This window comes from Pararge aegeria, chromosome 9, assembly GCF_905163445.1.
Source record: "Pararge aegeria chromosome 9, ilParAegt1.1, whole genome shotgun sequence".
Taxonomy (NCBI): domain Eukaryota; kingdom Metazoa; phylum Arthropoda; class Insecta; order Lepidoptera; family Nymphalidae; genus Pararge; species Pararge aegeria.
In genome coordinates this window covers 2,933,583-3,077,761 of record NC_053188.1, presented here as the reverse complement: position 1 = coordinate 3,077,761, position 144,179 = coordinate 2,933,583, and the positions used below count along the sequence as shown (strand labels likewise).

General features: G+C 35.8%; 4 protein-coding genes across 6 annotated transcripts in view; 2 read left to right on the top strand and 2 right to left on the bottom strand.

Annotated features, from left to right (window-relative positions):
- LOC120626315 (membrane alanyl aminopeptidase-like) overlaps positions 1 to 18,679 on the top strand; it is a 22,329-nt gene extending 3,650 nt beyond the window's left edge. For 2 of the 3 annotated variants that reach the window (XM_039893788.1, XM_039893789.1), the window contains exons 2-16: positions 1 to 262; positions 2,049 to 2,207; positions 2,964 to 3,278; positions 3,988 to 4,080; positions 4,219 to 4,861; positions 5,471 to 5,712; positions 6,609 to 6,798; positions 7,408 to 7,600; positions 8,267 to 8,367; positions 8,847 to 9,023; positions 9,493 to 9,677; positions 10,410 to 10,577; positions 11,361 to 11,504; positions 13,789 to 13,858; positions 17,796 to 18,679. The exon at positions 1 to 262 is cut by the window's left edge and continues 204 nt beyond it. In XM_039893788.1, coding sequence (XP_039749722.1) covers positions 1 to 262; positions 2,049 to 2,207; positions 2,964 to 3,278; positions 3,988 to 4,080; positions 4,219 to 4,861; positions 5,471 to 5,712; positions 6,609 to 6,798; positions 7,408 to 7,600; positions 8,267 to 8,367; positions 8,847 to 9,023; positions 9,493 to 9,677; positions 10,410 to 10,577; positions 11,361 to 11,504; positions 13,789 to 13,858; positions 17,796 to 18,002 — 3,149 coding nt within the window. In that variant the 3' untranslated portion in view covers positions 18,003 to 18,679. Of the gene's footprint in view, positions 263 to 2,048; positions 2,208 to 2,963; positions 3,279 to 3,987; positions 4,172 to 4,218; positions 4,862 to 5,470; positions 5,713 to 6,608; positions 6,799 to 7,407; positions 7,601 to 8,266; positions 8,368 to 8,846; positions 9,024 to 9,492; positions 9,678 to 10,409; positions 10,578 to 11,360; positions 11,505 to 13,788; positions 13,859 to 17,795 lie in introns of all 3 variants that reach the window. The other variant, XM_039893790.1, reaches the window with a different exon arrangement.
- Positions 18,680 to 22,740: 4,061 nt separating this feature from the next.
- LOC120626309 (aminopeptidase N-like) lies at positions 22,741 to 49,111 on the top strand. The gene is made up of 13 exons (XM_039893778.1): positions 22,741 to 23,208; positions 28,343 to 28,516; positions 31,633 to 31,950; positions 35,173 to 35,362; positions 36,000 to 36,259; positions 37,376 to 37,568; positions 38,825 to 39,011; positions 42,133 to 42,230; positions 43,778 to 43,960; positions 44,971 to 45,149; positions 46,305 to 46,424; positions 48,031 to 48,121; positions 48,911 to 49,111. The coding sequence occupies exons 1-13, from the start codon at positions 22,748 to 22,750 to the stop codon at positions 49,010 to 49,012; spliced, it is 2,556 nt and encodes an 851-aa protein (XP_039749712.1). The 5' UTR covers positions 22,741 to 22,747; the 3' UTR covers positions 49,013 to 49,111.
- A 5,421-nt stretch (positions 49,112 to 54,532) lies between these two features.
- LOC120626431 (membrane alanyl aminopeptidase-like) lies at positions 54,533 to 81,581 on the bottom strand. Its single transcript, XM_039893956.1, has 15 exons — positions 81,253 to 81,581; positions 77,554 to 78,009; positions 75,281 to 75,436; positions 73,127 to 73,417; positions 72,070 to 72,250; positions 69,050 to 69,327; positions 68,034 to 68,211; positions 65,626 to 65,803; positions 64,299 to 64,402; positions 63,497 to 63,688; positions 62,662 to 62,846; positions 61,709 to 61,888; positions 57,049 to 57,195; positions 56,618 to 56,696; positions 54,533 to 54,755 (listed from the first exon to the last, which is right to left on the bottom strand). Exons 1-15 carry the CDS (start codon positions 81,579 to 81,581, stop codon positions 54,534 to 54,536), a joined length of 3,156 nt encoding a protein of 1,051 aa, XP_039749890.1. The 3' UTR covers position 54,533.
- Positions 81,582 to 83,388: 1,807 nt separating this feature from the next.
- Positions 83,389 to 116,822, bottom strand: LOC120626331 (aminopeptidase N-like). Its single transcript, XM_039893822.1, has 15 exons — positions 116,353 to 116,822; positions 114,450 to 114,608; positions 111,686 to 112,009; positions 105,689 to 105,872; positions 102,642 to 102,795; positions 100,127 to 100,208; positions 95,977 to 96,160; positions 94,716 to 94,911; positions 94,260 to 94,399; positions 89,170 to 89,304; positions 88,108 to 88,288; positions 87,334 to 87,508; positions 85,498 to 85,644; positions 84,712 to 84,790; positions 83,389 to 83,610 (listed from the first exon to the last, which is right to left on the bottom strand). Exons 1-15 carry the CDS (start codon positions 116,820 to 116,822, stop codon positions 83,389 to 83,391), a joined length of 2,832 nt encoding a protein of 943 aa, XP_039749756.1.
- Positions 116,823 to 144,179: the final 27,357 nt, after the last annotated feature.

Here is a 144,179-nt window from a genome sequence, read left to right as displayed (position 1 = left end):
ATATAAACACAATCAAACTCCATTCCGAGAATTTAACCTATACATCCTCCAATATTACTTTGATGAATGGTGGAAATACTGTCAACCTTTTGGAAACCAATCCTCTGGAGTTTGAAGATAAATATTCTTTCGCTCATATTAATTTGGCAAGCGAGCTCACATCTGGTGTGGAGTACATTCTGAAAATCGTATACACTGGCACGATAAGGGACGATTTAGCTGGATTCTACAAAAACTACTATATTGAAAATGGCGTAAAGAAGTAAGTTTATTTTTGTTTGCCTTTACTCTAATTTGATTTCATTGAATATGTCTTTATATCATAAAATATATTGTGTCGTGTGGTTTCGGCAAATCAGTCAAGCCGAAATTAATTTAAAAAAAAAAGGCGTTTACATATTGGCGGCCACACAGGCAGTTGGACGAAAGATAAACAAGTACCTAATCCTTTCAACGTGTTAGCCACGGGTCCTGGCCACGCGATCGGCCAACTGTCTACTGTATACTTCCATACACAGTAGGCCAGGACCTGTGGCCAACAATATTATATGGTTAATATACCACTTATGTGTTGAGTTAACAATGGCAATGTAGGAGGAGATTTAGACTTTACAATAAAAAAAATCATAAAATCAAAAATAGTTTTTTTAACAATTTATTCATTCATCATTCATTGTAAAGTCATCATCTCCTGAGGATGTTCCGGTTTCGGAGCGAATCATGCGTAGCGGTTACATTGCCGAAGATCTGTTTGGTGTGAAGTAGTTATAACGATGGAAGAAATTATAAATTACACCATACGGATTCTCCTGCTTTTCGCGGAGTACAGCAAATAAAGCTTAATTTTCATAATATGTAGTAGAAGATATCAAACTTCACCTTTGATCACGCAATCATGATATGTGATATCACATGCTGTTTATTTCATCGTGTTAAGTTTTTGTTTATCTTGATCTTCTAAAGAAAGTGGAGTACTCCGTCAAGAGATCAATTTGATTACCTACATATAACTCTTTATCACTAAGATGATCTTATCTAGACGGGTATATGTTACTGAGATGAACTATCAACTGATAGTTACTATTGAAATTTATATGTATGTATCGTAACGAGACTATTTTTATATCATAAATACTTAACTAAGAATATTTTAAAAAGCGGTGATAGCACATTGGGTAGTAGCTCGACTGAACTTTAAGGGGGCCGAGTTTGAATCCCAGCATGCACCTCTAACTTTTCGAAGTTATGTGCGCTTGCTTCAACGGTGAAGAAAAACATCGTGAGGAAACCTGCAAAGTGCTCAAAACGTGTTCTCAAATGTGTGTTGTATTGTATTTTACATCAGATTCAGTTATTTTCTACTTGCGTAGTTTTATAAATTTACATAAATAAAATATGTTGGTTAAACCACTAGCTATAACATAGCTATTGCTAGACAAGTGACTTAGGATTTTATCAAAGCGCTTATCAGCAAACTAGATTATATAGTTCAGCTTAAGAATAAGAGATTTTCTCTATAGGTTTAAAGACAAAATAGATAAGTACCAGTTTCTCTACTGATTACGGACGGATTCTTATTAAATTTTGAGCTTTGAAAAATAAAAAAAAATAAAAAAAAATAAAAAAATGGGTACCATTTTTAAATACGATAAGTCGACCACTAGAACTAAAAATTACTTTCCGATACTCCTGCCAATATTTAATAGCAACTATTGACAACGAACAAAAACATGAGTTTCACAACAGGCCATTTACTTATTTTGATGATACTTTCACAAAATCTCCTGTATCGCAACAACCTTGAAAGTCTGAGCGGTGAATTATAAGCTAAGTCAAAATCCAATCACTGGGCGACCACGAGTAAAAATTACATTCCGATACTCCTGCCATAATATAATAGCAATTATTAACAACGAACAAAAACATGAGTTTTACAACAGGCATGTTACATATTTTGATGATACTTTCGCAAAATCTCTTGCATTGCAACAACCTTGAAAGGCTGTGCGGTATCTGAGTGGAGCGTGATATATATATATTTTTTTTAGGTGGCTGGGTGCGACACAGTTGGAGTCAACAAGCGCTAGAAAAGTATTCCCAAGTTTTGATGAACCAGAGTATAAGGCTGTGTTTACACTAACCATCGACAGGCCTGCGAACTACAAGCCTTCTTTAGCGAATACGAAGCTGCAAAGTAACTTATCACTGTGAGTAACCTAGTAATTACTCAACTACAGATTTTTTTTTGATTATGAATAATATGAATAGCGTGACTAAAAAAAATGCACTGGTGATAACTGCATTTTTTCGTACAAATCGGAGATACGTCTAGATATTGTCTGTTGGGAGGCTCGTTCCCATACCACCGTTAAAAATGTACCCCAAAGCGATGTAGCGATCCGGGCAAAAACTGATTATAGGTCTGTTTAGCCCTATCATCCTAGCTTTACTTTTAAGTTAACGAATTCAGTTATCACCATCACAAACATTAGTGTAACATGTTAAATGTATGAACGCTTCATAAGTGCCTGTAATAAGGTCTACATAAATAATACATTTTTGAATTTGCATTTTAATTTTAACATCTCTTACCTCCGAGCAGAGTTGAAGTCTTGACCTAACTAATAGTTCAATAAAAAAAATACACTGTTGCTGATTGCTTCTAATCGAACATCATTTAACCACTAGTTAATACTGAGCGCTGTTTTTCTTATTAATTTAAAGAATTCTACCTTCGTGTAATGATTTTCTCATAAAATTATATATCAGGGTTCTCATAGTCATGCAAGCAGCATGCCTAAGAGTGCTCCATAAAGTTAACAAAGGTGAGTGAAATCCATCAATCTGCACTGGGCCAGCGTGGTGGACTACGGCCTTAACCCTCATTGTGGGAGGAGATCCGTGGCTGTAGTGGGCAGGTAATGGGTTGGTATGATGATGATGATTCTCATCTTCAATTACAGATCAAATGGCTACGTCAGAGAAACATTTTACCCAACACCAAGAATGTCAACCTACTTAGTTGCTTTCCTAGTATCAGAGTTTGAAGCTGAACATTACAGTAGGAATGGTACGAAGGAAGTTGGAGTCTTTACAAGGCCAGAAGCCAAAAACCAAACAGATTATGCATTTAACTTTGCTGAAAAAGTAGTTCAGGCGTTGGGTGACTATTTTGGAATCGACTATTATTCTACAAATAGCAATCTCAAACTAGATCATATTGCATTGGTAGACTTTAAAGCAGGCGCCATGGAAAATTGGGGACTTGTAACTTACAGGTTTGTTATTATTTTAAAAACTCACAAAATTGAAATTTACTGAACTATATAATATAGAACATCAATGTACCACCACCATTACATGTGAATGTGTTACATACACATTCACATGTAATTAAACATTTATAGAAAAATAAATTAATAATTTATAATATTTAAAAAAACCTTTAAATAGAATAAATTAATAAAACTATTTATTATACTTTTTATCATATCAAGTTAATCCATGCTGATAATATTTTAAATGTGGAAGTGTGCCAGTTTGTTTGTTTGTACTTATGTCGAGCTCAACCGTTGAACCGAAATACATAAAATTTGCCACATATTTTGCTTTCATCCTGGGGATGAAGATAGGATAATTAATATTTATCTCGGAAATTGTGTTGGTAAATCTTAAAAAATAGCCTATGCATGGCTTGCCTTTTCAACTTATCATTTACAGTTTCGTCTCCTTCAAATAGCTATCATTCTGGGGACGGCCTTAGAATGCATTTTGTATCGGATTTTTTTTTTATAAAATTCGGATTATTAATAATTTTTTTTTAATAAACGCGGATGGTGAGCTAATATTTTCTAAACTTACCTTTAAGCATTGACTTTATTACCTTTATATTAATTCACATGATTTGTCTTTAAATTCAAAATCACAAAGCTGGTAATCCTCTTATATAGATGTTTCTATTAACTATTATTTTTAACTCACTTACAGAGAGTCTTTGTTGCTATACGTCCCAGAGGAGTCTACTCCATACTACAAATATAGAGTAGCTCAGATCATTGCTCACGAAACTACGCACATGTGGTTCGGTAACCTGGTAACCTGCCACTGGTGGAGTAACACGTGGTTGAACGAGGGCTTCGCTAATTACTTCCAGGATTATATCACTGCAATGGTATGTATAAATTTAGATAGACAGATACACGAAACTACGCACATGTGGTTCGGTAACCTGGTAACCTGCCACTGGTGGAGTAATACGTGGTTGAACGAGGGCTTCGCTAATTACTTCCAGAATTATATCACTGCAATGGTATGTATAAATTTAGATAGACAGATACACGAAACTACGCACATGTGGTTCGGTAACCTGGTAACCTGCCACTGGTGGAGTAATACGTGGTTGAACAAGGGCTTCGCTAATTACTTCCAGAATTATATCACTGCAATGGTATGTATAAATTTAGATAGACAGATACACGAAACTACGCACATGTGGTTCGGTAACCTGGTAACTTGCCACTGGTGGAGTAATACGTGGTTGAACGAGGGCTTCGCTAATTACTTCCAGGATTATATCACTGCAATGGTATGTATAAATTTAGATAGACAGATACACGAAACTACGCACATGTGGTTCGGTAACCTGGTAACCTGCCACTGGTGGAGTAACACGTGGTTGAACGAGGGCTTCGCTAATTACTTCCAGGATTATATCACTGCAATGGTATGTATAAATTTAGATAGACAGATACACGAAACTACGCACATGTGGTTCGGTAACCTGGTAACCTGCCACTGGTGGAGTAACACGTGGTTGAACGAGGGCTTCGCTAATTACTTCCAGGATTATATCACTGCAATGGTATGTATAAATTTAGATAGACAGATACACTTTTATACTCACAATACTAAAAAAAACAGCACAAATATACAGAAATAATATTTCCCAAATATTGGTATGCAAAAGCTAAAGCAAATTATTGCTAAAGCAATCTCTTCTAGACAACCCTTGGAAAAAGTAATTCAAGAATTAAATTTGTAAGTTTGTTTGTTGTTGTTTGTGTTATTAAGAATATTAGAAAATAAAATACAGGTTTAACCCGTCAAACGTCGGGACCGAAACCGGGCTTCTGTGCCTAGAGTGTCGCGCCTCTAAGGTGTTAACGAACACCCAGGATAAGTTAATGCTTGGTAGTGATAATAATAATAATTTTTAATAGTTCATGTATTCTTCCTATAATTTTGTTTAACTTACAGACCAATTTACCACCATAATATACCATATATTGATGACTTATCTTGGAACACAATTACAGAATAAGGATTTGAGAAGACTAACTAAAGTGATTTGGCCTTTCAAGAACAATTTGACTATTATAATGAATCAAGAGATGCATATGGAAATCATAAACATGATGAAAATAATGAGGCTTACTTAAACTTTAATATCTTAGCTATCTTAACTTTACAGATAGAACCTGACGTAGCAGCAGAGGATCAGCTTATCATAGGTTCAGTGTACACAGCTCTAGATGCTGATGACGTTCCCGATTCACCACCGATCACCAATAATAATGTTAACTCGCCCGACGAAATCAGTGGTCATTTCGGATCTATCACATATCAAAAAGCAGGATCCGTTATTAGAATGATACACCATTTGATAGGGGATAATGCTTTCAAATCTGGTCTCAATGCATATTTAATGGCTAAGTAAGACAATTTCATTAATTCTATTATTTTATTTACCAAGATGACAACTTTTTTTAAAATAAATGCTTAAGATTATGCTTCATTGATGCTTCATGCCTAAGATTTCAGGCCGCGATTGCCAGAAAGTCGCAGTTTCAAATCCTGTGGGTTTCGAAAATTCTTATATACATTTTAAAATTATAAAAAAATCATAATTCCTACAAGTGTAGGCAAAAACACGAATAAAATTATATAAAAGCAATGTGTCATCTCTTGTGTCTCATTGCAATATGGTCCTTTGAAAAAGTAGATCGAAACTGCAATGTTTACTACTAGATGGCGCTACAGTCGCTATAAGACTATATAAAAGGCATACACTAATTTATAAATAACTAGCGTACCCAGCCCGCTTCGCCGGGCTAGATTTTGCTTTATTTTATTTAAACAATAAACTTACATCATTAAATTTTTAATGTAAGTCTCATAATATATTAAATCATTTATTTCTCTCCGTATTCATTCTCTTCTATTCTCTTCTCGAGCGGGTGAAGATCATTATCTACACCCATGTACACCCAACAATAGAATATCATCATAGTAAATAAAAGCTGTATTCGACAGTTTGATAGTTCAAAAATAGGAGTGCTCCGATCGTCACCAAACTTTACAAGATTACTCGCCAGGTCAATCCGGAGATTCCCTGAAAGTTTCATTGAAATCGGTCCAGCCGTTTCGGAGCCTATACGAAACATACCCACACACTTTCTCTTTTTATATATATATAGATAGAAGATTGATAATTCCTCCAGTGTTTCATATTTAATTATTAGTCAATATTTGTGTTACTACGAAGGGTTCGATATAAAATCTGTGTGATTTAATATGACCCGTGATTTCATAGTTTACTGTGTTTTTAGCTCCTTCCAACCAGGCTACCCTGAGAAACTCTACACGGCTCTAAGTCAAGGAGTCAATGTGTATAACTCCTTGTCCAGTTACCCTGGGAACGATATTACTGACCTCATGAGCTCCTGGATCAGCCGTGCTGGTTATCCTTTAGTGCATGTGGAAGTCAATCATGCTGATTCGACTGTTATTTTAACTCAGGTAATAAATCTTATCTTATCTCATAACTTTAAAAATTTTGATTAATTATTAAAGTAAAAAATACTTTATAAGACCAAAAAGCCATGTAAGACTGACAATACGATCCTAAACACAGTTACCATCTAGTTAAGAGGCAGGCCAAACGTAACTGTTGAAATGTGGCAGGTCTTCGCATAATATGTAATAATGCCTCAGTTTAATTATTTTGGTAGTTAGATTAGTTATAGACATAAAAATATAACACGTCAATTAGCTATGTGCATGATTTTGCATACGTAATCGCTTATTTTTTTCCTCCAGATAAAATAAGAAAGTAAGTAGATAGAACAAACATTTTAAATATGCACATAGATAAAATATATCAAATTTTCATAGGGGTCTGGGGACTTTGAAACTACAATAAAGAGGTAAAAGGGCTATTGTTGGATTTGACTAAAGAAATGTGACCTCTCTGGGGTACGACGGCTAACAAAAGAGTTATTTCGATACTCTTTTTTATAGTTTGTATTTCCAGACGCTTTTAATATACTGCGAATAATGTTGATGCATTTATTGGCAAGCTCAATGCTCTGTGAAGTTTTAAATCTGAGTTGAAATGCTTTTTTACAGAAACGTTTCTACAGACATTCCACGGATAAATCAGATGAAATTTACAAAATACCTATTACATATACATTAGACACGTCTTTTGACTTTACTAATACTAAGCCTGCGTTCATTATGACTAACAAAACGTACGTGCTACCTGTAAGAGAAATCAAAGAAAACCATAGTTGGCCAATACTGAACATTCAAGAGACAGGTACCTAACCTATCTAACCTTATAATTTCCGTCATTGTTTTTAAGTGACTGCCTGCTGCTCTTCTGCCTAAAATTCGTCTACGTTTGCTTTGGCTTTTCAGAAATTTGACATTTGCACGCCATAAGCGAAGCGTTGAGGTGGGTATTACTGTTATGTCACTTTACGCACACCGAGTGATTCTCCAACTTAAAATGTAACTTTTTTATTCTTTGAGAAAAAACACTATTTTTAACATTCATGATATTTTTAAATCTCTTTTTATTATTTAAACTTAATAAACAATTGTTTAAAAAAGTTCTGTCTGTATGTGCGGAGCCCGTATCTTGTGGTCACGATAACGAGCGAAATAGTTCACTCATCGAGTTGGTTTTTTTATATGCTTCAGTATATTTGAGGAATAGAAGCCTATTACTTTTCACGGTATAAATAGATGTAGTTTAAAAATTATTTAATAAATACTTTTACAAATTTACAAATAATCTCAATTTTATTGTAATGTATGAGATTATGAGGCGTGCACTTTTGGATTTTCCAACGGTCAAGAAACGGTCGATCGAAATCGTTATTTACGAACGCTACTTAACGATGAGAGATAATGCCTACGGTTAAAATTAAAACGGAGGAATTTCTTATTCACAAGACAATGATGACTATCCTTCTTTCAGGTCTTTATAGAGTAAATTACGACAGTCACACTTGGCATCACATATCTGAACACCTGAAAGGCAGTCGCCGTGAAGAAATTCATTATATAAATAGAGCTAAGGTAATCTGTCTATGTTTGTTTAGGTTATGTTTATTCTACTATATGAATGAATGAATGAATGGAATTCAATTTTATTACACACCGCATAAACATATAGAAAAGTTGTAAATAAAAATTTTACGAAAAGTATACAATTCTTATTATAGGGATTTACTCTATCTATATAAAAAACCGGCCAAGCGCCGGTCGGACCCGCGCAGTACCATTATCGATAAGAACGGCAATAAAATCACGGTTATAATATTTATTTCATTCTATTTTTTAGTATTTGTTTTTACAACAGTAACATAAATACATCACTTGTGAAAATTATAAATATCTAAAACGGTTCATGAGATACAGTCTAGTTACAGGAGGACAGACAGAGTGACGGACAGCGGAGTTTTATTAATGCTAAAATTCAGTTTCCATGCGTTGTGTACTCGAAACTCAAAAACTTGTCAAAGGAAAATTTATTGTGACATTAAAACTATTTGCAGATCGTGAATGACTTGTTTGCCTTCCTATTCGCGGACGAGGTGAAGTTCGAGCTTCTGCATGACGTACTACACTTCTTGGAAGACGAAACTGAAAACGCAGTTTGGTACGCAGCGGTACGTGGATTCAAGAAGCTTAGGAGTCATTACCTTGGATCTGATACTTTAAGCCTCATTGATGTAAGTATTGGAGTATCCCACTTGGTTTATTACACATCTGCCCCTTTAGGTATCAGTGTATCGTTAAGATCTATCTATATCCCTTCAAAGTTAACAAGCTCCCAGCTCATAGTTTTGTCTAGTTGAGACAAAAAAAATATCTAATACATTATGTATGAAGCGGTGAATAGGCCAGTGGGGCAGGGCTCCATTTTCGACTCGGCTCAAATTCATTTTCGGGGGGGCGAGTTCTGGCGCAGTTGGCAGCGACCCTGCTTTCTGAGTCCATGGCCGTGGGTTCGATTCCATTGGCATTGTGTGTATTGTCATAGTATATTTATTTTTTTACTTATTTATTCTGGAAGGAGACCCGAGCCCTGTATAAGGCCGTTAAAGGGTTTTATTAACCCTTTACCGGCCTTCTAATGATCATGAAATTGTATTCAAAACAAAACTTGTGAGTATAATTGCACAATATTAAAAATTTTAGGAGTTCATTCTTCATTTAATGGAAAGCAGTGCAACCCGATTGGGCTTCGAAGTAAAGTCCACAGATGATTACAGAACACATAGAAATCGCATGCAAATATTAGATCTCGCTTGCAAGTTGGGACACCAGGGATGCATAGATGGCGCTTTAGCTGTTTACAAAGATTTTAAAAATAACGGCAAATGGTAAGTGTTATTATTATGTGTTTTGTGGTTTTATGTTTATGTAAGAAATTTAATGTTCCGGCGATAGCCTAGTGAGATTTATTTTATACGTTTATAGCTCAGTTGCTAGTCCTTCTGCCTCCATTCCGGGGTGACCAGTGGCGTGCATAGAGGGTATGCACTGGGTATGTAAATGGTATAAAATGAAGAAAATCTCCAGTAGGAGTTATAAATACTTAAAGGTAGGCTTTTTATAACTTTTACAATGCCTATCCTTTAGTTTTTTATAACACGTACTGGAGACTTTCTTCATTTTATATCATCTGCATACCCTGTGCAATCCCTCTATGCACGCCACTGAGGGTGACAGAGTTTGATGCCCGGCACGCAACTCTCATATGTGAATAAAAACGTCGTGAGGCAACCTGCTTTTCTGAGAGTTTTGCAAGAGTCATCATCACATCAAGCCGAGTTCGCATCCCACCTTTAACATTCTCAGTTATGTGCGTTTTAAATAATTAAAATATCACTTGCTTCAACGCTGATGGATAACATCGTGAGGAAACCTGCATACCTGAGAGTTCTACATAATGTTCTCAAAGGTGAGCGGAGTCCACCAATCTGCACTGGGCCAGCGTGGTGGACTACGGCCTTATCCCCTTCTCATTGTGGGAGGAGGCCCGCGCCCTGTAGTGGGCGAGTAACACATACATTTTACTGTGTCCAATTTTTATATATTATTATGATTTTCAGGATTGATCCCAGTCTCAGAGAAGTGGCCTATTGCACTGGACTTCGTTATGGTAATGGTGATGACTACGACTTTCTTTGGAACCGGATGTTCACTACAAATGTTGCTAACGAGGCACGTCTTATTGGGGATATCTTGGGTTGTACTTCAGACGAAACCAAATTGAACAGGTATATCAAATCTGTTTATCTCTATAGATTTTGGTCATAAGTGATATGACGAAAGTTTGTATTAAACGTAAGCTTATTAACTAGTCCTTTACGTAAACGAAAAAAAAAGCTTGGGTATGAATTAATGCTTTAAATAGTTTTAAATGACCGTGGTGATAACAAAAGCAACAGCTGGCTAAATTTGAAGTGGGCTCTTCTCAGACTAAGGTGCTTTTGAAACCCTCGAAGCTTTATTTTTAATGAAGTATGCCATCATTTCACCACTATGTACATATTCGTTATATAACATTCTCATCAAAAGCACCATGGTGTGCTTATCTGATTAAAGAAATATTTGACTTTGACATAGAATTAAGAGCATACAGAATCCGTGTACACAACTAATATTGAAGCATAAATAACCACTCTTTAGAAATGTTTCTCGAACAGGCGGTCAGTCACTTTATTCATTTAGCAGTTGACAGTAATTATTTAACATCTAATTTTCTAAACGTTTACCATAAAATGAGGTAAATGGGAAAAGTTTGTGAGCTGGCAACATTCCCCGGGTGCGAAGTGAGACGTGTTCGGGACGTCTTCTCTCTTTTTGGACACAATGCACCGCATGCAATAATGGGTAAATAAGGATTCTGCGGACTTGGACTCTAAAAAAATAAAGTGCCTCGAAATTGTGTAGAATACTTAAACAATTAATCTGTTAAAATTAATTTTACTTTTTAATCTTAATTATATATTTTGTAAGACAATATTATCACGTTTATTTATGTTTTATATTTTTTTCAGTTTCTTAGGGTCTATGCTTGTTGAAAACAGCCCAATAAAAATTCAAGACCTTACCGTGCCACTATCGAGTGTTCTTTCCAACTACAGCAATGTCCATGTTGTTCTCGAAGGATTGCAGCAGAACATTAGCCTCTGGAAGTCTATGTAAGATATGCTCTATTTCGCTTTATTAGTCAGTAGAAGTACAGCTTTTTGAGCCAGTGTTACTGCCAAGCTTATGTGGTATCCGATATTATGATACCAATATAATAATATTGGTATCATAATATTAAAGGAATCACGAGACGGTTAAAATATAAGTATTTATTTTCATACGAAGATAGCAGATAAAAAGATAGAGGTCTGTCCTACATCAAGGTTAGTTTGGGACTCCCCGTTTGTCGTTACATGGTTTTTTCCACATCTCTACCTGGCTCTCCTCAACCCACATCGTTCATTTGCCACGACACAAATCCTACGTTTCCTCGCATTACTAAATACGTTTCGTTTACCATTTGGAATTCTTCTTTGATCCTTTGGTTTACAACCTCTTTTAAAATATATTACTTACGGCTAAGTACAAAGGTGAAATAAAATGACCGCTGTTACATCTGCTGTTGTATAACTTTCCTTGAAACACAATCCCTACAGCAATCCTCCTAATACATATTATAAATGTGTAAGTTTGTTTTTTACGCTTTCGCGCGAAAAATACTTAACCGATCATCATGAAACTTTGTACACGTATTCTAAGAAGTGTTAGAAGTAATATAGGATACTTTTTATCCCGACATTAAGCTCGGTTCCTTTGGGAAAGGGGATGAAAGTGTTTGACGGTTTGACACCATAAATCCAACAAATTATAACCGATTTAAATAATTATTTCTCTACTAAGTATAGAGGTTATAAGATGTCTTTCATTTTGCCCAAACTTTTTGTAGATCTGAATGTGGTTGGAGATAGAGGACAGAACTCCTCAGCGGACAGCAGCAAACCCCACATTTAAGGCTTTGCGATACCGAATACTTTAATTTTTTTTAGAACTACAACTAAATTTAATGGCACATCAAAAACAAAAACAGACGCAGACGAAGTCGCGGGCAACAGCTAGTAAAATTATAAAATAGAAATACTTAAGCCTAAAAATTACCATTCCATACTTTTTCTGCCGCCAAGCAGTATTCCTTTATTCCAGTTTGGGCGTAGTTGCCGGTGTAATTACAAGCGCATGAGCCTTAACACCTACGCCTAAGGTTGATGGACACAGAGCGGGATATTGTAGGACATGCTTCTTGCTGCCATGCGAAGCGATTTTTTTGGAGTTTACTCCTTAAGAATCAATATTCATATATAAGGCGCCCGGTATGAGAAAAATGTGAGGAGTAAAATCTACTGATGAATGACCTAGTTACGTTTTCGCTTTGCGACGTTGCATGCCCGGCAACTGTGATGCGCACACATGCAACGTCGCTTTCGTTTTATTAACTTATTTTTCCTATTTAAGTTACCAAGGAAACCGAATATTATCTAGGTAAAGAAACAAACACACAGGACAGAGTGAGATAGAAAACATTATACATTTTTTTTCCTATTCCCATGGAACCATGTTACCATGGAAACTAAATAATAAACATTACATTTATCCTAATAGTTCTGACATCCACCTCAATCTCCCGTAGGCTACTTTTAAGAAGTTACACTTCCGCCGTGTGTGAATAAATTGCACAGGATTTTTAATTTACCCTTTCATATTGTATTATTCTTTATTCAGTTAAATAAACTCTTTTTGTGTATGTTTCGACAATCGTACTTAAGGAGTAAACTCCAGTCGTGCGTCGGAGCTGACACACACTTTTTTTTTTATTGGCGATGGTTTTCCACATACCAGGTAGGTAGTCAATATATCGGATTTCTTTTTTAAGTGAATCTTATTTAGAATCGTTCTTATTTCGAACCGGATGCAGCGGAAAAAACCACAGATAAGAGACAAAAATACAAAAATGTGTGGGGTAAAGCCGGTAAAGAATGAGACAGAAATATACGTACTATTTTATCTGTTTTTTTCCTATTTAAGTTACCAAGGAGACCGAATAATATCTAGATAAAGAAACAAACACATAAATGTATAGCACAGAGTGAGATAGAAAACATTATACATATTTTTATCTATTCTAGTTACCATAGAAACTAAATAATAAACCTTACATTTATCCTAATAGTTCTGATACTCTACATCCACCTCAATCTCTCGTAGGCTACTTTTCAGAAGTTAAACTTCCGCCGTGTGTGAATTTTTTAATCAAATGTATGTATTATATGGTGTTGTATTGTTGCAAATGTGTTTTGGATGCTGTGGATTTTTTTTCATAACGCTATTAATTTGTCTAAAAACGCTGTATTATTCTATTATTCCGTCATTTATCAATATAATATAATGTTTTATTTTCAGTTACACATCATTAGATTCCGTACTGTCTACAGTTGCCTCGGTTCTGCGTACTGATGATGAATTCAATCAAGTAAGTTTTTGTTTACATTGTCGTGGTAGTTTTTTTTCATTTCACTACGACTGCTATCTAACATGGTAGCGGGCTAACCTGTTAGGAAGTATGGTAGCCATACTCCTAATCGGTTAATAAGCGACATCGCAGCGGAACACTTAATAGCTTAGCGACACGTCTTTGTCGGTAGGGTGGTAGCTAGCCACAGCCAAAGACTTCCAGAACAGAGAAAATTCTGAAATTGTAAATTCCCAAATTGCCCCTGTCGGGAATCGAACCCGGGAACTCCTGCTTAAATTCACAGCGCTCACCGTTGCGCCAGGAAGGTAGTCAAGTATTAAGTACAACAGGATTTAAGCTTCAAGAATTAAATAGCATAATTTTTAATTACATTCTTGAAGTACTACACATATTATTCCAATATCTACTCGTAGTCTAGTGTAGCATCTAAACAGCGATAGTCTTGCAGTAAGGCTTTTAGGTGGCCCAGTTCTATCGGACAAACCTGTAAAAACGTGAAAGAAAACCGAAAGAAAACCTGCATGCTTGAAAGTACTCCGTAATGATCTCAATGGCGTTTGAATTCTATCCGCACTAGGCCAGCGTGGTGGACTCTCTAACCCCTTCTCATTCTGAGAGGCGACCGGGGGCCTGTAGTGGGCCGGTCACTTATTGATAATGATTGCAGTCTTCATTTTGCTTTTGTATTTTTAAATCAATTATCTTATCCCCTGAGTACATTTATTAAAGATGAGTGAAGATGTGTGACAGCCGCTTGGCGCAGTGAGCAGCGATCGTGCTTTCTGAATCCAGGGCCGTGGGTTCAATTCCCACAACTGGAAAATGTTAGTGTGATGAACATTAATGTTTTTCAGTATTTTATTCATAAAAAATATTCAACAAATATTATCAGCTCTCTTAGGACCCATAAGACAAGCTACGCTTTCTTTGGGGCTAGATGGCGATGCGTGTATTGTCGTAGTATATTTATTATTGTCGATTTTTCGATTTAGTGTGGTTGCTTTAGTGTCGTTGCGTTTCATTAACGGCGCTTTTTAATATGATGTGTCATTATTAACCTTCTCGCTAATTGCCTGTGACCCAAATGACACTCAAACATTCCACGTTGAGCACACATTCATTATCGCCGTTTGGCTAACCAAAAGCGTTGAGTGGGGCACACTTTCTAACTGTGTTGGTAAAAGGCATCCCTCATAATACTTACTGGTATAATGTGGCGCTTGAAACTATTTCAGGCTATACTGCTATATATGCAAAGTTAGAGGTAGCTCTAGATTCTAGATCTAGATTTAACTATCTAGATTTTTGGGCAAACCTAACAGCAAATGTAGGAATTCCCTTAAGAAATGTATAGCGGCCAAGATACAGACAGACGGACAAAAATGAATATACAGTTTTGGTTTCAGTATTGATTATAGAGGGCCCTCTTGAAATAAAAAATTATACAAAACAGCCGCGGACGATTCTGACTTATAAAAATCTCCCAGACCATAAACTGGGTACACCAATGGATTCCTGAATCAAAAAATGGTTATCACATACCCGCAATAATTTTGAAAGACTATCCAACGACCTCCCGCATCACAGTTCATTCCATCATTTTGTTATGTCAAGATTTAATTTTGCTTTTACAGTGTAGCTTATAAAAATACTTCAGCTTTTTAGCACTTCCAGTATGAGCTAAGCAGCTATTCAAACTGGGAAGAGGCTATTCAAACAAAATATATATCATACATGTACCAAACGTATAATTATTTATTACAGGATAGTTAATGGACCGACTCTTTGAATTGGTTTAGTAAATAACTGTAGGCAATGCGATAGGTTTGGCAAATAACCTTGTGCGACTAGCAGGCGAGATCTGGAGCATATCTGAATCAATCATAATTGATCTCGTAAACAAAAGCGATTGAATGGGTTAGAAGCTATAAGAAATTCTTAATCTTTAATAGCATGCATAATAAATGTATCGATTTTTGACAAATTCGTTCTCAGTGCTCATATTATAAGTTACAAGTTACTCATCGGCAAATCCACTGCTTTAAGCTTAACCCTTTCTGACAGTTAGACAATGTTTTATTATATTTTGGCTAAGCATAATGTATAACACCCGAAGTCAACAATCAATCTATTCCTAAATCTTCATATCAAAATATATTCAATTGAATACAATTATAATAGAATACCTTTATTTTAAAATAAACGTTTTAGTAGGTTACAGTGCAGTGCCGACAAAATCTAAATATCATGCAAATATTATTAAAGGAAAATATCAAAAATAATAGGTCAGGTATTAGTGGTCATCCTTATCGATAGTGCTAAGGATCATTATTAGCCTATGACAGTTCACTACTGTTCTAAAGGTCTCTCCCAACTTGCCTATCATCACCTCGCTGGGCAGACTGTTTTTGAAATACCATCAACACGTACGAAGCGTTTTGCTTCTTCCTTTCTGATCTTCCGTCTTCCCCGATACCTATAATCTGGGTACCTTCAAATCAAGAGTGAATAGGCATCTTCTAAACGCGCGCTCTATCTTAGGCTGCATCATCACTTACCATCAGGTGTGATTGCAGTCAACACTCTGGAAAAAAAAGAGAACTGAGTTGGTGACCTCAGTAGATGCTAGTAATAGCATAGAGGAAGCTGTGACCCTTAGTCGCCTCGTACGACGCCCGCGAGAAGAGACAAAAGTTCCAAGAGAGGTTTCAAATGCATTCTAATCTGCTATAACGGAAAGCAAAGCTCTACTGAATTTGATCTGTGATCTGTGATCTAAAGATTTTGGATTAGATTGCTTACTAATTTCGATCTTACCCAATAACAAAGCTTAAATAATAATAATTGGTCCCGTGCCAAGCTTTGGAGGTGACACTATATGTGCAAGGCCAATTTAATTTTGCAGCGAAACCCATAAAAAGTGTAATAATAATTCTTGGTTTCAACAATATTCAGAGTAGTAAAGGATGTAACGTTTATTTCCATTATACCGGATACATTTGTGTGTCAAGTGGGTATACAAAAAGCACATCCAACCTTCATTCATTAAGTGTATATAAAACTGTAATATACGCAAAAGTGCCACCTATGGGCTCTACTTGAATAAAGATATTTTTGACTTTGACTTTAAAACACCTCCTTGATTGTTCTGTGAAACTTATGCTTATTCATCCTTCAATTAGCATACAATAACAATTTAATAGTTCCTATATCACTTGAATTTCAAAGAACGCTTATCAAAAGTCAAAAGTCAAAGTCAAAAATATCTTTATTCAAGTAGGCCCACCGGTGGCACTTTTGATGCGTACATAAGAACCACACGGTAGTGAGATGATGGCGATAACCACATTCGTAAACTTAAAACTAAAGCTACGAGGGTTCCAAACGCGTCCTGGTCTAAGAAGAAGCCCACAACAAACTTAGCCGGGTGTTTTTTTTTTTGTTATCACCATCTCACAAATCTTGAATTGTTATCGTAGTTGTAAGGCATACTTCGATATATTCACTTGTATTCATTTGTTCCTGTATAATGCTGAGTAGGAACCATTTACAGAAAAGGCTTTTAATCTTTAACGACTTTTAATAATCGATTTTAGTATTTCGTGCCTTGAATGGAAATGAAAATATATAGAAACACATAATCTTATGCGATTTCTTAACCAATTCGCAAAACTATTTAGAGTTTTAGGTTTTATAAATTCCTTTAAGCTGCCCTCTTTTTTAAGATAATGAGATTTTTTAAGATTAATATGCATTTTGGCCACAAAATTGATGGTTCATATTAAATAATGAGCTGTAATGGGGATTTCCTGGCAGAAGTGAATGATTTATAGAATGTATTAATATATGCATAAACATGGTCACCGGCCACTGCTGCTAGTCGTATTATCATGTCGCAAAGAGTTTTTAATCCTAAAACCTTTTTGTTCAACAGTTTGAAACCTGGCTTTCCTCGTGCACTGAATGTGGTGAGTCTGCAGTGACTGGCGCAAGGTCAGCCTTAGCCAAGGCCAAGCTGACGGCCCAGTGGGCCAAGGACCACCGGAGTGACATTTGGAGCAGTCTCCGAAGCGGTGCGGGAATACCATCTGTGTCATTCTTGCTACTACTCGCGGGATATGCTTTGACTTACGGATTTTGATAGAACCTGAAATGTTATGAAAGCAGAAAATATAAAAAAAATCCGTAATAATCGTGTTCATAAGTGGTCCATCAAATCTAAGGTAGCACTAGTGCGGGCACCGTAGTCAATGAGTATATGACCACCTAAAACAACGTAGTGTTTATATCTTCATTGACTATTATTGGTTGTATATGTTTTTTGAATTTGAATGTACGTATACTAATATTATAAATGCGAAAGTGGTGGTTCGTTTGTTTCTAATCTATTTTCGACTCAACTAAAATACGCACGAGATGTACTTACATCAATCTAAGAATTTTGACCGCGAGATTTTTAAAAATCAGACGAAATCGCGGGCAACAGCTGATTTAGTATACCTACACTTTAATTCCCATTTTTAAAGTAACAATTTAAGCAGAAAGTTCCATCGTACTATGATCCAAAAATAAATATACTAGGTTCATTGTTCAGAGATATGAAAGTAACTAATGTCGTAATTATTTTTGACCTAATTTTCTTTAGCTAATAAGAAAACAGATGTGTCAACTTTACTAGTAAAGTCAATATTTATTGTATTATTTAGTGCATTGTAATGTGACGTAACGTTTCGAATATATTTTGTAAAATAATTGTAAGAAATTTAAAGAGATCCCACTCCACTGAAGTATTCTAGATTGTAAATAATAGATATGAAAAATGTTATTGTTAAAATAAAAAAATGTTAAGATTAACATGTTTTAATTTTTCCTGTGTATATGACTTCAAAAAGCAGGCAAGAATTTTTTTGTCGATCATCTATATCTCCGTCAAATCTAAATCGACTCCACTATATATTTAATGTTAAGTCCTTAATTGAATAATTTGTTAATTATTGATGTGATGAGTGTAATATGACGAAGATCTTCGGCGGACAGCATAAAATTAATTGCAATAAATACTTTGCAATAATCCCTGATCGCTTTATACCTTCAACTAAGAATATCATCATCATCATCAGATGATGACGTACTTAGAATTATCATCATCATAATAATCTCAACCACTTGGAATCCACTGCTGGTCTTAGGTATTTAAAAAAGCGTTCCAAAATCCACTGTCCTTGGCCTCTTCTTTTCAGCGTCTTACAGCAATTCGTTCGATATCGTCTGTCCATCTCGTTGAGAGTCGACCAACGGTGCGTTTATCGGTGTTGAATCGCCATTCCAGCACCTTTGGTACTTAACTTTTCGAATTATAAAATACAAGCGCACCGTAAGAATACCGCTTCGCCGGGCTAGATTTTGCTTTATTTTATTTAAACAATAAACTTACATCATTAAATTTTTAATTTAAGTCTCATAATAAATTAAATTATTTCTCTCCGTACTCATTCTCTTCTCGAGCGGGTGAAGATCATTATCTACACCCATGTACACCCAACAATTGAATATCATCATAGTAAATAAAAGCTGTATTTGACAGTTCAAAAATAGAGTACTCCGATCGTTACCAAACTTTACAGGATTACTCGCCAGGTCAATCCGGAAATTCCCTGGAAGTTTCATTGAAATCGGTCCAGCCGTTTCGGAGCCTATACGGAACATACCCACACACTTTCTCTTTTATATATATAGATAGATAGATAACGTATTCGTTTCTATTATGTTATTTAATTAAAATAAACATGTTTTAAATTTTATAATCTTTTAATTTTTAATTATTGTTAACCGTGGAACTAATATTATGTAAGTAATAACGCACTAATAACCCACTATAAAACTTTACCTAAAGTACATAGGTAAAGTTTATTGATTTTACTATTTATAACAAAAACTCAGCAAAATACTTATATACGCAAATAAAAAGTGCGGGTATTTTCGTGACACTCAACCTGTCATGGCGAACGGCTAGATTTTGCAGTATTATTTATTGAAAATAAATACCAATCTCGCTTAGAATACAAATACATATATAGGTATACGTTTTTCATAACAAATACTTAAACCATTTATGAATAGACAAATACAATATTCTAGAGATTCTTTGTTACTGTCATCCTTCCTATTGCCTTGAAATGAGTAGGTATTGTTAAAGCTCTTAGGATTCGAACAAACAGCGATGCGATATCTGAATGTTATAGAAAGCAAAACAAGCCAGTAAAACTATTACAATATGTACCATTTTATTGTTTACCGAAATGCGACTGTAGTGCAGTAACATACCATCAGCATGATCTAACGAACCAACTAACGAACCAACTGAACAAGTATCATATCGAAGCATTCCTACCATCATTTTTATAATCCCTAAGAGAAACTCTCAATAGACGCTAAATACGCTAATTATGAAACGTAAGCAAAAAGAAAACATGCAAGCCAAAAATGGATCATAATGGGCGGTTCATTAGCGTTTATAATTTCCGTGCGTCCGCAAGCAATACTACTTACGTTTTAATTTAGAAGGTATACCTACATTACTGATGTTAATAATGTGTATGATTTTTATTATATTTCGTTTTTGTTTTTTTTTGTTTTATCACCTTCAGGACAGGCAAAGATCAGTGACGATACAGCCAATTCAGTCGTATAATTTATGTTTAGTTGTTATTAAACTCACATTGAGTGTACAATGGCATTAGCATCATTCAGCCTAAAGCTGTTTTATTTATCTGTGAGCAGTAAAAATTTTCGGGAATCTTTTGAATAAAAATCTTTGTTGGTCCTTCCTGATTCTGTCACCTTATTGTTATTATTACTATAGTACTGTTACTAAAATATTTTAAAACACACCGGCCACACGGAACACACTACTTAAAGCGTGGTTTCTTCTCTATTAATATAACTCAGTGTTCTTGGAATATACGTATCACGAGGTCCTGCGTTCGAATCCTGATCGGCCTATATTAGTCTCTCAATAAGTTTATATAAAACGTAAGCCTATAGAAAAATCCTATTATGACGTCAAGGATTTCTTAAACGATAAAAAAGCTTGGGTGTGAATTGCTCTAACTTCATAGCTTAATATTAATCTACTGTGAGATGGAGATATCAAAAAAAAATTGCCGGCTAAGATTGTTGTGGGCTTTTCTTAGACCAGGGCGCGTTTGGTACCCTCGTAGTTATAGGTTTAAGTAAGCGAATGAAGTTAGCACCATCCTCTTACGATCATATAAGCATATATGTATGAACGCTTCATAAGTGCCTGTGATAGGCCTACATGAATAAAGAAATTTTGAATTTGAATTTATAATTGTTAAAAATTGAATTTTTTTTATTTCCGAAGTCATAGCCTAGTGGCTTTGGCTTTCCTCTGTTGGAGACAGTGTTCCGATTTCGGAAAACACGTTAAACAGTCGCTAGTCTCCCTACCCGCTTCAGAGTAGCGTGGTGGGTCTATGGCATAGACCCACCACGCTACATAGGAGAGAGATTTTTACAGCAGCTCTATGCTCTAAAAATCTCTCTCCTAGAAAATAAGCGGCCTGTACATAACAGTGGGACGTGACGGCCGATTGGCGCAGTTTGCAGCGACCCTGCTTTCTGAGTCCAAGGCCGTGGGTTCGATTCCCACAACTGGAAAATGTTTGTGTGATGAGCGTGAATATTTTTCAGTGTCTGGGTGTTTATACATATATTCTAAGTATTTATGTATATTATTCATAAAAATATTCATCAGTCGTCTTAGTACCCATAACACAAGCTAAGCTTACTTTGGGGCTAGATGACGATGTGTGTATTGTCGTAGTATATTTAAAAAAAATTTAAAAAAATTATTATCATCATCACATCAATCCATTACCAGCCCACTACAGAGCACGGTTCTCTTCCCACAATGAGAAAGGGTTAAGGCCGTAGTCCACAACGCTGGCCCAGTGCCGATTGGTGGACTCCACACACCTTTGGAAATATTATTTAGGACCCTCAGACATGTAGGTTTCCTCACCATGTTTTCCTTCACCGTCACAAGTTTAATTACTTAAAACGCACATAACTAAGAAAAGTTAGAGGTGCGTGCTGGGATTCGAACTCGGCCCCCAGAAAGTGAAGTCGAGTTCCTATCCAATGCGCTATCACCGCTTTTCAGCTTTTTATCCAATCTTTCTTATAATTTATTTGAAGACCATGTTAATATTTTTCTTACTCTTAGACTTTGTATCAGAGCTTTTATCATATGAGCAATAAGCAATAAACGTGAAAGCATAAACAAACGTATCCAGAATAATACACTACCGGTGTCCAGTTTACAATGGTACGTGACATTATGTAGAAGCTAATACATTTTCATAATGCTATAAAATAAAGGTACAGAGGTTACGGCTCAAACGTATATGGTTGTGGCCGGCGCCAATTTTCCGTCGCGTGGGAATGAAAACGCATTCGAAGTTCGAACACGCGTCGGCTTCGGACGTGAAGCGTCCCTCGGTTTGGCGGGAAGAAAATCGTATTTCGAGCGCCATTTTAAAGAAACAAATTAGTTTATTCGAATTTTAAAGGAAATACTTATAAGGCATCGAATTTGAAACAAAAATGAAAACTTTTATTTTACACAAAAAATATTAAACGCGTGAAGACTCCAAAAATCGTATTTCAGCGAACATTAAATCGAATTTGGAACACAGTCTGTGATAATATTCATATCTATTTTAATAGTGAAAGTGATATAAGTGTTTTCTTGTATTTTTTTTTAAAGTTTATTTACAGTTAGTATTAATAAACCAGGTTGAAAAAAATACACAGAGGAAAAATGAAAAATAGCGATTGAAAACAATTAATGTGGACATAAAAATGTCAGTCTTTGCCATAATATTGATATTATTTTCTTCGACGTCCGCGTACGTTTTGGAAGAAGAATGCCTTAACTACACAGTCTACCCAGTCCAATACGAATTGACCCTTATTCCACATATATATAAAGATGGAAATTCATATTATGACTGTGATATAGTTATTACAGTAATCGCAAATGGACCGAATGTTAATATTATTGAGTTAGATGCAAAAGATTTGGAATTTAAACGTGAGTCCATACAAGTTTTGGATGGAAATGTGAATTTGGTGAACGCACATAGACCTTATGAGTTTGACAATAGTAGAGGCAATTTGTTTATATATTTGAGAGAACCTCTTAAGCAGTACAGTTTGTCAAGAAAACAGTATTTCATAAAAATCTCTTTTATCAAGAGAGTGAGTTCGGAGAGCGACGGAATTTTTCTTGTAGAATATGATGGGGATGATGGGAAACCAAAGTAAGTATTAATTATTGAATATAATAAGGTAGTACACTTGCTTTAACGAAATAAATCTGTCTGGTGTAGTTTATACTGATAATACATTTATCATAGTTATCAGTGATATTAGCAAATTATTAGTAAAGTAATAGGAAGCATAGCGAGGTTCACATGAATAAACTTTCATCCCCCATTTAACTGGGGATGGAAGGGATTTAGAACCAGAATTTTCAAGTGTCTTGAAACAATTTTAATTAATAACTTCACTATTTTATTAATTAACTACACTATGTTACGGTTAAAAGATTATTTCCTGTCTAGTATGTAGCAAAATATCTATGTATTTTATGTGTATGTTTAAATAGTAATATGTATTTAAGTTTATATATTGATATTTATATACAAATATATAAATATATATGTTTTACTATATATATGTAGTATTAGTATGTAATGTTTATAATTAGCACAATTTAATTATTGCACTATCCCGTTTTCTCTCATATGTTTCTTCAACCAAAGGTTGTCTGGAGGAGATCTTTTTCTTCTTCTTCTTCTTCAATGTTATATATTTTGAAAAACGACGGACTTTATTAGGTACAAATTTTCATCCCCGATTTAACCGTCTATTTTTCAAAAGTTATAGATATAGCTTGTAGCCTTTTTAAGCAATTGGTCTATCAAATTTAAAAATGATATCTCTCATACGCAGGCAGTTACAGAGATTAGCGCATTCAAGCAAAAACCAAACTCTTCAGGTTTAGATTGGAATGGATTTGAAAAATATTTTTTGCATTTTATATCCAATTTTTGAAGAAGGCTACTCGCTATATCCATTTATTTTTTTAATTTCATACCTCAAATTGGTATTTAGGAATAAGAAGGAAGGAGGAAGGCAGTCAACGTTTTGGGTCAGGGTTTTTTGTGTTGGATAGCAGAAAAAAAATTCGCGGGAGACCACTTGTAAATCTTAAATTTCTAAATAAGGGCAAATTTAGAAATTTAGGATTTACAAGCTGTGTCGGAAAAAGAACCCAGAAATCTTTCTCAACAGCGCTCACTACTGTGCCAGACAGGATGAAAAGTACAGTAATTTTTAGACGGATCAAAAACGCAATTATTTTAATAAATCATACTAAAATAGCTGCACGGATTTAGATAGAATTCAATTCTATCAAAATTGAAAAAAATCCTCGTACCAAAGGCAAAATAATCTAATATTATTAACGCTGAAGAGGCTGGCAGTTTTTCTTCTTACTGATGTAGGCATACAGGCTGACGGCCGATTGGTGCAGGTGCCTTGGGTTCGATTCCCACAACTGGAAAATGTTTGTGTGATGAGCATGAATGTTTTTCAGTGTCTGGGTGTTTATATGTATATTCTAAGTATATTATTCATAAAAATATTCATCAGTCATCTTAGTACCCATAACACTAGCTACGCTTTCTTTGGGGCTAGATGGCGATGTGTGCGTTGCCTTATATCCCGAAAAAGCAACTTATATTATAAATGCGTTGCGGGACGTGTTCCTAGCATGCCCTGCGTAGTGATGCTATTTTAAAGGCGATGGTTTTCCCACTTAATAATATGAGGTGGGACATCTGTATGTTTCTGAAATCCTTACTTATAATATAAATATAAACAGCGTGTTTGCTTGTTTGTCCATCCTTTACGCCCTAACTAAGCAACCAATCAACCGTAAAATAAGTTGAAAGCCGGAGAGTAACTAAGGCTACTTTTAAACCCTGGATCGTTTCTTTCTGATTACATTTGTGTAAAAAAACACGGGCAACAGCTCTATACTTTACTTTAAATAAAAAAAAAAACCTAGCTCGGCTTCTGTAGGTACTATGCGATAATCTATTAAGATTACTATGTTTAGTTTCAATGTCAGACGTATTCGGTGTGAACTGCCTTCTCCTACGCATGGATCGGACCCTGAGACTTCTCAATATAGTAATAGAACATTAAAGTAACGTAACAGTAACGATTACATCAGTTACATCTATTGATTTAAATGCGGTAGTGAGAACTAGTTGCGGCAATGCAAATCAGTCGATTACGTTGTTTAAGTAACGCAAACCTAAGATGTTAGCAACGTAAATCTATGAGTAGACAATCATTTTTTTACTATGCCACAGATAACAATGATTTAAGTTACAACATCCCGGCTTCGCACGGGTATTTATTTGAAAAGACAATGAAGCTTATCATCGTCATCACCTATTTAGGGGGGGCAAGGGTTTCCTCTCAGAATGAAAAGAATTTAGGCCTTAGCCCGTTCTACTACAGAACAGCGAGACACCGAGAGCGGTGGCATCCTTATGTGGTTGATATTCCATCAACACGCACGAAATGTTTTTTATCCACGTTTCTGATACGTGCCGCTAAGATGTGGAACGCCCTCCCGGCAACTGTATTTCCTGCCACGTATAATTTGAGTACCTTCAAGGCTAGAGTGAATAGGCTTTTTCTGGGCAAGCGTGCTCCAACCTAGACCTCATCATTGCTTTCTATCGTTAATAAAAAAAAAAAAAAAGTCTACCACGCTGGCCATGCGTTGTGGTGTTGTTAGACTTCACACGCCGTTGAGAACATTATCTCAGGCGTGCAGGTTTTCAATAGATGTGGGCCGGTAATCGGTTGATATGATGAGCATGATGAAAAGTATATTATGTCTGCACTCTGCATATATGAGTTGCCAGAAGATAGATAGATACGAACTAAATCATGCCTCAGTGCAACTTTGTATGTTTAGCTTGTGTGTTAGTGTATCTGTGCAAATTATAATAAGTATGCAAAATACTACCGCGTTTGTTACGTCCGATCACTATAGGTACATTGGGCGGACTCATTAACATCGATAGGATAATTTGTTTTTGAGAAGTGCATATTAGAGATCCGTAAAACCAGGAAAGGCTTCAATTGCATGCCTAAATATTTGGGTGATGAGTAGATGACGACCAACGACGTTAGGCGCCATCCAAAGTCACGACATCATTTAGGCGGTGCGTAATGTTTAGGGAACTCGAAACATGATAAAAATATAAATTCGGTTTTTTTTAATCACCTTAAATCCATACGAAAAAGGCAAGAATCATAGACAAGTTACTTTATATGAGTTGCTTAGTGAAAATCAATTGGTGAAAGGTAAATGTATGCCTAGGAATCTTCTTTGATTAGGCGTTACTTACTTAGGCACTGTTAGTGAAGACGGGCAATTGTTTCATTCTGTCCGTCTCGCCAAGTGACAGTATGTTTCAAATAGATTAAAATATTGTAAGACTATTTTATGTGATAGTCTAGTGGGGGAGACTTCGACATCGCTTTCGGGGTGAATAGGTTCGATCGATCGTTGCCGAGCCAGTGACTAGGGGATGCTATCAGCAGATCCTAATCCTAAAACCTAACGCGCCAAAAGAAATATAACTTCAAAAAGAGAACAATGGGGCGGGGCTACGCTTTTAACCCTGTCTTCTATGAGGAGGCCTGTGTCCAGTAGTACGACATTAAAATACTTAGAATGACGATGTTTTTTTTTCACTGCAATGTCACCTGGTGGGCAGTCTGAGATGGTTGCAGCCTAGCCTTTTTGAGGTATGGCAGTTATATTCACGGCCCTAGGATTCAACACACTTGACAAAAGAAAATTCAGATATAGTAAATTTCGAAATCCTTCGAGACCAGGGCTGGAACCTAAGACCTATCTCCTAAAGTCAAAGTCAAAGTCAAAAATATCTTTATTTAAGTAGGCCCATAGATGGCACTTATAAGACCACAGCGCCATTGCGCCAGGGTCGTTAAAGATCTCCAAAACCGCGACAATACAACCGCGAACGGACGACGTAAGTGAGTTATGGCAACTGATAAACTAGTTCAACATCCTCCAAGGCCAGCCGCTCGACCGTGACACAGACAACACAGACGCATTACTATTAATAGATGATCCATTGGTTTATTTGAACCTGATCCAGTACTACATATATATTTACGATTCAGTTTTCCGGTCTTAGTATATTTTTAGATTGGGTAGAAACTATATAATCTATTTAAGGAAAATGTTGAAATAGAGAAAGAAAGACAATTTATTTGTTCTTCAACATAAACAAATAAGAATATAAAAAGGATAAAGGTAGAAATAAATACCGGACAAGTGCGAGTTAGACTCGTGCATGAAAGATTCCGAACCATCACTACATTGTATAAAAGAAAGTCGTTTTCCGCGGTCGGTCTGTCACTATATTTATATCTTTAAAAATGCGAAACGGATTTTGATGCCGTTTTTCTTAATGTATAGAGTGATCCAAGATAAAGGTTTATAAGTATAATACATGCGTAGTACAGCAGAGAAACCTTGATAATTTTAGTTTTCTAATGTGATGTCGTAAATAAAGATTTTACTTTACTTATATATTTATTTTATTCTGTTTTTTGTATCTGTGGTTATAGGGGCAACAGATTCTTATGAAATATATTATAGGTGAAAATTTCAAGTCCGGTCAGAATTCAGCCTGTTTGCCGACGGATAGACAGACGCACGGATGGTCTCTATTTTAATGAATAATTTTACCCACAGAGTATAAGTCGTTGAGTCGCTTTGTTATGACGTTATGGAACGACGATATTCGTTGTAAAGACATACCACCTCTGCAAACCAAAACCAACCTTACCTCTAGAGATAGAGTTCCGAGAGTGGGAGTTTTTTATTGGAAATTTCCTTCTCTTTCAGAATCTTTTTTTGAAATTTCTTAAATATTAATAGTTTATGAAATATTGGCAAAAAACTAAATGCCATAAAACTTTTGCAATTTTTTATGTGCTAATAAACGCATTTGGCACATTTTCTAGGCGTCATTACGGATCCAATGAGCTATCGCACATAATTTTAAGAGCAGTATCTCTATTTTGTACAATTTTCAACTAGACTACTCCGCCCTTTCAACTAACTCTATGCCAAAAATCAAGTCCTTTGGATTTTTGGGTAGTGCTGAATTAACGGCACACGAGCAAACAAACAGACCCTTTCTCATTTATAATAATTAGTACAGATTCGTTTCGCTGTGTAGAAATTATGCTTAGAAAGCCAGTACTTGCGCTGTTAGAGTTTTTTGTTATGCAAAATAATACTTAATCTCTTTTCTCTGTTATCAGGTACCTCTTCACGACTCGTCTTTCACCGAACAAGGCCAAATATTTCTTCCCGTGCTTCGACAATCCTCTATTCGAGGCGGTCTTCAAGTTCAAAGTTTATGTGACGTCAACTCATCCCAGCCTGCAGTACTGTAACACGAGCCTCGTGATTGCTGAGGAACTGAAACGTCAAAGGTATTTATCTCATATTTTACATGTAATTTACTCACCAAAAGTGCCATCTAAGTGCCTATTTGGCTTTGACTTTAACATTATCGGTCGACTTATAAAATGGCGCCCAATAAAGGCTGTAGTTTTTGTACGCATTCTATATTTAATCACAGACGCTATTGATCGTGTGTGAGTAAACGCAAATGACACCGTTTCCGCAACCACTTATGGCATCGTTAGCTTTATATGTAACATCAGAGATGATGGGCTTGGCCGAGAGACTGCGTGTGTTAGATTTGTGTTACCTACGGGGTTTAGTGGTAAATCAATAGCTTTATCATATCTTATACTCTCGAAGTCGTACATTTTTTTTATATTTCATCATGATATCAACCAATTACCCGGCCCACTACAGGGCACGGGGTCTCCTCCCACAATTCAAATTCAAATTCAAAATTCATTTATTTCAAGTAGGCCTAATACAAGCACTTTTGAAACGACATGTAGTGACTCTACCACCGGTTCGGAAGGCAGATTCTACCGAGAAGAAGCCGGCAAGAAACTCAGCAGTTGCTCTTTTCCAACATCAAAAATTTATATTTTACATTTTAACATTCATTTTTCTATCTTGTGAGAGTTGAAAGCGGAGCCGGATGCTTCCAAGCAACCTTGTCATTAAGAAACTCATCAATTGTATAATAACCTCGCTGTAATAAATGTGGTTTAACACATTCTTTAATTTTGGACCTACCAATGCATAAGATTGGTAGGTCCAAAATTACCTTAGGAATCATATTATAAAAGCGTAATCATATTATAACAGCGTACAAGAAGGGGTTAAGGCCGTAGTCTACCATGCTGGCCCAGTGCGGATCGTCGGACTCCACACACCTTTGAGAACATTATGTAGAGCTCTAAGGCAAGCAAGTTTCCTCACGATGTTTTCCTTCACCGTTGAAGCAAGTGATATTTGAATTGCTTAAAACGCACACAACTTAAAAAAGTTAAAGGTTTCGATAAGAGCTGGGATTTGAACTCGGCCCCCCGAAAGTTAAGTCGAAGTCACCGGGCTATCACCACATACATTCTGATATAGAAAGCTCAGAACAAATTGTCTTGGTCCAAAAACCTCAATATCGAACAACTTTTGGCCCAATTTCAGAAATTAAACCGAGTAACTTATTATCCATTGTTGAGAATTCTAACCACTAGGCCGACAAGACAAAGATAGATGAGAAATACGCTAAAATGTAATCATTTCCTTTTAAAAATAGATAAATGCAATGAATCATACCAGAGAGTCGTAGAATTTTCTAATTCCAAGTACTGAGACCATTTAAGTTAATAAAGAGAAAGTTATTTGATAAAAACTTGCTAAAGACCTAATAGTCTTTAGGTTCCAGTATAAAGAAACGGAGTTATTTCTACAAAAACTTTGACTAGTCCTAAAGGTGTATCCACACTGAAGTTATTTTCATGCGCTATGTCTACGAAAATATAATGCAATGAATACCTACGTAATAGTGAAACCCGCAATGTAATTTCGTAGAATCCAATGAATGTGTAACGAGATGATCATCATGATTTCTAATTTGAGTACTAACAATTTTAAATTAAGCAAAAGTTTGCTTTGTTATTTTTCTTAAACAAATGGTACTCTGCGCGTAAATGTAATCACTATATCAATAAGTCAAATCCAAAAAAAAGTTTGTTTTCAAATTATACTGGTGGCTTTACAGTTTAATGCGTCCTAACGAAATAGTCAGTTTTATTATATTAGTAGATATTAAATTATGTTATTGTACGAGTATGTCTGGCAGTATATTGTAAGAAATAATAATAGTATTTACATTTATCTGCCTATTCTTATTGAGAATTTTGGGCACAAGAATACTAGGTAAAAACACCATTTCAACTATTCGGGTATTCTAAAATAAATACAGGCCAAGCTTACAAAAGCATTTTAAAGTTATTGTCGTGTGTGTTTTCCATAGCAATCTAAATACACCTTTAGTACAACCGCAATTATATACTATTCATATCCATTTGAAGAATGTGTACGAAGCGGTGGTCTAAAAGACCGCGCGTCGCCTTTTATGGCAGAGTAGGTAATGGGTACGTCTTGTTAATATTTCCTTTCCCAAGCTTATTGGATTAATAATGTGTATTAAAAGAGTCGCTCGGATTAGGAGGGAAACCTTAACTATAATGTGTTTCGACGTTTCTAGTCTCTTTTATTGATTACTCTGCCTCTGCATAGAATTTGAAGTGTTCTTTTTGCTGCGTACCCAGGCCTCAAACTCTGCTCGCAGCCATAAAATTCCTATATGTCTACCGTCTGCTCTGTAACTGTAGGCTTAGTTACTAACTAACATTAGTGTATCATGTTAAATGAATGAATTCTTCATAAGTGCCTGTAATAAGGTCTACATTAATAAAATATTTTTTGAATTTTGAATTTTGTTTAATAAATCTTGTAGTAATACATCTTTTTGCGATAGAGCTGGTCCGTGGCAGTACTACAACCGTGCTTTTTTCTGCCGCAATGCAGTATTGTTACAATGCTGTGTTCCAGTGTGAAGGGCGTGGTTGGCAGTGTAATAACAGGCACATGAGGCTAAACACCTACGCCTCAGGTTGCTGGACACAGGACATAAGCAGTTTTGAGACGACAAGTCAGTCTGCTTGAAGTGACCCTATTACCGTTTTGGATGGCAGATTCTACCGATCAGAAGCCGGCAAGAAATTTAGCAGTTGCTCTTTTGACGCCATGATGCCTGTATGTTTTTTACACAGCCTTATACCTTCGCAGTTAAACAAAGAAATAAACGAAATATTTTTGCTGGAAACAGCCTTAGAATGTCAGTGTGGTAGAACTAAGTCCTCCCTTCTCCGTATATAAACCTAATAATACATACGCTTTTAAAAAGTAATTAAATTTTTCGCGATACACAGGCTAATTGTTAAATTTAAGTTATTTTTAATAGTTTTAATAGTCAAGGGTTCTAATTCCTACGCATAAACTTACCTAAATTTTTGCCTCTGTTTGTCCGGCTACTTTCTAATCAATTCGGGACTCTTAGCTATAACCTTGTTCATACGTCATGTCGTTCAACCGTGTGTATAACTTTTATTTGCAGCTCTTCAAACAGCTATACGATCATCGAATACATACCTTCGCCCCAAGTAGCACTCTATCAGGTTGGCTTCCACCATTCCGAATTCGGCAGTCAACAGAACACAGTAAAAAGAAACAACGATAGTCTTAAAATCTGGGCACAAGGGCCTTCCCTGAAGCATTATGAGTTCATATTGGTTTATGGTGAAACAATCATCAATTTGATTTATCAATATGCAGGAGTTGATCGGCCTCTTGTGAACGGACCGATAAATGTTGTTGCTGTTCCGAAAATATTACATGGATATGAAATCGGAAGCTGGAATTTGTTAACTAACAGGTACGTCGATTAGGCAGATAATTTTTAACAGGAATCGCAAAGACATCTTGTTGTAAAAATAATGCAAAGTAACTTAAATTACAAACTACTTGCGTTCAATCCCCGGCAGAGAAAATTTGGAAATTTACAACTATTTGAAAGAATCTGTATTTGGCTCTGGTCTGAGAGGCTTCGGCCATGGCTTTTTATTTATTTATTTAGTACCAGAAATTTAAAAAGTCAAATACATAAACATGCACATATATAGTAAAAATACCAAATGGAAACTATAATGTATAAATACATACAATATATAAATAAATAAATATACTACGACAATACACACATTGCCACCTAGCCCCAAAGTAAGCATAGCTTGTGTTATGGGTACAAAGATGACTGATGAACATTTTTTTATGAATTATATACATAAATACGTAATATACAGATAATTTTTCCCAGAAATTGAAAAACATTCATGCTCATCACACAAACATTTTCCAGTTGTGGGAATCGAACCCACGGCCTTGGACTCAGAAAGCAAGGTCGCTGCAAACTGCGCCAATCGGCCGTCAAATTGAAATACAGAAAGAAAGATACTTGCTCCAGCCTTGACTGAAACACACTCTTTTGCCATTCTTCTAGCAACAAAGTAAACCCGTACCCCTAAATGCAGCGTCGCTAACCACCTGGTTATATTGATATATTGATGTCATGGGCTAACCTTTAGACCATAAAAAATCTCGTTATTCTCAATAACTCTGTAAGCAAACAGGGTATCTATAAAAATAAATTATCATCATCTTCAATCCGTTACCGGCCCACTACTGGGCAAAGGACTCCTCTCAGAATGAAAATGGTTTAGGCCGTACTCTACCACGCTGGTGAAGTACCTATTGGTAGACTTCACACGCCGTTGAGAACATTATGGAGAACTCTCAAGCATTCAGGTTTCCTTACGATGTTTCCCTTCACCTTTGAAGCGAGTGATATTTTAATTACTTAAAACGCACATAGCTTAGAAAAGTTAGAGGTGCGTGCTGGGATTCGAACTCGGACCCCGAAAGTGTAGTCGACCACCAAACCCAATGCTCTATCACCGCTTCGCATTTTTATAATATGGTGTTTTTATAATTCACCATCATCACTTCGACTGATTGAAGTTCCTTGATCGTTTAAAGCGAGTGCGAGAGCGATATTTAAATTCTTAAGTTAAAAACGCGCATATCTACGAAAAGTCAGTGGTGCGTGCCGGGGCTCAAATTCGGTCGCCACGAAAGAAAGCTGAAGCCCTGCCCACTAGGCTATCACCGCTTAAAAAATAAATAATAAAGAAACCTTAATGTACCGAAAAATAAAAACTATTTGATAAAAATATATTATGCTCATATCACATCCTGATGTTTATTTATAAAATACTTTTGCATTGCTAAATTGAACAAGGTCATACGAAAATGAAAACACCTGCTACATTTCAGAATAGTCATTATGTTTATCAGTTCTGAAGGTACTGATAAACATAATGACTATAATACTACTGATACTGATTTCTATAGGTACTGATAAACATAATGACTATTCTGAAATGTAGCAGGTGTTTTCATTTTCGTATGACCTTGTTCAATTTAGCAATGCAAAAGTATTTTATAAATAAACATCAGGATGACTAACTAAATAACAAATAAATAAAAATAAAATCAATTTCAGGTCGGGGACCCATATACAAAATTGAGAGAATAACATTAAATGAATATAAAGGAAGGAAAAAAAAATAAATCTAAAATTAAAACTCGACATAAGACTTAATTAAATTACAATTAAAATTCAACTATTTTTATTGTTTATTTTAAAACCAATGTTTACGGACTTTAATCTGATGGGACAAATAAGGTAACTCTTATTATGATAATTTAATAAGGAATACTAAAAAACTAAAAACTAAGACCTTCACTACCAGAACCTTATATATAATTATAATTTCCTCGCCTGGCGAATAAAATTATATGTAACCTAATAGGTTTCTTTGACGGCCGAGTAGCGCAGTGGGCAGCGACCCTGCTTTCTGAGTCCAAGGCCGTGGGTTCGATTCCCACAACTGGAGAGTGTTTGTGTGATGAACATGAATGTTTTTCAGTGTCTGGGTGTTTATCTGTATATTATAAGTATTTATGTGTATTATATTCATAAAAAATAATTATCAGCTATCTCAGTACCAATAATATAAGCTACGCTTACTTTGGGGCTAGATGGCGATGTGTGTATTGTATGAGCATAATATATTTTTATCAAATAGTTTTTATTTTTCGGTACATTAAGGTTTCTTTATTATTTATTTTTTAAGCGGTGATATTTATATTCGGCTTCAAGTATAATTTGCTGAAATAATATTTGAAAGATTTGAAACTTGACCATTATATTTAAGAAATAAATTTTACGGAAAGACGTGGCCTCGGCCAAGAATATTAGGAATAATAAACAAAAATTGATTAAAAACTGGAATTATTAGGAGTAGGATAAAGACAGGAGGAGATTTAGTGATGCACTAGGATTAGCTGAGATGATAGATTGTGACTGAGATCTAGTTGATAATATGAATGGATCCACATAATAAATAGCGGTATTATCATACTTTTTTCTCTTATCCTTAGTTGTGTGCTTAAGGTGCAGCTAATCTCCAACTTGAAGACAGGTTCTTGTAGACTTAGAATATATCATATATGGGAAATTATATATTGGCTACAAGTATACATGGAAAAGATTATAATATTTTACAACCAAAACGACTTAAATATCGTCGGGCAGTTTATTCCGAGGCTCACATAATAAGACAATTTGAACTTGAAGAATTATTGAAAGCTACACAGGAACCGGTAACCAAACTCTATCCCACAGTCAAACCCACGGTCTTCCACCTGCCTCCTAACCTGTGGTGTTGACTGAACCGGCTAATAACGGGGCATGGAAGCTCCAACTATCTTTTGCACAAATGTGGTTGGAAACCATCCGCTACATACTGTGGCGAGGAAGATCAGACGATGGAGCACATAATTGGGCGCTACCCCCATTTATTTATACTAGGGACTGCACAACGACCTTTTTTATCTCCCTGCTCCAACTGTCACATGGTTGGACAATCTGGACTTATAATTTATTAATTCCTAGACAAATCGATCCTGCTTATTATTAGAAAATACTATACAGCTAAATAAATAATTTAAACGGAAACCTTGCCTTCTTTTCCAGTGACACGAAATTAGCTTACATAAACGATTTGACAAGCATAAAGCAGATGGAACAAATGAAGTTTGAGCTAGCTCAACAGTTGAGTCGGATATGGTTGGGTAACCCAGGTGAGGTGCAGCGCACACGTTGGAAAGAGGAATGGTTCAAAGAAGGCGTTGCCGGCTACTTAGCTTATTACTTGCTGACTCAGGTAAATGAAATCTACTTGTATGAACGCTTTTCTTATGCGTAATAGAATGCAAGCTTAGTTATACCAGACCTCAGAGCTGGTGGAAAGGGGTATGGAAATCAATACTTCAATGCTTCCTAATATTATCAATGCGGAAGTGTGTTTGTTTGGCCTTCTTTCACGCCCTAACTAAATAACCTAACAACTTGGTTTTTGGTAGTTAATTGAAAGGACGGAGAGTAACATAGGGTACTTTTTATTCCAGGTAAACGAATGGTTTTTACAGGATTTGTAAAAGAATCTAATAAACGCGAGCGACAGCAAATTTTATATTCGTAACGCTTGATGTTTATAACGTAATTACGTGGTGAAATAATGCTAGATTCTTTAATTGGTTTCTGTCATCCAATTGTTTAAAGACAACAGGACAGCAAGAGTTGTCAGTTTCCAGGCCAGCATCTATGTCTAGATAATCAACAGCCATACGCCTGTAGCGTTCTGGGCACTTTTCTTGGTTGTTGTGGTTTTTAAGATGTTTTTCTATGATGTTATTTATTTTTCATCTCAGCTATCACTTTAATAAAAGTAACAAATGGTTTTATGCATTTTTTTGTTTAAATTAACTACTTTACAATAACTTAAAATACTATCTTTGTAGTATAACGACGGGATGGTATCATACAAACAAAGATTGCCGATCGACATGTATGGGTTGGAAATGAAGCACAAAGCGATGGCAGTAGATTGGACTCACACAACACCAGCTCTGGCTTCCTTCAACAGAACATTAGCTATAGATATACCAAAGAGATATAAAGAACTGGTGACAATGAAGACAGCATCGTTGTTATGGATGGTTGAGAACTGGCTTGGGTCAGAAAAGTTTCACCAAGCTTTGGTTAACTATATTAACAGCAGGTAAATTAATTTATTAAATTACAATTTAATAGTCATCATCCCACTACCGGTCCAGAGCACGGGTCTCCTTCTATAATGAGAAGGGGTAAAGGCCGTAGTCCACCAGGCTGGCCCAGTGCGTATTGGTAGACTCCACACAGCTTTGAGAATATTATGTAGAACTCTCAGGCATGAAGGTTTTCTCACGACGTTTCCATTCACCGTCGAAGCGAGTGATATTTTAATTACTTAAAAACACACATAGCATAGAAAAGTTAGAGGTGTGGGCTGGGATTCGAACTCGGCCTCTGAATGTGAAGTCGAGGTCCTACCCAATGCTCTATCGCCGCTTCGCATTTTAATTATATGGTTATTTAACCGATTGAAGTTCACCGTCACATAGGTCTTTTGTATGGAGTTCCAAAATCCACGCTCCTAGGCCGCTTGTTTCCAGTGGTTCCCAGTGACTCGTTTGATGTCGCCTGTCCACCTCGTTGGGGGCTGACCGACGCTGCGGTTTACCGGTGCGGGTCGCCATTCCAGCACCTCAATACCCCAACGTCCATCGGTTCTCCGAGTTATGTGCCCCGCTCATTTTCACTTCAGCTTTGCGACTCGCTGAGCTGTGTCCATAGCTCTGGTTCTTCTATGGATCTCCTCATTTCTGATTTGAGCACATAGGAGCTTATTGACGGCCATTTGGCGCAGTGGGCAGCGACCCTGCTATCTGAGTCAATTGCCGTGGGTTCGATTCCCACAACTGGAAAATGTTTGTGTGATGAGCAGGAATGTTTTTCAGTGTCCGGGTGTTTATATGTATTTTATAAGTATTTATGTATATTATTTATAAAAAAAATATTCATTAGTCGTTTTAGCACCCATAACACCAGCTTTGCTTACTTTGGGGCTAGGTGGCGATGATTTATTAGAGATACTCCCAGCGTAGCTCTCTCCATTGCCCGATGAGCGAATCTGAGCCTTCCTATCAGTCCCATCTATCCAATTCGATAATTTCTTTACGTACATAGTTGTGTAAGCATATCATGCCTAAATAATAAAAAAAATCGTGTTTTATTGTGATGACAGATCAGAATACAGTTTATACTACCACTTTATAGGTTATTCCATGTTTTCCAGGAGAGGCCAATATATATCCTTGATAGACTTCATGGTGAGCCTGGATCATGACACAGTGGATTGCTTCCACCAGTTCTTCAACGGGTCTACTTCATCGAGGGTTTTGAATTCCTGGTTCCATCAGTCTGGTTACCCTGTGGTTAATGTTCTGGTGTTGAGAGACAGAACGCCAAATGCTGTGCAATTGAAACAGGTGAATGTTTGTAATGTAATTTGACATCTATTGTAACTTTATTTTAGGTCGTTGGTTGCCTGGAAGATAAATCGGTTGGTAACTTTACTGGTGTACAACTTACAACAATTAAGAGTATTCAATAATTATTCACTTATACATCAAATTAAAAATAAGAAACCAAACTCTAGACCTTGTCGGAATTGTTAGATTGAACATAATTACAATGACTTCATAGAATGATTGAAACGGTGTTAATTAATATTACACCGGGCGACTAAATTAACACAATTGGTTAAAGACACAGTAAAAAGTACACAATTTGACTTTATATCTAGACACTCGGTATTGTGCCAAAGCTAAGTTACGGTAAGATAAGAAATACTGACCAAATGCTGTAAGAAAATCAATAAGGTATAGTATTTTGAAATAAATCTTATCTTATTACTTTCTATCATCTTATACTCGTATACAAATGTATAAAGAGTAAGAGTTTGTTTGTTAACTTGAACGCAACGATCTCAAGAACCAAGAAAGAAAAAGGTCCGATTAGAAAAAATATTTTAGTGTTCGATAGCCGATATAGCATGTATCGAGGAAGGGCAAGTCATCATCACACTCAGACCAATAGGAGATTTTAAATCGGGTATTTTTTCTTTTTGAGAACTTTCGCTTCATAAACGGTTAAAGTTTCGATAAAATTATGTACGAGAAAGTTATTTCCCTTTAAACGTTAAGTATGTCTATTTCTTAAGGTTTACTTATAAGCGGAATCGCGAGGCACTGCTAGTTATAAATAAAATGATTAATGTTTCTGAGCTAATAAATAAATATATTCTTATAAAAGTACTTTTATTATAATTACAGTTTTCTATAATTATAACTCTTATAAATTTTTGGAATCTGAGATCTCTTTAGCTGAATGTTTTGCACTATAAATACTAAAAAGTGTTTTTGTAATTTGTTTTGTTATAAACATAACACAGATTTATATCTTAAAGTTTTTTTTTATATATAGAGATTGATTATAAATGTTGATGTTGGAAAAGAGCAACTACTGAGTACCTTGCCGGCTCTGCTTGGTAGAATCTGCTTTCTGAACCGGTGGTAGTTTCACTACAAACAGACTTACGTAATGTTTCAAAAGTCCTTATATAGTAGACCTACTTGAAATAAATTTCTGTAATCTGTATAACAATAGAAATATGTAACGGATGAATTCTAAGTATGTTATAATTTATTTTTAATTTTGTAAAATTTCGTATGTTCATTTACAGGTAAAATTCAGTTTCGTCGAAAAAGACAGATTCGACTCTAACTACCTGATACCTATCTCGTACATCGTTCAACACAACCAGAACTGTTTCAACTGTTTCCAACCGAGATTCACTATAGGAGGCCAGACATACACCTTCCGGGAAAATCTCGATGGTGGTTGGATTATTTTGAACAGGAATGCTTCAGGTACGATCCGCTTTTTTTTTTTTTTAATATATAGACAAGTGCTTGACTGCAATCACACCTGGTGGTAAGTGATGATGCGCGCTTGCCTAGAATATGCCTATTCACTCTTGATTTGAAGGTACCCAGATTTTAAGTATCGGGGAAGACGGAAGATTGGAGGGCATTCCAGGCCTTTGCGGTACGGATCAGAAAGAAAGAAGCAAAACGCTTCGTACGTGTTGATGGTATTTCCACATGGTTTATATGTCTACTAGCCGATACCAGAAACTTATTTCGCGTGGATTTAGGATTTAGGCTCTTATTTCCCGGGATAAAAAGTAGCCTATTTGCTATTCCAGACTACAATCTATCTCTGTATCAAATTTCAGCCAAATCGGTTCAGCCGACTTACAAATTTATAATATTAGTAGGTAGGATTATTTAATGGGCCATATTTATAAATATAGTTTGTTTATCGCGGAAGAAAACCGCGGAGCGCAGCTATGGCAAACTATAGCTAAAGCTATAAGATATACATATACAACGTGTTACCGAATTACGAAATAATATTGAAGAATGCATTAGTATATTTCATAAGGAATCAACCTGTAAAATATAAAATCATAAGAAGCATATTTTTGCTTCCATATAAACTAATTGAAAACATTCTAAGTGTTTACTTATGACAACCCTATTCAAGATAAAAGACCGCCACGCGCAAAGTTTTTACGCTACTCTACGTGTACCTTATAAATATACCTATATCTTTCCATCAAGAAATTCTTAGCAGTTCTTGCGGTTGCCCGAAGATGGGTATTTGGCATACCAGTGCCTATGGCGTGCATAGAGGTTATGCACGAGGTACGCAGATTTTTTTTTTAATTAACGATAGGCCAGCGTTTGACGACAATCGTGCCCGTTAATGCAATGATGAGGTCTAGGTTGGAGCACGCTTGCCCAGAAAAAGCCTATTCACTCTAGCCTTGAAGGTACTCAAATTATACGTGGCAGGAAACACAGTTGCCGGAAAGGCGTTCCACATCTTAGCGGCACGTAGAAATGTGGATAAAAACGTTTCGCGCGTGTTGATATAATATCAACCACATAAGGATGCCACCGCTCACGGTGTCTCGCTGTTCTGTGGTAGAGAACTGGAGAGTTTCTTCATTTTATATCATCTGCATACCCTGTGCATACCCTCTATGCACGCCACTGAGTCCAGTGCCTCGGAGAGCACGTTAGGCTGCTCTATTGACGATAACTTAGAATTTTATTAATTTGAGAGCTGAAGTATAACTTTAACCCACACACATATATATATTTATATATATACTAGCGTACCCTGCCCGGCGAATTTGCTTTATTTTATTTAAACAATAAACTTACATCATTAAATTTTTAATTTAAGTCTCATAATATATTAAATCATTTATTTCACTCCGTATTCATTCTCTTCTATTCTCTTCTCGAGCGGGTGAAGATCATTATCTACTACCATGTACACCCAACAATGTAATGTAATGTATCATCATAGTAAATAAAAGCTGTATTTGACAGTTTGACAGTTCAAAAATAGGAGTGCTCCGATCGTCACCAATCTATACAGGATTACTCGCCAGGTCAATCCGGAGATTCCCTGAAAGTTTTATTGAAATCAGTCCAGCCGTTTCGAAGCCTATACGGAACATACCCACACACTTTATCTTTTAAATATACAGATAGATATATATATCTTAGAATATTTGCAATTCCTAGTTTTATTACCATAAGCTATACAGAAGTAGGAAATGTGAACTTGAAGTGTCTGCCATTGGCACACTAGTACAGATCCGCAAAAACCTTGGCCGCGGTTTGTAACAGCAATAAACAGACTATTTCGGTCCGACAGCTATTCTCTTCCCACGCGTCGTTGCTTGCGGCTGCCCACACTGTTTCGTTTGTTTTGTTTAGCATTATGGTTCACTTTGATAATATAACGATTTTCTTAAACATAAAATTTATCTTTTAAATCGACTTCAAAAAACGAAGGACAACATGCCCACTGTATGTTCTTCTTGCGATGCTAATCTATATCCTCATCAAGTCTTTTTTTAAAGCCACTGATATCGGTACCTTGTTGGAATAGAGCAATTTCTGGGTTTTTTGTTTGCTTCTACTCGGTAGTAGCCTTTTGAACCGATGTTAGAGTCATTAAACAGACGTACTTGATGTCACAAAAGTACTTATTAGGCCTACTTGAAATAAATGAATTATGAATTTGATTTAATTCACTACAAGCTAGCTCTGAAGCTCTACATAGTTGCTTGTATAGGGCCTGGACCTTCTTACAAGTGTTCGTCGCGTGTGTGTTGAAGGTCAAGCCTTTGTCGATCGTGAGACCTAGGACCTTTATTTCGTCAGACAGCTCAATGCCAATCCCACCCATGGTTAGGAGTGGGGAGTCGTATTTCAATTTCTTGGTAATGACCATAGCCTTGGTCTTGGTTGGCGCGAATTTAAGTTTGTTACGAACTCCCCATTCCCGCACATAGGCAAGAGCCACGTTTGCCTGTCTAGAGACGGCAAATCCGGAGTCGCCGTCAAAAACTAGCACGACATCGTCGGCAAAGGCCTGGCAGTAGTCACCACGTTCTTCTAGGCCCTTTAGTAGCGGATCCAAGATCAAATTCCAGAGGATTGGCCCCTCGATTGAGCCCTGCACGCATCCCTTCGTTGTATTTTTTGAGTGTTCTACCCCGGCGTACCGCACCCTCACCCTGCGATCCTGGAGGTAGCTGTCGATGACCCGTCTAATGTTTACGGGACACCCTTTCTCAGCCAGTCTGACCTTGATGGCGGGCCACCAAGCACTGTCGAAGGCTCCCTCTATGTCCGGAGATATCATTGTGACAATTTTCTTTTCTTTTAGTTTACTGTTTATATGTCCCATTAGTACATAGAGCAGACTGCAATCTCGCCAGGTGGTAAGAGACGGTGCAGTCTAAAATGCTAGCGGCCTAACCTGTAAGAGGTATAGCTGTTAAACCCCCAATCAGTTTCTCCGCGGCATCTTAATGTAACGCTTAATCTTGGCGGCGTGTCTTTGTCGCTATTAAGGGCTAACTTTAGTCAAATATAATCTAATAATTTTTAATACTTTCAGGATATTATAGAGTTAATTACGACGAAGAAACGTGGAGATTGATTGCAAAGGCGTTGCAGGACGATCACACGTCTATAAATGAACTGAATAGAGCACAAGTAAGTTTAGTGACTAAGTTTTAGTAAAAACAAGTGTCTTGCAAGAGAAATTAATTTATAGAATTATTATATGTATATATATATATATATTTTTATTGGTCAACTTAAGAGTAAAACAATTAACAACAACTCCCCTCATCTCAAACCACACAGAGTTTATGTGACAAGATTATTTTAATAAAAAAAAAAAAATCTTATTTGATAATCGGTATTCATAGATGTTATTAGATTTAAACAATCTATACGATTTAGTATTTAAGGTTGGTTTGAATACTTATTCTGATTCCTAACTAGATTGGGGAAAACTATTAAACACCCAGAACAATTAATAAACATCATTTTTATTTCAAACAAATTAAACACATCTAAACTCTTATAATAAAAGCTATAGTTCCTGACCATAGCGTCTAAATTTTTAAATATTGTAATAAATCAAGTGATTACGCCATCTGTCAACATTTTCCAGAAATAAAATTTGGTTGGGAATACTGAGATCTATAAAAAGTGTATTGCTATATTTATATAATGTTTATTTTTTGACAATCTCCTTTGTGGATCTTCCAAGTACACGTGACATTGGCCAAATACTAAAGCAAAAGAAGTAGAAGAAAGTTTATACTTTGTTTTAGTAAAATAACAATTTAAAAAATAATACTAATTATTTATTGAAATAATATTATATTTAATATTTAAAAAAAAATATGACAGTGTAAATCAAATGAAATAAATAATTATAATAATTCTGAAGTAGACTTCTCCTCTCAAAAATTTAAACTAAATCCATCCATACCTACTCATTTCATATATGATTGTATGCAGCAATAAGACAGCCTTTGCGTGTCTTCAATTATCTGTAAATTTGTTTTGTCTGTAAAAGTTTATGATATTGACTGCGGCATGTCTGTGCAAAGTCCATCTATGCCCAATGGCTTGACGTGGCTTGTATAGTATTTTTTAATTATCAGCAAGCCATTTTTAAATTTAAATGAAACCTTTGATAACTTACCGCCTTGGACGCCATGTTCGGAGTAAAAGATCGTTTCAAATTACACGACACATGTGAGTTTACTATGAAATTTATTTGACCGCTTAACCACGACAGATGGATTTTCATACAACTTTTGCCAGCCGCTTGTCGCCAGTATAATAAAGTTGTCAAATACTGCTCATAATAATATACTTAATAAATAAATATACTACGACAACACACACATCGCCATCCAGTCCCAAAGTAAGCGTAGCTTGTGTTATGGGTACTATGATAACTGATGAATAATTTTTATAAATAATATTCATAATTAATTATTATATATAGATAAAAACCCAGACACTGAAAAATATATATATAGGCATTCAAAATTCATGTTCATCACACAAATATTGCCCAGTTGTGGGAATCGAACCCACGGCCTTGGACTCAGAAAGCAGGGTCGCTGCCCACTGCACCAATCGGCCGTCAATAATACCAAGAATGTTTTAGAAAAGCTACTAAAGTAGCTCAGTTTTCTGAAGAGAAAAGTATTTATTCTTCTTCTTATAATTTTAAGATAGTTAACGACGTGTTCGCGTTATACGCGGCAAGTAACTTGCGTGAAGACATCGCGCTAGAAGTACTGGATTATTTGAATAAAGAACTCAGTCATGTAGTTTGGGACTCTGTAGTAACTGGCTTTGATCTACTGCAGACAGAAGGCGTTAAGATGACCAGAGCGTTGTATGAAGAATGGAAGGTAAGCGACCTTGAATAACCTTTCTATAGCATCATATCAATCCATTACTGACATTGATACGAGTATCTTTCACGATACCTTAGAACGTTTTAGGAAGAAAATTGTATGTAAATTAAATAAATATTTATTATAAATTTTAATTTTAATTTAATATTGCTAATCAAATAAAACCAAAGTTATTGATGCGTTAACCTATAGCAGAAGCCAGAAATGGAAATGGGCAGGTCACGTCGCACGTACCCCTAATATTAAATGGACAAAACGCATATCTCAATGGAAAGTTCCAAAGGGCATTAGAAAACGGGGTCGGTGGCTGGCGAGAACTGGCTCGAAAGAGCAGAGTGGCAGAAAATGGAGGAGGCCTTTACCCACAAGTAGTTCTGGTTTCTGGGTTTTTTGTTTGCTTCTACTCTCTGGTATTAGCCTTTTGAACCGGTAGCCGAGTTACTACAAACATACATACTTGACCTTTCAAAAGTGCTTATAAAGTAGGCATAATTGAAATAAATGAATTTTGAATTTTTGAATTTTATAGAGGCGTAAATATGAAAACCTGGATAGCAGTTTCATATTTGTGCCTTTTGGAGTAGAGACTCGCCTCGCTGCGGTGGTTTCGAAGACATTATAGATTTTATTAAGTTTTACATAGTTTATTTTAGGTTATTTTTATAAAACGAATGTGAAAGTGATATTATTAAAATGCAATAAATATTAATAATATGCATAATTTTTTTGTTGTTGTGTAATTTTTGTTTATGTATTCGTTTGTAGTTGTGATTTATTTGAATGTAGATTTATAATAATTTTACACTATCTCTTTGTTCTCGCTCTTGTTGTCCTAATCCTAATGTTGCCTGGCTGAGTTCGCTTCTAAGCGATAAGGCCGCCTTTTGTATTGTACTCCGGTCTTTGGGTTTCTCTATACGTCCTTTATTTTCCTAACTGTCTAGTGGTGTACAAATAAAGATTTTAAATGAATAAAAATAATTATTATCAATACTTGTTTTCAGCAATTCATGAGAAACAAAGTGTCCGTGATATACAAGAGATTGACTATGAATCTGGAGCAGCACAGCAACATAAGGCTGTTCAGAAGTACTATAGTACAGTTTGCGTGCGCTGTCGGCTCCGCACCGTGCTTGAAAGAGATGAACGCACACTACCGGGAATATAGGCATTCAAATAAGAGGTAACGTTTGTAACACCCGACACGATGGGGTGTTGTGAGTTTGTCGTGTCTGTCTGTGGCATCGTAGCTCCTGAACGGATATACTGATTTTGATTTCGTCTTTTTAGTTTGAAAGGTGAATTAGTCCGGACTGTTTTTAGCCATGTTTGATAAAAATCGGTTCAAGATGGCCGCCGCCGCAAAATGGCGGATAGTATGTTTTTCTAAACTCCAAATAGGGGTTTTTATGAAAATTAAGCTTAATTTGCTATACTCCGCGAAAAACAGGTGAATCTGTATGGTGTTATTTCTAAATTCTTCAATCCTTATACTCCACATCAAACAGATCTTCGGAAATGTACCCTCTACGCACGTTTCGCTCCGAAACCAACAAACAATGAATTCATTGTAAAGTCAACATCTCCCGAGGATGTTCCGGTTTAAGGATTGAAGAAATTATAAATTACACCATACAGGTTCTCCTGCGGAGAGTAGCAAATTAAGCTTAATTTTCATAATATATCATTGATTTCCGCAAAGTAACGCAAGCTCTTATCCAACAAATATAATAAATTAATACCCCATTAATGAAAGAGCTCACCAAATAGCGAATCATAATTTTTTTCCCAACTCCCTTAAATGGAATGTCTTGTCTAGTAGAATCACATAAACTATGATAGTACGTTTTAATTAAGTTTAGGATAGTGGTTTTGTATTGTTACTAACATTATATTTATTTATTTTAATATTTGTTTCGTGTTTAATTATTAGTATTTTATTAATTTTAATTATTTTTATTATTAATTATTATTGTTAATTTAATTTGTGCTTCATTTTATGTTATTTTTAAAAACTGTTAAGTGCACACTATATGGGCTATGCCTGAAATAAAGTTTATTATTATTATTATTAAATTCAAGATGGCCGCCACCACAAAATGGTAAATTGCATTTTTTTTTGAAGTATCAATCTGCGAGATCTTCTGGCACAGATTTAAACTTAACAGAAGTTCTCCGCCTTATCTGCTATTGTTTTATGTGAACAAATAAATTTTCATTTTATTTCATTTCATTTCATTACTCCAAATAAAATTTTAAAAATATTTACAAATAAATCATTTATATCATTAGATAAATTCAATATTTTAGCGGTACTCACTGAAGGTAATGGTTTCAGACTCAATCCAGACTATCGTGAAACATGCTATTACTCGGCCCTTAGTAGTGGGAAAAGCGATGTTGGTGCAAATTTGAACAGATATGAAATTGAAGACAAAACCATCGCTGAGCATAGATGGTAAGTAAATTAGTAAATTGTTAACTTACGTTAAAATATGGGCCTCATAAGAAGGCTCAGAGTCACTCAGCGGGCGATGGAGTGAGCTATGCTTGGAGTATATCTACGTGATCAAATCAGAAATGAGGAGATCCGTAGAAGAACTAGAGTTACCGACATAGCTCAGCGAGTCGCGAAGCTGAAGTGGCAATGAGCGGGGCACATAGCTCGGAGAACCGATGGACGTTGGGGTATTAAGGTGCTGGAATGGTGACTCCACACCGGTAAACGCAGCGGCCCCCAACACGGTGGACAGATGACATTAGGCGAGTCGCTGGGAGCCGTTGGAGGCAAGCGGCCCAGGACCGTGTATTGTGGAACTCCCTACAAAAGACTTATGTCCAGCCGTGGACATCGATTGGTTGGTGTGGTGGACATGATGATGATGTTAAAAATAATGGTCGCTAAATATGGTCGTGACGTGACGGCAGATCAGGATACAGTTGTCACCGCCCCTACTCTTCCCGCGGGTGTCGTACGAGGCGACTAAGCGGACATAACGGAGAGCGGACATCAGCGTCCTCTGTGCTACTACCATCTACTGTGATCATCAACCAGCAGCTTCCTTAGATACATCCTACCTGTCTGCCCAGCGTGGTCACTATTTTCTAAACCTGTTATTGGGAGAGGTCTTTAGTTCAGCAGTTGACTGTTATAGGTACATCATCAAAAAAAATAAAAAAAATCATAATTCATTTATTTCAAGTAGGCCTAATATAAGCACTTTTGAAACGTCAAGTCTGTCTGTGTGTAGTGACTCTACCATCGGTTCGGAAGGCAGATTCTACCGAGAAGAAGCCGGCAAGAAACTCAGCAGTTGCTCTTTTCCAATATCGACAATTTACATTTTACATTTTAAAATTCATTTTTCTATCTTACGAGAGATGAGAGCGGAGCCGGATGCTTCCAAGCAACCTTGTCATTAAGCAATTCATCAATTGTATAATAACCTCGCTGTAATAAATGCGTTTTATCATCATTGCAACCCATTACCCATTACAGCGCACGGGTCGCACAATGAGAACGGTAACCGCCTTAGCCCACCACGCTAACTCGGTGCGGATTGGTGGACTTCACACGCCTTTGAGAACATTATGGGAACTCTCAGGCATGCAGGTCCTTACGAAGTTTTCCTTCGCCGTTGAAGCAAGTGATATTATAATTGCTTAAACGCACATAACTTAGAAAAGTTAGAGGCGCGTGCTGGGATTCGAACATCGTGAGGAAACCTGCACCATAATGAACCTCCATAATGTTCTCAGAAGTGTGCGAAGTCCACGAATCTGCACTGGATTAGCGTGGTGGGCTACGGCCTCAACCCGTTATCATTGTGGGAGCAGACCCGTGCCCTGGGTCGGTAATGAGTTGAGAAAATAAACCACAATACTATTCAATAGCCAGACCCGGGGATCGAATCCAGGATCTAGTGATCTGCAAATAGGGAGAAGTGGAGAATGATCGTGAAGCGTATAGTCTGCCGCAAACATTGTCCCAAAGTTATAACAACGATCACTCTGACAAAAGTTAACGATAACGACGTTCAGGAAATTTTTTATTTATTTTTCAGGCGATTGGAAAATAAATTTCTGTACAGAATTCCAAAAGGAGAACCAAAACCTCTTCCATACATGAAATCTACTACAACTACAACAACCGAGGTAAGTGTTCAATACACCGACCTAATATATACCGAATAATACCTAGACCTATACTGAGCTATAGTCAAAGTCAAAAATATCTTTATTACTTAAATAGAGGCCCATAGGTGGCACTTTTTATGCATACATTACATGATTATTACACGTTAGTGAGATGATGGCGATAACCATATTCGTAAGCTTAAAACTAAAGCTGCGAGGAAGCCCACAACAAACTTAGCCAAGTGTTTTTTTTATCACCATCTCACATTGTCATTTAAAATTATTAGAAGAGCAACCTGGTAAGAGCAAACTTTCAAAGCCAAGCTATTTTATCGTATTACGTAGTCCTTTATACTATAATAGGACTTTTCTATAAGCTTACGTTTAATACAAACTTTGAACTTTTTAAGAGACATCTCCAAGATGTCAATTGGTAGTTTATTGTAAGAATTGTATGCAATTTTCTTTATACGATATAAATTATGGAACGTTAAAAGGTTTTTACATTTATCATTGTAGATCTACCCGCATTCTATACGGTAATATGACTAAGTAACGATTTTGTAGCATTAATTGTAAATGTTAATATATTAATCTATTAGACTAAAAAATTTGTCAACTGCTGGGTATACGGAGACACTCTTTTGAGTTCATGCTTACACCTTTAAATTAAGACCTGTAATGTATATTATGTGTAATGAGTTAATAAATAAAAACCTGTAATGTATATTATGTGTAATAAAAAAAAAAAAATTGTTTAGGGTTTACAAAACGGCTAATAATTTTGTTATATATTTTATTTTTCAGATTGCAATCATTTCAACTGCGGAAACAACAAGCAAAGGTCAATCAATTATTCCATTCTCTCCAATATTTATTGGATTCATTTCAATATTAATGTTAACATAAGTGGTTATTTTATATTATTTATAGGAATCAATTATCTTTTAAGCATCACTGAAAACACTGCCCTATGTATAGAATATTATTGAAGACTAATATAGTATATTGTGCAACAAGTGCGACAACGTCGCACATACTATTTTGTATTACTCATGCGGGGAAAGTTTTTAAACTAATTTTAATTTAATTACAATTTTATTTATTAAATTAAACTGTCAGACGCGTCAACCTCAATTCAGTTTTAATATGTCGATTGTGTTTTTTTTTGTTATTATTTTTTTTTATTTTAGCAATTTTATCTAAATTTGCGTGTGCCAAGAACAATTTACGTGCGACAAATAAACTTGTCGCACTCAAATTTTAAAATGGGCCAACGGTTCTTTTTCAACCGCAACAGCGAGCGTCAAGATACTATTTTCCCCGCATGAGTAATACAAAATAAATTATTTAACTTTTAAGATATTTAAGATTTAAAAAAAAAACTCTTTAGTATTCTAAAGAGTTATCATGGAATGAAACTAATGGTTTTGACAACCTCTGTGGCGCAACGGTGAGCGCTATGAATGTTAGTAGGAGGTCCCGGGTTCGATTCCCGGCAGTGGCAATTGGGGAATTTTTTATTTCTGAATTTTCTCTGGTCTGGTGGGTGGCTTTGGCTGTGGCTAGTTACCACCCTACCGGCAAAGACGTCCCGCTACGCGATTTAGTGTTCCGGTCCAATGTCGCGTAGAAACTAATTACGGGTATGACCACCATACTCCCTAACAGGTTAGCCCGCATCTTTGCATCATCACTTCCCACCAGGTGAGATTGCAGTCAAGGACTGAATTGTAGTAGAATAAAAAAAGAGTTATCTATTGTAAAATAACCGATTAATTGTCTTTCACACTTATTTAGACATAACTAATTAAATTTTAGTGACAAATTAAATGGAAGTTAACTTGTGCATCTAAATGTATAAATAAATTAAAAAAAAAAAATTACCTAGTGCACCTAGCGTCTAGTGTGTAGTTTTTACCTACGTGTACTTATGCGTGAAAGTTTACTACTACAACTAGTATGAAATCGAAAGAGCGACGTGTAGTGATAACACAGTTTGCCAGTATTGTAACGAGATGGCTCTGTAGAAAAATCTCAAACTGGGCACTCGGATAAAAGAGACAGGTGACGCATTCATCAAAGCCTTAGGGCCACTAATAGAGCGAGATGGAGACAACGCGTAAAGCCTGCAGAGAGCACTGACCCTCAAATTGAAAAAAATATACAAGAAGAAAATAGCTAATGGTTAATATGTCGACTTGACGGCCGATTGGCACAGTTGGCAGCGACCCTGCTTTCTGAGCCAAGGCCGTGGGTTCGATTCCCACAACTGGACAATGTTTGTGTGATGAACATGAATGTTTTTCAGTATCTGTGTGTTTATCTATATATATTAAGTATTTATGTATATTATTCATATAATTATTCATCAGTCATCTTAGTACCCATGACACAAGCTATGCTTACTTTGGGGCTAGATGGCGATGCGTGTATTGTCGTAGTATATTTATTTATTTTGTTTATGTCAAATTTCCTACAAAACCATCGTCAAAACGTCAGTTTGAATGCGCAGATAAATATTTCTGGCGAATAAAAAACCTGATCTTTATAAATGTAACCTTAATTTTAGCACTTAAATTATAGTATTAATAAAATTTATCTTTAGTGTAAGTGAATAACAGAAGTGAAGAATTTGTTTATGCCATATATTTATTTTTATATTATTTTGATAACATTCCTTTTTTTTTTTCAAATGGTGCTTATTGTGTCTTTATCAGTGCCTTTTAAAATACTATAACTTCTAGTCATTTAGTGATACATTTTTACAGTCGATTGTAAAAAAGGAAAGAAAACAAATGATGTCTTAGTTCTATGATAATATTTATTGTTATTTTATAATATTGTTGTAATGGTAATTATATTATTATGTACATACTAAGAATTAATAAACCTTACTTTTTATTTGTTAATAATTTTAAAACAATAACTTATTATTCATAGTTTTACGTTCAAAAATAAAGCAAAATATAACAATTATTTCTTAATGTCTATTTATTTTATCCAAATTTGAAACAAGAGGACGCGTTTGCTTCAGATCTGGCAAAATATAAGGTTCCTTATATATTATTTTTAATAAGTACCTATGAGAGATAATTCAGTAAAAAAAAATTAAATAGACTTATTCTAATAATAGTTAAAATTACGATAAAATAACCTAATAAAAATTAAATAATTATAAATTAAAGAATTTAAATTCACTTTGTGCAAAACTGACCCTTTTTATAACAATGTGCATAATACTTTGCGATTAAATAGGTTTTAATATAAACAACGTGTTAATGAATACCGAAATAATACTTCGCAGGCTTATTGGTGAAGCCGAAGCGCAAAAAGTTTTTAAGTAAACCACCGCCAAGCTTTCACTAAAAGAAATCAGATACAGTCCTAAAATCACATGCAAAAGTGACTCCTGGCACTTTTTTAGGTACATGTGGAGAAGCGTAGGTACTATGCGCGTGTCGGTCTTTTATCTTCTTAGTTGTTAATAATAAACACTTAGAATGTTTTGAATATTTTGTTTTAATATTTTTACGAGGTGATTTCTTATGAAATATACTTATGCAATTCTACAAAATTTACGTAATTCGTTAACACGTTGAATATTTATATAAAGGAAAACACTTAACTAGAAAATTTTACATGCTTCACGAATGTAAATATACTGCGAACACCTTAAAATTAAATTTTTAAATAACAATCAAAATTCACTTTGTGCAAAACTGACCCTATGTGTGATTAAATAAAAATATAATGCGGCTATATTCCTTAAAATTTTACTTATTGAATAAAATATTTTCATATTGAATAAATGATCAATTAAAATTATAACTAAGAATTCACTTTGTGCAAAACTGTAAAACTAACAAACGCAAGAAATGTGGAATGATAATATCGATATTTAAAACATATTATAATACATTATATTATTACAATAATAAGTGACTAAATAAAGTTCCTGCAAAAGCTTATTTTTATTTGAAGTAACTTTAAAATAATAAAAATAAAAAAACAACTTATTTCAACCAACTGACGAATGTGAATAAACTGCGATTAAATACCTTAAAACCATAAAGCTATAGTTTTAGTTATAATACCTGTAACTTATTTAACATTTATAACATATGTATTTCATGTTACAATAAAAGATTAATTCATGCTAAATAATTATTTGTATATAAATTAAAATTTTAAGTAAAATAGAAACACATTTTTCAAATTCACCTGGGAAATAATTGGAAATAATATGCGATTAAATAATATATAATATGCGATTAAATATTAATACACTAACTTAATACTTTAACGATTAAAAATACAAAAAGCATCACACAATCAAGTTACATAAATCGTAACAAGCTGTGATTAAAATAATATTCATATCTCTGCTCTAGTACATACAAATTATCAAACTGTTAGAAAAATTTCGGGTAATACTACAGATACTCGTAGAATATCATCGTGGCACACTTTTTATCCTGGGGATACCTGCCATCCATAGCTGCTATTGAAAATTACAAAACAAGCAAGCAAGCCTACATTAGGCCTTGATTTTATTACACCATTTGGTCACCACCTTAAATGCATTTCACCTGGTGGTAAGTTATGATGCAGTCAAGGATGGTAGCGGGCTTACCTGTTAGAATGTGGCAGATCTAGTACATACAAATTATCCAACTGTTGGAAATATAATATTCCGGGTATGGCTATAGATACGCGTAGAAAATCACTTTTTATCCTGGGGATACCTGCAGCTATAAAAAGCTACGATGGAAGCTACAAAACAGTCTAGTATGGCAGCAGGATTACCTGTTAGGATGTGGCAACGAATGGTATAGGCTTGCCATACTCCTTATCTTTTTACGCCAATTATGTAACGAGTTCCTTAAAAGTGCATTTTGCCGAGATAGTTAGTTTTATTTGTGTAATCTAGTTTAAGTATTAGTATGTAGTTATTAGTATGTATTTTTTTTTTAAATATGCACAACCTGCAGTATGTTATCCTTTTGTTTTCCTTATCCTAAGGTTGCCTGGAAGAGATCGCTACAAAGCGATAGGGCCGCCTTTTGTATACTTCTTCTGTCTGTGTTTTCTTTTATTCTTTTTTTTTTTTTATTTGTGTGCAAATAAAGAGTATAAATAAATAAATAAATAGTAATTTCTTATTCAAGAATGCCTAGCGCTTAATCGCTTCGACCTCGCTTGGTTCTTTCAAATTGAGTTAGTTATAATATCTCAATTTTTAGTAACATCTTTATACTTTAGTGTCAAAAATGCGTAGTTTCAATTTTAATTATTGGTATATAGAATGTAAATTTGCACCTTTTGGATAAGGCCTGTTTAGTTATACTATCACTCATAAGTGATACGTGATAACTCGACAGAAATTTTAAATTAAATCGAATGAGCAGTATAAAAAGCTTTTGCGTAGTAGATCAAGTAGAAATTATATTAAACGAGCTGTATAAAAAGCTCTTGCGTACTAGAGCACAGATATTAGGAACTACATACACTATCATAAAAGATAGCAAAGAGTATCCAATAGTGTTAAATAAGGCAATTCACAAACCTCTTAACTAAATTATTAATAGGTCTTAAATGTTTTCACTGGAATCATTACTTTATTAATAGCTGAGTTCCAAAACAATGGTAGAATTCAATTAGTTTTTAGAAACAAAATTTTAAGTAGAATTGAGATTTATGTTCTGCCCTATTAGCACCAGTTACAAACATACTTCATCATCTTCATCACCTTCATCAACATCAATCTTAGCCTATTATGCCCCGCCGCTGAGCACGGGCCTCCTAACTCACAGAAGAATAAACCAGCAACGCTGATCAAATGCGGTTAAGAGTGTTAAAAACACACTTAAACGCACACACACACATTTAAATATTTAAACATAGCAATCAAATTAATATCTAGACTACATTAAAGTTGATATTTGAATAAACATAAAACCTAATAACTTACAAATATAACAGGATTAATAACTTATTTTTTAAATTAAAGTTGTTAATAATAATATAAAATTGGAATAATTAATATCATACATGATTTTGAAATTAAACTTAAAAATTATAATAATTATGCTACAAAAATACTAATAATATAAAACAATTAAAAAATAATAAAATGTGTGTTAAAGTCCCGCGAACACTCCGATTTATTCTAAAAATATAATATTACTATCATAATTAAATATTTAACTAAGTATAATAATTTTCTAGACTATAATATTTTAATAATTATTAGAAGCGATTTTTCGATAAAAAGCCCGATTTTAGTCTACTTTAATATACTTGCCCGCTGCGGTGGTTTCGAGGACGTTTTAGATTTTATTTAGTTTAAAATAGTTTATTTTAGGTTATATTTATGTTTTAAAGAAACAATATTAAAATAATAAAGTTTTTCCTTCCTATATACTTACTACTGTTGATTATATAATGCAATAATCATTGCTAAACATAACGATGTAGTGGATACAAATACCGTTGATGCATCGTTCATATCGATCCATTCGTATATGTCTTCCAAATTGTTGTTGGCCCAAGCTATATTTTCGTTGATACGATCTCTCGCCCTTTGCGCGGCGAGCATTGAGTCGTCCAGATTGCTGATACTGTTCTGCGAATTCACCCAATTGATGAACTGAAAATATAATTTAATTTAGGATCCTCTCCTTTTTCAGAGGGTGTCGTACGAGGTGACCTAGGGAATATAACAGAGAATGGGCAGCGTCTTCTGTGCTATTACTACCATGTACTCCTATAACCCTAGAGTGGTTATTATGGGCATATTTTGAATCATCATCAACATCATCATATCAACCCATTCTCGGCCCACTACAGGGCACGGGTCTCCTCCCACAATGTGAAGGAGTTAGGCCATAGTCTACCACGCTGGCCCAGTGCGCATTGGTGGACTTCATACACCTTTGATAACATTATGGAGATCTCTCAGGCATGCAGGTTTCCTCACGATGTTTTCCTTCACCGTTGAAGCAAGTGATAATGTAATAGTATTGAATGTATATGTATTTGCAGTCGTGCATTCTTAAAAAGGTATATTATTAATTTCGGTATCGGCGGTATGACAAGTGTAGTTTAGTGGTAAGGCAATGATTTCTAGAGAGTCGCAGAGTGCATTTAAATTTTCCAAAGTGCAACAAACCATAGACAAGAGTCAAAGACTGGTATTTTTTTTTTTATTATTTATTATTATTGTTATTACCGGAAAACACGAATAAAATTACATTTTGTAAAAATGAATCCTAGCTAAATTGATTTAACGCCCCCGAAACCCCCTGTTTACTAAATTTCATGAAAATCGTTTGAGTCGATTCCGAGATTCCAATTATATATTATAAGAATTGCTCGTTTAAAGATATAAGATAAGATTAAACAATATTAAACATTCAACTTCACTTCTTAACAGGGCAGTATAATGAAAATATAATAATTTATAAGAAATTTCGCAAAACACTATTTCTTTTGTGAGACTTCGACTGTGGCTGGATACCACCCTACTGACAAAGACGGGACGCCAAGCGACTTAGCGTTACGGTACGATGTCGCATAGTTTTTAATATATACCAGCCTAACAGGTCAACTCGTTACCATCTTAGACAGCAGCGTCGCTTACCACCAGGTGACATTGCAGTTAATGTAGCCCTTAACTGCAATGTCATTTGTAGTAGAATAAAAAAAAACTTCGAAGTTATATCGTCCGGAATATAAATTAATTTCGTTTATATTGATAATTTAAGACGCTTGGTCAACATTAAAATGCACAAATATAACTGATTCACCAATGAAAACTACTAAATAAAATTATACTTATATATATATACGTTATACGCAGTATAACGTGTACATTGATGCAATTGAAAGGATTTATAATAAATTTCTGCGTTATATTAAACTTCGTAATTTATTATGTGATCACAGTATATCTGCAACTGAAATTACTTTAGAAAAAAGACGCGATTTAAGAGATCAAATGTTGTTATATAAAATAATACATAATTTAGTTGACTCCCCACTTCTTCTAAGTAATATCGATTTTGCTTGTCGTAGGTTAAATGCAAGGCGTAAACCTCCCTTTGCGTGGGCTAGATGGAAGACAAGGTATTCGGCAAATAACTTTTTATCTCGTGCGTGCAATGCAACAACAAATATTGTGAGACGGACATTTTTCATGTCAAAATTGGCACGTTTAGAAAATTTATTTTGACAAAATAAGTACTATAGCTTTAAAGTTTTTGTTTTTCATTTTTGTTTTACTTACATTATTATTATTTTTTCTTTTTTTTTGTATAATAATTGCTTGCTAGGTACTTACTCCTAAGTAATTGTGGTTAATGTTATCGTGTTATATGTATAACCAAGTTGTGGAAACTTTATTGGTCTATGTGATACAAAAATACGGCATTACTTTTATGTATAATTATACTGTTTGTTTCCCTTGAAAAGCTAATAAATAAATAATAAATAAATAAATAAAATACTTACATCGGTGGCTTGGCCTCCATCAATAATGTTTTCCGCCATTATAAAAATCACCTCCTCAAGTTTTTCAGGACCGCCGTACCTAAAAACCAAAAAGTATTTCTTGGAGTATTCGTACAAAGTACCTATTAAATTTTATGTTTGAAAATATCAATAATACTGCTATAAATTACAACTGGTTGGACAGTGAAGCTGCTTTCTTTCTTTCGTAGTTCATGGTTGTGGGTTCGATTCCTACAACTGGATAATGTTTGTGTGACGAACATAACATTTTTTCAGTGTTCATCTGTATATAATAAGAATTCAAAAAAAAAATGGTTTAGTGCATAATTCATTGTTTTTTTTAATTTGCTGTCATATATCGATGATAATTATATGCTGTAGATTGCAGTCAAGGGCTAACTTGTAGTGGAATAAATTTAAAAAATACTTACATGTTTCGTATCGCCTCAGTTTGTCTGGTAAGGAATTGGAGAGCCCTTCGTGAATTCTCGAAACTCGATGATGCTACGGCTGCGAAGATCTTCGACCGCTCTTCCACTACATACGGGCTGTCATCGGAAACCGTTTCCGAAAGCAACCTGAGTATAACGACAAGCAAATGAATAAAAACGCTTTCTACCCTGACAAAAACTCGACAAGTGCCAAGAACCTATAAAATATGTTATATTTTTGTTTCAATAAATAAATCAGTATATAAAAATGTTATGTTGGTTTTTGTACGCTTCAAAAACTCAAAAAGTACTGCACCGATCGAGCTGATTTTTTAGCATGATATATACGTATAATCCGCATCAAGGATTGTTTTTATTTACTTTTTGCATTAGTCACAAAAATGTATGTATGGCAAAAATTAACTTATATGTAATGTATTCTTTGTTTTTCTTTCGAATTTCTCAACCATTCCATAAAAATGTGCCAAAGCGAAGCGTGGCAGGGTACAACTAGTAAAAAATAAATTGCAAGATGATTCTACTGAAATGACAGACGATTAGTTAAGAACTACATTGAAATGCCAGACTAAAAACATAGATCTTTGTCTGTTTTTTTATGTTCCTTTTTCAAAACAATGTACTTATTTACCTACTACATACTTATATATGTAATTTTGATAGATGGCTATGCCTGAGAATTTCATATGTGACATAGTAATATGATATGATTAAACAAATTAAAATAGGAAGTTGTACCACAAATGACAAGCGTAATCCTGGCGCTTCTGGTATACATATTTTAATAGAATCGACTTGTAGGGACTGTGGCATATTCTACTAACAACGATATTTTTCTTTCTTTATAAATGTTTAAATGGTTTAAAATACCTTCATATTGGCATGACACATCAAAGATGAGAAGACTATTAATAACACTGGTCTGCAATGAAATCCTCCTTTAAAATTTTTTGACATAAATATGACGATTCAAATGTTCTGAACCTATCCCCGTTGGCCGATTTTTTCCATCACGTCTAGGTTTTTTTCTATGATTTTTTTTCAAATTTCAAAAATTTGGGGTTTTATTTATGTTTTTTGCGCGTCAATGTTACAAATAGTGTATATACAAACAGTGTATGTTCAAAATAAGATTTAGCGAGTTGTAAGAGAAAGAAGGGAAGTGCCGAAGGTGATTTTTATGGTAGTACATACGCGCATGCGCAGTATTCGCTGTGGCTCCACAACAGTTGAGTGAAAACTTATCTCTTAATTGTTTACGTTTTATATCAAATATTTTGGAAAGTTTTGCATGAAGTTCATGTTCCCTATATTGGTTTTGAGTATTTTATGTGTAGTTTATGTATTTTTTTATCAGCAGAAACAATAAATATAAAATAGCAGCAGCAATGCTTGCTGATTTCTGTTGGTCAATTCGCCGAGAAACTCCAATAGAAACAATGAAAAGGAAAAAACTACAAATTAACAAATTTTCTCACCATATAATGAGATAGCTGACCGATATTTGTTCATTTTGTGACTATAATTTAGGATTTTTGAATGTAAAACTTAGACTGTAATATTTATTCATTATATAATTGATGTTTTACTTAAATTATTTGTTAATGAAATAAATATTATATTGGAAATCTACATGTACTTAGTTGTATGTCAGATTCCGTGTTTAGAGCACAAAATATGAAGAATTCATGCATGAAAACAAAAAGGAGAAAAAAAAATATTTTTTTTTGCAGAACAGTGTAATTAAGTATTAATTTAAATATTTACAAAGTTACTCTCTATGTTAGTCTGTTTGTGTTCTTCTAATAGATAAACATTTCTTCTATTTTATGCTATTAACTAATAGAATTTTAAAGAAAATTAAAAAAAAAAAAAAAAAAAATTTTTTTGCAGAACAGTGTAATTAAGTATTAATTTAAATGTTTACAAAGTTACTCTCTATGTTAGTCTGTTTGTGTTCTTCTAATAGATAAACATTTCTTCTATTATATGCTATTAAGTAATAGAATTTCAGGGAAAATTAAAAAAAAAAAAAAATGATATTTTATAATTCATGCATATTATGACAGTCGGTATTTAAATATCTCTTTTTTCACGGTAAGTTTTTCTAGTTATTTTTAAACTTATCTCGTTGAAATAAATTCTTATGAATTATGTTAAAATAGCTGACCCCTAGACCCCCCCCCCCCCTAACTTCTGCTAGATCAAATCGGTTATAATCGGATTAAATATCTTTTAGCATTTCTATACCCGTAGTAACGTCTAAACGATAGGTCTAATTTGAATAGTTTAAAGAGAAATTATTATTTATTTGGATCTGATAGGAACGTCACCATCTTAAACGTACCCGTGTTTTGATTGACAAATTATAACAAAAAGCGGTTATTGTGTCCTAACAATTAGGCATTTAGCCTCCCAGACTTTTTTGTAGTATAATTATTACTTTAAACATGTCAATTCATCCATCCATACATCCATACATCCTTACTCACAAACTTTCGCATTTATAATATAAGTAGGATGGTACGCATGTATTCGATAGCTGTTATCTGTGAATAATTATGTCCTTAAGACAATATTTATCCAATCTTCATTAAAATTCCACGATACATGCTTGATAGTATACACTTTCAAATAAATAAAGAATTATTAAAATCGGTTCAAATTTAACGGAGATATGAAGTAAAATTGATAAATATTTTCATCTCATTTCCCGGGAGTTTATCGGGATAAAAAGTAGCCTATATGTTGACCCGAAATATCAGCTACCACTACACCAAATTTTATTTCAATCCGTTCAGTAGTTTTCACGTGATGCCCGGTCAGACACACAGACAGACAGACAGACAGACAAAAATTAAATAAAATCTGTTTTGGACTCAGTTTCGATTATAAAGCATCCGCCGGTCAAAATTTTCTAAATATATTAAATGTACAGAAATATTCCAGTTACAGCTTTATTATAAGTATAGATTTTGTGGAGTATTATTCTAAGCTAAAAAGAACAACAGAATTTTTTATAGCTTGGAAGCAGTTGAATGGACTTGTTGATGAGATTTTTATTACCATGGTAATAGGTTTTGCTCCGGATGGCCCTAGCAAAATGACCTCGCTGACGAACATGCTCTTTTGTCTTTTTATCACGATGCCGTAAAGTAATTTGAAAGAGTTTGTAAAGCTCTTAATAGCCAATTTTTTTAAAAGAAATTTAATGTAAACTAAGAACCTGGTATTTATAATTTCAAACATTGGTTACTAATTATCTTAACTGCCTCTTTGGTCCAGTGATTAGCATGCTCAACTACGGTTCGCTAGGTCAAAGGATACAATCCTGGGTCAGGCCAAAATATAACAAGTGTTGCAGTAATTTTATAAAGTTGGTAAATAATTAAAGTTTTGATAACTATAATATCATGTTGGCCAGATATTTTATTAAATTGATCAGCTTTATTACAAATACGCTAATAATTATTATTTAAATAATAAATAATTTTCAAGAAACAATTAAATTATATTTGATTAACAACTAATGTTCATGACATTGAGTTGGTGGGTATTCCGATACAAATATGACTGCATTATCGATACACTTCAGTCCTACATGGACTCGACCGATGCAAAGTTACCTCCCGGTATCTTAGTCATTTATCATAAGGTATTGTGTATTTTATATTATAGAATTTTCTGTGCCAGTTCAGAGTTACGAAATTGGCATTGCAGCAATGCTCTGAAACCGTCTGTCCTATGATTGATGATTCCTGTGTTTAGCAGTAGAACGGTAATGATGTGGATGACGCTGATGATAACTATTATAAATTCAATCTGGTTAGAAGATCTGGTCATCATCATCATCAATTCAACCAATTGACGTCCACTGCTGGACCGAGGTCCACAAACCACGGTCTGCCCACCTCGTTGGGGGCCGACCTACGCTTCGTTTACCGACGCGGGATCGCCATTCAAACACCTTAAAACCCAAAGTCCATCGGTTCTCCGAGCTATGTGCCCTGCCCATTGCCAATTCAGCTTCGCGACACTAGCTATGTCGGTAACTCTAGTTCTTCTACGAATATCCTCATTTCTGATTTGATCACGTAGAGATAATGCTAGCATAGCTTTCTCTATCGCCCGCTGAGTAACTCTGGGCCTTCTATGAGGCGCATAGTAAGCGACCACGTTTCGGATCCGTAAGTCGTCACGGGCAACACGCACAGTTAGAAGACTTTAGTCTTCAGGCACTAAGGGATTTTGGACTAGAAGATGTCACAAAGTTACCCAAACGCATTTGAGTTGGATTCGGCGGTTCCCCTCTTTCTCGAAATTGGACCTACCTAACTGGATTGTGTGTCCTTGGTATATGAACTCGTCTACAATTTCGATTGCGTCCAATAATTACTAGGTGGAGCGGAACATGACAGTTAGACATAATTTTCGCCTTGCTTACATTCATACTAAGGCCCACCTTTTGAGAAACTCTGCTGAGGTCATTGTGCATCGCATCAAGGGCTCCCAGAGTCTCTGCCATTATAACTGTATTGTCAGCAAACCGAAGTTTCGACAGACGATGTAGTCATAGAAGATCTGGTGGTATGTCGTAGATAATAAGGTAAGAAAAATAGAAGTGGAGGTTATTTGAGCTTACGCTTGAATGAATGCAGCGTCTTCGGAACAGGCAAGTGACTCCAAAATAACCAGGCGCTCATATCTTGACTGCAGTTCATCCAAATGTCTTCTGAGAGCTTGTACAACGTCATCGTCGTCGTCCTCCCTTACCATGGTGCAATACACAGCCGGTCTTATCTCTGGCGGAATGTTTGGATTCCTGCAAACAATTGTTTAATGAACCAGTAACACTAGACCGCAAAACTAAACATAATACAAGAATAAAATTATTTTCTATATAACTCTTCTTCAATAGTTCATCAATATTATTCGTATAAAAGATGCAGATTATTTTTTTTTACTTTTACGTTACCAATATCCATCGTTAAGCAAAGATAATTCTCAGAGTTCTCACGGGATTCGAAAAAAAAAGAGCAACAGCTCGTATTATCATCAATAGCCTATTCAACAACTGTTCACTGCTGGAGTTAACTTTAAAGGCCTCTCCTGACTTTACATCTGAGGATGAATCGGTTTCGGAGCGAAATGTGCGTAGAGGTTACATTGCCGAAGATCTGTTTGGTGTGGAGTATAAAAATTGGAGAGATTATAAATTACACCATACAGATTCTCCAGCTTCTCGCGGAAGAAAGAAAATTAAGCTTCATTTTCATAATATTTCATGGATTTCCGCAAAGTAACGCCTGCTTCTATCCAACACTTGAGGCGTAGGTGTTGCCGGTGTAGTCATAGGTCTTATGTGCCTATGACTACACCGGCAACCATGCTTCAGACCAAAACACAGCATTACAAACAATGCTGATCAGTGGAAGAAATAAGTATGGCGACAACACTTTCCCAGACGAGCTCTGTCACAAAATTATGTTGTTTACCCTTAATTGCCTCGTATGAAACCGGCGGGAAGGGAAGTGTGGTGATATCTTGAAATTCTAATCTGCTATCATCATAGGGCTCGGTAAAATATAAACTTACACTTCTCCTTCATTGTCTGGGTCGTAAAACATGTCAACTGCGACAGCGATACAAGGTTCGTAGCCAACTTTGCACGCATGCTCCATCACTAGGCCTCGCGTCAGGGATACCATCGCAGGCTCCACACCATCCGGTTCGAAACCAATTTCTTCTTCCATTGTGACAATCGTTCTTCGGATCATCCTCTAAAATACATATTACATTTTAGAAAAAATATAAAAATTTAATAGGGATAATTCTTACGCGCTATTAAATGAGGTGACTTTTTAACATTTCACTAAAACTGAGAATTAACTTGTTGCTTGTGCCCATTCTCCGACATATTACCTTAGTCGCCTCGTACGAGGAGGGTTGGTGACAACTGTATTTTGATCTCACCACACAGTAACGGCTGTACATCAATGTTTTTAACTCATAAAATATTCATCCTAATGAAAAATAAATTATAAAATAGTGTATTGGGTTTAAGTAGTGACTAATTATGTAATTCTAAGATACTCCTATATTTTATATAAATTTATATTCAAATATTGTACGCCAGGAGTGCAAGGTCGACCCTGTGTTCTGAGTCTAAGGCCGATTCCCGCAACTGGAATCCACAACTGTTTGTGTGATGTGCATGAATGTTTTTCAGTGTCTGTGGGTTTATCTGTATATCATTAGTATTTATGTGTATTATATTCATAAAAATATTCGTCTGCTGTCTTAGTACTCATAACACAAGCGCTCACTATGGGGCTAGATGGCGATGTGTGTATTGTCAAAGTACATTTATTTTTGTTTATATAATTTTTTTTTCACGATCAACAAAATAAATAAATATTTATCACCATACCAGGTAAATATTCTCGTCATGTTCATCGTTATCCACAAATGGTACGAGGCGTTTCCTGATGAATTCCATGTTCCTTACGAAGGCTTTCCAAACAGCATATTCTGTTTCTAGCTCCGTTGTAAGGGCGATTTCTAATGCTATATCGTAATCAATTCTGCCAGCTCGGGCCAAGATTAAGGAGTCATCAAGAAGCTGCAAATAAACGAGGTGTTCAGAATAACGGCGTTATTAAGAGGTGGTGACGACCCTCTCCCCTTTTTTTAAATGCCTGACGCTTTTCACTCCGTTGAAGAAAACGTAAAGGTTATGTGGGGCTTGTACCCACTAGAACTAACCTACAAGTGAGAGTACGGGATTCACTTGTATTTTGACCATCCTATGTATGGCGGGTTGCATCCTCAGCAGCCTGTTTGCTACCGAATTCTCCAGGAAGGTGCGTGAAGTACACAGCACGCTGCCTTCTCAGACCTGTCATTTGTTGGATGAAAAACTTATGACAAACCCCCTGGCATATTGGTGAGTGAATGGGTGTTTTCAAGATAGATTCGACTCAGCTACATGATACTTTTATTATAAGAGAAAATACTGATAAAATAAAAAAAATGCACAACGATCGCCAAACCTCGTTTCGAAGATCGATTCGTAAGCGTTAATGATTATGTATAAACTATGCTTAAATTTGAAGCACCGAATAACATGTTATGGCCTGGTGGAGACTGGGCAAACCAGTCGTTTGCGCTTCTTGAGCAATGTTGTTCAAGTCGGTAACTAGATGGGCCAAAATGTTTTGAGTTTTACTTACGGTAGCACGATTAAGTGGGTGGATTTCTTCTCTGGACTCTTCATCTGACAGGGCTCCAATGAGTCTCTCCCATAAGCCGTGATCGTAATTAACGCGATAGTAACCTATAAAATGTAAGTTAAATTTCATAATTTGTAATTTACCTTTCGTAAAAACTGCATTTAAATTATCGTATTCAAACCAGAATTAAAAAACGACGGTGTCTGTGGCGTAGCTCCCGAACCGATGACCTGATTTTTTTTTGGTGGAAACGTTAATTAGTCTGAAATGTTCTTCGCTTTGTTTGATAGAAATCGATCAAACATGACCGTCGCCACAAAATGGCGGTTTTCATAGTCAAGATGTTCTTGCAAAACAAACTTCTGTATCCACCATAATGAATCGAACCATTTGATTAAATCATCATCATCATCATCATTATGAAACTATAACAACCTACTACAGGGCACGGGATTCCTCAAAGAACGAAAAGAAATCTTTGAGAACTTTGTGGAGTCATGCAGATTTCCTCAAGATATTTCCAATAACCATCAAGGCATGTGATATTTCAAATTTCTCAAATTTAAAACGCACATTACTCTGAACATTAAAGGTGCATCCGGGGTTCAATCTCGGTCCCCAAAATGAGGCTGAAGTATCAACCATTAGTCTATCGTCGCTCATTTTTCGGAGACATGTGCGTTTATTCAAACAATTAAATATCGTATGCTTTAATGATGAAGGTAAACATCGTGAGATAACCTTCATGCCTGAGAGTTCTCTATAATGTTCTCTGGGGTGTGTGAAGTCTACCAATCGGAACAAGGCAGCGTGGTGGACCACGGCTTAAACTGTTCTAATTCTGAGGAGACGTGTACCCTATAGTGGACCGGTAATCGGTTGAAGATGATCTTGACGATGCCTTGGTCATGGCTAGTTACCACACCTACCGACGCGCCCCCAAGCGATTTAGTTTTCCGGTGCGATGTCGCGTGGAAACCGATTAGAGGGTATAACTACCGTACTCCCTAACAGGTTAGCCCGCTACAATCTTAGACTGCATCATCACTTACAACCAGCTAGAGACAAAAAATATAATAATAATAATATTAACGTGTTCACCTGCACGGAATACGTAAAAGGAGAAGTTTACCCTCGTTTAGTATTACACATATATTATCTGGATATTATTTCCACTATGGGCCAGTGCTCTGAGAATTGATAAAGCTGTGGGAGAAGATACATTTCATCCTTTCCCCGGGGAGATAATTCTCTCCTGTCAAGGGCTAACCTGTAGTAAAATGAAAACAATAAAACAAACGATTATCCAGAGTTATGTTCAACCTACCTTGCCCTTGGATATTGAATATGATCCATTCATCGTCTTCCAGAGGCACATCTAACAGTAGATTGGTCTCCAGCATTTGCCTTGGGAATACGTCATCGAAATGTGGGTTGGAACTCGTTGTAAACGTTAACGGTATGTTATAGTTGATTTCGGGTATCGCTGTGAAACCAAAACGCCTCTGAAAAAAATAATAATTTTGTGTTATATTTGTTGATATTTAAAATAATATATCGTATTATCAAAATTAAACTTAATTTGCTATACTCCGCGAAAAGCAGGAGAATCTGTGTGGTGTAATTTATAATTTCTTCAATCCTTATACTCCACACCACACAGATCCTCGGCAATACCCCCTCATCTGGATCTGTGTGGTGTGGAGGATAAGGATTGAAGAAATTATAAATTACACCACACAGATTCTCCTGCTTTTCGCGGAGTATAGCAAATTAAGCTTAATTTTGATAATATATCATGGATTTTCGCAAAGTAACGCCTGCTTCTATACAATAATATATCGGTTTCTTTGTTATATTAGTAGCTGTGCAATTCATTTCTTTTTAAATCCCGCGTTTGCTTTCATTTAATTTTAAGTCCCGCGTTTGGGTTTCATTTCTTTTTCATTAACTCTTAGGCAACCCAAAGTCAAAGTCAAAGTCAAAAATATCTTTATTCAAGGCCCATAGGTGGCACTTTTGATGCGCACATAAGAATTACACGGTAGTGATATGATGGCCATAACCACATTCGTAAACTTAAAACTAAAGCTACGAGGGTGCCCGCCTAGCGACGCGAGACGGTACGCCTTACACGTGTTTACCTTTGCCAACTGACTTACTCGGCAAAGTGAAGGTAATGTGCAAACAAATGTGGCACGAGTATTTCAATGAACGGTCACTAACGAAGGGTATTTGGTACAAAACCTTACAGAGTGAGCCTCTTCGACATCCATGGTTTGAGAAAATGGCAAGAAGATATGTGGTCGCACTATTACGGCTGCGGTCTGGTCACATTCCGTCGAAGAAGTTTACACATTTAATGGGTATATCTGACTCCCCGAACTGTCCTGATTGTGGAGTTATTGACGACATCCAACATGTTTTGACGGAGTGTGAACGGAACGCCGTGGAACGACAACAAATTTTTAATCAATCTTTGCAGGTAGGTTTGTGCAATAGCATCTTGGCCTTCCCGTTATCAAAGCAGGCGGAGATGCTATGCACACTATTATTTAGTGTACATTATTGTGATTAAATTAGAATAATATCATAGATTATAGGTTTAAAATTAATTACGGGAGCGACATAATCACAAAGTGATAAAGCCCCCTTGAAAATAATAAAGATTAAAAAAAATAAAATAAAAAAGCTACGAGGGTTCCAAACGCGTCCTGGTCTAAGAAGAAGCCACATTGTAAGCCACAAAATTTTGATTAAATTAGTTACCAATTTTATGTCCGACACTAGAACTACTAAAGACTAATGTATCAAAATATCTGCGATTAGAAACTTCTCTTCGTAACAGAATATAATATTTTTAATTCCATTCATTTTTTTACAATTATGTATAAATATAATCCATGGGAATACTTAGATATTCTTTTAAAGAAAAAAAAATGATATTCTGATAAAACTGGCAGTAATTAAGGTTTACAACAATAAACACAAAAAAAATGAAATTGGTGTCCACATATTTTGAGGGATTAGACTTACCAATATTCAAATATTGTATATTAATAGAAGCGCAACTTCATATTCAACATAGATCAATTACACTACTAAAAAGCAAGAAATAAATATTTTCTGCAACATTTTTATGTCGGTACCAAGTAAAATGAACTAAATTACTAGATATTTTCCTTGCGACATTTTTTTTGGCCCCGACTTAAAAAGGTAATATGTATTTCTTGTTTTAAGTTGTTTTACGAAGTCGGTTATTTTTTGGTCAAAATTTTTTTAACTATTTATTTTATGTGCTATGCTATCTGCTTGTTGACTACCTTTCTAACGTTGTCTACGGGAGCTATGGTGGCCCAACTATTCATCTTTGGAAGTTGGTTGAATAGTAAATTTTTGTGAACACTTCGTTAGCGCGATGCAGGCCATCTTTGTGGCGCCATCTCGTTTGGTTATGTGGAGACCACTACCATTGAAATAATTTATTTATTTATTTATTTATTAGGTTCACCAGCAGATTATACACTGAAACAAGCTTAGGAACTACAAAATTGAGAAACATAAAGTTGTAGTGTAAACCCAATTACTGGCAAACCGGCATGCGTATCTGAAAAAACAAACACACAAGTGCGGGTTCGCAAGTTTACAATAATATTATTGTTGTAACGAAGGAAACACTGTAAGATGAAGTTAAGTTAAGTTAAATAAGCTATAATAAGAACAGTTTCCTATTACCTGTATTATATTAAGACCTCCTTGTCGTAATTCAACGGTGATGAGAGGGTAGCCACTGTTCTCCACCCATGGGCGGAGAAAGTCTTCTACCGAACCTATAAGACCGCTTCCCGCACCACCGCCATATCCGCTGTTCAGACCATCGTACAAGTTTCGTGTCGTCACCGATTGTGAAGATCTACCGGTAATGAATAAACATTAGACATGTGAGAAACATCACGTTCCGTTTGCGACGAGCAATGCTGGCCACTTTGGCAGCTCGTCTTGTGTGAAAAACTAAGCGTCGCGTCATCGGAAAAAATAAAAGCGAGGGCAGCCTTTTGAGGCGTGAGGAAATGCTGGTCTTCTCCGGCGCGATCCTGAGCCGAATAGTCCTTTCCAGACATTGAGTAAATACTTTCGGGTAAATACCTACCTGTGATGTTTTTTCTCGCAATTTTTATTTTTATTAAATAATATTATAATTTTAAAGTAGGTTTCATAGTAGAAGCTATATAAATATATACTAACTGCAAATTTTGTCACCAAGTTTCTAAGAAAAAGAATTGCTGATGACATAGTAAAACGTTCGTTAAAAAATAATATGAAAAAAAAAAACTGTTTTTTGTATGTATTGGAACGCTCAATCAATTGGTGGCACCCCTTTGTCGGTAGGGTGGTCTAACTAGCTGTGGCCAACGCCCACCAGACCAGAAAAAATTCCAAGCTTAAGATCAAGCATGGTTGCTCGCAGACCCGCCTTCTCTTATACATAGGGATTTTAGCACTGGAATATTACCTGGTTAATGCCCCGTCGGCCCAGTGGAGAGCAGATTCGATTGCAGATCACGAGCTCCTCGGTTCGATTCTCGGTTCGGGCTAATAAGTAAATATATTGGGTGAGAGCGAGAGAACTCTTTTCTCTCGCTCTCACACCTGTGTTTGCGCGCAAACTTTTGCACTATATCTCCGCATAGTCGGAAATTTATCTGGAAATCGGTCTGGGAAACCCATTTTTTAATGTCTATTGTACTAACCTGCTTCTTAAAAGTCCTTGTGCTGCTGATTGAACCAAATCAGTCTGTCGACTCAGCACCAGTCTTGTCATCCGTAACAACGCCGGCGCTTTCATTTTCAACAGTCCTAACGTATGTAGTCTTATTAAATTATCGTCGTATATGTTATTTCCCAATCTCAGAGGCTGGGCGCTTTGATACGAATCATATAGAAGACTCTCTTGTATAACATCGGTTGTAAATATAGTATTCATGTCTATAAGTGATACACCCTCTTCGTTATCAGGGGGAGTTTGAAACTGAAATAATATAACATTATTACAACATGCTACAAATGCTGAGAAGGTAAAGTATTATGTAAGGGGATATACATTCATCATTCTGAATTCGGCCGATTGACGTCCACTACTAGTCATAGGTCTTATGTAGCGTGTTACAAATCCACGTCCCCAGCGACTCGCTTGACATCGTCTGTCCACCTTGTTGGGGGCAGACCTACGCTTCGTTTTATTTTTATTTTTTTATTACACTACAAGTTAGCCCTTGACTGCAATCTCATCTGGTGGTAAGGGATGCAGTCTAAGATGGTAGCGTGCTAACCTGTTAGGGAGTATGGTAGTCATACTCCTAATCGGCAGTCTAAGATGGTAGTGGGCTAGCCTGTACCCTAAGTATTGTAGTCATACCCCTAATCGGTTTCTACGCAACATCGCAACGGAACACTTAATCGCTTAGCGGCACGTCTTTGTCAGTAGGGTGGTAACTAGCCACGGCCAAAGCCTCCCAACAGACAAAAACCTGTTTACCGGTGCGGGGTCGTCACTCCAGCGCCTTAATGTATGTTTCGGTATGCTATAATTTTTTTTATGGCACTACAACTTACAAGTTAGCACTTGACTGTAATCTCACCTGCTGGTAAGATTGCAGACAATGCGAGGTAACCTGTTAGGGGTAAGTCAGTCATATTTAACCCATACCGATAAACGGCGTTCCGAAATCGTAGGGCCAGCCACGGCCAGGCCAGATCAGTGAAAATTCAGAAATTAAAAATATCCAATTTGCTCCCGCCGGGAACGAACCCGATACCTCTCACTTAAGACCATAACAACCACCACTGCGCCAAGGAGGTTGTCAAAACCTTAAGGTGAATATGTCGATCTCTCAACATTGGAATCTGTATCTTATTACGGTTGAGTATTTTTATTATTAGCTTTTTATTAGCTTCACTTGTATGTGTGTAACCGACTTTTTTGGGCGCGATTTTGACCCACTTTAAACGGTCAGATTTCTTTCAAACTTTGTTATTTAATCGAAGCAATCAAATATTAATAACTTTAAGGCTGAAGGAAGACATAGGTTTAAAGACATTTATTCCCAAAAGAAACAGTTTCACTTAATGAAAAATTGGAATTGACATAAAGAAGTAGTAATTACACTATTAACAGCTTAAGCTGATAACAGATTTTGGTAGTAAATAATATAAAAACTGGCGCGTGGGCGACCTGGGCGGCCTGCTAAGCTTCTGGAGTGAGCTCGGCTGGCTGGAGTGACCCGGCGGGGAGCCGTACCACACTACGTACAACGGAAGGTTACGGCCCGACCAATACTGAGACAAGCCCAGGGAAAGAAGAAAAAGAAGGTGGCGCGTTTATAAAAAAATTGAACAATGCTTTTTTTCATCATCGTAAAAAAACCTGCAAAGTTCTCATAATTCTTTTAAAGGCGTGTGGAGTCTACCAATCCGCACTTGGCCTGGAAATAATGGATTACGGTATACGCCCTTCTCATTCTGCGAAAGGACTCGAGCATGTAGAATGTAGTAGGCAATGGTGATAGTGATGCTGATGATGACGTATGAATTATCGAGTGGTACAGATAACAATTTTTAGCCTGCCATCTAAAGGTAAGAGCTGGCGAAGACGCCATGTTGAAATGCCTTATCGGTATGTAAGTAAAATCAGATTATCTTTGACATGCTACGACAGATGATAAACAATATCAGATAGGTGAACAGTATAATAGAACTTCATAACCGAGTTTACGGAATTTTTTCTTTCCAAAAACGTACTTATCAAAATTATTATCAAAATTAAGCTTAATTTGCTCTACTCCGCGAAAAGCAGGAGAATCTGTGTGGTGTAATTTATAATTTCTTCAATCCTTATACTCCACACCAAACAGATCTTCAGCAATATACTTTCTACGCACGTTTCGCTCCAAAACCGGAGCATACTCAGATGTTGACTTTACAATGAATAATTATTGTTAAAATGAATGTTGTTGTCCTGCTTTTCGCGGAGTATAGCAAATTAAGCTTAATTTTGATAATATATCATGGATATCCAATAAAAACGTACTTAGTTATACTGTGTAAAAAATATATAATTTGCAATATATTGTAATGGATGGACGCGTTTGTTATGGTTTTTTTTTAAATCCCGTGGGAACCGTTTGTTGTTTATTTGGCATAAAAATTAGCATATGTTACTCTCCATCATTAAAACTAACTGATTATGCCAAAATTTAAGTTGATTGTTTGCTTAGTTTAGGCGTAAAGAAGGACAAACAAACAAATAAAGTCACTTTTGGATTTACGAGTATATTAAGGATGTCCTAAAGGCAGTGATAGAACGGTTGTCAATATTTTGTGGTGGCGGCCATTTTGGACAGATTTTCATCAAATATAGCTAAAAACACTCGCGACTAATTCACCTTGCTAACATAAAAACCTAAATCCGTTAAGCCGTTTGGGAGCTACGCTGCCATAGCATAAGTGTTTTTCAGTGTTTGGGTGTTTATATGTCTTTTCTAAGTATTTATGTATATATAATTCATAAAAATATTCATCAGTCATCTTAGTACCCATAACACAAGCTACGCTTACTTTGGGGCTTGGTGGCGATGTGTGTATTGTCGTAGTATATTTATTTATTTATTTATTTATAGCATACACACAAAACACACGTATATACGTACACACACACACACCTCAAACTTATAAACACCCTATCGTTTTTACGTTGGGGTTTAAAAATACTCACCTCCTTGGCAATTTCATAAGCAGCATAGCTGCCTAGACCTGCGATAACCCATTGGTCTCGCCAATTTTCAGGAAATATGACCCACCCAAACCACTGCCTCGCCATTCCTTCGGCTATTGTGACCAAGGCAGTCTTCCTTTGCTTTACAGCGTTGTTGTTTTCCATGAGGATATATGGTTCCCTAAAATCATAACATTTTGTTTGACTCTACAAAGGGAAGGCTAGAGTTTATGACGATTAGAAGTTTCTCCGTCCCCTGAAATAAACGTTCCACGACCGTGTAAATTGAAATTCCATGCAAAAGACCCATGTCCAGCAGTGGACGTTAATCGGTTGACATGACGATGATTTAAATTTTTTTTATTCCATTAAATGTTGACCCTTGATTGCAATCTCATCTGGTGGTAATGATGCAATCTAAGATGGTAGCGGGTGAACCTGTTAGGGAGTATGTCTGTTATATTAAACCCTAGTAAAACTACATGGTACTGAAACTTTTAAGCGGAACGTCTAATCTCGAAGTAACTACTAGCTATTCTTGAAGTAACTACTTCTACTTGATCAAATGCAAATGGATTGGTAATTGATGGCCAGCAAGCCAGCCACACAGAAATACGCCAGCTGATAGGTTTGCAAAACTAAAAAAAAAACCAAAAGCCTGTCCGAAGCCAAACTGTGGCTCATGCCGCGAATTAAGTTTTCAAACTCTTATGAAAATTAAGCTTAATTTGCTATACTCCGCGAAAAGCAGGAGAATCTTTATGGTGTAATTTATAATTTCTCCAATCCTTATACTCCACACCAAACAGACCTTCGGCAATGTACCCTCTACGCACGTGTCCCGCCGAAACCGGAGCATCCTCAGGAGATGCGAATGCGATGCGATCATTGGGAAGTCAACGTCTCGTGAAGATCTGTTTGGTGTTGAGTATAAGAATTGAAGAAATTATATATGACACTATACAGATTATCCTAGATTTCGCGGTGTATAGCAAATTAAGCTGAATTTTTATTAGAGTTTGAAGCATTAAGGAAAATCTTCGGCATAATAACTCACCAAATACACAAAGTGGACAGCCCGTACCAGTCTCGAGCTACATCTGGCACTGCTACCACATGCAGGGCACTATTCTGATCCATAGCTATCTGCGAATGATTCAGAGCTGTCCATGTGTTCAGCGCATTGTAGTATTCGTTAATAGCCACCGACGCTTGAGTCTCTTGATTTGTGATTCCTCTTCGTACGTAGAGTGACACCATGTTTGCAACGGGGTTAATAATGTTGTTCATATTATGCGCCACCATCGCCCATCGATGTACTGGCCCTTGTAAAGGTCTAAATGTTGTTCTAAAAGATAAAAAAGAAGCCTGAAGATTATTGAATCAAGTTATACGCTCAAATTTAATAGATAGATAGAAAAGTCTTTATTGCAAATGCAGAAAGAAAACAAGATTAATAAAATGTCGATTACCCGAGAGTCGCAGGTTCAAATCCTGTCGGTTCCGAAAATTTTTATATGCATTTTAAATTTATAAAATTTATAATTCCTCCAAGTGTAGGTAAAAACACTAATAAAAATAATAAAAATAAAAAAATGTGTATACAAAGGCGGCCTTATCGCTTGAAGTTTTCTCCTCCAGACTACCTTTGGTTGAAGAAACATGTTAAATACGGAAAACGGGATATTGCATAAATTAAAAATAAATAATTAATTTAATCAAAATAAACTTAATCAAAAGTATCAAAAAAAAACAAAATTCATTTATTTAAAGTAGCTCAGTTTATAAGCATTTTTAAAACGTTAAGTCAGTCTGTTAGTAGTGACTCTACCACCGGTTCGGAAAGCAGATTCTACTGAGAAGAACCGGCAAGAAACTCAGCAGATTACTCTTTTCAAAAATCATCGTATACTTCACTTACTCAGTGCCGGATAAACTACGTAGCAAGTGTAGCAATTGTTACGGGCCCCGTGCGAAAGAGGGCCCCGCATATTTAATACCACACATCTCTGCCTGACTGACTGACTGATACGCACACACAGTACACGCACACGCACACAGACATCGCCTTCACTACCCACAAAATTGAAACCTATAGATAGCAAATACGTATTGTATTTAAGATACGTATTGAGTATTGAATTGCATTTTTACTACTTTATACTTAAGAACCCATAGTAGATCAAGGGCTCTTTTAAATAATTTGTTACGGGCCCGCGCTTGCTTTATCAGGCACTGCACGTACTAATATAAAGATTAATTAATTATATATAAAGAAAAAAAGAAAGGAAAAATGAAAGTGGTGATTATTTTTAGTTTGTCCCTATATTTTGTGTACCTACCAACAATGTAACCAAAACCAATACCAATCTGCAAATAAACCATTTGATTTGATTTGATACAAAATTCAATTTACAACAAATCATCCACGTGACATTATATCTATCTTGGCTTGATGTTTCTTTTATTTTTTAAAATTTTGTAGTTTTTTTTTATTAAGAGAGAAATAGAAAATATTTATTAGAAATACTCAATACAACGAATCCTGACCCGTAAACTAGGAACTCCCATATCCCTGGGCCACTGCATTTCCATACAATAATAGAGAGAGTTAATATCTAAGTGCACTTTAACAAAGGAAACTTTACAAAGGTGTGTTGAGTTCTTTAACGGCTAAGTTAGAACAGCATGCTGACTAAAACACGTGTGTGTGTGTGTGTGTGTGTGTGTGTGTGTGTGTGTGTGTATGTATGTGTGTATGTGTATGTGTGTGTGTGTGTGTGTTTACTCTTATGATGTAATCAAAAATTCGTGGGAATTTTACCAATAAGTCCCTCTAAGGGAATTAACTAACAATCCCCTCAAGTAAGTAAGAATCCCGTCAATACTAATCGGTAGGTACGTCGGTTAAAGTTTGGAATTGGAATAGATCTTAGCATCGATAGGTTTTAATATCACAAACTCTAGATTATTTTCTTTAACAATTATATAACTCTTACTTTCCATCGTCTATTTACACAACTATGTTATCCCTTATAGCTATTAAGCGATAAGGCCGCCTCTTATATTCTACTTCTTTCTTCATGTTTTATTTTTATTTGATTTTTGGTTATGTTAATTATGTGGTATAAAAATAAAGAGTTAAATAATTTTAATAATACTATGTTAGAGAGTTAAAAAGAAAGTAACTTTTATGCAATTCGTTACTTACGTACTGTCTGGAACAAGCTGGGTATTCGACAATATTGTATCGAAACCCATGTCGTTGAAGGTAAATGACAGGCCAGTGGTTAGCAAATTGGGCTCGTCCATGCAGGGAAACACGCGCCTGGCGTTGTTTGGATGTAGGTTCATCGCGATATATTCACTGAAATACATAAAAATGTTAAAAATCTGATTACAAAATCACTTATTTACCTTAAAAACACTCAAAATACAATCGTATGCAATATAAACTAATATAATCGCATACTAATATAATGAATGCTTGTTTGCGTGTTTATTTGTTTGTTTATTTTTACTTTACTTCGCAAACAATGAACTTGATTTTGACGGAGAGTAAGATATGCTACCAGGAAAACATATGGTCCCAGCGGATTTCTCAGAAACGGTTCCCACGTGATGGTTACAAACGTAGTTGAAGAGCGAAGACAATAGCTAGTTTTCAATTAGAATAATAGCTGAACGTGAATTTACATGCGGTGAATACAGTCTTTTCTTGGCGCGTCGTGCGAATAAAGGCATGATTAAGAGCCCGGAATAGTTTTTGAAACATACTTTCTTATAGTAATATTTGACGAGTCTTGGAAAACATTGCCTATAAACAGAATTGCTCAGAAACATGACCTTCAATATATCGTCCTGTGACCATCAACTTGAGGCGTTGATATTTAGCGTCCTGTATCTGTAATTACGACGGTAACAACGCTTTCAGACTGGAACGCAGCCAAGCTGCTTGCTAGGCGGCAGAAATAAGCATGGTGTAAGTAGGAACTTCCCTAAGCTAGCTCGGTCACAAAAAGCTATGTAATCCAACAAAAAACAATTAATAATAAATAAATGTACTACGACATACTGACTATCTGTTCCCAAAATAAGCGTAGCTTATGGAATTTTGCACTATGATGACTGATGAATTTTTTTATGAATAAATACATATAATATACAGATCAGAGAGACCCAGACACTGAAAAAAATTGATTCATCACACAAACATTTTCCAGTTCGGGGAATCGAACCCACGGCCTTTATCTCAGAACGCAGGGCAGTCGCTGCCCACTGCGCCAACCGGCCGGGTTGTGACTGTTATTCGTATATAAATTTAATAATAGCCAGAATTTCTCTTTTATTTTATTTCTTAGTAGAAGTAGAAGTTTAACTTTTTTATTTACATCTTATCGTTCGGCATAATCCCAATTACACAATAATATATTTAATATTAACACATCCTTATATATTCTGAAATTATAACTGGCCATTTGTCATGAAACATATCCCGTCGTGCATTATTGCTCAAGAGTAATTAACCCAAAAATAAATTTAAATACCCCTCGACCCTTTTTAGCATTTGACCGAAGTACTCGTGTGTTCCTTAGACAAATAGGTGGATAATCGCGTTTGCACGTCCGGTTCTTAATATGGTGTTCTTATATTGAGACGTTGGTCGGAGGACCATCGTCTTTGTTTAATGAAATTTGTTTGGGATTTGTTTTATGAAATTCATAAAACAAACTTAATTTATAATAATCAAATAATTTAAATGAACATTGCAAATTCTATTACAGGCCGATAGTATAGCATATAAAATCAATTATTATTTATCGGTATACAAACCTAGATAGACAATTCCTAAAATGTAGTTATCTTTGACAACAGCGACCAATGAAGAAGTTATTTAAATTAAGTGTACAACATGATGGCCCATTTGATGGTATTTTTTATGGTGATAATAATTTGACGGCCCAAGCAGATGGCCTTGATGGTAAGTGAAAAACTGTCGCCAATAAACTGTGTCCATAAATTTGAGGCGTAAATGTTAAGCCTCGTGTGCCTGCGATTTCACAGGTAACCACGTCCTTCAGACCGAAACATAGCATTGTAATAATGCTACATGCCGGCAGAAATAAAAATGGCGACAATATTTCTCCGAACGAGGTCTGTAACAAAAAGTTCTGCTACGAGTTTTGTGTATTGTTGTACACAAACCTCCACGCTAAACTGAACTGACCGGCTTAAAGTATAGCAACTTCTGTGCTCTTTGAGGAAAAAAAATAAATCTATCGTTTTCCTAATATTCGCCATAGATAAGGATAGCACTACAAAATTCAATTTTCCATCGGATATTAGATTTCATTGATTTCGGGCGATAATATTCGATATTGATCCGTTCCATGTTCCGCGCGTTATTCGGTTCAATGAGAATATTATATTTACCATCGCATAAAATAAACAACTAAATGGTAATAGAAAAAGTAAACATCTTACTCGTCATCCAATTGCCCCAAAAATATGCCAGCACCATCATCGCCTAACGTTATTGTATACTCAATGACAACTATATAAGTAGCCGCTTGTGCTTGCTGCGGCCTAACTTCTAAAACGTTATTATTCACAAACGCCAATGCAGCATCCTGGAGATTGTCTATGGTCACCACACCAACTTGAACATTATTAATTTGGAGCCCTTCTACATTAAACTTCATCAAGTTTCCTATCGTTTGGTCAGTCAATCTTACATCCAAAATGGCTTTGCCGTGAATGATTCCATCTTCTCTTGTCAGTTCTATGTTATAGGTAAACACTGATTGACCGGGTCTAACATTATTTAGTCCTATGTCATTGCGGTTTTCATTTCTATTAGTAATGTTCTGCACGTCTGTTATTTTTTCTTCTATTGTCTCGTCGTGTACACTTAAAATGTCTACATCTTCAAAGGTTTCCCTATTGAATGGTATATACGCGTCATCTGTTATTGTCGTAGATTCAGGAGTCAAAGGAAGTGATCTCGAGGAAACGGAAACTATTAGAGAGAAAATTAAAAACAGGCACTTAGTCTTGGTCCGGGCCATTTTCCTTTAGCCCGGTCACTGCACTCAACTGAACATACGATCGAGATACTGAGATGTCTACACCCAAATGGGTCGAATACTCAAAGATGAGCGAACGTCGATACATTCATTTCAAGTTTAGATGAGATAAAAGAGTTGATACCGACGAGATAGTGATATGAGTACCATGAGTTTTAATACTAAGAGATTATTTATATCAAAATCATATATAGTTAAAAAACCGGGTTTATGGAATATTGGATAGAAGCACGCGTTAGTTTGCGAAATTCTATGATATATTGTGAAAATTAAGCTTAATTTGCTATATGGACCCTCTAAATTTAAAATGCATCCTCTAGATGTAAATGTACCCATTGTTGAAGACCTGTTTAGTGTGGAGTATAAGGATTGAAGAAATCATAAATTACACCATACAGATTCTCGTGCTTTTCGCGGAATACAGCAAATTTGTTATTTGTAGCTTAATTTTCATAATTTTATGGAATACTTTTATCGCAGGACAACCAATTGACGTAGTCCTATAAGAGGGTGCTTTTCAGTGTGCTTCACAATGTTTTTAAGAATTTTAACACCTATACCTCAGGTTGATTTACACAACGTGGCACGATGCTGGACGTGTTCCTTGCATGCCCTGCAAAGTGTTGCCCTGTTTATAGACAATGTTTCTCCACTTACCAACAGGTGGGCTATCCGTTTCTTCCGTTAATTATTATTATGATAGCAATAAATAATCTCCAGGTGACCACAATAGTTTTGTTTGTTGGCAAGTTAGTTTCCTGTGTCTTAAACGAGTATGTATGACACATACACTTTTGATTGACTCTATCTTAAGTGTTATCAATGGAGATATTATAAAAGTATTTTCAGATTGTTTAATAAAGTTTATTTTTCACTATCGATCACGATTTTATATGTTGCTAAATAGGGATGCATTCTATCAATCATCCTTAGCTTACTAATGTTGGCATTGGGCACAGATGGTTGATGATTTTAGAGCATACACCCACCAACCCAATCTCTTTAATTTCTACCAATATTTATATGATGGAAGATTTGTAATAATGGCTGATTGAAAGCTCACAATCCTTCGCAAAGAATTATTAACATCAGCTCTCACACAAAAAAGTTATTCCCGAGTAAATCAATACTTATAATAAAACAAGACGTCTCTCCCTAGCGCAGCGGTGAGCACTGTAGTTTTAAGTGGCAGGTCCACGGTTCGACCCCCGTGCAGGGCAATTTGGCAGAATATATTTAAGATTTTTCTGATCTGGTTTGGTGGGAGGCTTCGGCCCTAGCAAGAAACACCCTACCAACAAAGACGTGCCGTGATTCAGACTTCCAGTACGATCTCTCGTAGAAACCTATTAGGGGTAGTGATTTTATATAAATGCCATACCTCTATCAGGTAAAGGGATGGTAACGACTGCATTAACCCCTACAAATAGGCGAGATTGAACTGAACGATAAACTTGTAGTAAAAAAAAAAACTGTTGAGGTCCAATTCTCTACATTGAAGATATCAAATTTGATTTTGTAGGGACCTCTACAATTGATTATTAACCCAAAAATGTATTTTTTGTCTGTTTGACTGTCTGTCTCTATCTGCGCATCGCGCTAAAACAACTGAATGAATCATAATGAAACTTGGCATGATTTACTACAGAATACAAAGGCAACTGTTTATTTCGAAATCCAGCAGGGATGAAAGTTTTTTTTACACCGTTTTTACACCATAACTAAGTCAAATGTGAACCGATTTTGATTACTTATGGTGATTACTCGATAATTTTTGGCACTGCATAGTTTTGTTTTGCCTGAAATGCTTGCCTTCATACATGCACAAAAGCAATGCATACCCTAAAATTTTTGTATAACTCATGAAGGGGAAGGATTTTTCCATTTTATGCCATTTTGTGTGATGTGTGTATTGTCGTAGTATATTTATTTATTTATTTATTTATTCTTTCTTGATGCATACCCTGGTCAAAAAACCTGTGCACGCCACTGGTATAGTAGGGTAACTCCTCAGACTGGTTTAATTTTTAGCCCTTTTAATAGTTAACTTTTTGAATGAATGGATGAATGAAAACACCTTTATTGTACACCAAAGAAATAACAGTTACAGATATAAAAAATATCCAAAAACAGAGGGCAAGAGGGTACAATTTGGTATCCTTATCGCTACATAGTGACAACCTTTTGCATACGAGACAACTACAAGTTATATATATAGAGACAACTACAGTGCGATTTTTACTCTTCCTTACATTTACGATTATCGTTCAACGTGATTGATCGTGAAAACTGACAGATGCCAAATTCCCTTTCAAACTTTGGTCAACGTAAGCAACGCACATTTCTCAATTATTTGCAGTCAATAGTGAAACTGGAGCAGATTCCGTTCGGAAATTTGCAATTGGAAATGTTACGTGATTGGTTCCAAATAGTGGGTGACTGAAGTTCCAAGAGCAAGAATAGACGTTGTTGTCTTGTTCAGCTGTTTATTAAAATATGTTGGAAGAAGATGCATTGCTATCATTTTTAGCTATTCAACTTTATGATATTATCATAAAGCTGAACAAGTTTGCTTATACAGCGTGTAAATGAAAACCGAAATAATACTTCACATGCTTTAGAGATACATTATGTACTGTATCTGAGACTTACCAGTGAAACCGAAAACCTAACAGTTTTTGAGTAAACTGCTGCAATAGATTTTAAGTGAAAGATATCAGATACAGCCCTAACATCACAAAATAATTAAAATCACGTGCACTCCTGGCACTTCATAGGGTATGCGTGCCATAGAGTAGGTACTTTGCTCGTGTTGGTCTTTTATCTTCAATAGGGTTGTTGCTTTTTGCTTGCTTCTGCTTCTTTTGATTTAATATTATTACAGGATGATATCTTGTATTTGTGTGATGATTACAAAAAAAAGTTAGCTTTGGCGTACTTATTTACCTGGGGAAGGTTTTAGACTATGCTGTTGCCAGTAGTTTTCTCGGTTGAAACCGCAGAGCACAGCTAGTATTTAATTAAAAAATGATAATCTCCTCTTCTTTAAGTCCAAATATACATTAACCAATACATAAATTAATTAAATCATACTTACTCGTCAATATTTTCACCGCGATAAATTCCATTGCCAACAACATCCAAAAGACCAGTATATTCTATCCTAAATGTGTACAAAGTAGCGTTAATAGAAGGAATTATTATTAATACTCCATCGTCAGGCTCGGGATAGAAACGAGGACGAAGATTCGGTATGCCTCCAGCAACAGAGAATCGAATTGATTCTATTGTCAGATCGTCGATTTGAAAGACAATTGGATCGCCTATAGTAGTCTTATTGGTAATAGAAACGTGAATGGTTGCTGTGCCTTCGAAAGTACTTTCACATACTGGTCTTATTTCTATAATATATCTATCAACTACCATGCCTGGTCTTATGCTGCTTTGTACTTCTAGATTATCAACATTAGTTGTTATATCTTCATTTACTTGTCGTGTTTGTTCTGTTTTATTACGCTGCTTCTCGGAATCATTAAAAATATTGATTTGGTCTTTATATTGCGCAATAGGAATATTATTTGCAATCAAATCACTTTTTTGATCTTTATAATGTTCTTCAAGCACATTATAATAAATTTCAGAATCCACGTTTTTATTTATCATGTCAACATTTTCATTTGTAAAAAGAACACTATCAAATGCTGTAACAGATTCTTCACTCACTCTCACTCTAATAGGTAAAGGCGTTATGGAATTAAAAAATAAAAATAGCACGAAATACGATCCACTTAAATTCCGCATTTTTCGTTTAAGTTGTTAATTTATTTTTATATATTTTTACTATCATTTCACATGATCAAGTGCCCGTCTACTCACTAGTTCTGGACCTGAACTATATAGAATGATCGATGACTAGAATTTCAAAAGTAAACAAATCAATAAGATAACGTCAGATTGGTCAGTAAAATGGCGTAAGTTAACATCATCCAACACTAAAAATACCTTGAACATGAAAATGCGGTACATTCAAAAGAGTTTTTCTGCAATAAAAACAAACACTATTTGTTAAAATATAATTTATTCACTGTAAAATTAGTACAAAAATAAAAATGCGCTTATTATACTTAATTATTTACAAAATATACTTTTGATCTTAACTGTGTCATTCATTAGCTATGTACGAAATATTTGAATTCCATAAACATCATTTTATAATAATGCTACATTATAAGCGCCGAATACTGGCGGCTTTACTGAAAAATATAGTTCTGCGGTTTAATAGTTAGAGACCGATTTCTCTGAATCTATCATGATTAATCAAACATTCAAAAGGATAAGACATTGTAGCATTGATTAAGCACACAACAGTACAGAGCTTTCGCGTAAGTGAGGACCCAAAGTAGTATAAAATTATAATCTTTAATTCAAATAATTTATTGAAGTCAATACAAAAACAAAGAATTCTACAGGCTTTTAAAATACACAGTTTTAGCATGACTGCAATAAATTCTGCCGACAGCAATAACTGCGATCAAGCATTAATCACTCTGACTTTAGCAAAACTCGAAAATACGATTGCTACGTAATTAAAAAAAAATAGGCGAAAAAAACAGTGACACCTTTTTTTAAAGCTGTATTTTGATGTTCTTCGTTATAAGTTGGAATAACCGACAAAGAGTTTAGTTCAATCCGTGACCTTGATTTTACGAGATTAATTTTACCAAAACTATTTCAATATGCACACTATCGTCTTTACACAATTGATTCGTTTACGTTGTTAGATTGGTTTGATACTTGGACCTTAGTCTGCTTTTGAAATTATGTCTGCTTTCGATCAGTGACAAAAAGTACGAACGAAAAAAAGTTTTTTATTTTTTAAACATCATTTGCAACAAATAGTCAAAGATGTTACTTTGCAGCATGCTTCTGATAAGCAGTGCACTTTTCTCTTTTATCAAATTAGCTCAATCTGAAAAACTAACGATAAACGAGCAAGAAATAAACAATTTGAACAAGAATCCCCTACAGGCTTGCCGTTTTCCAAGGTACACTTCTACCTGGATATTTTGTTTCTTGTCAAATTATTTAATACTAATAAACATTTATTTAATTTTTTTATTTTTTCATTTGTACTTTTGGTCATTAATCGTACGCAGACACAAAATTCTAATAGTAGAGTAGGGGCCATAGTCTAATGACCTCCAAAAATATGCTACAATCAATTGCACTTCTGTCAGTGGTTGTACAATGTGACAAAGATGGAAATGATGATTAGGAATCCTGACGTCAAGATACTGGCGCTACTTCCGTAGTTGACCCTCAACCAACTGTGTACTACCTCGTAATTGCTCGTTGACCAAACAATAGAGGCTCCGATGTTTTCCTTAATGTCATTGATGGATGCCCTCTCGCCAGCTGTGAAGATGCTGTCGTATTGGGTCGCGAAAGTTTCGATCTGTAGAAAATTGGGGGAGTCAAATACTGTACTTGTGTTACTTTAAATATGCTATTACTAAATTTGTGAATATGCTATTAAAAAAAAGTGATAAAATCTTCGGTAAAAAATTCCATACCATTATCTATAATAACGGAGATAAAATTATAAATAAATATACTACGTCCATAAACACATCGCATTCTAGCCCCAAAGTAAGCGTAGCATGTGTTGTGGGTACTAAGATAGCTGATGAATATTTTTATAAATATAATAACTTAAATAATTATATCATACAGATAAACACCCAGACCACCACCTGAAAAACATGATGGTTCATCCCATAAACATTTTCCAGTTGTGGGAATCGAACCCACGGCCTTGGGCTCAGAAAACACTGCCCACTGCGGCAACCCGCTGTCAAATGTCTATTGTATGGGTGTGACTCCCTTTTTTTATTGAATAAAAAGCTAAAACATATTATGTGAATATTTTAAGCCCTTAAAGATTTATTTTATTCTGTTTTTACAGCGGCAACAGGAATACAACACCTTGACATTTTGTGAAAATTTCAACTCTCTAACAATAATGAAACAGTTCATGAAATACAGACTGGTGACAGACGGACAAACAGACCGACCGGACGGACAGCGGAGACTTAGCAATTGGGTCCCGTTTTACCCTTTGGTTTGAACTATTGACAAGCAGTTTACCTACTTTGTAATTAGCTATCATTTTGGAGCTGAAAAGGGTCGTAATTGAATGGACAGTGTAAATTAGAAAAAGCGTTGTTTTACGATCTTATTTAATGTCCTTTCTAACTAATAAAAGACTGGTAGAAAAATGTATTCAGTCTTAAAGTTTGTACATGTTATTTTTTGCTAAAAAAGAATTAAAACAAACATAAATAGTTATCATTGAATATAAAAAGTATATCGATCAACAGACAGAGTTTGATATTTAAATCACAATGTGAACGTTATGTCAACTTTTTATTATTGTTTTACATGATAAACTCGCCAAAACTGGGTTTAGAGTTTTTAAGGTTGCAATATGTAAATGTCAATAAACTAGTAACCTATTTTTTTGGTATATTTTAGGATGATAATACTTTAAGCTTACCTTTTTCAGATGGGCCCTTGTGGTCAATCTTCTAGCCAACGCGTTGAGGATGTTTGTTGTACCAGTCAGCCCTTGCACTCTGTCAAATAATATACACAAATTAATATACCTGCCCATCACAAAAATTTAACTAACATGCCTCACTGTCTGTTGTATACAACCTGTAAATGAAAACCGAAATAATACTTCATAGGCTTTTGACATACAATAAGTACTGTCTCTAAAACTTATCTGTGAAACCGAAAACCTAGTAGTTTTTGAGTTAACCACTGCCATAATTTTTACTGAAAGAAAACAAACACAACCCTTTTTTTCTTTTAGCGTGGTGGAAAAGCTTTATTGCTACCTCCGACCCTTGGGCAGGACGAAGGTTATGTGGGACTCCCCCCTCTAAAGCGGGTATGCCCACGCTAAAAACCACCACGGCATGTGCCGTCTTATTGGCTTTGTTCGACGCCCAGGAACCCGTTGTATACCGCCCGGACGTCTACCAACCACCCCAACCGATTGTTGGGACTCCCGCGCTACGAGGAGGGGATCAGAACTGCTTGAACCCCACCTCGGACCGTAGAGAGTCGTGTAGCTAGAATCAGATACAGCCCTAACATAAAATTCAAAAGTAACATAAAGTGACTCCTGTCACTTGATAAGGTACGCGTTGCGTAGCGTAGGAAATTATCACTTGTTTTAACGGTGATAGAAAACATCGTGATAAAACCTCCTCCATGCATGAGAGTTCTCTATAATGTTCTCAAAAAAATATGCAAATCCTTTTCATAAGCTCACCTCGGTTGTATCGCAGCGAAGTTTTTGACGACAAATTCTAAGGCTGCCTCCATGTTTGCCGGGCTCGCGTTGATGGTGGAGACGAGGACAGTGTGCCTGTCCTGCTCTCGCACACTCGAGTTCTCATCTATAATTTGTCCAAGGTAGCTGGAAAATAAAAAATAATGATTTTTATTAAATTCTTCTACAAGTCAAATTGATTGCAATCTCACCTAGTAGTAGTGTTGATGCAATCTGAAGAGGGTAACGGGCTAACCTTTTAGGGGTATGGCTGGGATATCAAACCAATATCGGTTTCAACGCGACATCGTACCGGAACACTAAATCGCTTAGCGGTACGTCTTTTTTGGTAGGGTGGTAACTAGCCACGGCCGAATCTTCCCACCATACCAGACCAGAGAAAATTCAGAAATTACAAATTCCGGTGAATAAACCAGGACCTTCCTCTTAAAACCACAGCGCTTACCTTTGCGCCAGGGACGTCATCAAAACCACTCACTCGGCAATGTTTCATTACAACTGTTATTTTAAGGTAAAATACCTCATTAAATTTAATAAGTTCAGCGGAGTTTTAATCTATTCATACGTTGTAATTTGATCTATTCATACGTTGTAATTTGTTGAACAGTGCGTGTTGCCAGTGATGACCTATGGCTCTGAAACATGGTCGTTAACTATGGGCCTCATAAGAAGGCTTAGAGTCACTCAGCGGGCGATGGAGAGAGCTATGCTCGGAGTATCTCTACGCGATCGAATCAGAAATGTGGAGATTCGTAGAAGAACCAAAGTTACCGACATAGCTCAACGAGTCGCGAAGCTTAAGTGGCAATGGGCCGGGCACATAGTTCGGAGAAAGGATGGACGTTGGGGTCCCAAGGTGCTGGAATGGCAGCCCCGTACTGGTAAGCGCAGCGTTGGTCGACCCCCAACGAGGTGGACAGACGACATTAAGCGCGTCGCAGGTAGCCGTTGGATACAAGCGGCTCAGAATCGTGGAACTTGGAACTTCCTACAAAAGACCTATGTCCAGCAGTGGACGTCTATCGGTTGATGTGATGAATTTGATTTAAATCAAAATACATTCCTCATCCGAAAAAATTCTGTTAATCATTGACGAGTTATGGCATTCCGCGTAATTTGAATGTTGGTCTCTAGCTTCATCGAATGAGAGTTTTCACTCGCCAAAGCAATCGTAATGGACAAGGAAATTTTCAATGACCTGTAATATTACAGGTCATTGAAAATTTCCTCCAAAACTTATCGTCAAAACCTTTTATTGTAGTTTATTGCTATTAAGTACATTTAACGCGGAGGTTGTAATATTTTTTTAACTTTTACTTATGAACAGGAAGAGAAAACAAGGCGATCTCTTCTTTATATAAAGATGCGCAAAAACGACAATAGTCGAGAAATAAGATACAAAAAAGCTGGCTAGCTATGTTACCAGTATCTCTACGTCATGAAGCGTGAGATCTATGAAAGAACTAGAGCTACCGTAATTGCAATGGGCGAGGCTCATAGCTTGAAGAATCAATAAATGTTGGGTCCCTAAGGTGCTGGATTGGCGATTCCGTGACGGAAGTCAAAGTCAAAGTCAAATATGTCTTTATTCAAATAGGCACATAGATGGCACTTTTGATGCGTTATAAAACGAACGGGTAAGTCCCCAACGAGGTAGACAGAGGACACCAAGCGAGTCACTGGGAGCTGCTGGAGGCAGTGGATTTTGAAACTCCCTACAAAATAATGTTCAGCAGTGAACGTAATTCGATTGAAGTGCTGATGATGAACATACAAAAGTACTAGGATTACAGGAAATAAAGAGGTAATACTTACAAGTTTCTTAAAGTTTCATTGGAAGTGCATCCAAGTGAGTTCAGCAGAATGGCCTGCTCACTAGAGTCCTGGCTGGCGATATACCTTTCCCACAGGAAGTTGAAGTTTGCAGCATCGCCTCCCCGCAGGCCGGAGCAGAATACCGTCGTTTGAATATCCGGATTAATACTATTGCCTGAGAGAACAAATACAGTAAAAGTAAGAAAGTTGAGAAGGTAAGGTAAGGTTCTGAATTATCTGAGTAATTTAAAATAGAAAAATAACATACAAAGTGTCACATTGTGTAGGTGTCAAGCCTCATGTACCTGTTATTACACCGGCAACCACGCCTTTCAGTGCTGCTTCGAGGCAGAAAAAAGCATAGCGACACTTCCCCGGACGAGCTTTGCCACTTACCCAGATTAACATCCAACGATCCCATTTCTTTTCTCATCTACCCTAATACCCCAAGGGTTTCCTAGCTATGTGTCCTGCATATTGCCTTTACAGCTTTGCGACTGGTTAAACCTCCATCATTCCTGACGGAGAGATTCCCTAGCTCCTCCATCGCCCGCTGAGACTTCGAGCGTTCTTGAGTGATAGTTAGAGACCACATTTTGGCCATAAGTCATCACTGGCAACACTTACTATTCGAAGACTGTGATCTTAACGCAATGAGGAAATTAGGAAGAGAAGTTGTCATGAATTTTCCTGAATGATGTTCCTCCGGGTTGGATTACGTAGTTTGCCTCGTGCCTTCGTTATAGCTGTTTAGGAGACTTAAGGTAAACTTACTCGGATTATTCCTAAACTGTTCCAACAGCGCCTGTGATTGGTTCACACATTGCTCGTTGCCAAGACGGCAGTTGAGGTTTAGGATGATATTCCTGTGGAAGGGCGTGACGTGCTCTTCCGTTTCTTTAGCAATGAATCCTAGTCTTTCATAAGACGGACCGGTGATATGAAGGATGTATGCCTGTAGACAGTTAAGGATACATTGGTCATTGCGGTTGTATATAAATCTCGAACTAAACTAAATCAACAGTAGATGTGATAGCTTTAATTAAAAAGTAACAAAATAAACTTTGTTAAAAAGCAAGAAATAAATATTTTCTACAACATTTTGATGTCGGTGCCTCGACATGATTTATTGTGTTATTATGAATTGTTGTCGTTTTATTTATTGTTTAGTTTCCGGTGGCCATCCGTGGTCTTCATCATCAGTTTCACTTTGCCAAATATATATATATATATATGTTTGTTACCTCAGAACTGTCATTTATGAGCCAATAATATATATGAATCTATATGTAATATATATAATATATATAAATATATACATATACATGAATCTATATGTAACATGTATAAGTGCATATATATACAAATATATGTAATATGTATATATATGCACCTATATTATTGGCTTTATTTTTCTATAGTAATAGTTGATGAACCAAGCACACGGCTCACCTGATGGTAAGTGGAAAACCATCGCCTATAAACAAAGCAACACTTCACATGGCATGCAAGGAGAACGTCCTGCAACATGCCGCTATCTGTCCATAAAATTGAGGCGTAGTATAACATCTACGCCTCAAATTGATAAGTGCCTGTTATTATACCTACCACGCCCTTCAGACCGGAACACAGCAATGCTGCTTAGCCGCAGAAATAAGCAAGCAATAGTATTTCTCCGAAGAGCTCTGTCACAGCTTTACTACTACTCAATTGAAAACCTCCTCCTTTTTGTAAGTCGGTTAAAAAAGATGGTCTCCGGTGGCAGATGCCTCTCTTTCTTACGTTTAGGGTTATTAGCAATCTACCGGGTGAGGGTAGTTCGCTTTAATATGATACCTGGAATACTGCATACGCTGGAGATCCACTGAGCACTGTGTCGAGATAGTTAAATGCGTTGTTGGCTGAACCCCACGCGATGTAATCAGTCTCGTTGATCAAATAGCGGGACACTTCGAAGGCATTCGAATAACTCTGTAATGGAAAACAAGTTATATAACAATATCACAGAATTAAGAACTTACAGAACCCTCATTCAGTGTCAACGCTCCGCACACGTCTCACTTCACACCCAAGAAATAATATACTACGTCGATACACATATCGCCATCTAGTCCCAAAGTAAGCGTAGCTCGTGTTATGGGTACTAAGATAACTGATGAATATTTTTTATGAATAATATACATAAATACTTATAATATATAGATAAACACCCAGACACTGAAAAACATTCGTGTGCATCACACAAATACTGTCCAGTTGTGGGAATCGAACCCACGGCCTTGGACAAAGAAAGCAGGATCGCTACAAACTGCACCAATCAGCCGTCAAAATACAGTTAAACTATAAACCTATACACCGCTTCCTAGTCTATCACTGATTTTTGTTTTGAATAATACATAATATATTATTATTACTAATATTATAAATGTGATTGTAAGTTTGTTTGTTACTCTTTCACGCAAAAACTACTTAACCGATCCTCATGAAACTTTGTACACATACACCATAACTCCGTCAAATTATAACAGATTTAAATAATTATTTTTGTACTATAGAGGTTAATGTGTGTTTAATTTGCCCAAACTGTGGTTAGAGAAAAAGGACAGCGAATTCCTCAGCGGACATCAGCAAACCCCTAATTTAAAGCTTAGCGATACTGAATACTTTAATTTTTTTTAGAACTACAACTAAATTTAATGCCACATCAAAAAACAAAAACAAACGCAGACGAAATCGCGAGCAATAGCTAGTAACATATATAAATAACTACATGCATTATTTGATCGACTCGCTTAGAACAAAATAGCCATTCCAAATGCACCCACAGTCTTGCTGACCAATTTTGACCACGGTGGTCAATCTCCAAGGAGTATTACACTCTTTATTCCCTCACTCTCATGGTCCGATAGGATGGCACCTCGACCAGAAAAGCTTAACGCCCTCCGAGGCAAGGGGGTGAAAATTTTCAAACTCCATGCTGGTACTAACTAAGAATTTCTTGATAGAAAAACCCAGTACTATAATTTACCGAAAGCAATGAATGCTACAACTCAGACGGTACCCATTTATGTTAATGCACTTATAATTTGTGCAGTGATATTATGAAAATACAGACCGATTTGCATTGTGCAATGAAGCGGCGACGAACTTGTGCCGAATAAAAATCTAGGAACCGAGATGAAATAAAGCTGGTTGGCCATCACAAATTATTGCAATCCGCACGTGCCGCAAAATGCGCAATATCCAATGCAAACGCTAACCTAGTAAATACTGACCAAACTAGATTTGCTAAGTTAGATAGGAATTTTGCTCGACTACGGAATGGCTATGGAATGACTATGAGTTTAGCAGTCATTTGGCCTTGACCCAACCGACTTGACTGCTTGTGACTTGAAGCTTTGTGTTATGAGTTTTAAGTGTTGTGACGTAAAATAAACTTTGCCAGTTGTAAACGAAGATGAAAAAACTAAGTAACGACTGTGATTGAATCGCATACAGAATCCCATAATGCACTAGAAAGGCATTAAGGGATTTGGTCAGGAAATTTTGATTTTTGTGCGATTAACATGAATGTTTTTCAGTGTCTGGGTGTTACCTGTATATTATAAGTATTTATGTGTTTATTCATAATAAAATATTCATCAGCTATCTTAGTACCTACAAGCTACGCTCACGTACGTAGCGCATATACGCGTACGTATTGTCGTAGTATATTTATATTTATATACTTTGGGTAGATATTGTATGTGAGTGCTTTTAAATTTTGTAATTTATGTAGCATCCCCTTTGCACGGGGACATAGGCTATCAGACTCCATGACAAATTTAATGATAATAATTAACATCATCATCAACCCATAACAGGCCATAAAAGGGCACATAACTCCTCTTAAATTGAGAAAGGCGCAGGTCGTAGTTGTAGACTACGACCTGCGCCTTTCTCATTGCTCATCAACCATCTAGTGAAGTGTACCAATCTACACTGATAAAGTATACATTGGTACACTTCACACGCCTTTGAGTACTCTCAGACATGCGGGTTTCCTCTCAATGTTTTGCTCTATCGTTAAAGTATGCGATATTTAATTGCTTAAAACGCACACTAGTTAGAAAATTCAGACGTGCATGCCAGGAATTGAGCTCGCCCCACCCAAAGAAGAAGCGTAAATTCCCACCACTATGATATAAGTGCCAATAATAAAATTAAAGATGTAGATATAAATGTCTAAAACGTGCAAAGACGAAACATGTTAAGAAGTGTGATAAAAGATGTGCGATCAGCTTTGCCATAACTTTTGTATAAATTACACTGGAACGTTCCATTTTGAAATAACTAGTTAAATACTAGTTGCAATTCCAATCGCAATTGCTAGTTCGGGAAAGTTGTAATTAAGCCGAGCACATTTTCAATTAAATTAGCTCGTAAGAAAATTTCGACTTTGAGAAATAAGTGCAAGTAATCAGACTTAAGTTGGAACGAAGTTCCTACACGCGGCTTGCGGAATTACGAGTAACTGGTAGAATTCGTCACGTAAAGAAGTTGCGTTATGCCCCTTCCACTGGATTCGGTTTTGATCTGCATAATTCGGATATTATCGTCAAGCGCTGGTCGCCGTATTTGTTAACCACCATGTTATCATGTTACTTTTTTCACAAAAAGTAGGGTACAGCATTTCGTTCCATCGACAGTTTCCGACCTTTACTTATTCAGCTTGTCTTGGTTGATATGATAATGACGATGATACTAGGCACACATATAATCTGACCCATCCAGCAACAGACGAGAGCTCTGCATTTGAAATTGTCGACGAGTTAAAATATATACGCACGAATCATTTGGGTAGGGTCATTTTGGAGAAAGAGGTGAATCCTATCCCAGAAACATGGGCACTTATTATGCACCTGATAAGAAGGCGCATAGTTTCGCTGCAGGTGATGCTAGGCTTGGAGTATTTGTCCGTTATCAAAGGAGAACCGTAATAACCCAGAGCTACTCATATCGTGGAACGAGTTGAAAAGCTAAAATAGTAAAGGTCGGGAACCGTCGCACTCTCTTTCTCCTCTCACAATGAGAAGAGGGTAAAGCCGTAGTCCCCCACGCTGGCCCAGTGCGGATTGGTGGACTTTAAGAAAATTACGTAGAACTCTCAGGCATGCAGGTTTCCTCACGATGGTTTCCTTCACCGTTAGAGCAAATTATATTTTAATTGCTTAAAAGTACACAATTTAGATTCTAATCTTTCTGGGTTTCAATCTCGGCCCCCAGAAAGTGAACTCGAGGTCTGAGCTAGCTGGGAATACTGGGCTATTACGGCTTTTTGGCCTAGTAACAGGACAAATATTTGGCTATTTCTCTGTTGTACAGTTTGAATAGATGACGCCCATTGTTGCAGCCACACGTATCAATAACGGTCGACCGGTCACTATCTGGATACCATTCAGAAACTCCAATAGCCGATACTAATACTGCATCTACCTATTAATATTTCAATACTAATATGTAAAATGAAAATCACGTTTAATCTATCTGTAAATCGTCAATAACTATAAAAAGCTTTGTCCTGGCTAACAGACAACCTACAACCCAAACGGCTGAACGGTTAATAGAATATGTTTATAGCAACCTAAAATTGGTTGTGATACAGATTTATAGTCGGTTAATTAGGGGGTGGAAATGTCTATACAAGTGCTTCAATTTCATGAGATAATTTCAATATTTGGACTATCGGAAATGAAAACACATGGTTCATAGTTTTTGATAATTCTACACCCAATGAGAAATAGTTTCACGTCTTACCAACAGAACTCGTTATTTTGCCTTTCAGTTAAAAATAAAGTACCTACTTGTTTCATAATTTTGAAAATTTAAACCTTAGGGTTTAAATTTTCAAAATTAAAAAAGAGTATGTTTACAATATAGCTTGCTATTTTCAAGTTAAAGACTTATAATTTTGTATTTACACTATGGGTAAAATATTAAAAGAACGACGTGTTTCACAGTTTATATAAACTATTGAGGGTATCAAGGGCGTTCAAGGTTGGCAAAACCATTTTATCTATACCGATGTCTAAATATTGTTAAAGTGTGTAGTTTCGAAAAGTGTCATTCTGTAGTTTCGAAATAACTGCCTTAATTACGTTAACGTGATACGTGATAGCATAAACCTAACAAGAGGTTCTGGATTTGATTTGACTCATCACGGGTGTCAAAGAGAAACAGTTTTACTTTTATAAAATAAAAAAAACAGTGGGATAAACCCGATGTTATTGACAACAATCCATATATTTATCAGTGACGCACAGACACAAAACATACGCACACTAACGTGTAATGCTTTTCCGTGATAAGATAGGTCTTGGTTGGTATTTACTTTTATGCTGTCCATCAGTAAAAGTGAGTAATAACATTTGGTGAACTATGAGTCAATAAAATCAGTGCACAAAAACCACAGACTTGTTACTGACTCAAAGTTGGCCCACATAGCAAAATTGTTAAATTTAACTTCTGCGCAGGTCGATCGTCAGATGTCTTTTTACGTGAGGACTTGACATGAGGACGTGAGGACTACTTTACCATATATTTATTTTATTTTATGTATGTGTATTTATGCATATTTATTAGTATATATTATATTTCTATATAATTTTTTATTTATACATTTATTATTTTATTTAATTATTTAGTCCACCACGCTGGCCCAGTGTGGATTGGTAGACTCCACACACCATTCAGAAAATTATGTAGAACTATGCAGGTTTCCTCACGATGTTTTCCTTCACTGTTTAAGCAAGTGATATTTAATTACTTAAAACGCACAGACCTATGAAAAGTTAGAGGTGCGTGCTGGGATTCTAACTCGGCCACCCCGCAAGTGAACCCAATGCGCTATCACGGCATTGATTAATTAGTGATTAATAAATACTCACCGTTCTTCCATTTCTGGCCATGTTGAAAACGTCGTCGACAATTTGAGCACGGTTAAGCAAGTGAATAATGCTGTGAGACGTGGATAAAACACGGGCTAGAGCACGCCAGTTCTGATCATCGTAGTTTACTCGATAGTAACCTAAAAAAAAAGATGAAGAGTTTGTTTGATTACTTGAACGCGATGTTTTTAGGAACTACTTTTGATTACAAAAATTGAAAACCTATTTATCGATCATGCTAAGACCAATAGCATCAATTAAGAGTGTTTCCAAATAGAGGGGGGTTTGTTTTATTTTTAGAGCTTCCTCTACAAGTTTGACAAAGTTGTTAAAGTTTTAAAAAAAAGTCCACTAAATTATATAAGGGCTAACTTGTAGTGAAAAAAAAAAATCATAAATCCCGAAAAATAAACTACTTTAACATTCATTCAAAATTATCATAGAAAATGTACTCACTAGCTTGTTGCTTGTTTACAATGAACCATTCAGCGTCTGAGAGCCCAGGAATGTCGACGGCTAGAGCTGGTCCAGTAGGTTGCAGCCAGGTTTGAGGCTTGGTATCACTGAAGTCAGGGTTGGTTGACAATACCCAGTTGATTGGTACGTGCCAGGTTGTTGGTGACGACAGAGTCGGGTCGGTGAGGTAACGTTGCTGTTAAAATAAAATGATAGCTTTATTAGTAACTGCAAGTCAATTCCCGGGAATTAAACCTTCTCGAGTGCTTGTACAATCATTCAACAGAAGGGCCGCATCTGAGGCATTAGCACTCGACAGGAAAAACCTCCTAGTGCGAGCGCTCACGGGGCACTGCGGGTTTAACATGTTTAACCTAAAGCTTCAGAATACAGATCTATGCAGACTCTGCAAGGAGGCTGCGGAGACGCCCCTTTATTGAATCTGCTCTTGCCCCGTCTTGATGCATAAACTTCCGGCAAAGAAACTGCTGTTCCTGGTGGCAACCAATACTTGCTGGGAGATCTAGACGGCGGCGTCACAATAGATCGCAACCGGTCGACGTGACGGGACCAGGCAAACCTGAGCCGCAAGCAGAAGAAAAAGAAGAAGAGAAGAACCGTAGGTCACTCAAGAAGAAGAATAGTAGGAACACTACAGAGCACAGGTGTTCCCTAAGAATGAGAAGCTTTCAGGCCTCAGTCCACTACTATAGCCATTGTTAAAATAATTACAGAGGAAGGCTTTGCTCAGCTGTAGGACATAAAGATGAAAGAGGTATTATTAACCCATTCTCTACACTACGATACGGGTTCAAGGAGTTTTAGTTTAATTAGTTTTAACGTTTAAACGATTTGAGTAGTTCCTTGCTAGCCAAGTAGGGATTGGTAGGCTTCTCACGCTCTTAAGAAGATGGAGAACTCTCAGGCATGCAGGTTTTCTAAAAGCAAGTTATATCTCGTTGCTTAAAACGCGAACCCCAAAGTCTTTACCATTAGGCTCTAACCGCTTAAAGAGGAGGTACCGGAAGCATACTGGACATTCCGGATATTTGTCTGGTGGGAGACTTTGGCCGTGGCTAGTTACTACCCTACCGACAAAGACGTGCCGCTAAGCGATTGAGTAGTAAAAATCTATTAGAGATATGACTACCATACTCCCTAACAGGTTAACCCGCCACCATCTTAGACTGCATATCACTAGGTGAGATTGAACTTGTAGCGGAATTTTAAAAGCAAAAGATTTGTGTGTTGAATAGTATACCTGTGAAATGGATATAGACTGGGCAGTAGGAGCCGACCTTCTGACAGTAAGAACGGGAAAACCTCCCCGAGTAGTCCAAGTCTCCATGATTACGGCAAGAGGTCTGGGTATACTGTGGTTGGATTCGTCGAGTGCTGCTTGCAAATGAACGTACAGTTCAGCTGGCACAACTGCTCTGCGTGTGCTGTAATAATTTAACTGTTATTGAAAATGTTATTGAAAGAACTGGAACTATTAATAATCTATGTAGAACACTTTTTCTGTCTACATGTTTAAGCTTTGATATCCCAGTGGGTAGGAGCTTGACTTTACTCTCGGGGGGCCGAGTTCAAATCGCAGCACGCCTCTAACTTTTCTAAGTTATGTGCGTTTTAAGTTATTAATATATCACTTGCTTCACCGGTGAAGGAAAACATCGTAAGGAAACCTGCATTCCTGAGAGTTCTAAATAATGTTCTCAAAGGTGTGTGGAGTCCCCCGATCCGCACTGGGCCAGCATGGTGGACTACGGCCTTAACTCCCACTGTGGGAGGAGACCCGTGCCCTATATTGGGCCGGTAATGGATTGATATGATGATGATGATGATTTTTATTAGCTTTACATGATTCAGATGAAATTCCTCATCATCATCTTCATCGACCCATTTCCCACTACAGGGCACGGGTCTCCTCTCAGAATGAGAAGGGTTTAGGCCTCAATCTACCACGCTGGCCCAGTGCAGATTGGTGGACTCCACACACCTTTGAGAACATTATTTAGAACTCTCAGGAATGCAGGTTTCCTCGCAATGTTTTCCATCACATAATCAAGTTATATATAAATTGCTTAAATTAAAAACGCACGTAACTCCGAAAAGTCATTGTTGCGTGCTGGGGCTCGAACACGGTCTCCGGAAAGTCTAAGCCTTACCCTCTATGCTATCACCGCTTCAAATTTCCAAACATTTTTCCTAAATAGAATAAAGATCAAACATTATATAATATGACTACACTGAGTTATATTACCGAGTAAGTAAATAGATTTTTTTTTAAATATTGTTGAATTCATACTGAATTCTACAACTAATAGAATTCCATATACACCAATATTCGTTATATATACACTATACGGTAAGGTATAATTTTTTCAAAAATTTGATATTTTTAAAGTTACAGAATAATGATACGATTTATAAAAACTTCCCACGAGCTCTCCGGCTAGAATTCAGTATTTTAAAGGCTATACCAATGTATGCAGATTAAAAGTAAAAAAAATGTCGCCCGATATAAAAAACGCAGTGAAATGAGCAACGTCGTTGTATTGTATCCCGTCATAGTACACAAAACACTGAGTTGTAAGGCAGCGCACAAACGTAGACAACTTTGTTTTATCAAAATGGTTTTGTTTTACCAGAACAGGTCACAGGCTCTTACGCTGGACACCATTGTGTTTTTTGCAAACCATATGAATGTCACACCAGCTCGAGTAAACTAAAGCTTTGAGATATTATGTGACATGAAATGAAGAAAATAAAGGTTTCTCATATTGATTATTATTTTAGAGGCGTAAATATGAAAACCTGGATAGCAGCTTCATGTTTGTGCCTTTTGGAGTAGAGTCTTTGGGACCGTGGGGTCCGGAGGCAAGAGCCCTTTCCAAGAATTATCGAAAAGGGCTATTTTAGTTTATTAAAGGAGTCTACCGGTGATCCTAGAGCGCGCAGTTACCTTGGCCAACGAATTAGTTTGGCCATCCAAAAGGGGAATGCTGCCAGCATCTTAGGAACTGTGCCTCGCTGCGGTGGTTTCGAGGACGTTTTAGATTTGATTTAGTTTTAAATAGTTTATTTTAGGTTATATTTATATTTTATTATTTAATAATTATTGTACGATGAATATCAGACGCGTCACACATTTTCGTCAACATATTGTGTAACATGACCTATGCTCACACAGAGATTTTCTAGTTTAGAAGGCACTTACTATTGTATTAGGAAACTACTTCAGATGTTTTGATGTAAGCTGGATGTATAATAAGTATTAGAAACTAACAAGAAACAGACCTATATGGTCTGCGTCTGCTTCATTAGTGAAAATAATATAAAAACTCGTGGCTGGTTTTAATATGGCCGCGATTGAAGATTTTTTTTTAAATACACCAACTAATAAGTATACAACGTGTAACCGAATTACGAAATGTTATTTACGGATGCATCAGTACATGAAATCAAAAGAAGCATATTTAATTTGAATGCTTTTGTATGGAAAATTGAAATACAATATGAAATATTGTCTGTGTATGTATGTAAAAATGTCACGTTTTGGTTAATTAAATTTTTTCAAGTTTTTTTCTCTCATTAATAATAATCATACCAATTTGTGAAATTATTATTTTAATAATAATTTCACAAATTGGTATGATTACACAATGAACATAATGTATAAATAAAGAAAATTACTCAGGTTTATTAAAATAATGTTTTTCGTTTGTGCAACGCCTAAACAGTTCCGTCTTTTATTTTTTGCGGTCGTGAAAAACTTATGTTCTTTTTAAAAGATTCCAGACGGCACTCGTCTTAAAGACGCTATACGATGCTGCGAGTATGAAGAGAAGATAAAAATATAGCAAAACTAAAACTTTTAAAGAGGAATTTTAAAACAGCCGGTTTTTTTAGACAGTTAAGTTTTGATTGAAACGCTGTCAGAATACATAAGTACAGTCGGAGGCATGCAAAGTCATGATTTGAAAGATATTATATAGTAGACGTTATTGTGGCAGAGCTCGTCCGGGGGAGTGCTATCACCATGCTTATTATAACTGCCGCTAAGCAGCATTGTTGCAATGCTGTGTTCCAATCCGAAGTGCCGATGGTAATCACAGGCACATGAGGCTAACTATGGGCATCATAAGAAGGCTCAGAGTCACTCAGCGGGCGATGGAGAAAGCTATGCTACGAGTATCTCTACGTGATCAAATCAGAAATGAGGAGATCCGTAGAAGAACTAGATTACCGACAAAGCTCAGCGAGTCGCGAAGCTGAAGTGGCAATGGGCAGGGCACATAGCTCGGAGAACCGATGGACGTTGGGGTCTTAACTCTTAAAGACTCTCTTGGGCCCATTTCATGGTAGTGTTTAATGTTTTTTTTTTATTGATTTAATGCATGTTTTATGCATAGTTAAAAAAAATATATTAGCATTCTGCACTCCTTCTCAATTCAACTATAAGTGTGGGAAATTTCATACTCTTTCGGTCCGCGCAAATTTCGTAAAGAGTGGTACACAGTTACTTCACGTATTAAGGTGCTGGAATGGCGACCCCGTAACGGTAAGCGCAGCGTAGGTCGGCCCCGAACGAGGTGGACAGATGACATCAGGCGAGTCGCTGGGAGCCGGGACCGTGTATTGTGGAACTCCCTACAAAAGACCTATGTCCAGCCGTGGACGTCGATTGGTTGAAATGATGATGATGAGGCTTAACACCTACGCCTCGGGTTGACGTACAAACAACATTTTGCAGGATGTGCTTATTTATTTATTATTTATGTACCATAAATTGTGATTGTGAACTTAAGATAAATATAAATATAAATAAATATACTACGAAAATACACACATCGCCATCTAGTCCCAAAGTAAGCGAAGCTTTTGTTATGGGTTCTAAGATAGCTGATGAATATTTTTTTATGAATATAATACACATAAATACTTATAATATACAGATAAACACCCAGACACTGAAAAATATTCATGTTCATCACACAAACATTTTGCAGTTGTGGGAATCGAACCCACGATCTTGGACTCAGAAAGCAGGGTCGCTGCCCACTGCGCCACTCGGCCGTCTTGAAGATACATGAAGTGTACAAAGGAAAGCTTATCTCTATAAGAGATCTCTTCCAGCTACCACAGGATGTGAGTAAGATGATTTAATTGTGGTATAGGTCAAATAAAGGTACAATATACTTCATAATGACTACTAAGGATATTCAATAAATCTAAATAATAACAAAATTCTACATACTAATACAAAAAAAATTGAAGATACTATAGATGTGTTCCTTTCATGCACTGCGAAGTGTTGCTTGTTTATAGGCGATGGTTTCCCACTTACCATCAGGTGGACTGCCTGCTTGGTCCATCAATTATTAAGTATAAAAAATAGGGCATACTTATTCACTAAATAGTAGACGAGGCCTTGCTGGAACACCTCAGGCGTGAGGAAGTGTTGCATCATGCGGATAACGGAGCCGGCTGCGAAAAAGAACAAATCGTTTTAACTTTATACTTGCTCTAGATAAAATTCAGATACTAAAACCGGTATTACTCTATTATTGTCACCGGTTGACCTGAAGTGATGCTGTGACCGCGCGCTCTCCGCCCTCTATCTCGAAAACGGTTCACCGTATAAAAAAATTGTTTAAACAAAATTTGCAGAGAATTTTGTATCCTACAATATTGATAATAAATACAAAAATAGCAAAAAAACCCATAGGAAATGAGATATTTCCAATAAAAAGCGCAAAAAACAGATTTTTGTGACCTTGAAATTTAATAGTTGCTTACACCATATGTAGGTTTTGAGACAACTTTTAGGGTGTCAATATACAAGTATTTACAGACTTACAGTTGGGTATCTCGAATTCCGAGATTCTTACCTAATTTAAGCTTAAATGACAAATACTCCCAAGGAAGTACGATTATTTTAGGTTATTAATTTTAAGCTTAATTCGGTATCCTCCGCGAAAAGCAAGAGAATCTGTATCGTGTAATTTTCGGTAATGAACCCTCTACGCAGGTTTCACTCGCCTCAGAATGTTGAGTATATAATTGATCGAAAGATTGACCGAAACCTATAATTGAAACACACCATTAAAGGATAACCGGTACCTTACTTCGGACTTCGTTAAGCGAGTTATGCCATCGGTCTGTGTTTATTTGACTCGTGTTAAATGAAATAAAGAAGGTTAAAGTTTTATGAGGGATAGTGTACTGTTTACTCTAGAAGTGATAACATCTCACTGTGTCCAACGAAACATAGAAAGTCATAAGAGCTTATATAAAACACAATATACTCGATAATGTTCTCAAAGGTGTGTGGAGTCCAACAATGTGCACAAGTCCAGCGTGGTGGACTACGGCCTTAACCCCTTCTCATTGTGGGAGACTATTATTTTAAAATATCAATTTAAAATTGACGTTGCCAAATTAAAGATTATAATTATGAAACTATAGCGTCATTAATATTAAAATAATACTATTTTGAATCATAACTTTGAGATCATGTTCTCATTAAAACGTATAATATTACATCTTATTATTTCATGGTACATTCAAATAACCCAGATTCAATCATCTTTTAAAAATATGTTCTATCGCATTTTTTATCAAGATAACAATAAGTTTTGTATCGCATTCTTTATAACGCAAGTTTTGATACCGTATCTTATCTAAAATACTTGAATGACCGCGACATACGTATTTGAATCTTATCTTAATCGCTTAGATGTTGAATTCAAATGACATTATTTTTCCTGCATTATAAGATCTGTAGGTGTCGCTAAATGAAAATACACATCTTTCAATTTGAGTGGGACCAGTGAAATTACTAAAACTGCATAAGTTATTTTTTTAGTAAGCCCGTACAACGATCACGAGGTTATCGATTCGAATCCCAGGTCGGACAAAAACAAATTTTCTTTCAAGAAATTTTCTTGGTTAACCTTATGCATAGAAATCATCTTACGATTCGATTTCGATTCTTCATTTAACGATGGAGCTGACATTGATGGATACCAAATTATCTTTAAAAGACTGGAGCCCATCTATTAACTGACTTGGGTTAACTTTGCTTACTCAGCGCCATCGGCTTATATGTATTTCTGTTGCTGTCTGTCTGTCAGCCACACATCATTGACGCAGTCATTTGTTATACGGAATTAAAAGTATTTTGAGTAAGGCAAAACGGGAGTAGGTTCCGTAAAAATTAAAGCTCCAAGAGCTAGAACAGATGTATTATTCGCCCACACCTCAGTAGTTTATGTAAATATGTTGAAATACTATTTGTATTGAATGTCATAGGTTTGTATATTTGGCACTTACAGTACGATTGAAATAAATTGACGCTCGGTATCTGATTTATTGAGGTCAGGTTTAGACTATGTAGCAGTACGCTGCGTTTCGTAATTTACGCGGGCGAAGCCGCAAGGCATCTGGTTGTATATTAAATAATAGCGATAAATTTTACAACGTGTTTATGGAGAACTGCCATACTAAAATGTAGAGTCGTTATTTCAATTCCCACGGCTCAAGTAGTGCCACCCGTGGGAGGCCACGATACTAGAGAAGAGGAGAGGGAAGAGCGTGATGACGCCCTAAGGGTTATAGCAGGTAATACAAATGTATAAATTATTAAGTTATACTCTGTAATCTGGTTAATCCAATATAGATTTAATGTAGAAATCCATATCAGTAGTTTTATTCCTTATCTGCTGAGTTTCTTGCCGGCTCTTCTCAGTGATTTCTGCCTTCCGAACGGTGGTAAGGTCACTACAAACAGACTGACTTGACGTTTCAAAAGCGCTTAAAAACCGGGCCTACTTGAAATAAACGAATTTTGAATTTTGAATTTTATGTTCACTACTTTCTCTTTCAATACATCTAAAAATATCAAATAAGCATACTTACATTTTTGGTAAGCGACAGCGTTAAAGGTACTGATGATTTGAGAGGGGGTGAACACTGGGTGCGTCATAGGGTTGATAGTCAGGACAGCATCGTTCTGCAGGACGTTTTGAAGAAGGAGAACGTACTGATCCATCATACGCCATTGTGGGAGGACCTGTAACGAGTGAAAGTATGAAAGTTTTAGGTAAATTAAATCCCTACTAATATTATAAATGTCAATGGAACTTTGTTTGTTACGCTTTCACGCAAAAACTACTAAAATGATCCTCATGAAACTTTGTACACATATTCTTGAAAGTGTTAGAAGTAATATAGAATTAAAATTTTTATCTCGACATTAAGCTCGGTTCCTTTGGCAGAGGGGATGAAAGTGTTTGAAGATTTTACATCATAACTCCGACAAATTATAACCGATTTAAATAATTATTTTTGTACTATAGAGGTTGTAATATGTGTTTAATTTTGCCCAATTTTTGTGTAGATCTGATGAATGTGGTTGGAGATAGAGGACAGAACTCCTCAGCAGACAGCTGCAAACTCTTCATTTAACTACAACTAAATTAAATGCCACATCAAAAAACAAAATCAAACGCAGACGAAGTCGCGGGCAACAGCTAGTAAATTATAAATAAATATATATCGACAAAACACACATTGCCATCTAGCCCCAAAATAAGCTTAGCTTATGCTTGTGCTCATAAAACATCTACTGCTAAGATGACTAATGAATATTTTTATGAAGACTATACATGAATAATACAATATACGGATAAGCAATTTATGATCTCAATTTTTTAGACGCCAGATCATCCATAAACCCTCCCCATTCTCATTCCTGAATGTTCTAGATTATAAAGCGCAATTGAAGTTCGAAGATTACATTACAAATTTCCAGAAAGGAGAACTCCGAATATTTATCTTACATAAATGAAATTACTAGCACAAATAACCAGTTAAAAGAATTAAGTTATTAAATGAAACTTGCATTTTGTACGGAAATATAAATTCAAACATTTCGTTTCATCATCTGTCTTAAACGAGTATACCTATTTGAATTGTAAAAGAGCTACATCATTAAGATACGGATATAAAGATTCAGGATATTTCTTTGTGAATAAAAAGTGATTGTTTTTGGATTGTGTTATAAATATTTAGTATTATTCCCCTAAATATCAATAGCGATTCGAAACCCTCGGAGTAATAAAACCTTTATTATATTTCAGGAGCCGGAGAAGAGACGGCGTCTTATTTTTCTCCGTGAAGTTTTTTGTTTGTGCTGTGTTTTCAAGGTAAAAAAACATGCTTAACATTGAATATGAAACATATTTAACATACAAATTTTTTAATTTAGGTTCTGGAGTTTATAACTCAAGAAAGCCTTATATTTCCTGTTCAAGTACGATCAGGTCTGAATACATTCTTGTAAGGAATCCGTATACCTTACCAGAATTTCTATTGTAGAATTGGATGTGAAAAATTAGAGCAGCTCTGTAGTGAAATTAAATATAAATATTATACGACAACACACACATCGCTTTCTAGTCCCAAAGTAAGCGTAGCTTGTGTTATGGGTACTAAGATAGCTGATGAATATTTTTATGGATACACATATATTCTTATAATATCAAATAAACTAGATATAGAAAAACATTCATGTTCATAACACCATCACTATCCGATTGTGGTAATCTAATCCACGGCTTTAGACTCAGAAAGCAGGGTCGCTGCCCACTGCGCCAGTCGGCAGTCAAAATATAGCAGTGTTTATAATATATTAGTTTCGGTCGCCTAAAAATTTTGATTTGTATGCTTATTTTAATCTCTGACCATCATCCAAAAAAACAAAAAATGTGTGATACATCACACATTCATCTGTATATTATAAGTATCTTAATCAAGATATTAATCATACAAATATGGTACACACATATACAGATATACCAAACAATAAACAATATCTGTGCTAAATTTCATCCACATCCTTTCAGCTATTCTGGCGTGATTGAGAGACAAACGAAAATTTCGTATTTATAGTATATTAGCCACTAAGTCAACCTATGTTACTATTACAGTACGTAGATACTGTCCTCCTGTCTCACTGCGTAATAATCGACTCCCACAAAGTGACAATAGATATACCTGTAGTGGTGTGCATAGAGGATATGCACGGGGTATGCAGATGATATAAAATGAAGAAAATCTCCAGTACGAGTTAAAAATACTTAAGGGCAAGCTTTTTATAACTCCTACAATGCCTATCCTTAAGTGTTTTATAATTCGTAATGGAGATTTTATTCATGTTATATCATCTTCATACCCTGTAATATAGCCTATGTTACTATTAAAGTAACTACGCGTACTACTTAACCAATATGGACAAATGGTATCCAACTATTGTGCTCATCATATTACTCCAAAAATATAATAACAAATATACTACAAAGAACACAAAATTATATCCTAAAACTACTTACCAATGCACCTTGGTTCCTAAAAATGAGTTTGCTTCCGGAGCATCTTAATATAAAAACTGATAAAGAAGAAATAAATAGTTTAAAGTAAAAAACAAGACTTTATAACCACCCAGTCCAACTGCAATGCGATTCAAATCACCTAAAATGGTTCGCCGATTGAAAAGACGACATATACTGGATAGCCTGATTTGGGACACATAGGAGACTTTTCCACTGGGGAAGCTATGTAGCTTTATCGCGATAACGACTTACAATACATCTGCTCATAGTCCAACGACTGATTGCAAGATAACACAAAAAAAATCGTAAACTAGCTACTGCCCGTGTTTTGCGTCTGCGTTTATAACCGATTTTTAAAAATCCCGTGGGAACCGTGTGATTTACTCCACTAAAATGAAGCCTATGTTACTCTCCGTCCTTTCTACTAAGTCTATGCCAAAAAAAGAATCTGATTCGTTGCCTAGTAAAGAAGTAAAGGAAGGATAAGTTAACAAACAAAGATTTCCGCATTTATAATATTAGTAAGAAAAAATAGATGTAACACTGAAGGTATAAAAGAAAGTCACCACCTACCAGATCAGTGCCGTAGTTCTCAAAGAAGTTGGCGAAGCCCTCGTTCAGCCAGGTGTAGGTCCAGGATACGGGGCTGACTTCGTTGCCGAACCACATGTGGAGATTCTCGTGGCAAATGATACGGCCGACGTTCTGTTTTGTGGCTGTCGTTGTGACTCCATCTTGAACTAGTAGGGCAACTTCTCTATTTAAAAAGAAAGAAGGAAGATTACAGGATTAAAGTTGCGAGAACAAGTTGAGTCATACTCTATTTTACTCTACTTAACTATAACCACTATAGTCAACGAGAGTAAAATAGAGTAAAATAGAGTCAGAAAGCATTACTATATCACCTGTTTGTACTTCATGGTTTCTTATCAATATCATGAAGACAAGAAGGATTTCTACAAACTTTAAGGTATAGTCATTGTTTTAGTATGAGCATGTTTTTATAACTGGCCACCTGCCTACCATCAAACCCCCTTGGGAGCGTGTCCTTTATACTTTATGTATTCTAAATTCAAAACTACAACGGGTTAAACCTGCTTTATGCAGTTAACGTTCAATAATACAATAGCTTAAACCGGGCCGGCGCAATAAGGCCAAGATTTTATATTTTCTGAACACACTATTCAGCTGTGGTGACCCATGAAATAGCGTTTATTATCCTCTAGAGGTCGCAAGCATTGTGCACCTTGAAATCTCTAGATGACGTTTTGAAATGAAAAAAACGAGGGCATTTATTAATATTTTATTTACATTGCAAATTAAAGCGTGAAGATCTGTGAATCCCTATCCCTATCCCTATCCCTACTAATATTATAAATGTGAATGTAAGTTTGTTTGTTACGCTTTCACGCGAAAACTACTGAACCGATCTTCACAAAACTCTTTATACATATTTTTGAAGGTATTAGAAATAATATATGATACTTTCTATCCCGACATTAAGCTCGGTTCCTTTAAGAGAGGGGATGACAGTGTTTAACGATTTTACACCATAACTCCGAAATTATTACCGATTTAAATAATTATTTTTGTACTTTAGAGTTTATAATATGTGTTTAATTTTGCTCAAACTGTAGTTGGAGATAGAGGACAGAACTCCTCAGTGGACAGCAGCAAATTTAACGCCACATCAAAAAACGAAATCAAACGCAGACGAAGTCGCGGGCAACAGCTAGTGTTTTTATAAAGCAAGTTACGTTATATCGATGATAGCTTATGCTCTTTTTCTTGACAGGAATTTTCTGACTAAACCTAATCATTAGCTTATAGTTGCCAACTGTTGGACTAAAGGCCTCTCCCAACGGATGGATTTGTCCATAATCATCAAGCTGGACAGATGGATTGGTGATTGCAATACAAAGTCGCAGTCGTAGTAAAGATGACACTGATAACCGTTCTTTTTTTATTCCTTTTGCCGCTCCCACTCTTCTCGCGAGGGGAGCCTCGCGAGAAGAGTGGGAGTGACAACTGTATTTAGATAAGAGACCACGCGCTACTATCGTTGTTCGAAATGCGTATACTAAAGCTTTTTAACATGACTGGTACTGATTATATTTGTGTCTGGTTAAAGGGAGGGTTTGGACGTGGCTAGTTATCACCCTACCGACAAAGACGTGTCGCTAAGCGATTTAGAGTTCCAGTGCGATGTCGCGTAGGAACTAATTAGGGGTATGACTACCATACTCTCTAAGGTTAACCCGCTACCATCTTAAACTGCATAATCATTTACCACCAGGTGAGATTGCAATCAAGGAATAAATTGTAGTGGAATAAAAAATAAAAAAAAAACCCATTAAATAAAGACTTAAGCCTTAGTATGCACAATTCAAAATTCATTTATCTACCTCTGCCCTTTTAGGCAGGACAGAGGTTATGTGGGACTCGTTTACCCAAACTAAAAACCACCACGGCATGTCCCTCTCGTTTGCTTTAGTAGACGTCGGGGGAACCGTTGTACACTTTCCAGACGTCTACCAACCGTCCCAACCGATTGCCAGGACAGCTTGACCCCCCATCAGACGGTAAGTAGACTCATATAGTAACGGGTAGCCGAGGCAAATACCCCTGATTTATTTGTTTTGTTTCAGAAACATCTACGTGATGAATCAACGTAAATATGTCTTCAGTATCAGAGTTTCACAGTATCAGGGCATCGTACAAACGCTTGCCATCATATCAAAGTCGTCGCTGAGTCATCGACGAGATGCTATAGGATAACCGTATTGTGCCCGAAACATCTCATTAAATGGGGGCAATTGGAACTAACGCGCACTCTCTGAATTAATCTCTAGTGGGGTTGCGGCCATAATGAAAAAGTCACGCCTTTTGTGACGCAAGTAAATGAGTCCCTTGAGCCACGTGCCTCATTCACGAGACGAAATATGGCGTCGTAACGGCCGTAATGAGGACAATATATCATTATTTTGTATACATAGATAAAAATACTCGAAATTACTTCAGGAACAAGTGAAGTTTTAATGTATGGTGTTTGGAAACTCGACTCGGAATCGTACGGTTAATCTGCTTGGAGACAATTAAAATTCCAAAAAAGAAAACACGTCTTCATTTACATATTATGTAACGCATAGGAATCTAACCAGGGATATCTCCACACACAGAGACCACAGAGTTCGTACCAAAATGTTTAAATCGGTGTTATTACAGAGATAGTACGAGGTAAGATAGTAAGAGGTAAAAAGGTTTAAAAAATGTAATTGGTAATTTGACTTGGTAGGTACCATCACAGAGCTTAGAAGGCGACCCACTGACCACAATAACGCAACGTCCGTTTTGATTGTTTATTTTTTTTTATTCTGCTACAAGTTAGCCCTTGACTGCAATCTCATCTGGTGGTAAGTGATGATGCAGTCTAAGATGGTAGCGGGCTAACTTGTTAGGGAGTATGTTATTTATATCCCTAATAGGATTCTACGCGACATCGCACCGGAACACTTAATCGCTTAGCGGCACATCTTTGTCGGTGGGTTGATAACTAGCCACGGCCAAAGCTTCCCACCAGATCAAAATTGTGAGATTAAGATGTGATCTTCTCTTTTCTTCTATTTAATAATTGTTGTGGTAAAGAAGGCCTAGTAAAATATTTATTATTAACTAAAGTGAACCATCTAAATTAAGATTTATTTCAGTATGAAGATAGACAAATGAAACTTAGAGAAGTATATCAAATATCAAAACTGAGTAGAAGATATCTTCTTCGCTGCACTTGAACAAGAGCAAATAGTGTTAACATGATGAAACTCCAGGGATTTTACTGTTACGGTCATAATAAAGAAGTCAGGGCCTTTGAGCTTCGCGCGAATGACACCCGTGGTTATGCTCACGAGATAAAATATTCTAACAAAGAAACTCCGGGGAACTCTTTCAATGAAACTTGCACTGTTTTAATATTCTATTGTTTCATTATAAACTTTGCCAAGCATTAATTAGGGCTGAGATTCTATTATCAGATTAGATAAATTACAAAAGATACTGTACTTAAGTCGATTGTACCCAAAATCTAAATAAAAATTGACTATGCTATAAAATTGCGCTGTTTTTATCAACAATGCGCTCGCTACCAAGCGATAAGGCCGCCTTTTGTATTCTACTTCTATTATTATGTTTCATTTTTTTCTTGTGTAATTCTTAATGTGGTGTACAAATAAAGAGTTATAATAATAATGCGCGAACAATGCAATTGAGTATAAAAATATTTAAATACTATCTTTTACTCGTAAACTGAATTTAGTTCAGTATACGCTCCCAGTTGTCATGGTTTTTAATGCGGCAAGTTCGCTTGCAAGTTGGACTTTCTAACATGCTTTAATTTTCTACTGTACTGGGCCGAATTTATACTACCTTATATCATACAGTGATACAGAGAGTGAGACCTCAAAGAAGTTTCTTAGATGTGTGTTTTTTTTAAATTTTAAATAAAAAATTCTAATTCAGACTTAAAACTCTATTCAACTTTTCTTATAAAAGTCACTTGTGACACATACCTACATCAATTGTGATAAGTTATCAAATAAGTAAGAAAATATTATTTATCAATGATAAATACATTTCTAAACCTATTTAAAAACAACCTATTTAGAACAATAATAACTAATATCCAAGCTTTTGTTCAGCCTGGTAATGTGGACCGCAGTATTTTTTCTGAAATATTGACTTCTATTGTAGACGGCCGATTGGCGCAGTGGACAACGGCTCTGCTTTCTGCGTGCCCTGGACGCTTCGCTGGGTTCGATTCCCACGACTCAAAAATGTTTGTGCGATGAACATGATTGTTTTTCAGTGTCTGGGTGTCTTTATGAATAATGTGTATTTATGTATATTATTCATAAAAATAATTATCAGTTATCTTAGTACCCATAACACAAGCTACGCTTACTTTGAGGCTAGATGGCGATGTGTGTATGGTCGTAGTATATTTATTTATTTATTCTCCTCTCCTATATCTGCACTTTTCATCTCTCTGCAAGGAAACAGGTTTCTTTGACCTATTACTGTATTGAAGAAGGACAACAAATTTCACGTTTGTTAGCATTATTTATTATCTTTATCAACAGCTTAAGGTAGAACCACACTGCGTTGTGTGGCTTATTAGCCCGTGTACAGCAGGGTTTACCGTCTACCTATATTTATTTTATTTTACGCATAAAACACATAACGCTAATACGCGTATCTGTCAACTTGTCGGTTTTGACACACATCATATATACCAAATAATATGAACAAATATGATTTGCACAAATATTTGGCAAATTCGGCACACTGGTACGAAGAACGCAATATGTTTGTTTATTTGTTTGAATACTTTATTACATATAATACAGAATAAGCAGAATAGAAATTGGGGCGTGAAAAGGCAGTGTTATCGCTAAAGCGATCTCTTCCAGACAACGTTAGACATAACTTTCTAAGGTGACCTCAATGTCGAGTATACCGTTGAAAATAACTACTGGTAGCTGGGACAGTTCATCAACGGAGTAACTGATTTTAATCTCAATGGGCTTTTGTATCAAAGACGGCTTATACATTTTGTCCTTTAGAATTTCGAGCCTGGTTTTCTCCCATTGTTCTTTGATTTAAGTTATTCGATGTAATTAATTATTTTAAAGGCATGTTCAGATGACAGGACTGAAACGCGCGTAAAGGTACTGATACAATCACTTAGTAGGCTCTTATACGTGCTTGGTGTGTATTTGCAAGGATGCATGCTAATTGAGCAATAACTGCAAAGCAATATTAAATTTTATTTCAATACAAGTTAGCTCTTAGGTAATTTGACTTGGCAGGTACCATCACAGAGCTGAGTAGGCGATCCAATGACCACAATAACGCAAGGACCAGGATTGTTAATGATTTTTTTAATTCCGCTACAAGTTAGCCTTTTACTGCAATCTCATCAGTGATGATGTAGTTTACGACGGTAGCGTGCTGAACTAGGGGTTAAACTAAGCCCTACGCCTAATAATTTTCTACGATATATAAAGATATACTGTAGAAAACTATTAGGTGGGAAGTTATAATTTGCCACGAAGCTTCCATCAGTAGAAACGCTTTGACTTCTCGTTTTGACGTAGACATACGCCAAGCATAATTTTTTTACTACAAAGCATTTTTAGCGTTCAGTTGCGATGCAACGTAGATTGATAAATGGTATGACAATTTGAGATGGTGACAACAAGAAGAACTCCCGGCTAAGTTTATTGTGGGCTTCTTCTTAGACCAGGTTTGAACCCTAGCCATCACTACTCACATTTTGTATGTAATCAACACATTAAAAGTGCCATCTTTGTGCCCTATTTGAAAAAAGAAATATTTGAATTTCACTTTGACTATGCCATACACCCTACACAACCCGCTATCATCTTAACTTACCACCAAATGTGAATGCAGTCAAGGACTAACTTGTAGTGAAATCTAAAAAAGCAAACAATAAATCTAGGACGAATGAGATGAAATTTCTTTTGGCTTTATATACTAATAGAAGTAGCGGCATACCTGTAAATAACGAGACCCCAATTCTCCATAGCGCCTGCAGCGAAATCTGGTACAGCAGCTTTGTCGAACTTGGGCAGGGCATAGTCGAACTTAGTGTAATTTTGCAGAGCGATCATATTCCTTTGTCCATAATCCAATGCAAATGCCGCGGTGTTCCGTGTTTCTGGTCTGGAGTACACCCTGAAGGGCTTAGGGAAGATGCTTGTTGCTTCAAGGGGTTCGTTGGTGACGAAGTCGAAGTCGGAAACCAGGTAGGCCAAGAGATAGGTGGACTGTATGACGGTGTCTTGAAACTCGTATTTAGAAACATTCGGTACTTCTGGCCTGAAAAACCCATCATCGTCATTATCAACCCATTACGGCCACTACAGAGCACGGGTCTCCTCCCACAATGAGAAGGGGTTAAGCCGTAGTCCACCACGCGGGCCCAGTGCGGATTGGTGGACTCCACACACCTTTGAGAACACTATAGAGAACTCTCAGGCATGCAGGTTTCCTCACGAAGTTTTCCTTCACCGCTGAAGCAAGTGATATTTAAATTGAAAAGTTTGAGGTGGAATTTTGACTTGACCTTCCAAAGTAAACTGGGATAGTACTGTTAGTTCTTTCAGACATTATATATTGCATTTCTGATTTAATGTTTTATTAATAGAAAGCATGATCTCGTAATTTTAGCAATTAAATATCACTTGCTTGTACTTTCAAGCATTGTAAGAAAAACTGCATAGCTCAGAGTTCGCTATAACGTTCTCTTAAGGGTGTGGAATTTACCACTCTGCACTTGGCCAGCGTGGTAGACAAAATAATATATAAATTGGAATTTAAAAAAAAAAACTGACTTTTATTATTATTATAATATTATCATGACATTAGTATTTGACTATTAAATCAATTCCTTTGATTTATCCATATTGAAGGAGTTGTGTAAAAATATGCAATTCGCCATTTGAAATCCAAGATGGCTGCCGAAACAACGGAAGCCAACTTGGATTTCAAATTGGTCATAGTGTATTCTACTGTTCAAGCTCTTTCATTTGACATCCATATTAAGGGGGTTGTGAAAAAAATATACAATACATTTTTGTTGCGGCGGCCATCTTGGAATGATTTTTATCAAATAATTTACCTTACAAACAACAAAAACAAAATCAAAATCAGTTCATCTATTCAGGAAATATATGACACAGACAAACACACATATATTTTTTAACCCCCCCAAAGGGGTGAGCTGGGATTTTTTTGTTAAAAAATCCCTGCTCATAACCCCTTTGAAAAGGCTATAGACCACTTTCAGGTATCCTTAAGTTTTTTTTCCTTCATCGGTAAAACAAGTATAATTTAATTCCTTAAAAACAAACTCCGAAAAGTTCCGTGTCTGGAATTGAACTCGTCTCCCCGCATTGTAAAAGTATACTAAATCGATAAACTTTGTAAAGTGCGGTTTATTTGCAGACAAACCGACAACTGTACTTGACGCACAACCGCAGCCTCGCTGTAACCACAATCTCTGCTGAATCTGTATTTCTATTCTAACTACCTACTGATTAAACCATGAAAATTTTAGTTTTAAATAATCTGTTTATGTAAGAGAACAGACATTGTCTCTGCAATTTGCAAGAAATAGTTAGCTATGACGAAAAATTAAAGATAAAATTTTTAAAAAGATTTTTATGTTGTTACGCCAAAGAGTTATAACTTCTAACGCGTTTACATAAGTACACACACGTTTTTTTATATTAGGGTTTTGCGGGTTTTTATTTATTCTCTTTCTTTGCACAGTTAATAAAAATAAGAAGAAGAATTAAAACAAACACAGAAAGAAGCAGTATACAAAAGGCGGCCTTATCGCTTAGCAGCGATCTCTGTCAGGCAACCTTAGGATAAGGAAAACAAGAGGATAACAGACTGCAGGTTGTGCTTAATTAAAAAATATACATACGAATAACTAAATACTAATACTAACAAACTATGTAAGTATAAGTAAATACAGAAAATAAGATACGCCCAGATGGCATTGCCGAGATTTTTGTAATTGCCACATTGGATTGATAATCGCTTAATTACATTAATATGCATGAAAAATACTTCACATAATATGTAAACCATTAATTAACGTACGAAACAATGACTTGATAGGTATTTTGTAGAGAGCTCGAAATTCCACAGTGTAATAAAATATCGGTTATTATTATTTGGTTAGTATTTGAAAACATTATAGTTACCTTTAGTTTTTAAGTTAATGAACATACATTTTATAATGTTATTTAATAAAATATATACGAAACCGGAAACCTGCATGCCTGAGAGTTCTACATAATGTTCTGAAAGGTATGTGGAGTCACACAATCCGCACTGGGCCAACGTGGTGGACGGCCTTAGCCCCTTCTAATTGTAGGAGGAGACCCGTGCGTATTATATTCATCATTATAATATCAACCCATTACCAGCCCGCTTGGGTCTCGTCCCACCCAATCCCAATGAGGGGTTAAGGCCGCAGTCCACTAAGCTGGCCGTGCGCTGATTGGTGGACTCCACACGTCTTTGGGAACATTGTGGAGAACTCTCAAGCATGCAGGTTGCACACGATGTTTTCCTTCACCGCAAGTGATTTCATATTAAAAAACGCACATAAAATAGAAAAGTTAGAGGTGCTGGGATCCGAACAAGGTTCCTCAAAAGTGAAGTCGAAGTCCTACCCTCGGCTATCACAGCTTCAATCCGCTATTTTAAATAATCTAAAAAGTTTACAGGAATATTAACTTACTTCAACAGATCGGTCCTTAAAGGCATGTTTGTCCTCACAGTTGTGTATTTAGGAGGTGCGTAGATGGTTGTCCTGAACACAGCCTTATATCGCGGCTCATCGTAGCAAGGGAACGCGCGCCGAGCGAAAGTCGGCTGCAGTTGGGATGTTATAAGGTTACTGAAAGCAAAATCCTGGTCATCTTCGGTAAAAGTAAAAATAAACTTGTAGTGCAGTTTACTAGGCTGCATAAAAATAGTAATTTGTTTAAGGATAGTTATTGTATATCATTTTATAACAAATTACCAGATGATATCCTTGAGATGTCTCTCAATGAGTTCAAAGTTTATATAAACTTTAACGTAAGCTTATAGAAAAATCCTATTATAATATTAATGATTACATGTATGATTAAAAAGCTTGGGTATGAATTGCTCTAACTTCGTAGCTCAACATTAACTACTGTGATATGGTTCTTCTTAGACCAGGGCGCGTTTGGAACCCTCTTAGCTTTAGTTTTAATGTCAACGAATGCAGTTACTATACTATGCAGCACTAACATAAGTGTCGCATGTTAAATGTATGAACGCTTCATAAGTGCCTGTGTATGTATACAGTAATAATTGAGTGGTATAGAGCTTGGTTCCTAAACGCTGGTCTGGTTTAGCTTGACTAGCAACACATATACGAGTATTTTGTCGCAATAAAAAAGCGTAAGTCGCTCATCATGGTGATAAAGGCGCATTTTGTACTAATTGAATTCAAATTTCTCCTTAACAATGTCCTAACTTATATATATATAAATGCAAAGTGTGTTTGTATGTTTGTTTGTTTGTCCATCTTTAACACTCTAATGAAGTAAACAAACAACTTGATTTTTTACGTAAAAGCAGGAGAGAAACATAGGCTACATGTTATCCCAAGACAACTAACGATTCTTACGGGATTTGAAAAAAACCTTAATAAAGGCGATCGCGGCTAGCAGTTATAAATATTTGACTAATGAATTTTAACCTATTCCTTCCATGTTTTAGTATGTTTGTAATATTAGCCAATACTATGTTGTGTATTATTACAAAAGAAACCTATAAATAAACAAGCGGGGCCCTTATACCATAGCTTTACTAACATTATTTTAGCATTGTCGATACTCCTGTATCGGAACTATTATCCTTATTTTAAAGACGCCAATATATGTCATTAAAACCGCTATTTTTATTTAATCTATCTTATAATCTTTTTAATTTATATCCTAATATATATACATTATATCCTACTAAATAATATTACTAGCTGTACCCTGCCACTGTGGCACATTGTGATTGAAAAAACATTCTTTGATGTATTATATATATATCATACTAAAATTTTAGCCCGATCGGTGCAGAACTTTTTGAGTTCTTGAAGCGTGGACATAACATTTTTATATATATAGATAAATGTGAAAATGTGAATGTTTCTTACTCAATCATCCAAAAACGGCAGAAAGCATTTGGATGAAATTTGGCATGCATGTAGCCTTTCACATGGAAAGGAACATAGGTTACCTTTTATCCCGATTCCCAAGTAGTTCTCAAGGGAAAGTTTTAAGTTGTTTTTGAGCCTAGTCGCGGGCAGATAGCTTCGAAATTTGGTATGCTTGTCACCTATGATATGGAAAAGGACATGTACTTTCTATACCAAATTCTTGAATAGTTTCCGCGGCAGGATTGAAAATTGTTAACGAACGAAGCTTTACAAACAATTCTGAAGTCCACGCAGATGAAGTCGCGGGCAGAAGCTAGTAATTTATAAGCCTCTCATCGAATAGGAGAAATGGATACAATATAAGCAAAGACTCCACGATTATCCAATGCCGACTAGCGGGTACGGCAGTTTTTTTTTTTAATCTTACTACTTGTTGTTTCAACAGTTTAATACTCACACTGTCCCAATATTAGGGCGTTCATAAGTCGACACATATATACCAAACATATTTGTCGCGTATGACCCTATATACTCTATCTTCAGATGATAGGGTCGCATTATGTTCAACTCGACCTTAGATCTAACTGTCAGGAAGTGAGTATCATCGGTGGCAATATTACTACTCTCCAGGATATCAACGTTTTCATCCAAAGCATCATAAAGACCTATCTTGGTTATATTCATTGCCATAGCGTGTAATACAATCGTACTCGTGTTCACTGTTGGGAATAACCTAATAGTGACATCTCCCGTGAAAAAGTCATGGTTTCCGGGGTCTAGGAAAAGTCGCACGTCGTAGAACGTCGGGTAGGAGGTCCCTGGGAGCACGTAAGCTTCATCAGGTATATTTGTGGCATATTTAGCGCTGGGAGGCACGTTGTATGCAAGACCGGTCCCCAACAGGGAGAGAAGTACCAGGGTAAACATATCTGTAAGTAAAAAATAGTTTTCTTAATGTAACAAATCTTCTTGAGATTTGTTTTACGCCATTATTTGCCTGTATGAGATTGCTATGTAGCGATAAGGTCGCCAAATTGTATACTGTGGGATATTTTTTTTTAATGTTTCTGTATGTTAATGTGGTAGAATAGAATAGAAAAACTTTATTGCAACACAACACAATAGGAAAAATACAAGGAAAACTGTAATAGTTCTTAGTGATAGGGTGCAAAGGCAGCCTTATCACTAAAAGTGATCTTTTAAAGGCAACCTAATAATAATTATATATAAATTTATTAACCAAAATTCACAAGTAGACTTAAAACTATTATGGTGTAATCATAAATTCTTACGAATTTTACCGTACACCATCGTGCCGTCGACAAAAGGTAACTAAAGAAATTAATTAACACCCACCTACTTACTACATCAATCAAGATATTCTATATAAATAAAATTCCCTAAATATAATTAGGTAGATACATCGGAAGTTTAAAATTGGTAGTAGGTAGGCAGGTAGGTACTATAAATATATTTTAATATTAACTAACAATCTTATTTAAACCTATATCCTATAACTTTATTAGATATGTTAACTTTTACTATTTAAACTATTGCTATTTACAAAAAACCTTAAGTGGATAACAAAGCAGGTAGTTTAAAAATGCGGTAAGTTAATGCCACGAACGTCCATCGAGCAACGCAATACAGGATGTTCAGTTGTCGCAATGTACTTTGAAATTGTAATTTGTTGATAGTATTGTTTTAATTTAAATTTTATGTTTTTATGTGTTATGGTGTCTTTGAGTGACTTAGGTAACTGACCGGAGCGTACGAAGCCGATTAAAAAGTAAAAAGTGGATGGCGCATAAAGTATGTTACAAAAAAATAAAATAAACTTACATGAACATACATACTACATTTACATATTAACTTAATATATATACTATAATAGATATATATGATATATATATATATATATATATATATATATATATATATATATATATATGCCCTGTGCATAGAGGGTGTGCACAGGGTGTGCAGCTGATGTATAATGAAGAAAATCTCCAGTACGAGTTGTAAAAAACTTAAGGATTAGCTTTGTAAGTGTTATATTGAGACTAGCCTTAAGTTTTTTATAACTCGAACTGGAGATTTACTTCATTTTATATCAGTATACCCTCTATGCACGCCACTTTCGGCACACGTCTATCGGTATAATATTATAAGTATTAACGTAAAAATATTCATCAGTCTACTATACCCATAACACAAGCTACGCTTACTTTGGGGCTAGATGGCCATTTGTGTATAGTTGATATATATATCATTGTCATCCACCCATTACCAGCCCACTGTTATACGCTATTGATGCATATTAGTAAAATGTGACCTTGATTAATTTAATCTAACAATTAATCGCTGATAGCGTTATCGATACAGTAATCTACAGATCAGTATGTACTTATAATGTTTTGAACATACAAAATATAATTTTAGTAATAATATATATTATGTTCTACATTACTGAGCTAGAACACTGATAGTATTTACCACTTCTTCTTATGGAGTCTTTATCATCGCAAAGGTAGTCAGGTAAGGTAGTCAGTTAGTTTGTAAGTATGAATTTATAGAACAGTGACTCGACACTTTAAAAATAATTATTAAGTTACGTTTTGCCTATGCTTGCAGGAAATATTATATACTTGAATTACTTTCTACTTCATACATAACTAATAATACTTTGGTAAGTATGACAGACTTCTTCATTTACTGCGAATAATAATAAAGTTACTGTTACAATGAATACTAAAGTTAGGATGGATGGAGGCTGAAAGGACCTCGATGAAAGTTTGGATGGATGGAGGTTTAATGAACCTTGATGAAAGTTTGGATATATGGAGGCTGAATGGATCTCGATGAAAGTTTGGATGGATTGAGGCCTAATGGACCTCGATGAAAGTTTGGATGGATGGAGGCTGAATGGACCTCGATGAAAGTTTGGATGGATGGAGGCTGAATGGACCTCGATGAAAGTTTGGATGGATGGAGGCTGAATGGACCTCGATGAAAGTTTGGATGGATGGAGGTTTAATGAACCTCGATAAAAGTTTGGATATATGGAGGCTGAATAGATCTCGATGAAAGTTTGGTTGGATGGCGGCTGATTGGACCTCGATGAAAGTTTGGATGGATGGAGGCTGCCGAATGGACCTCTATGAAAGTTTTGATGGGTGGAGGCTGAATGGACCTCTATGAAATTTAGCACTGAGATAGAATAAAGTCGGCAATAGCAGAAAGGAATTTTGCATCCCGGAAAAATGTACTGAGCATGGCACCCTCAATCGGGTTCTACGCGTAAAATGTCTTGGTCGGTAGGGTGGTAACTAAAAACAGACTAGCCTAGAGATAAATCAACAATTATAAATTCCCATAAAGCCCCCACTAGCAATGATATCCAGTACCTACATTTATAAGACCACAGCGTTAACCAATGCGCCAGAAGGTCGTCTAACACTTGCCTTTTTCCTCAAACATAAAAAAAATATATTGCAACAGAGTTTCAAGTGGATTCTTACATCGTTCTATCGATGTTATCTTTTGATATTCAAAATGACTGTTGGGGAATTTCCTTATCTGTGGTAGGACTACTGATCTTAACTTTTAGTACTTTTATCTATACATCATCATACTTTACTGTCAGGGAATTTTATCAGCGAAAACGAGGCGCATTTTTTAATAATGACACATAGTTCTACATCTCTATACGACAGCTTCTGTAGTGTAACAATAGAGGATAATTTTTTTTTTGGTGGTTCTGTATCGGTAGTATTACATTTTTTACCATGTTTGAGCATAAAATAAGCAAATCATGGCTACTCGTAATAGGTATCAACCTAAATAAATTATCCACTACCATCTTACGCTGCATCATCACTTACCACCAGGTGAGATTGCAGTTATGGGTTAAGTTGTAGAGGATTAAAAAAGAAAACATCGTAAATTGTGGCATGCAATTGAAAAGTTATTATTACGCTTTATTTTATGGAATTACAGCTGCATCGATAGGACTGAGTGCGAGAACTTTGTTTGCATGTCAAAAGTTGAGAGCTATTGTAGGGTGCCCATAATTATCTTTTACGGGGACTAATCTTTATTAACCGCTAATTTCTGTATCGTTAAGTAAAACATAAAAATAAAAAAATATATGTTCATAAATTTGGTTCATGTGTCATACATATTAAAATATCCGCAGTGAAAAAAAAAATATCCTGTTTATTTATAAGGTGCACAGTGCTGCTATATTATGTCTAGATATCTAAAACTTTTGGTAATAGATATAATTCTTCCCAGCGAAACAATATTTGCCCGTAATTTCAGAAATATTGTGTTTTTTTTTTCAATTGTATAAAACCGATAACCATTAAGTCTAAATCGATATGCGTTTGATAGGAAAATTTTAGTATATAAAATCACAAAATTACATCTAACCATAATTTTAACTAATATTATCTCAAACTTTTAATAAATACAAAAAAAGTTACAAAAAAATTAAAATTTTATGCAGACATACTGAATGTTTTGGTTATTTATATATGTTTTTTTTAATTATAAATTTTATGATAAATTTTCCTCTGAGTCTAGGCAAAAAACTTAATAAAAATATAAAATTTAGTTATTCCGAACTCAACGTCTATAAGAAAATTAAACGTCGCATACTGAAATGTGCATACCGGTTAAATTACGCTCTCAATATCTGTCGCAATACGTCACAACTTTTGTCATCAAATCGAGCATTTAACACAAAAAAAAAATAAAGCAGTATAATCTGACCGCCGAAAGAATGAAACCCTGAGATCTGTAACATGGTAATAAAAAAGTTAGATGAGAATATAATAATACAGTGTTTCATAAGTCATTGGCAAAGGAAATAAACTCTAAATTTATTTTTTATTGAAAATCACGCCTCTTAAAATTTTTAACCTGTACCGACCGCATTCTTATTTAATAAACAAGATGAGTGCCCCATGTGAGATTTTATAAAGCTGTAACTGCTGTAACCTATTTATAATGAAATGCACGAGTTGTTTGATAATCTAGAAATATTTATTTTTTTAATTTTTCATCTTTTGTTTCGATTATTACTCGGTTTGCCCTTCCTTTACGCCCTGAATAAGCAACCAATCATATTCATTTTTGGCATAGAGCTAGTTGAAAGGACGGATAGCAACATAGGCTACTTTTTATGCTAGAAAAACAAACGATTTCTAAAGTATTTTTAAAAAACCGTAATAAACGCGGACGAAGGACGCAGTGGTTATGTTATTAACACGTATTGTATATACGTGCATGTATTGTAGTTGTGTTTGGATTTTTTTGTTTATTTCTCTACAAGTTAGCCCTTGATTGCAAACTCACCTGGTGGTAAGTGATGATGCAGTCTAAGATGGTAACGGGCTAACCCGTTAGGTAGTATGGTAGTCATACCCCTAATAGGTTTCTACGCGGCATCGCACCGGAACACTTATCGTTTTGCGGCACATCTTTGTCGGTAGAATGGTAACTAGATATAATACAGAAATTATAAATTCCCAAATTGCCTCTGCAGGGCTAGCGCGGGCAGGAGACAAAAATTATATCCCCCGATTATATCCCCTGACAAGGTATATAACGAACGTGTCCACTTGCTAAACGAATAAAGCACGGAAACATGGAGTAGGAAAAGTTAACCCCCGTTTATTGTTACACATATATTATTTGGATATTATTTCCACTTATGCACCAGTGCTCTGAGAGTTGATAAAGCTGTGGGAGAAGATACATTGTTATCCTTCCTCCGGGGATTTAATTGTCCCCTGCCCATGCTAGCCGTGCTGCGGGGAATCGAACCTAGAACCTCCTACTTAAAATATAAATACGGATGCATAACGTTTTTAAATGACGTTATAATTATTATTTGGGTGCCTATTTGGACTATCGTTATCCTTTTGTCTAAGCCGCCGTAATAGGGATATAAGATATAAGAGATAAATATCTTTCAATTCAAAGCCGCCCATCAGCCGATTAAAACCAATGATAATGAAGTGATATTATAGTTTTTGCCATAATTTACATTTTTATCACTGATATACATCAAATGTTGGCATATCTATTTTTATTTTTATTTATTTTAAACAACTTTATTGCATAATAAAGGAAACACACAGGAAAACTTACATTAACATAAATTATATGCAAAAGGCGGCCTTATCACTAATAGTGATCTCTTCCAGGCTACCTTAACTATTGGGATAAGGCAATGAGTCCCGTCGAGTTAGTTTTCATCATCATCATCACATCAACACAATACCGGCCCACTACAGAGCCCGCTAGTCCTCCAATGAGAAGGGACTAAGGCCGTAGTCCACCAATCTGGCCCAGTGCGGATTGGTGGACTCCACACACCACTGAGAACTCGCAGAACTCTCAGGCATGCATATTTCCTCAAGATGTTTTACTGCACCGTCGAAGCAAGTGATATTTTAATTACTTAAAACGCATATAACTTACAAAAGTAAGAGGTGCGTGCTCGGATTCTCTGGAAGTCTCGCTTTTACCCAATGCTATATCACCACTTCCTTCCCGCCTTATTTTTACTGACTTTAAAAAAGAAGCTATTACTCAATCTTTAATGGTTATATCTATTTGTTTTTATCAATCTAACCTCACGTCTTTACATCATAAAGCGAGTGATTTATATGGTATTTCTATTGTTTATTCCCACGATATAAAGCGAGGTTTGGCTGAAACATAAAAATTGATGTGATCAGGTTCACTAAGGTTTCGTTGGGAAATAATGTAATTTTTACAACTTGCGTTTATTGCATTTTTTTAGTAAACAATTCTCAGTAACAGCCCGGAGTTATTCTAATTATTTTCATTGAAGTTATACTTCTTTCGGCGCGTTAGGGAAAAATGATGGACGTACATTTTTACGATGCGCTCGCACACCGCGACAAAAAACCCTGAAGTTAGCTATAAGGCTTTACAGTGTACACTTTAAATTGTCAAAGTCTGCGGGCTCATTTCGGTGATTCAATTGATTCAATCGTACAAAAATCTCAAATTTTAATGTTGAGTGAAACTTGGATGTATGATAATAAGATAACTAGATAATGCGTTATAATGAAACTTTCAACGTATTTAATACCTTTTTCCTATAGTTAGCTTTTCTTTTTTACAAACATAGAATAAGGCGAAAGATAAAATTTTTGAAAAGATTTGTATCTTATTACGCCAAAGAATTATAACTTCTAACGTGTAAGCCATTGACTGCAATCTCGCCTGCCGATGATGATGCAGTCTAAGATGGTAGCGGGCTAACCTGTTAGGTGTATAGCAGTATATTAAACCCATAATCGGTTTCTACGTGACATCGTACCGGAACGCTAAAACGCTTAGCGACACGTTTTTGTCGGTAGGGTTGTTACTAACCATCGCAGAAGCCTCCCATTAGACAAAATTAATTAGAAAATTGGCGTTGTCATCTCTCGTGCCTCGGAGAGCACCGGTCCCTGTTTCTATCACTAAGTTGTAATAAAGTCGTCAAAGTCAACACGCATAGGAGCAGCTGTATTAAATTTAAATCGAGGTTGGTCCTAAATTCCCAGTGATCCAAACGTAGGTTTTAAAAGTGCTCCGCTTCAAAATTCATTTTATTTCTCAGTCTGAGCTAGAAGGTAGGAATGCACTTAGTTCTTTTGAAAGCTAGGAAACTGTGCAGCTTCAAGTTATTTGGTAAAATGCGCCTTTTGATACATTTACGTCCTTAATTTAAATCAGAACTAAAAAAAGACATGTAGGGTAGTCTTTGGGAAATGCCGAAATAAGAGAAAACAAAGTAACCTGTGAATATTTGTTGTCGAGCTATTAGATAATTATTTTCGAATTATTTTTTGTTTTATAGAGCAGTGCATATTGTAAAGGATTAAAGTTTAAATCATAACTTGGAATTAAAAAATTATAATTTCGAATAAACAATTCACAGTTTACTTAGTTTTATTACGTTCAGAGATACTACTCTTGTTTACATAATATAATGTATATAGAGGTATAACGCAAGGAGGTATATGTAATTACAGTAAACATATAGCTCATGTCAAGCGTGCGGTGACGATGACGACAGTCATTATTTTGGTTCACCCAAAAAGTTCTCAACGCGCCTAGAGGTATTTTCGCTTACAAAATAGCATTTCATCAATATTGATGGTAAGAACAAAGAAAATCTTGGAAAATCTTGTATTTCAAATTTAACGTGTTACAAACTTTCTTGACAAAAGGGAGACAATGTTTCTTTTCAAATTTTTTTTATGACTTCCAGGCATATATTTTATTCGAGCGGTTCGTTTCCATGCGTCGTAATGGGGATATAAGTAAATATGTATATATATGTATATATATATATATATATATATATATACATATATATACATATAGTATATGTATATATATATATATATATACATATATATACTTGGACGTCACGGCCTTGGACTCACAAAGCAGGGTCGCTGCCCACTGCGCCAACCGGCTGTCATAATAAATATATATATTTGTTTATTTATTTAGTTTTCCTCCATTTTCTATCATTTGTTTTCTTTTTGTAAGTTATATGTATTTTCCGTTTTACGTTAGGGTGTCAGCAGAGAGTGATTTAGTTTCAAGTTTTATTTAATACCTAGATAACGAATGTTAAGTTCGCCTTTAAGTGTGTATACAATGTTAGTGCTTACTTTAGTGTTTTTTTTTTTCTTTCATGAATCTGAATTCATTGTATACCGTTGTCCTACCTTCCTATTAATAAAATAAGCACCTGTAACATTTTGGAATGATGTGGGTTCCAAGCAATCAAGTATCACCACCTTTAACGGCGAAAGAAACAGGAAACCTGCATGCCGGAGAGTTTTCCATAATATTCTCAAAGGCGTATGAAGTTTACCAATACACACTTGAATTCTCATTCTGAGTGGAGTCCAGTGCCCTTTTTTTTTGTCGTGGTGAAAAAACTGTATGGCTACCTCTGTACTTTTGGGCAGGTTATGTGAGATTCGTTTACCCCAACTAAAAGCTACCACGGCGTGTCCCTCTTGTTGGCTTTAATAAACGTCCGAGGAACCGATTGTATACTTCCCAGATGACTACCAACCGCCCCAACCGTTTGCCAGGACTACTCCGCTAAGGAGGAGGGGATCAGGACAGCTTGACCCCCACCCAGACAGTATAGAGACTCATATAGTGACGGGTAGCTAGCCCAATAACTACCCGCCGCCTCCTGCGCCCCCCGCCCCCCCCCCCCCCCCGTCTAGCATGGCAAATACAACGCTGGGCAGCGAGAGGTCCTCGCCGATTTCCAGAGTATGGATGGAGATATAAGGATGGAGTCGATTGCCAGTGGCATGCATAGGTATGGTATGCACAGGGTATGCAGATGATTTAAAAGGAAGAAAATCTCCAGTACGAGTTATAAAAAACTTAAGGATTGGCATTGCAAGTGCTATAAAATCCTACCCTTAAATATTTATATCTCGTACTGGAGATTTTCTTCATTTTATATCATCTGCATAACCTCTATGCACGCCACAGCCTGCAGTAGGCTGGTATTTGGTTGATGGTGATGGTGAATAGAATATTTGAAGGTATCTAGAATATGCTAATAAAGATAAGAAGATATTTTCAAGACTCACCTATAAAAACATGTGGTCCGGCTCACGGCGTGACCTACACTCACTGATAACGAAAATTTGATATAAATAATATATTAATTGATATGAAAATCATTTTAGGGATCCTTTATCGCGATATAAAAAAACGTTTTAACCGTTTGTATTTGTCATCGTAGCTCTAAAAGCAAGTTTCGTCGAATAACATACCTACTTATTACTTCTAGTACACACTTGTCTTATAATCCGAGGGCTGTAGTCTGTGTCGGTATTTACAAGAGATCAAAAGCGACGAGCTGCTGTTTTTCTTTTCATGTTATGCTTCTAGGTAGGTTCTTCAATTATATCTTACGTTATCATATAGTGCACCAAAACAGCTTCTTCTAAATTTTTGATACATTTTTACGCTTTACGTTCATAATGCAATTGTATAGCATTATTTCATATATATATATAGATACATAAGATACTTTGGATCTCATTTTAAGACATGATTCTTTGGTATTGGCTACTAAGGAAATAATTTCTGCAGGAGTTGATTTATAATTGTATTTCTTTTTTTAATAGGTCATTAAACTGTTTTTAATTTATCATCCTGCTAAAATAATCCTGGTGAATTCAAATTCAAATTCAAAAAATTCAAAATTTATTTATTTCAAGTAGGCCTAATATAAGCACTTTTGAAACGTCAAGTCTGTCTGTTTGTAGTGATTCTACCACCGGTTTGGAAGGCAGATTCTACCGAGAAGAAGCCGGCAAGAAACTCAGCAGTTGCTCTTTTCCAACATCAACAATTTACATTTTGCATTTTAACATTCATTTCTTATCTTGTGAGAGCTGAAAGCGAAGCCGGATGCTTCCAAGCAACCTTGTCATTAAAAAAATCATCAATTGTATAGTAACCTCGCTGTAATAAATGTGTTTTAACAAATTCTTTAAACTTGTGCATTGGTAGGTCCAAAATCACCTTAGGAATCATATTATAAAAGCGTATACTCAATCCCACAAATGATCCCTGTACCTTACGCAGACGATATGCAGATGACACTAATTTATGACCATTTCTTGTAAGTCGACTGTTTATGTCCACTTTTTATTTTCAAGACTAATATGTTGTCTTACAAATACTATATTGTTATAAATATATTGTGAAGCTACAGTAAGTATGCCTATTTCTTTAAACTTCTCACGGAGGGATTCGCGTGATTTAAGTTTATATATTGACCGTACAGCTCTTTTCTGCAATATAAATATAGTTTCGATATCAGCTGCTTTACCCCATAACAAGATTCCATAGGACATAACACTATGAAAGTACGCAAAATAAACTAGCCTAGCTATTTCAACGTCAGTAATCTGTCTAATTTTTCTGACTGCGTAGGCAGCCGAGCTTAGTTTACCCGCTAGTGAATCTATATGGGCACCCCACTGTAGCTTATTATCCAAGGTCACACCCAGAAAAACTGTGGAAGTCTCTATTTTTAGTGATTCACCATTTATCATTATATTTTTATCAGTTTTCTTTACATTTGGTAAGATAAATTCGACACACTTTGTTTTTTTTGCATTTAAAATTAAGTTGTTAACTGTAAACCAGTGCGACACATGCGACATAACACGGTTTACTTCGTCAGAGTTATCTTTACTCCTATCAGTCTTAAAAATTAGAGATGTATCATCTGCAAACAATACAATGTCGCATGTTCCACTGACATGGTACGGTAGATCATTTAAATACACTAAAAATAGAGAAGGACCCAAAATCGAGCCTTGTGGGACACCCATTGAGGTATTTGAACCCTGAGACTTTGCATGTGAGAACCAAAAAATATACAGTTTACGACAAATGTATAAAAGTATATGGCAAAATTACCTTACTTAATAATACAGAAAAAAGATGATAACTAAATCCTAAAGAGAATTTATTTTATTACTTGTTTATTGCGCTGGGAATTCCAGGTTCTTAACATATTTTATTTACGTTTGGGACCTGAACTCGAAGGCACATTCAGGTTTTATACAGCAACGAAATAAATTCAGTGGAATTATTTTGTAAACTTTATGTTTTCTTTTTGTGAAGTAAAATTCCTTTTACTTTTTGTTACATATTATCATCGTCATCATCATCTGCAGGCCATCTTACCATCTCACTGCAGGACGCAGGCCTCGTCATTCATAGAAGAGCTGGTTTTAGGGCTTAGACCTCTTTCGGGTTCGATTCCAGGCAGGGACAATTTGGGAATTAAAATTTCCGAATTTTCATTTACCTGCCACGGCTGAGACCAGTCCAGACTAGTGTGGAGGTTTCAGCCGTGGCAGGTAAACACCCTACCGAAAAAGACGTGCCGCTAAGCGGTTCAGCGTTCCGGCACGATGTCGCGTAGCAACGTTGAAAACGTTTAAAATTTTAAATACGGAATCAATTAAACTTTACGGATTCACGCTTAACCTTACCTTAATCAAGATTATTTATATTGATATCTATTAATCGATTTTGGTTATCTACAAAAATTGTAGTTGTCATAAAAATGTATTAAAAACTGTGCCTAATACTACTAACTAAATGTTAATGTATGGGGGATTTTTCCGGAGACGGTAACATGGATATCACTAATTCGGCCAAAGCGCCAGGCCACGCCACTTGTCAAATTAGTTTATAACCGATTGCTTATTATCTCCCTGCCAGTTACTTTATTGCACGCATAACATAAAGGAAAACCAACAGTAAATCCTTTACATTGAAACACAATGTATGCATGCAAAGGCGACCTTATTGCTGCGAGCAATCTCTACCAGAGTGTTCTAATAACTAAAGAAGGTGGAAATTCACAGAGCAGGCGTTACTTTGCGGAAATCCATGAATAGAGGGTACATTGCCGAAGATCTGTTTGGTTTGGAGTATAAGGATTGAAGAAATTATAAATTACACCATACAGATTCTCCTGCTTTTCGCGAAGTATATCAAATTAAGTTTAATTTTCATCATGCAGTTTTAGACGGTAAAGGGTTAACCTGTAAGGGGTATGGCAGCCGTTCTACGCAGCATTGTACCGTAACGTTAAAACGCTCGGCGATACGACTTTGTCGGTAGACAGGGCTAAAACGTTAAAAATTCTGGAGTCTTGCACCTTAGTTATTTTTTACCGTAATAAAATTGACGTACAAAACACACAATCTCTCTTCTGATGCGTTTCCTACAAAATACAATCTAGGGTTATTAAAGAGGCGGACAAACTCCTCAAAAGCCGGCAACTCATCGGTGGTTCCTCTGGTGCTGCAATGTTTATGGGCGGCAGTGATCACTTAACATCAGGTTACCCACTTGCTCGTTTGCCCGCTGTTATAAAAAAAAACCCACTTAATGCTACATTCAAAATTCTCAGGATGGTAGGCCTGGTGACATTGTAGTAGTAACTCTCCAGGCGAGCTACTTGTGTGCCCCGAAAAGCTCTACTACTATTTTACTACTACTTCTACTACTATTCCTACTAGTTTAGGTATGTCTTCATCGACACTTTTTTAGGGTTTCAGCATGATTACTTTGCCAGAAGTGAAGTATAGTGCTATTTTCAATAATAAATAAATATTTAACGACACATCGCCATGTAGCCCCAAAGTAAGCGTAGCGTGTTATAAGTACTAAGATGACTGATAAATATTTTTATGAATAATATACATAAATACTTATAATATACAGATAAACACCCAGACACTGAAAACTTTCATGTTCATTACACAATGATTTGGGAATCGAACCCACGGACTCAGGAAGCAGGGTCGCTGCGCAAATGGGCCGTCATAGTGGAAGATAGATGGAGGTACGGAACCGTAAAAACGCAATAAAGTCCAGGCCAAGGGTCAGGAATGTGACAGTAAGTGGCCGTTCACAAGTGAAGATGCTCTCAGCATATACCTGTCTACCTGTAGCAGCTGACAAGGGTAAAAGATTAAACAACTGTATTATTTAGAAAGTCTTTAGAAATCCTATGGAGAAAACAGCCTGCATTCAGTCTATCTAATATTACAAATGCGTTAGTGGGTCTATTTTTTGTTATCTATGTTCGCGACAACGGTTGAAACGATTTTGATGAAATTTGGACACATGTAGCTTGCATTCTGGAAATATGCGTAATAATATGTTTATCCCGGATAAGCTGCTAGTAAAAGGAATCAAAAAAATATATATTTTCACATATTGTTGTATGTTTTTTTTTGTATGTGTTTGTCTAGTAAGTTATGATATAATCAATTATTTAATTTGTTATAATCTACCACTCTTTATTTAATTTTGTATGCGGCTATACCCAACATATTTGTTTGGAGGTTTTTAATAATGTTACGAGTAAAAAAGCTTGGTTATGAATTGCTCTAACTTCATACAACATTAAATGTGAGATGGTGATAACAAAAAAAAACCTGGCTAAGTTTGTTGTGGGCACTTCTTAGACCAGGGCGCGTTTGGAACCCTCCTAGCTTTAGTTTTAAGTTAACGAATGAAGTTATAACCATCACTAACATTAGAGTAACATTTTAAATGTATGAACGCTTCATAAGTGCCTGTAATAAGGTCTACATGAATAAGAAATCTTTTTAGGTCTACATGAATTTTGGTATGAGTGCCAAACTAACATAGGAAACAATTAGGTTTTAGCATTGTAATTATTTATCACTTATTACTTAATTACACTTGCCATAAAATTAATTAAAAAATAAATAGACCCAATTTAAATGTAGGGCGAAGGTGGAACTCTAGAGGTACAAGTCGGATTTGAAGTCTTTTTTGCATTTGATATCACCCAATTATTGAAAAAGGTTATAACTTTGCTATATAGGATTCGAGCATAGGCAGGCTATACGACGCGGTGGTTAAAAAATGAATGCGTGAAAGGGAAATTTTACTTATCAGAACGTTGAGCGCGAAAGGAGTCGCAGGGAACCGCTGGTATGTATGTTTGTGATTGTGTATGCATGTATGTAATTGCATATGTTTGTGACTCCTTTATTCCGCAACTTCTGAACCAATGCGACTGTAATTTAGAATTGAGATAGGATAAACCGTGGGTCAACACATTACTAAATTTCACTATTTCTAAATTTTTCCCGGGTAATCTCCAAGTCCCCGGCGCAATTTGTGAACTTCACGTCGATGAAACGCGATGTTATCCTTGACAAATAGGGTGTGTGTGCGTGTGTGTGTGTGTGCGTGTGTGTGTGATTAATACCATAGGTCGGTCGTGTTACTGAAAAGATCGGTCGGTCCTAGATGGCCTCCGCCAAAAATGACGGTTTTCATTTATATTTTTAGTAATGCAATTGCATTGCACGTGTTTACACTTATTCACCACCCGTAACACCGAGGGGCACAGCTAGTTAATAAGTTCCTATTATTAAGATCCTGAAAATACAGTAGATATATGTATAATTTACGTGTACATTTATAATTTACGTTCCACCTTCTTGTGCTATTCTTGTATATGTATCTCTGTGATTTTTTTCTGTGGTGTACAATAAAAGTGTGTTCATTCATATTTACGAGTATATAATTTTAAAAGCCTACAGTACAACTTTTTTAAATGATATATTCCAACTTTCTCTCGTTACTGAACACAATATGTAGGTATTTAATATTATTCCCAAATCCATTTACGTCGAAGACAAATAAGGCAAGAAAAAAACAAAAGGCATTCCAGTTAGTCTGACAAGTTTGATTGATTGGAAATTACTTGCGTTTTATTCCTTTTTGTTTTATTTGCGTTTTAGCTTTCCAATTGGTTATAATCAAAGATCCCAGTTAGAAAAAGATGACGAAACTGTCAGAATATAGTGTTTATTTCGAATCTCGTGCTATACTATTAAATTAATTTACTACTCGTGAACTACATTACTTAAATTATCTATATATTATTTAAGTGTATCGCTAGCCAAGCCCTTTTATTTGCTATTCATATTGAGGAATTTCTAAAAAAAAATTGTAATCTGCCATTTTCACAGCCGTTTTTAGACAGCCGGTTGGCGCAGTGGGCAGTGACCCTGTTTTCCGCGTCCAAGGCCGTGGGTTCGATTCCCACAACTGGAAAAATGTTTGTGTGATGAACGTGAATGTTTTACAGTGTCTGGGTGTTTATCTGTATATTATAAGTAGGTATTGATGTGTATTGAATTCATAAAAATATTCATCAGCTACCTTAGTACCCATAACACAAGTTACGCTTACTTTGGGGCTAGATAGCGATGTGTGTATTGTCGTAGTATATTTTTTTTATTTTTTGGCGGCGGCCATCTTGGACCGATTTTGACCAATTAAAAAACTGAATCAAAATCGGTTAATCTTTTCAGAAGCCATGATGTTAGGGAAAGACGTGTTGACGTCAAATTTATAATACCACGTCGTTCTAGCGTTGGGGGTTAAAATGGAAATTAAAAAAGCGAATCATTTCCCTCTGAAGGAAAGCCGAAGCCTAACTACAAGGCTTTCGCTGCATACTTATTGAATTAATTCCTCGAGGAAAATTTTGAAATCCCTGGCTTATAACCAGTAAATATGTTTTCCAGACCAGTAGTGAGTGCTAATCGGATCTTTCCGGGCACTGATCACGCGTGGACAAAAATACCTACCGCAGTTCGTACGAGGGGTTGTATGATGATATCGTGTTTCGACTAATATTTTGAAACACTTTGTAAATAAATAGGTCGTATAATCTATCTATACTTATAATAAAACTGTAACTGGAAGATTTCTGTACATTTAATATATTTTGAATATTTTTAACGGGGGGTGCTTTATAATTTATACTGAGTCCAAAACAGATTTTTATTCAATTTTTGTATGTCTGTCTGTCTTTCTGTCTGTCCGGCCATCAAGTGAAAACTACTGAACGGATTTAAATAAAATTCGGTATAGTAGTAGCTGATATTCCGGGTCAATATATAAGATACTTAGTATCCCGATAAACAATAAAATTCTTCCGGGAAACAGGATGATTTTTTTTATCAATTTTACTTCATAGCTCCGATAGATTTCAACAGATTTTAATAATTCTTTTTTTATTTGAAAGTGTATACAATCAAGCATGTATTGTTTAATTTTTATAAAGATCTGATAAATATTGTAGGATACTTTTTATCCCAACATTAAGCTCGGTTCCTTTCGGAGAGGGGATGAGAGTGTTTGAGGATTTTACACCATAACTCCGACAAATTATAACCGATTTAAATAATTATTTTTGTACTATAGAGGTTATAATATGTGTTTAATTTCGCCCAAACTTTGCGTGGATCTGAAAGTCTTTAGAGATAGAGGACAGAACTCCTCAGCGGACAACAGCAAGCCCCTCATTTAAAGCTTAGCGATACTGAATACTTTAATTTTTTTTAGAACTAAGTACAACTAAATTGAATGCCACATCAAAAAACAAAATCAAACGCAGACGAAGTCGCGGGCTACAGCTAGTTATACTATAAAGGAGTATCAAAAAGAAAAAAGCGTAGACAAAGAAAGCGATGGGTTGATCATTTCAAGCAGACGGCAGGCGTACTATGGTCAAGGAAAGCTCGGAACCGGCACACATGGAAACAGCTGGAGGCATATGCGTCAGGAAACGCTGATTACTATAAACTGAAGTGCGAAATATTAGTGTTAATAATTTAAATTTACATATTGTACATACGTTATATCAGCAATAAAGGCTTTATATATTTATTTATTGACTAGCGTACCCAGCCCGCTTCGCCGGGCTAGATTTTCCTTTATTTTTAAACAATAAACTTACATAGTTAAATTTTTAAATTAAGTCTCATAATATATGAAATCATTTATTTCTCTCCGTATTCATTCTCTTCTATTCTCTTCTCGAGCGGGTGAAGATCATTATCTAGACCCATGTACACCCAACAATAGAATATCATCATAGTAAATAAAAGCTGTATTTGACAATTCAAAAATAGGAGTGCTCCGATCATCACCAAACTTTACAGGATTACTTGCCAAGTCAATCCGGAGATTCCCTGAAAGTTTCATCGAAATCGGTCAAACCGTTTCGGAGCCTATACGGAACATACCCACACACTTTCTCTTTTATATTTATTTATTTATAGAGGAGTATAATTAATTAAAAAGCAATAGCTGATTTCTCAGCAAACTTGTTTTTAGTATTTTCAAAGTTATACTTCTTTTGGCGCGTTTGGGAAAAAAATTATGAGAGTAATTTTTACGATGCGCGCGCACACCATCACAAAATATCGACACCCTGAGCTGACAGCTATAAGGTTTGACAGTGTACACTTTCTTTCACTTTCTTTAATTGATTCAATTGTACAAAAAACGAAAATTTTAATGTTGAGTGAAACTTAGTTGTCCGATAATAAGTCTATTACGAGTAGTTTTCCAAATTTAATGATGTTTATTATGTCTATTTCTTTAATTATGTACAATATTTTTTTTGTGATATTTATATAATTTTCTTTAACTAGATAATGCGTTATAATCAAATTTTCAATGTCTAAAAAAAAAAAACTTTTTCTATTGTCAGTGCTGCTTTTTCTACAAACGTAGAATAAGGCGAAAGATGAAATTTTTGAAAAGATTTTTATCTTGTTACGCCAAAGAAGTATAACTTTTAACGGGTGTACATGAATACACACACGTTTTTTTTATCATATATAGCTAGCTAGCTGTTGCCCGCGACTTCGTCTGCGTTTGATTTTGTTTTTAAAGTATTCAGTATCGCTAGCCTTAAATGAGTATAGTTGTATATTCATATAACATGTGACTGTCAATTAATTATAGACAAATAATTTGCAATAAAATAAAATTGTGAATTTACTTAAAGATCTAAGCTATCCTATCTCTTAAGTTGGACCAGACTGCCCACGGTGTGCCAATTTAATTTAAAATCGGTTCAGTAGTTTAGGAGTCCATCGCGGACAAACATCGTGACAGGAGATTTATATATATTAAGATAGACTACATTAAATGTAATTATTGAAAAGTTTTCAGCTTGAAATAATGAATAAATGAAATAAAAACATACAACTTTATATACTGCTTGACGGTTGGAGTTGTATCTATTAAAAGTTGTAATAAATTCATGATGCAGTCTTTCCTAGCGCCCGCTTGTGGCCAACATACAATTTAAGTTGAACTGATTGTAATAATATCGTATGTTGATAAATTTAATAAAATATATAACTTACAAAAATTCAACATTTTCTCTGGATAATATTAGTTAAGATTGTGTGGTAGATACATCTCTACGGTACTCAAATAAAATAAATAACTCTGCCAGCAGGCCGATTTACTTGAATAAAGTTATTGTGCAGAAACTCGTGAAGTTTTCAACTGAAACTTTCATACCTTTATCGTCAAAGTTTAGAGCTTTATAGTTGTGTCCAAATTTATATCCGAATGCATTTCGTGCGAGATAAAATTTCAATGCCATTTCGAATCAGGCACCAAGTTATAAAGTACAAAAAGGACCATTTCTTCCGTTCTCGTAAAGAAGATATTTTCTCCCAATGTTTTGTTATCTAAGTAAATTATTCATCATCATCATCATCACTTCAACCGTTGGACTTCTACTGCTGGCCAGATGCCTTTTGTAGAGTTCCAGAATCCACGGTCCTGGGCCACTTGTTTCTAGCGGCTCCCAGGGGGGTGTAAGGGGGAGGCAGTACCAGTCAGCTTACCAACGATTGCCTATTAGTGCAGTGAGCAGCGACCCTGCTTTCTGTGTTCAAGGCTGTGAGTTCCATTCCCGAAACTGGAAAATGTTTATGTGGTGAACATGAATGTTTTTCAGTGTCTGGGTGCTTATCTGTATGTTATAAGTTATTATTTAAAATATTCATCAGTCATCTTAGTACCCATGACACAAGCTACGCTTCCATTGGGGCTAGATGACGTTGTATGTGTTGTCGTAGTATATTTATATTATATTTATTTATATTAATCATTTAAATATTCATCTTAGTACTTATAACGCTTAGTTTAGGGCTGAGATGGCGATATGTGTATTATCGAAGTGTAATTATTTATTATTAATTGGCAGCACGTGGTTAACGCTGCCGCCTCAATAACAAGGCTCTGGCAACCCAGTAATGGCGTAAAACTTGTAAGCAAGTCCAAAATCCCTTGACCCCCTCGGGAGTGGGTAGCAAGGTATTGGTGCATAAGGACCAGCACTGCGATCAATACAAAACTTTGTAGATGCGAAGTCCAATACACACATAGTAAATAATTGTAATAATGAAATCTGTATTACTAAGTTGCTTTAGTATTTCTGTACAAAGTAATTTTTTATGTAATAGTTGTATTACAGCCAATTTATATATCAATCAAAGCAAATACATATATGATGCAAGCGAACTCCTTCAACTAGGGCTGCCAACCGTACTCTAAAATAGAGTATCGCACTCTATTTCACATAGTTGTACTTTATAATCCGCAATACTTATAGCCTAGGTACGCTAAAATATCCTTTTTTTTACATAATTTTCCATACAAAAATCAGCAATGCCTACCTATTGTATAACTTAACCTTTCAATTAAAATTTTGCTATTTTACGTAATCTGAACAAAGTCATCAACAAATTCCGACTCACATAATTAAAAAAAATGAATTATTTTAGCGGATACGTGCTAAAAAAACAAAATTTAAAATTAAAAAAAAACAAAATTAAGTTATAAATATGTACTTTTTATTTACCACTGCTAAGATCATGCATATTCTGTTTCTGTTTTAAAAAGATGGCAACCCTACGCTCAACCAGCTTTCGATTTAATAAATCCGTTCGTTACGAATCGCATCGAAAGGCATATCGGCGTAGCCTGTTGCGTCGAAGCGCTACGCCGTAGCAGTTAGCCCGCGGACGCCAACGTTCCCGCGCGTAGCCGCCAGTCCGCCATTCCGCACGTAGCTCGTCTTACCTACAGTCCAAAGAAATTTCAAGTTTAATTCCCGAAGTTTATAAGTTTCGCACGGAAATAGTTACGTGAAAAATTTGTTTTTTTTTAAATGAAGAACTGATTTTTTTGAGTGATGATTTTTGAGGAATATAATGACATTATTACGGAGTTGGTCTTATAGCTGGTGAGTAAACTTTTGGAATATTATTATAAAGTATTGATATTTACTAAAATTATTAAAAGTTTCATTCCTAAATTGATATTAATTATCATAACTTATACAATGCTACAAGGTAAGTCTACTGCATCTGGCTATTTAATATTGCCAAGTAAAAAAAAAAAGGCTAAATGAATTTTCTTAAATTTTTTACCAATAGACACAAAAATACTATGGAGCCGTTTATATTATTATTTTGATGACTTAAATAACCGAGTTTTCTTATTGTTTTGTGTAATGTGTGGTTACGTATTAAGTTTGTAAATCACAAAACGTTATCTTAAAATACTTTTTATACTTTTTCCGGAGCGTTTGTAATAAAACTTTTGATTAATATCGCGTTTTTTCTCAACAAAATCTATCTAATCTAAATACAAAACTTGATCAAATATGTTTAAGCCGTGTCAAGAATTTAAGATGCCGTAATAGTCTTATATATTTCACGAATCTTGCTAAACTTGCTTGCTTAAATCAATTCAAATGATGAATTATTTATTTAAGTCTAGTCTAGGCCTATACAGGCACTCGTTAGTACGTATTTTTGCCTATTTGATAGATTGAAGTTCTGAACAATCGTTGATACCATTTTCTCTTTACTAAAAAAGATAAGGTCACATTATCATCATCATTTAAGGATTATACTACTCTATCACTAACTCTTTTCGGTGCAGAAAACAAAACTTTTTTCTTATTTATTTATTCTTATTATTTCTCTGTAAAGAAACTTTTTTATAGTAATATTGTTTCTTTAAAATATAAATATAACCTAAAATAAACTATTTAAAACTAAATAAAATCTAAAACGTCCTCGAAACCATCGCAGCGAGGCACAGTTCCTAAGATGCTGGCAGCATTGCCCCTTTGGATGGCCAAACTAATTCCTTTGCTCTGTAAAGTGCTAAATTTTTTTTTAACTTAACTTAACTCATATAAGATGCATCTACTGCAGCCTTTATTTAGTAGTTCCATCACAGTCGCGATCTTTCACGTGCTCTGATGCTCTCGATTCGTCATTGGACAGCTAGATTTTCGATGGAGTCATTATCTTTTATACGTAACAAAAGACAATGAGAATGAGGCCTGTATACTGAAAAAAAGACAGTTCGACAAGCTGAGTTGTTCGAGAATAGACTAATCCGTTAATAATGCTTTTTAGAACACTCTTAGCATTCTTCTCCAGCGCCACAAGAATGTCTATCTTCTTCTTCTCAATTTCCCGCAGGGCAATGTCGGCTAAAAAAAATATTAACTGTAATATTAATTAAAAAAAAAAACAAAACTAAATAAGGGGTGGGACATCAGGTTTTCAAAATGACTGGTATACAGATTTCTCTGCCAACTTAGCTGAAGTTTGGAGACTATATAACTGCAATATATGAAATTTGAACCTACAAACTTTCGAATTCGTGTCGTGGATTCGTGTGAAGGCTTGACTTTAATTGCATCATTTAACTTCTTAAGAATAAAACATTAACCACCCGAAGGTCTAACCTCAAGTACGGTCTCAATGAGAGTAAATTTAATAAATGAAAATGACGCTAGCTCGTCATTTTCGTACTTTTTCGCAAGTATAAATATAGGTAGCGGTGCATTTTTAGAAATATAGCAATTCAATTCAGTTTTATTTATTTTATACAGGTAAATAGGTGTTACAGGAAAAAAATATATGCACACGCACACACATGGGCGCATGCATATATGTTCAACATCATATTCTGCTGTAAACTTTTCCAACTTTAGAAACGTTTCTACACAATATACCCCGACCACCACACCACTCTCGCCCTTGCTTTTAATTCGTTTTCTCGGTAATTGTGATGTTGAATAAGTAGACTTTATTATTATTATAAATATAATATTCCCTAATTAAACAGGGTTTTGATTATTATACCATGAGTTTGAATTTCTATGCGCGGAACCATATTTATCAGAAAAATACCTTTAGATACCTCTTTATTTAATATGATGTCGATCTGGGATTTCCACTAAAGCGACGTGGCAGTATAGTTAGCTCTACCGATATTTTGATTTCAATATTAAATACAACAACATCTATAAAGTAAAATAGCCTATTCTCTACATTAAATTAAATTTTAAAAGATGTTGCCTTAATGGCAACGCAAAACGGCACTGTTGGTAGCTGGTTTAACCGATATTTCGCATTCTATAAACTGAGTTCCCAACCGACATTCTGTGCCTTTGACTTCATCTTGGTTGGCAGTTGCGATCGAACAATTTATAACTAATATTTGTTTGATAAGTTCTCATATGTCCCAGTACGATGGCAGTACCTATGTGGTCTTTTACCGTTGCAAGTGTTTTTTTTTAACATTTTAAGTCACATTTTACCCGGTAATGGTAACATATGAAGAAGGATTGTCTTTGAATAAACAAAAAACAACGAAAAACAACTATTCGTGTCACATAACGCCGCTTCTTAGAGCTCAACTTTTAGAACAGACTAATGTTTGAATTTGTTTAATATATGAAGGAACCCGAAGACTGATTGACTGACTTTCCAACAGTGATTTAATGACAGCTCCTTAGTTTCTAACGTTATTTCGGTTGACACTATGGTACATAAAAGAACTGATAATCTATCGATTCGGTAGTTCCAATTTTATTCAAACTCGATGAGCGATGATAGAACATCATAATCTTTTATATAGCCCACTGCTGGACTAACGGCGTCTCTCATCTGGAGAGTTTGCCCATATTCACCACTCTGGGCAGACAGGAGGTGTTGACAACTGTATTCAGATCTGCCTTCATGACACCGCACATGATAGTGTCTGGCGTCCAAATAAAACACGGCATCCAATTTATAACACGTATTTCTTGAATTTTCGCTACTTTTGAGTTTTTTTTACAATTAATCTTTTTTCAAACAAATTACGTCACACAATTCGTTTCAAGACTTGCTTATGACCTATCATTTTAATGTTCTCACAGGTTTCAATTTATGCCAAATGAGCTACAATGCCCTTTTATGAAAAACAAAGCTAACGCTAGAAACAAAGAAGGACAGCATTTCGTACGTGTCCTTTGAATATCAATTGCATAATACTCTACACTTATTGCAGTAAGTTCTAACAGTACTGGTGGTACAAGGTGTCCGCCTCATCTTACCACTATGGTAAGATGAGGCGGACACCTTGTGAAAGAGTTCTTGAGAACATTTTCGTATCGTAACTAATTAACTTGTTTATCCTTACATTAACTTTAATTTTAAGGGAGGAAATTAATCGTTGTTTCTTTTTATTTTTATCCGTTCCTTTTCCCGGGATAAAAATATGTCTCGAGGACGCAAGCTATGTAAAAATGTATAGCTAGCTATATAGCTTGCGTTCTGGATATATTATTCTATTTACGTATTTATATTATTTAATTCCTGGAGATTTATTTACCAGGTTGCGGTATAAAACTATCGCCAGGATGCATTAAACTGTGTCCAATAGACCCACGACTACAGTTAAGGGCTAAAATTACGGTTACAGCCTTCTGAATCCAAGGCTAAGAATGCGATTCCCGCAAATGGAAAATGTTTGTGTGGTGAACATGAATGTTTTTCAGAGTCTGGGTTTTTATAAGCATCTATGTATATTATTTATCAGTCATCCTAGTGCCCATAACAGAAACTACGCTTACTTTGGGGCTGAATGCAGTTGTGTGAATTATATTAGCACGATTTCAAGTATAAATTGGTCTTGATACAAAAAAATTCTAACATGTTCAATCAAATTTCATTTCGAATTTAAGTTAATGATTAAATGAGCTGAAAAATAGATCAAAGCTTTAAATAAATAAAATAAATAAAGAGGTTTTTAACCACTCCTAATGGGAGGGTTAAAACCTCTCCCATAACTAGGGTTTTTGGTCGCAGTAAATGGTAGTAGTTGCACAGAGAAAGCTGCTGCCCTATCTCCGATATATTTCTTTAGTTACCTCGTTAAACATATGCGGTAAGAGGAGCGGCAACGTGTAAGAGACAGCGTGTAACCAGGCAATAATGTAATGCATAGCATTACGTAGATTGCGATATACTAATATCAGCTAAAAGCATTCTTAGCGTGACCTCTACCATCCGTGTCATCCATACAACGGATTATGAGGTAACTGAATTTGCTCAACGTAATTTCTCACTTAACTTACTTCTCAACTAGCACGAAAATTTAATAATAAGGGTTCATCATAAGCTTCATCAACCACCAACCAAATAATGTAAATGTATGTTCAAGTTGTATATTCTAGTATTTTTATATTTTTTTATTTATTTTAACAGTACAAACAGTGTGAATAAATAAATATTATTACGTTACTAAAACCTTTTTTATTAAATAAAATCTTTTTGATTAATTTTAATATTTATCGTTAATCACTACTGCATTTTAGTTATTTTTTTCCATACGCCAAAGAAGTATAACTTCTAACGCGTGTACATAAGTACACACACTCTTTTTTATATTGATACATTTTTTGTTTTACAAAGATTAAAATGTTATAAATATATTTCGAAGCTACTGTAAGTATACCTATTTCTTTAAATTTTTCACGGAGAGATTCGCGAGATCGAAGTTTGTATATTGATCGGACAGCTCTTTTTTGTAATATAAATATAGTATCTATGTCAGCTGCTTTGCCCCATAGCAAGATCCCATATGACATAACGCTATAAAAATACGCAAAATAGATAAGCCTAGCAGTTTCAACATCTGTAAACTGTCTAATTTTTCTGACTGCATAGGCAACTGAGCTAAGTTTACCCACTAATGTCTCTAAATGGGCACCCCACTGAAGCTTTCAATCCAAGGTCACCCCTAGACAAACCGTGGAATTCTCTATTTTAATAGTTTCTCCGTTAATCATATTTATAGAAAATATATTTCTTAAAAAAACAAGAGTTCAACGATTTTAAACAAGTAAACCTAAATATATATATATGATATGAAGAAAATAATACCACATTGATAATCAGGGCCTTGTACCACGCCATTGTTCTCAGCAGCGAAATATACAAAGATGTTCAGAACCAATGTGAATGGCATACTTACTCCGCTTGCCGGATTCATCCATTTCCGCCTTGGTGCCCGCTTTTGTGCCTGTCCCCTGGTATGATACTAGGCTAATGTGTTGAAGCACTTTGCGTCCTACATTAACACCCGTCGCTACTTCAAAGGAAACAGCGTGAAATCATCAAAGACAACGACCGACCGACGGTCCTTTTTTGACGACTTCTCTGACGCAGCGGTGAGATTTGTGGTTTTAAGTGGGAGACCCCGGGTTCGACAAGGGGCAATTTCTGAATATCCTAGTCTGGTCTGTCTAGTCTGGTCTGGCAGGAGGCTTTTTGAAGTTATACTTCTTTTGGCGCGTTAGGGAAAAATGATGAGAGACAATTTTTACGATACGCGTACACATCGTCTCAAAAAACCGACACCCTGAAGTTAGCAATAGTAAAAATTTTAGTTTTTCAAAAAAAAGTTTGACAGAATAAATACAATTTCAATTGTCAAAGTCTCAAATTTTAATGTTGAGTGAAGCTTGGTTGTCCGATGATGAGATAACTACATAATGCGTTATAATAAACAATCTATTAAATACCTTTTCTCTAGTCGTTTTTTACAAATGTAGAATAAGGCGATGGATACAATTTTTGAAAAGATTTTTATCTTGTTACGCCAATGAAGTATAACTTGTAACACTTGTACATAAGTAGACACACATTTTACTTTTTTTGTAACTCTTTATAGCAAAATGTTTTACCCATGGCGGACTTAATGCTAAAGCATTTTCTACATGCCAACCTTAAGACAGAGACAACCATGACAACATGACAACCTTGAGAAAAAATGAGTTTGGGTGTAAAAAACAAAACTTATTATTATAAAGTATTGCAGCATGATATATATAGAGATATTGTTTATAGAAACATAATACATTTAGACATATATATTACAAATACTGGTTTCCTCACGATGTTTTCCTTCACCGTTGAAGCAAGTGATATTTTTATTGCTTAAAATATAACTTAGGGATTCGAACTCGCCGCCCCGAAAGTAAAGACACATAGTTATGGTATTAAAGACGTAATAAATTGGCCTAGTAATTAATAGGGCATTACGGTTCACCTTTTAATTAAATTATTGTATTATTAGTTTGGCATAAGTCAACTATCTCATTGGTCTTTTGGTGTTAAGTAATTGAAAGTAAAACTTGCTTCGACGGTGAAGGAAAACATCGTGAAGGAACCTTGCAGGTTTCTTATATTTTCAATTACTCAAAACGCACATAACTTAGGAAAGTTAGAGGTGCGTTCTGGGATTCGGAAGTCGAGCTGCTACCCACTGCGCTATCACCGCTTCAGTAATTTGACGTGAAAGGAAACATAGTTATGGTATTAAAGACGTAATAAATTGGCCTAGTAATTAATAAGGCATTACGGTTCACCTTTTAATTAAATTATTGTATTATTTGTTTGGCATAAGTCAACTGTCTCATTGGTCTTGTGGTGTTAAGTAATTGAAAGTATAACTTGCTTCGACGGTGAAGGAAAACATCGTGAAGGAACCTTGCAGGTTTCTTATATTTTCAATTACTCAAAACGCACATAACTTAGGAAAGTTAGAGGTGCGTTCTGGGATTCGGAAGTCGAGCTGCTACCCACTGCGCTATCACCGCTTCAGTAATTTGACGTGAAAGGAAACATAGTTATGGTATTAAAGACGTAATAAATTGGCCTAGTAATTAATAAGGCATTACGGTTCACCTTTTAATTAAATTATTGTATTATTTGTTTGGCATAAGTCAACTGTCTCATTGGTCTTGTGGTGTTAAGTAATTGAAAGTATAACTTGCTTCGACGGTGAAGGAAAACATCGTGAAGGAACCTTGCAGGTTTCTTATATTTTCAATTACTCAAAACGCACATAACTTAGGAAAGTTAGAGGTGCGTTCTGGGATTCGGAAGTCGAGCTGCTACCCACTGCGCTATCACCGCTTCAGTAATTTGACGTGAAAGGAAACATAGTTATGGTATTAAAGACGTAATAAATTGGCCTAGTAATTAATAAGGCATTACGGTTCACCTTTTAATTAAATTGCTTTAACAACGGCCAAAGCGGCTAATTGAGTTAAATTTATACAGTTTTATGAAAAAAAACTCAACGAGCTAAATGGAAATCTAATGCCGGTTTTACAAGGTAAGCCTTAAGGTACTTTATTATTTAGTTCAAATTAAATAAATTTTATTTGAATTAATAATAATAAAGTTTTTTTATTAGAGGCATATCCACCCATATATCAGCTTTTATGTACAAAAAAATCTATAATTAAACGTATACATTAAAACTTACATCTCACTGAGCCAGAACGCACCTCTAACTTTCTAAGTATGTGCGTTTTAAGTAATTGAAAGTTTAACTTTCTTCAACGGTGAAGGAAAACATCGCGAATAAAACCTGCATGCCTGAGAGTTCTACATAATGTTCTCAAAGGTATGTGGAGTCCACCGATCCGCACTGGGC

Excerpts from the sequence above, each read along its gene's own strand:
- LOC120626309 (XM_039893778.1), top strand. The coding sequence starts at position 22,748 with ATGTCAGTCTTTGCCATAATATTGATATTATTTTCTTCGACGTCCGCG. Across the intron at positions 37,569-38,824 it reads ATGCTGTGCAATTGAAACAG|GTAAAATTCAGTTTCGTCGA; the intron begins GTGAATGTTTGT and ends GTTCATTTACAG. Across the intron at positions 43,961-44,970 it reads CGTTGTATGAAGAATGGAAG|CAATTCATGAGAAACAAAGT; the intron begins GTAAGCGACCTT and ends ACTTGTTTTCAG.
- LOC120626431 (XM_039893956.1), bottom strand. The coding sequence starts at position 81,581 with ATGGTAGTTGATAGATATATTATAGAAATAAGACCAGTATGTGAAAGT. Across the intron at positions 73,418-75,280 it reads CAGCTTGTTCCAGACAGTAC|AACAACATTTAGACCTTTAC; the intron begins GTAAGTAACGAA and ends TTTATCTTTTAG. Across the intron at positions 68,212-69,049 it reads CAAGGACTTTTAAGAAGCAG|ATCTTCACAATCGGTGACGA; the intron begins GTTAGTACAATA and ends CATTACCGGTAG.
- LOC120626331 (XM_039893822.1), bottom strand. The coding sequence starts at position 116,822 with ATGTTTACCCTGGTACTTCTCTCCCTGTTGGGGACCGGTCTTGCATAC. Across the intron at positions 114,609-116,352 it reads CGCCCTAATATTGGGACAGT|TAACCTTATAACATCCCAAC; the intron begins GTGAGTATTAAA and ends TTTTGCTTTCAG. Across the intron at positions 94,912-95,976 it reads AGTCTATATCCATTTCACAG|CAACGTTACCTCACCGACCC; the intron begins GTATACTATTCA and ends TTATTTTAACAG.